The sequence below is a fragment of the Arachis stenosperma genome, chromosome 1 (assembly GCF_014773155.1).
Source record: "Arachis stenosperma cultivar V10309 chromosome 1, arast.V10309.gnm1.PFL2, whole genome shotgun sequence".
NCBI lineage: Eukaryota > Viridiplantae > Streptophyta > Magnoliopsida > Fabales > Fabaceae > Arachis > Arachis stenosperma.
In genome coordinates, this window is record NC_080377.1 from 102200179 (window position 1) to 102344357 (window position 144179).

General features: G+C 37.4%; 3 protein-coding genes, 1 non-coding gene and 8 pseudogenes across 4 annotated transcripts; 4 read left to right on the forward strand and 8 right to left on the reverse strand.

The window, feature by feature from the left end:
* The first annotated feature begins 40592 nt into the window (after positions 1-40592).
* Positions 40593-41102, forward strand: LOC130982786 (uncharacterized). The gene has a single exon (XM_057906882.1). The coding sequence runs from the start codon at positions 40593-40595 to the stop codon at positions 41100-41102; it is 510 nt and encodes a 169-aa protein (XP_057762865.1).
* Positions 41103-41448: 346 nt separating this feature from the next.
* Positions 41449-45155, reverse strand: LOC130982795 (glutamine-dependent NAD(+) synthetase-like; annotated as a pseudogene).
* An 858-nt stretch (positions 45156-46013) lies between these two features.
* Positions 46014-48844, forward strand: LOC130982803 (uncharacterized). The gene is made up of 4 exons (XM_057906905.1): positions 46014-46106; positions 46250-46561; positions 47803-48069; positions 48288-48844. The coding sequence occupies exons 1-4, from the start codon at positions 46014-46016 to the stop codon at positions 48333-48335; spliced, it is 720 nt and encodes a 239-aa protein (XP_057762888.1). The 3' UTR covers positions 48336-48844.
* A 4728-nt stretch (positions 48845-53572) lies between these two features.
* LOC130982812 (glutamine-dependent NAD(+) synthetase-like) lies at positions 53573-69221 on the reverse strand (annotated as a pseudogene).
* Positions 64406-64513, forward strand: LOC130950762 (small nucleolar RNA R71). Its single transcript, XR_009073722.1, has one exon. It is a non-coding gene; the product is annotated as a small nucleolar RNA R71 (small nucleolar RNA).
* A 311-nt stretch (positions 69222-69532) lies between the features above and the next one.
* On the reverse strand, positions 69533-73157 carry LOC130982818 (glutamine-dependent NAD(+) synthetase-like; annotated as a pseudogene).
* A 309-nt stretch (positions 73158-73466) lies between these two features.
* Positions 73467-81801, reverse strand: LOC130982826 (glutamine-dependent NAD(+) synthetase-like; annotated as a pseudogene).
* Positions 81802-81860: 59 nt separating this feature from the next.
* On the reverse strand, positions 81861-85808 carry LOC130982835 (glutamine-dependent NAD(+) synthetase-like; annotated as a pseudogene).
* A 107-nt stretch (positions 85809-85915) lies between these two features.
* LOC130982839 (glutamine-dependent NAD(+) synthetase-like) lies at positions 85916-88673 on the reverse strand (annotated as a pseudogene).
* Positions 88674-88732: 59 nt separating this feature from the next.
* Positions 88733-92681, reverse strand: LOC130982849 (glutamine-dependent NAD(+) synthetase-like; annotated as a pseudogene).
* Positions 92682-92759: 78 nt separating this feature from the next.
* On the reverse strand, positions 92760-97441 carry LOC130982859 (glutamine-dependent NAD(+) synthetase-like; annotated as a pseudogene).
* Positions 97442-115061: 17620 nt separating this feature from the next.
* Positions 115062-126111, forward strand: LOC130966145 (uncharacterized). The gene is given in 21 exon segments (XM_057890917.1): positions 115062-115259; positions 115616-115834; positions 116303-116411; positions 116500-116874; positions 116993-117048; positions 117541-117748; positions 117831-117886; positions 118093-118342; positions 118444-118607; positions 118716-118776; positions 118779-118842; positions 118920-119021; positions 119850-119991; positions 120182-120268; positions 120344-120505; positions 121596-121949; positions 122740-122846; positions 122920-123038; positions 123752-124041; positions 124730-124945; positions 125346-126111. Coding segments are annotated over 21 exon segments (3594 nt in total). The 5' UTR covers positions 115062-115214; the 3' UTR covers positions 125754-126111.
* The last annotated feature ends 18068 nt before the right edge of the window (positions 126112-144179 follow it).

Genomic DNA, 144179 nt, shown 5'->3' on the forward strand with positions numbered 1-144179 from the left:
CCAAAGTAGGATACCAAATTCTCCCATGTCTCCGGTAGAACATTGTTTGGCGGATTTTGAAGGCGCTCCTCATCAGTTTGATACAACTCATAGTGCTCACGCAGTCTTGAGCGCCAACTTCGATAACATATGTTAGCCTTAGCTAAAATCATATTGCGCATTACCTGCGTATCTGCTATATCAAACTTTTCCTACATATGATTTGTCAAAATTAGTTAGCAGAAATAAACCCTATAATATACATAATAGCAGAAAATATAAATATGTATTACCAAAACAATGTCGCATATTTTTTGCTTGACATCATCTCCAACTTGGCTCCATTTCTCTACATCCAAAGGAGCATTTTGTCTTGTAACAATACCCACTTCAGATGCAAACAGATCAGCATGGATGCCATTAGGAGCTAAGTTCTCCATAGAGATTGGCAATTCCAATTTCCCATTTGTCTTTGTTTTGATAACCCTATTTGTTGCAATCCCACGCGAAGGTCCCCTTTTACCAATACGCCTATCAACGGGGGCAGTGGGTGGTGCTGAAGTAGGGTCTGCCTGGGCTGGGACAGGGGCTACTGGGGTTGGGGCAAGGGCTGGGGCAATGGCTGCAGGGGCTGCCGGGGCTGGGGCAGGGGCTGGGACTGGGGCACGGGCATGGGCTGCCGGGGCTGGGGCAGGTGCTCGTGGTGTATAACCAAATGCAGCAGCCCTTGTCAATCTCCGTGATGCCATTATGTTATGCAATCTACAATAAAGTTAACAGAGATAAAATTAAAGAAATGAAATAATAAAATATCTACATCATTTAATATACAATTACACAAAGGAAAGTACATCAATATTTTGTTGGACATGATTCAAAATATATTATACTTTTCAAAAAAGTTAAACAAGTGGAACAAAGAGTGAATAACTTAGCAAATGCAAATATGATGTGAGAGCGTAAAGTCAAACTACTCTAAATTCAGTCACCATCCTATACAAAAAGTGGATAAGGTCAATCATCCTCCTATACAAAAAATGGATAATTTAGCAATTGCAAAGATCTTGTAATCCCCAAAATAAAAATACTAAGAAGTCAATCACTATCATTTGAATCTTCTTCTTCATCTTCTTCTTCCTCTTCTTCTTCTTCTTCTTTATCTTCCATAGACTTAGGGACGTCCACACTTGATCCCTCTATGTCACCTCTACCCAATTCCATCAAAAAATTCATATCACCCGAATATGGTACTTGATTAAAGCTTCCCATTTCAGCTTTTTGGTATGCCTCTTCTTGCATGATATCTTGCTCAGGCACATCATATGTATTGCGAGGCTTTACTCGGACCACAGTACACCAATTAAGCCTTTTAATTGCCTTTACATAGTATACTTGCTCAGCTTGACATGCTAAAATGAAAGGCTCATCCTTATATCTAACATATGTGACATCCACATTTATGAATCCATACTCATCTTTACTATATCCCCTACTTTGATTTCAGCCTATTGGAGGAACATCAAACCACTCACACTTAAATAAGACCACTTTATGTTTTCCGACATAATCTAACTCAATAATATCAGTCAACACGCCATAATAATCCACACCCCCAGTCAATTCATCTCCCTTCACAACTACTCCACTATTTTGAGTCTTTAAAGAGGCTTCATGGGTTTTGCTTCGAAATGTAAAACCGTTGACAACACATGTGTTGTAGAAATGTGCACGACGATCAGGACCTCTTGCTAGAGAAAGCAGCTGATTATTCACCCGTGCACTCCCTACTTTGTGTAGATCTGAAATCTACATTAACAAATTGCAATTAAAACTAAATACTACCAAGAGACTCTTCAATTCTACAATTATCAAAGTTTACTCATTTACCTTCCTTTCAAACCATTTCACAAATTGATCCTTGTGCCTTTTCTGCAGATATCTTGGATTTTCTCTTGTTAAAACTGCCATATGTTCATCAACCCATGGTTGAACTTCTTCACAATTCTTCAGCACATAGAATTGAGCTTCCCTATGCTCTAAGATACTAAGTTCCTTGTATGCCCCTTTACAACTAAACTGGCAAAGTACTTTGAACACAGCTATGCCTCGCATAGGTTCATTCTCGCCAGGGTCAGAATTCTTAGAATTTTCATCCAAATATCTTCCCACAAGGGTCATTGCTTCTTCCGAGATATAACCCTCACATATTGACCCCTCAGGACGTGCTTTGTTTCCCACATAACTCTTTAGTGTGCGTAAATATCTAGAATTGAATTTTTAAGGAATGTTAGAAACCTACATATACAATACTATAAGGCAAATTCTAAGTTGTTGTCAATTCTAAAGGGCTAACCTCTCAACAGAGTACATCCAACGATATTGAACAGGTCCGGATAACTTAGCTTCATAGGCAAGATGAACGGTTAGGTGAACCATCACATCAAAAAAAGCCGGAGGAAAAACGGTCTCTAATTTACAAAGTGTGATTGCAATCTGGGTTTCAAGTTTGTCTAGAACGTCCACCTTCAATTCTTTGGAACAAAGCTCTCCAAAGTAAATACTTAGATGTATCAATGGTTCACAAACTTCTTTGGGTAAAAGCTCACGAATTGCAAGTGGTAGCAGCCGTTCTATTAGGACATGGCAATCATGGCTCTTCAAGCCATAAATTTTGCAATCTTCAACGTGCACACACCTTCCAATATTTGATGAATACGAATCAGGCAACTTGAGTTCTTTCAAGAACTGACAAAGAAGTTGCCTTTCATTCTCCTTCCTAGTCTTTGACAAAGTATATTTGGCTATCGGCATCACAAACTTGTTGCCCACTCTACGAGGATGAAGGTCTCTCTTGATACCCATAAGTTGAAGATCAAGCCGTGCATTAAGATTGTCCTTTGTCTTTCCATCTATATTCAATAGTGTACCCAGTATATTATCGAACACGTTCTTCTCTATATGCATTACATTTAAATTATGACGTAACAATAATGTCTTCCAATAAGGCAACTCAAAGAAAATGCTTTTCTTTTTCCAATTTCTAGCCACCTTGTCATGCTCAGACTTCTTTCTCTTTTTAGTATTGTTCCCAAACTCCGTTTGTTCAAAAGTCTTGAATTCTTCTACGACATCATAACCAGACAGTGGCTTAGGTGCTTCGCCAAGTTCCCTGGTATTGTCGAAAGAACTCTTATTTCTTCGCCACGGATGATCATGCGGCAAATAGCGGCGATGACCCATATAGCAATGCTTGTGTCCATGTTTCAGCCTCTTAGAACTAGTTTCCCTGTGGCAACACGCACATGCTAGTGCACCTTTAGTGCTCCAACCGGATAACATAGCATAGGCTGGATAATCATTTATTGTCCATAAAACTGCAGCAGACAACTTAAAGTTCCGTCTCTGAACTACATCAAATGTTTCAACACCCCCTTCCCACAATTCTTTCAACTCTTCAATTAACGGTTCTAAGTATACATCAATAGAATTGCCAGGGGATTTAGGGCCTGGAATAAGTAGAGATAACATCCAATTTGAATGTTTCAAAGCCATCCAAGGAGGATAGTTATATGGGATGAGAACAACTGGCCAAGTACTATAGGAAATGTTCATATTGCCGAACGGATTGAATCCATCACTAGCAACTCCAAGCCTGATATTTCTAGCATCACGTGCAAACCATTCGTGCTCCTCATCGAATGTCTTCCACGCCATCGAATCTGCTGGGTGTTTTAGGACTCCATCGTCAAGTCGTTTCTCTTTATGCCACCTTATTGCTCGCGCTGTTTCTTCACACATGAAGATCCTTTGAAGCCTAGGTTTTAACGGAAAGTATCTTAGTATCTTCTGGGGTACCTTCTTCTGAAGGTTATCCTTTTCATTCCCCCTCCCCTTCACCCATCTAGATTGCTTACACTTTGGACATTCATCAAGATCAGCATATTCTTGCCCCCGAAACAAAATGCAATCATTCACACAAGCATCTATCTTCTCGTAATCTAATCACAAATCTCGAATCACTTTTCGAGCATCATAAAATGAAGTTGGACAAGAGTTTTTCTTTGGAAATATGCTTTTTAGAAAGAGCAACAAAGCATCAACTGAATTGTTGCTCCATCCATAGCGACATTTCATTTGAAACAACTTGACAATGAAAGATAACCTTGATATCCCACTGTCCAGATACAGGCTTTGCTCATAATCCCTCATTAGCCTCTGGAACCTCTTTGCCCCCTGATGAGGTTCTTCTTCTATATTTTCATCTACGTTGGTAGCGAAATCTCTCGGCGTCTCCCCTAGTGTTTCTCCTCTAAAGATGTTATACAACATCTCATAAGTGGCAGAATCATTCTCCCTTTCACAATCAATTTCATTTAGATCAGACATATCTATAGTGGATGTATCTTGAAGTATCTCACCATGATGCACCCATGTTTTATAAGAGGTCACTATCCCCCATTGGCGCACATGATGATGAACTTCATTTCTAAATTTGAACATAAAATTGTTGCATTTGGGACAAGGACAACGTATTTGATTTTTCACACCAGGTTGAGAGAAGGCAATATCCAAAAATAATTCATCGAGGCACTTTCTAAACTCAGGAGTACGCCTATCAAAATTAACCCAATATTTCTGGTAATTGACCATTGGACTAATTTCTGCAGGAGACGAGAATGGATAGAAGGATGTAAAGAGTGAAAAGAAAGAGAGCAGCATGACATAACATAGCATCACCGGGACTATCACTTTCAAAATCACCAAAAAAAGTGCAAAAAATAGAACCAAAATAATAAAGCCCAGAAATAAAAAATAGAACAAAAATATCAACTCTCCCAATAACCTAAAAATCAGATAATCAACCATGTTACACACCAATACTTTCAACCACAACAACATCAGCATAATCAACCAACAATACTCAAATAAACTGAAGTTACATTCAGCAAACTCAATGTTCAATATTTCAGCTAAGACTATCAGATAGCAGCATATTTAACAATACTCAAATAAACTGAAGTTACCTTAAGCAGAAACGTAATCGGACCAGACCAGACCAGCAGGAGACACCCGAATCAGACCAGCAGAGGCAAAGGACAACGCCGGATGAGCAAAGCAGCATAAACTATCCTAATTCAATGCAATGTAAAATACACAACATTATTAACAAAATTTAATCCATATCTCTATGTTACTAAAGATCAAATAGTTACCTACTTTACTCAATTCACAAACACAAAAGTAAAAAAAAAAAAACAAAATCGAACAGAGTTAAAAGAAAGCAAAAGCTAATAACACTAATATAGTCCAACAGATATAAAACTAATATCTTCAGTCACAACATCAGCAGAATCAAGGTTCATCTACATTAAACTGGACTTACCTTCAGCAGAGGAGACGATCGGAGCAGACCGGCAGTAGACCAACGAAGCACGGCAGAACCAGATGAAATTAAAGACTGCAACACAACACCAGAAGAAGACCCTTTTATTAAGTCTTCATCATTTCACTATCAAGCTAGGAGACAAAGAAATTAGTGCTAATAAAAGCTTCTTCTGCTTTATTATGTAACTCAGGTTTTCCAATATAAGTATACAAGCCTCAACAAAGAAAAAAGAACAAACAGAACAACATATTAAATCATCTACTTTTACATACAGATATAGTTAGGAATTAGCATCAATTTTTCTCTTCTAAACCTACAATAAAATAGCAACAATGAAGTCCACAAAATTACTGTACAATAACTACATATAAGAAAAAAATCACCTCTACAGTGAAGAATGTCAGCAGCAGAACCACACTGAGTGAAAGGTTGGGGCCGTTCCACCGTCGAAGACGCAGGCCACAGGCGAGGACAGTTGACAGCACGATCAGAGCTTTGGCACGAGCAGAGCTTCGGCACGGACAGAGCACAGCCAGCAGAGGAGTCACCCAACAAGACGACCACAGAAACGGAGGTAGTAGATACAGAAGAGGTTCGACGCGGAGGCGGAGAAGGCAGAATGCAGGGGAGCCTAGACGGCCAGGACGACACGGACAGAGGTGAGCAGCGGCGCAGACGAAGCAGATTTGAGGAGCGAGTGGAGGACCACGACGCCGCCGAGACGTCTCTCAGGGGCTAGGCCGGCGACTCTTCCTCCGGCAGCAGCTCCATTCTCCCTCGTAGATAGGGTTTCGACGGCTGATGATTGGATTTTTGATGGTATAGAATTTCACAAATGAATTCTCGTTGCAAGTATAGTTTCTAAACCAATCAAAAATCCTTTCATACAAAAGATTGTTTGTCACAAGTAACAAACCCCTAATTTTATAAACCGAAGTATTCAAACCTCGGGTCGTTCTTCCTAGGAGTTACAATAAAGTGCCTTGTTATTGGTTAGAAATGTGTTTTGGGGTTTTGGATAAGAAGCATGAAAAGTAAATGGCAATGAAAATAAACTAACAACTATAAAAGGCTCTTGGCAAGGTATGAAAATTAGAAGTCCTATCCTAGTTATCCTTCTCAATTGTGATGAGAATTGTTCATTGCTACCACTTAGTTAACCCATACTAAATAAAGGAAAGTCAAGTGGATGAATTGACTTGAGCCACAAGTTCTAGCCAACTCCCAAGGAAAGACTAGCTTTAGTGCACTCCAAACCAATTAGCAATTTCTCCAAGTACCAATCAACAAAGGAATTAGATAACTCAAGTGTCACTAATTACTCTACCTAGGCCAAGAGGAACAAAATCTATACTATATCTAGAAGAGGCATTTCAACAAACACATAAAAGGCAATAAAAGTAAACAACATAAATTGCAAGAATTAAAGAGAGATCTAACTACAAAGGCAAGAGATCAACAATAGAAAAGCAAAGAAGAACAATTATTATGAATTATCTCTTATTGAATTGAAAGAAAATGGAAGGAACAATAGTAGATCTACAACAAAGTATAAGAACAAAATAAAAGAAATTACAACCAAAGAATGGAAGAAGAATGAATCTAACAACAAGGAATTGAGATGTAGAAGTAGAAGAAAGCAAAGATTAAAACCTAGATCTAAGAACTAATCCTAATTCTAATCCTAATTCTAGAGAGAAGTGAGAGCTTCTCTCTCTAGAAACTAATTCTAACTACTAAACTAAACTAATGGTAACTAGATTCTAAAGTGTGTAAAGTATGTCCATTCCCCCTTCAATCCTTGGCTTAAATAGCATCAGAAATGAGTTGGATTGGGCCCACAAGGCTTCTAAAATCGCTGGCCACGTTTTGCTTTAAGTGAACTAGGTGGCAGCAACGGCGCGTGCGCGCCACCATACTTGTAGCAACTATGGCAAATCTTATATTTTTTCGAAGCACCAGATGTTAGCTTTCTAACCCAACTGGAACCGCATCATTTGGACCTCTGTAGCTCAAGTTATGGTCGTTTAAGTGCGAAGAGGTCGGCTTGACAGCTTTCCGGTTCTTTCATTTCTTCATGAGTTCTCCAACTTTTCATGTTTCTTTCTTCATTCTCTTGATCCAATCTTTGCCTCCTAAACCTTAAATCACTTAACAAACATATCAAGGCATCTAATGGAATCAAGGTGAATTAGATTTAGCTATTTTAAGGCCTAAAAAGCATGTTTTCACTCTTAAGCACAATTAAAGGAGAATATACAAAACCATGCTATTTCATTGAATAAATGTGGGTAAAAGGTTATAAAACCCCCTAAAATCAATACAAGATAAACCGTCAAATTGGGATTTGTCAACCTCCCCACACTTAAACCTTAGCATGTCCTCATGCTAAACCAAGAATGAAATAAGGGATATGACACTTATTCAAAGCAAAGAAACTATATGCATGCAACTAAATGCAAAATGATTCTACCTACTTGGTTAAAAATAAATCATTCTCCAAGACATACATGCACAAGTAGGGCTTAAGATCATATAACGATTCATGAATCCTACCAATTGAAGTATAAATATGAAGTTCACATAGATTTGCAAGAAGAACGCTCGTGAAAGCCGGGAATCAAGGAATTGAGCATCGAACCCTCACCGGAAGTGTTTGCACTCTAGTCACTCGGTGTTTGGGGTTGATTCACTCAATTCTCCCCTAATCATGCTTTCCAAGATTTGTTTTTCATCTAACAATCAATAATTATTCAATGCACGCATACAATTATCATGAGGTATTTTCTTTAGGTTGTAATGGGGCTAGGGTCAAGGTAGGATGCATATTTGGTCAAGTGAGCTTGGAATTTGAATCTTTGATAAGCTTAAACTTCCCACCTAGCCTATGACATCCTATACAATTAAGTTCTAATCTAACTACCCATTCCTCACTTTTTCACATACTCATGCATTTTCTATTCATTTCACAACACTTACGCATTGATTCTTATTGAGCTTCACTTTGGAGTATTTTGTCCCCTTTATTGCTCTTCTTTTTTTTTCTTTTTTTTTCTATTTACATTTTTTTTCTTTTCTTTTCTTTTTTTCTTTTTCAATTTTATTTCTTTTTCTTTTCATTTTTTTCTTTTTTTTTTCAAACTATACACAAGAACATCAATGCATAAGGTCTATACATTTAATCAATACATGAGTATGTACCCAATTCCCAATATTTCCAATAATAATACAAAACTAACCTTTTATTCACCCAATGTCCCAAGGTTCCCACACTTGAATGATACTCACACACACTAGCCTAAGCCAATCAAAGATCCAAATTAAGGACATTTATTGTTTTCCGCTTTAGGCTTGTAATGTGCTAAAATAAGAACAAGTGGGTTAATCGTAGGCTCAAATTGGCTAACAAAGGAATATAAAAGGTAAGGCTATTTGGGTAAGTGAGCTAATGAAATGATGGCCTCAATCATATAAATGCATGAATACAAGGAATAATGGACATATAGACTCAAACAAATCAAAGATTACAATCATAGAAAGAGAATAATTGCACACAAGAAGGAAAATAAGTGGTTATAAGATGTAACCACACCATTAGGCTCAAAACTCACTTGCTTGTGTTCTTAGCTCAAAAACCATGTTCCAAAATACATTCTTTCAAGCAAGTTCAACAAGAATTTTTCAAATTGGTAGGTTGCCCTAAAACAGTTTCTTGGAAAAGAAATCATTATCCAAACCAAGTAGTCCTAATAAAAAGAAGGTAGTAAAATATGTACGAATTCTAACTAATATGCAACCTATCATGCAAATGCAATAACTAACTAACATTGGTGTTGAAAAAGAAAATTGTTACCCATGGAGATCGGTCAACGACCTCCCCACACTTGAAGATTGCACCGTCCTCGGTGCATACAAAGAAGAGAAGGGTGGACGGGTTGCTACAATTGATGAGCTCCTTCAAAAGGTTGTGCGGGTGACTTGTTTGTTGCCCCCATTTAACAGCTTTTCCTTCCTCCCTCCTTGGTGGCCAACCTAAAAGGAAAGAAAAGGAGAGAAAATTAAGCCGATAACAAAGATATCAAGGCAATTAGAACATAGGCGGGGGCTAATGCCAACTAAGAGTATGATTCCCTACTACATGTTAGCTAAGCATGTGAGTGAGAAAACAATGTAAGCTAAGGCATATAGAAAATAGAAGAGGAGAAAAAAAAAACTCTTTTTTTTTTACCGACGTGTGCGCGTCATGCACGTTTACGCGTCGATGGGTATATTGGTCGAAGGACGCGTACGCGCCGTGTGCGCGCACGCGTGCATCGAGTTAGGCCGGAGGCATAATGTCGGCCCAAGTCTGGCACAACTCTCGGGTAAAAGTACCGGGGGTGCAGATTGTGCAATCGACGCGCACGCGCACAGTGTGCGTGCGCGTGCATTGCAAATTTAAGATCATGTGCGCGTACGCGCCAGGTGCGCGCACGCGTGCATAGGCTTGTGCCTTAGGCCCAATGTTTGCACAGTTCAGGCCTAACTCTCGGGTTTTTTGGCTGGAGGTGAAATTTTGCATCCACGCGTACGTGTACAGTGCGCGTCTGCATGGATGGTCGAAAATGCCAGGTGCACGTACGCGTCATGTGCGCGAACACGTGGATGGTGTTCTGTTTTTCAAAAAATTTTTGCTATGTTTTTGCACCAATCCAAGCATTCCAAACCTCCAAGCTACTACCAAAACACCCTAGAACCTTATTCAACATACTATACTACTAACTAAACTCAATAAAACAATAAAAACAAGAAATTAAACTAATTCTACCAATATTTACAAAAGATGAAAATGAAAATGAGAATCTACCTATAATGGCAACTCAATTCACTTATTAACAAACTAAAAGAGTATGGAAAGAGTTTACCATGGTGGGGTGTCTCCCACCTAGCACTTTTATGTATTGTCCTTAAGTTGGACTTATGGGGAGCTTCTTATCAAGGTGGCTTGTGCTTGTATTCATCTTGGAACTCCCACCAATGCTTGGTTCTCCATTGTGCCCCAAGATTCTTCATGGATTGAGCCAAGTCTTGATGGAGTTCTTCACAAGCTTGGGGCTCCCAAAGTTGGTCCTCTTTTTCTAATCCGGGATCCCACACTTTATCTTCACACCCGTCTTGAAGTTGATCATCATTATTGGTCCATCCGGGTGGTGAACAAGATGAATTCTCTATGAAGTGCCCAACAAACCTCTTAGACCCATCTATTTGAGCACTATTCCATCCTTTATATCTCATGTTTGATGCATCAATGATGAGCGGATAATTTGTACGCTTTTTGGCATTATTTTTAGTATGTTTTTAGTATAATTTAATTAGTTTTTAGTATATTTTTAGTAGTTTTTAGTTAAAATTCACTTTTCTGGATTTTACTATGAGTTTGTGTGTTTTTCTGTGATTTCAGGTATTTTCTGACTGAAATTGAGGGTCCTGAGCAAAAATCTGATTCAGAGGCTGAAAAGGACTGCAGATGCTGTTGGATTCTGACCTCCCTGCACTCGAAGTGGATTTTCTGGAGCTACAGAAGCCCAATTGGCGCGCTCTCAATGGCGTTGGAAATTAGACATCCTGGGCTTTCCAGCAATGTATAATAGTCCATACTTTGCCCGAGATTTGATGGCCCAAACTGGCGTTGCAAATCAGCTTCAAAATTCCCAGCGTTTAACGCTGGAACTGGCATAAAAATTGGAGTTAAACGCCCAAACTGGCATGAAAGCTGGCGTTTAACTCCAGAAAAAGTCTCTACACATGAAAGCTTCAATGCTCAGCCCAAGCACACACTAAGTGGACCCAGAAGTGGATTTTTACGTCATTTACTCATTTCTGTATACCCTAGGTTACTAGTTCATTATTAATAGGATCTTTTAACATTGTATCTGGACCTCATGACACTTTACACGTTTCTTTGTGTACCTTCCATGGCATGAGTCTCTAAACCCCATGGTTGGGGGTGAGGAGCTCTGCTGTGTCTTGATGGATTAATGCAATTACTACTGTTTTTCATTCAATCATGCTTGCTTCCATTCTAAGATATTACTTGTTCTTAAACCGGATGAATGTGATGATCCGTGACACTCATCATCATTCTCAACTATGAACGTGTGCCTGACAACCACCTCCGTTCTACCTTAGATTAAGTAGATATCTCTTGGATTCTTTAATCAGAATCTTCGTAGTATAAGCTAGAACTGATGGCGGCATTCAAGAGAATCCGGAAGGTCTAAACCTTGTCTGTGGTATTCTGAGTAGGATTCAATGATTGAATGACTGTGACGAGCTTCAAACTCCTGAGGGCTGGGCGTTAGTGACAGACGCAAAAGAATCACTGGATTCTATTCCAACCTGATTGAGAACCGACAGATGGATAGCCGTGCCGTGACAGGGTGCGTTGAACATTTTCACTGAGAGGATGGGAGGTAGCCACTGACAACGGTGAAACCCTTGCATACAGCTTGCCATGGAAGGAGCCTTGCGTGTTTGAAGAAGAAGACAGTAGGAAAGCAGAGATTCAGAAGATGGAGCATCTCCAAAACCTCAACCTGTTCTCCGTTACTGCAAAACAAGTACTTATTTCATGTTCTTTTACTTTTCACAATCAGCCTTGATAATTATTGATATCCTGACTAAGATTTACAAGATAACCATAGCTTGCTTCAAGCCAACAATCTCTATGGGATCGACCCTTACTCACGTAAGGTATTACTTGGACGACCCAGTGCACTTGCTGGTTAGTTGTGCGGGATTGCAAAAAGTGTGATTGCAATTTCGTGCACCAAGTTTTTGGCGCCGTTGCCGGGGATTGTTCGAGTTTGGACAACTGACGGTTTATCTTGTTGCTTAGATTAGGACTGTTTTGTTTTTGTTGGTTTAGAGTCCTTTAGTTGAGTCTAGTTTCATATTTTAAGTTTGGTGTCAATTGCATGCTTTTGCTTTTCTTTTAATTTTCGATTTTGCATGTCCTTAGTCCCTTTTTGATCCATAAAAATTCTAAGTTTGGTGTCCTCTTTGTGTTTTTTCCTTAAAAATTTTCGAAAATTAGTGTTTGATTTTCTCAAAATTTTAAGTTTGGTGTCATTTTGTTGTTTTTCTCTTTCCTCTTTTCAAAAATCAAATCTTTTTCATAAAAATTTTTCAATCATATCATTTTAATTGCTAATCTCAAAATCTTTTTAATTAACTAATTGATTCAGTTTTCAATTTGTTTTGATCTTATTTTCTTTTAATTTTCGAATTTTTTATTTTATTTTCCTTTTGTTTTTATTTTATTTTTCGGTTAATTCAAAAAAAATATTTTTATCTACTTGCAATCCATATTATTTCCCTTATCCATCATGGACATAAGTGGAATTGAACAGTCCAGGAGGACTCTGGGGTCATATGCTAACCCCATTACAGCTGCATATGGGAGTAGCATCTGTACACCTCCCATCAAAGCAAGCAGCTTTGAGCTAAATCCTCAACTCATTATCATAGTGCAGCAAAACTGCCAGTATTCCGGTCTTCCACAAGAAGAACCTACTGAGTTTCTGGCACAATTCTTACAAATTGCTGACACAGTACGTGATAAAGAGGTGGATCAGGATGTCTACAGATTATTACTGTTTCCATTTGCTGTAAAAGATCAAGCTAAGAGGTGGTTAAATAACCAACCTACAGCAAGCATAAAGACATGGAAACAGTTATCAGACAAATTCCTGAATCACTTTTACCCTCCAAAGAGGATGACACAGCTAAGGCTGGACATCCAAGGCTTTAAACAAGAGGATAATGAATCCCTTTATAATGCCTGGGAGAGGTATAGAAGTATGCTAAGAAAATGCCCCTCTGAAATGTTTTCAGAGTGGGTACAGTTAGACATCTTCTACTATGGGCTTACAGAAAAAGCTCAGATGACTTTAGACCACTTAGCTGGTGGATCTATACACATGAGGAAGATGATTGAAGAGGCTCAGGAGCTTATAGACACTGTTGCTAGAAACCAATATTTGTATTCTAGCAATGAGTTCTCTCCAAAAGAGGAAGTCATGGCAGTAGCTAATGATCCTAATCCTCAAGAACAGATGATTGAGCTTAATCAACAATTGCTCCTGATGACAGAACAGTTAGCAGAATTTAAAGAGATGCTCCATGAAACTAAAGTTGCTAACAAGAACATAGAACTGCAGTTGAATCAAGCAAAACAGCAGATATCTAAACAGATAACAGAAGAATGTCAAGCAGTTCAACTGAGGAGTGGGAAGACATTGAACAACACCACTCAAAAGAGCAAAAAGCCAAATAAGGAACAATTGACAGAAGAGAGCCAAACCACTATCCAAAATCCCTCTGAGGACAGTAAGAGCCCAGAGAGGAATACTATTGGCGTTCAAACGCCCGAAAAGGAGGGAAAGCTGGCGTTAAACGCCCATTCCCTGCCCAGTTCTGGCGTTCAAACGCCAGAAAAGGGGGAAAAGTTGGCGTTAAACGCCCATTTTCCACCCAATCCTGGCGTTCAAACGCAAAAGGGGAACCAGACACCTGAGAGTGCTGACAGTAATCCCTCTAAAAAGGCTTCTTCAACCACTTTTGTAAGGAATAAGCCTGCAGCAACTAAGGTTGAAGAATATAAAGCCAAGATGCCTTATCCTCAGAAACTCCGCCAAGCGGAGCAGGATAAGCAATTTGCCCGCTTTGCAGACTATCTAAGGACTCTTGAAATAAAGATTCTGTTTGCAGAAGCACTTGAGCAAATACCTTCTTATGCTAAGTTCATGAAAGAGATCTTAAGTCATAAGAAGGATTGGAGAGAGACTGAAAAAGTATTTCTCACTGAAGAATGCAGTGCAGTCATTCTGAAAAGCTTACCAGAAAAGCTTCAAGATCCAGGAAGCTTTATGATACCATGCACATTAGAAGGCGTTTGCACCAAGACAGCCCTATGTGATCTTGGAGCAAGTATCAATCTAATACCTACATCCACTATCAGAAAGCTTGGGTTGACTGAAGAAGTCAAACCAACCCGGATATGCCTCCAACTTGCTGATGGCTCCATTAAACATCCATCAGGCATAATAGAGGACATGATTGTCAAGGTTGGGCCATTCGCCTTTCCAACTGACTTTGTGGTGCTGGAAATGGAGGAGCACAAGAGTGCAACTCTCATTCTAGGAAGACCTTTCCTAGCAACTGGACGAACTCTTATTGATGTACAAAAAGGGGAAGTAACCCTGAGAGTCAATGAGGATGAGTTCAAGTTGAATGCTGTAAAAGCTATGCAGCATCCAGACACACCAAATGACTGCATGGGTGCTGACATTATTGACTCTCTGGTAGAAGAGATCAATATGACTGAAAGCCTAAAATCAGAGCTTGAGGACATCTTCAAGGATGCTCAACCTGATCAAGAAGAACCAGAGAAAACAAAGGAATTTTCGAAAATTCCTCAGAAGGAGGATAAGCCTCCCAAACCTGAACTCAAACCACTACCACCATCCCTGAAGTATGCATTTCTGGGAGAGGGTGACACTTTTCCAGTGATTATAAGCTCTGCTTTAAATCCACAGGAAGAGGAAGCACTGATTCAAGTGCTAAGGACACACAAGACAGCTCTTGGGTGGTCCATAAGTGATCTTAAGGGCATTAGCCCAGCTAGATGCATGCACAAGATCCTGTTGGAGGATAATGCCAAACCAGTGGTCCAACCACAGAGGAGGCTAAATCCAGCCATGAAGGAGGTGGTGCAGAAAGAGGTCACTAAATTACTGGAGGCTGGGATTATTTATCCTATTTCTGATAGCCCCTGGGTGAGCCCTGTCCAAGTTGTCCCCAAAAAGGAGGCATGACAGTGGTTCATAATGAAAAAAATGAACTGGTTCCTACAAGAACAGTCACAGGGTGGCGTATGTGTATTGACTACAGAAGGCTCAATATAGCCACCAGAAAGGATCATTTTCCTTTACCATTCATAGACCAAATGCTAGAAAGACTAGCTGGTCATGATTATTACTGCTTTTTGGATGGCTATTCAGGTTACAACCAAATTGCAGTAGATCCTCAGGACCTAGAGAAAACAGCATTTACTTGCCCTTCTGGCGTGTTTGCCTACAGAAGGATGCCTTTTGGTCTGTGTAATGCTGCTGCAACCTTTCAGAGATGCATTCTATCCATCTTCTCTGATATGGTGGAGAAATTTCTTAAAGTCTTCATAGATGACTTCTCAGTATATGGAGACTCATTCAGCTCCTGTCTTAACCACCTATCACTTGTCCTGAAAAGGTGCCAAGAGACTAACCTGGTTTTAAACTGGGAGAAATGTCACTTTATGGTGACTGAAGGAATTGTCCTTGGACACAAAATTTTAAGCAGGGGAATAGAGGTGGATAAGACAAAGGTAGAGGTAATCAAAAAATTACCACCACCTGCCAATGTTAAGGCAATCAGAAGCTTTCTGGGGCATGCAGGATTCTACAGAAGGTTTATAAAGGATTTTTCGAAAATTGCAAAACCTTTGAGTAACCTGTTAGCTGCTGACACACCATTTGTGTTTGACACACAGTGTCTGCAGGCATTTGAGACCCTGAAAGCTAAGCTGGTCACAGCACCAGTCATCTCTGCACCAGATTGGACATTGCCATTTGAACTAATGTGTGATGCCAGTGACCATGCCATTGGTGCAGTGTTGGGACAGAGGCATAACAAGCTTCTGCACTTCATTTATTATGCTAGCCGTGTTCTAAATGATGCACAGAAGAATTACACAACCACAGAAAAAGAGTTACTTGCAGTGGTCTATGCCATTGACAAGTTTAGATCCTATCTAGTGGGATCCAAAGTGGTTGTGTACACTGACCATGCTGCTCTTAAATACTTACTCACAAAGCAGGATTCAAAACCCAGGCTAATAAGATGGGTGTTGCTTCTGCAAGAGTTTGATATAGAAATAAGAGACAGAAAAGGGACAGAGAACCAGGTAGCTGATTATCTGTCCCGAATAGAACCAGTAGCTGGGGCGTCCCTCCCTTCTACTGAGATTTCTAAGACTTTCCCAGATGAGCAACTCTTTGCCATTCAGGAAGCTCCATGGTTTGCAGATATTGCAAACTATAAAGCTGTGAGGTTCATACCCCATGAGTATAGCAGAGTGCAAAGAAAGAAATTAATTTCAGATGCCAAGTACTACCTATGGGATGAGCCATATCTCTTTAAGAGATGTGCAGATGGAATGATCCGCAGATGTGTACCCAGAGAAGAAGCACAAAGGATCCTATGGCACTGCCATGGATCACAGTATGGAGGACATGTTGGAAGTGAGCGAACAGCCACTAAAGTCCTCCAATGTGGCTTCTACTGGCCTACTCTCTATAAAGATGCCCGAGAGTTTGTGCGTAACTGTGACAGTTGCCAAAGAGCTGGTAACTTACCTCACAGATATGCCATGCCTCAACAAGGGATATTAGAGATATAATTGTTTGATGTATGGGGAATTGACTTCATGGGTCCATTCCCACCATCATACTCAAACACTTACATTCTGGTAGCAGTGGACTATGTATCTAAGTGGGTAGAAGCAATTGCTACACCCACTAATGATACCAAGACCGTGCTGAAATTCCTCCAGAAACACGTCTTCAGCAGGTTTGGTGTTCCCAGAGTACTAATCAGTGACGGGGGCACTCATTTCTGCAATAGACAGCTATACTCTGCTATGGTCAGATATGGAATTAGCCACAAAGTGGCAACTCCGTATCATCCACAGACAAATGGGCAAGCTGAAGTCTCTAACAGAGAGCTAAAAAGAATCCTAGAGCGGACTGTGATGGCCCGAAGAAAGGATTGGGCAAAGAGTTTGGATGATGCTCTGTGGGCATACAGAACAGCATTCAAGACTCCTATAGGAACCTCTCCATACCAACTGGTGTATGGGAAGGCCTGTCATCTGCCCGTGGAACTGGAACATAAAGCCTACTGGGCAACCAGGTTCCTAAACATGGATGCTCAGTTAGCTGGTGAAAAAAGGTTGCTCCAGCTAAATGAGCTAGAGGAGTTCAGACTCAATGCCTTTGAAAATGCAAAAATTTATAAGGAAAAGGCAAAGAAGTGGCATGACAAGAGGTTGTCATCCAGAGTCTTTGAGCCAGGACAAAGAGTTCTGCTCTTCAACTCTAGGCTCAGATTGTTTCCAGGAAAACTTAAATCCCGATGGAGGGGTCCGTATGTGATTACAGGAGTATCACCATATGGATATGTTGAGCTTCAAGATATTGATTCTGACAAAAAGTTCACTGTTAATGGACAGAGAATCAAGCATTATCTTGAAAGCAATTTTGAGCAGGAATGCTCAAAACTGAGGCTGGAATGATCCTCAGTAAAGGTCCAGCTAAAGACAATAAAGAAGCGCTTGCTGGGAGGCAACCCAGTCATTAGCAGGTTATATGTTTTATTTCTACAGAGGCAATTATCAAAATTGAAGGAATTCACAGAGTTACAGAAGGATTCAGCGCAAAAAGCAGAGAAAAAGAGCTTACTGGCGAAAAAATGCCAGTAAGGGGCATTTTGGGCGTTAAACGCCAGAATGGGCACCATTCTGGGCGTTTAACGCCAGTAAGGGCACCATTCTGGGCGTTTAACGCCAGGTGTGCAGCATCCTGGGCGTTTAGCAAAACGCCCAGTGACAAAGGGGATTCTGGCGTTTAACGCTAGCCAGGGCACCTGGCTGGGCGTTAAACGCCCACATTGGCTAGCAAATGGGCGTTAAACGCCAGAATGGATACCATTCTGGGCGTTTAACGCCAGAAAGGTGGGGGATCAAGATTTTGCTTTCCGATCAAATTTTTTTAAAACTTTCCTTTTCTTACCCATACTTTTCTACATAAATACATCTCAACCTTTCATCATTCACTTTCAAATCTTCAAAAATCAAAATCATTCTTCAAATCTCTCTCAAATCAATCCCAAATCTTATTCAAAAACTCACCCTTCTCTCAAATTCTCTCCATATCTTCTCAAATCCCCTTTCAATTTTTTTCGAAATCTCCTTCCCCCCTTATAAAAACACGTTCGGCCTCCTCATTCCCCCACACCATTCGAATTTGCTCTTCTCCTCTCTCTCTTCTTTCCTTTCTTTTGCTTGAGGACAAGCAAACCTCTAAGTTTGGTGTGCTTTTCCGTGATCACTAAGCCAAGATTCATCAAGATCATGGCTCCTAAGGGAAAATAAACCAATTTAAGAGGAAAGAAAGAGAATAATCCAAAGAATCTTTGGAATCAAGAGAAGTTCTTAACCAAAGAACATGAAGACCATTATCACAAAATAATGGGTCTGAGGTCAGTGATCCCGGAAGTTAAATTTGATCTGAAAGAAGATGAATATCCGGGGATCCAAGAGCAAATTCGAAACAGAGGATGGGAAGTTCTAACCAATCCTGAGATAAAGGTTGGAAGAAATATGGTTCAGGAATTCTACTCAAATCTGTGGCTAACAGATAAGCAGAGAATGACTGGAACTGCTTACCATACTTACAGAACCATGGTCAGAGGGAAAGTTATGTACTTCCATCTGGACAAAATAAGAGAAATCTTCAAATTGCCTCAACTGCAGAATGATCCTGAATCCTTTAATAGGAGAATGGTGAGAGCAGATAAAGGGTTGGATTAGGTTCTAGAGGACATATGCCTCCCTGGAACCAAGTGGATAACCAATTCAAAGGGTGTCCCAAACCAACTCAAGAGGGGAGACCTCAAACCAATTGCAAGAGGTTGGCTAGACTTTATTGGGCGTTCCATATTGCCCACTAGCAACCGTTCTGAGGTCACTATCAAGAGAGCAGTGATGATTCATTGCATTATGCTTGGAAAAGAAGTTGAGGTTCATCATCTGATTGCTTGTGAGATTTACACAATTGCAAATAAGAATTCCACTGAAGCTAAACTGGCTTACCCAAGCTTAATCTCCTTGCTCTGTAAAGAGGCTGGGGTGAAGATGGGAGTAGATGAGTTCATACCCATTGAACATCCAATCACCAAGAAGTCAATGGAAGAACAAATGTAAGACAACTCTATCAAGAGGAGGGCGCAGGAATTCCTCCCTGAATTCCCAAAAATTGACTACTGGAACAGCCTAGAAGCATCTATCACCAAGTTACAAGAAACTATGGAGCAACTGAAGGAAGAACATCAGAATCAGAACTGCATGCTCTGCAAATTGCTGAAGGAACAAGAGAAGCAGGGGCGTGAGCTTCAAGAACTAAAACGCCAAAAGTTCTCCCCTCAATTTGAGGGAGCATCCACTTCTCAAAATCAAGGTTGTTGAGTCCTAACTCTGTGATAACCTCTATCATTAGGAGCCTAATTAAGTTTTTGTTTTCTATTCCTACTAGTCTTATCTTATATATATTTTTGAGTCTTGTTCCTAATTCATAATTAATAAAATTTAAAGTTTATGCCTTAAAGCTATGAATGTCCTATGAATCTATCACCTCTCTTAAATGAAAAATGCTTTAATCACAAAAGAACAAGAAGTACAGGATTTCGAATTCATCTTTGAAACTAGTTGAATTAGTTTGATGTGGTGACAATGCTTTTTGTTCTCTGAATGAATGCTTGAACAGTGCATATGTCTTTTGAATTTGTTGTTTTAAGAAAGTTAAAATTGTTGGCTCTTGAAAGAATGATGGAAAAGGAGAACTGTTATTGAGAATCTGAAAAATCATCAAAGTGATTCTTGAAGCAAGAAAAAGCAGTGAATACAAAAAAAAATAAAGTTGTGATCCAAGGCAAAAAGAATGTGCTTAAGAACCCTGGACACCTCTAATTGGGGATTCTAGCAAAGCTGAGTCACAATCTGAAAAGGTTCACCTAATTATGTGTATGTGGCATGTATGTATCTGGTGGTAATACTGGAAGACAGAGTGCTTTGGGCCACAGCCAAGACTCATGACATAGCTATGTTCAATAATCATTATACTAGGAGAATCAATAACACTATCTGAGTTCTGAGTTCCTATAGATGCCAATCATTCTGAGCTTCAAAGGATAAAGTGAGATGCCAAAACTGTTCGGAAGCAAAAAGCTACTAGTCCCGCTCATCTAATTGGAGCTAACTTTCCTTGATATTTTGGAGTCTATAGTATATTCTCTTCTTTTTATCTTATTTTGATTTTCAGTTGCTTGGGGACAAGCAACAATTTAAGTTTGGTGTTGTGATGAGCGGATAATTTGTACGCTTTTTGGCATTGTTTTTAGTATATTTTTAGTATAATTTAATTAGTTTTTAGTATATTTTTAGTAGTTTTTAGTTAAAATTCACTTTTCTGGACTTTACTATGAGTTTGTGTGTTTTTTTGTGATTTCAGGTATTTTCTGACTGAAATTGAGGGTCCTGAGCAAAAATCTGATTCAGAGGCTGAAAAGGACTGCAGATGCTGTTGGATTCTGATCTCCCTGCACTCGAAGTGGATTTTCTAGAGCTACAGAAGCCCAATTGGCGCGCTCTCAACGGCGTTGGAAAGTAGACATCCTGGGCTTTCCAGCAATGTATAATAGTCCATACTTTGTCCGAGATTTGATGGCCCAAACTGGCGTTGCAAATCAGCTTCAAAATTCCCAGCGTTTAACGCTGGAACTGGCATAAAAATTGGAGTTAAACGCCCAAACTGGCATGAAAACTGGCGTTTAACTCCAGAAAAAGTCTCTACACATGAAAGCTTCAATGCTCAGCCCAAGCACACACTAAGTGGACCCAGAAGTGGATTTTTACGTCATTTACTCATTTCTGTATACCCTAGGTTACTAGTTCATTATTAATAGGATCTTTTAACATTGTATCTGGACCTCATGACACTTTACACGTTTCTTTGTGTACCTTCCATGGCATGAGTCTCTAAACCCCATGGTTGGGGGTGAGGAGCTCTGCTGTGTCTTGATGGATTAATGCAATTACTACTGTTTTTCATTCAATCATGCTTGCTTCCATTCTAAGATATTACTTGTTCTTAAACCGGATGAATGTGATGATCCGTGACACTCATCATCATTCTCAACTATGAACGTGTGCCTGACAACCACCTCCGTTCTACCTTAGATTAAGTAGATATCTCTTGGATTCTTTAATCAGAATCTTCGTAGTATAAGCTAGAACTGATGGCGGCATTCAAGAGAATCCGGAAGGTCTAAACCTTGTCTGTGGTATTCTGAGTAGGATTCAATGATTGAATGACTGTGATGAGCTTCAAACTTCTGAGGGCTGGGCGTTAGTGACAGACGCAAAAGAATCACTGGATTCTATTCCAACCTGATTGAGAACCGACAGATGGATAGCCGTGCCGTGACAGGGTGCGTTGAACATTTCCACTGAGAGGATGGGAGGTAGCCACTGACAACGGTGAAACCCTTGCATACAGCTTGCCATGGAAGGAGCCTTGCGTGTTTGAAGAAGAAGACAGTAGGAAAGCAGAGATTCAGAAGATGGAGCATCTCCAAAACCTCAACCTGTTCTCCATTACTGCAAAACAAGTACTTATTTCATGTTCTTTTACTTTTCACAATCAACCTTGATAATTATTGATATCCTGACTAAGATTTACAAGATAACCATAGCTTGCTTCAAGCCAACAATCTCCGTGGGATCGACCCTTACTCACGTAAGGTATTACTTGGATGACCCAGTGCACTTGCTGGTTAGTTGTGCGGGATTGCAAAAAGTGTGATTGCAATTTCGTGCACCAATCAACCATAATGAGCCTTGATTTGCAACGCCCACCACAAAACCTTTTCCGCTTACGCTTCATCCCACAAACTTCCCTAAGTTGGCCATCCGTTTCAAGAAACCATATTCAAGTGGGATAATAAAACTAATAGAAATGAATTTCACCCACTCAAATGAAGGTGAAGATGGCAACCTAGGCAAAGATTCTTCCAAAGATCTTGACAAAGCATAGCCAACCCTCGTTCTTCTATTTCTAGGGACTTCCACCTCTTCACAAGATCTCTTGATCTCAATCCTTTGTTCAACAATTTTATCTAAACCTTTTCCTTTACTCAAATCATAATAGGGAGAGAAATTTACCTCCTTAACGCTTTCAAATCCAACCGGAGAAGGTTCTTTATGCTCAAAGGATTCTTCACCACTAAGACTTGATGCTTGATTTTTATCACCAAGGGAACTCAATTCTTTCTCTATCCCATCCAAGTCTTCATATGGAATATGCCTTGGAAGGTGTGCATGTTCCTCCCTAGCATCAATTTCAATCATCTTGGAGGGGTTTTCTTCAACTCTATGTTCCCATGGAGGCTCCGCATCTCCTAAGTCTTCTACCACTTCTTCCTTGTCTTCAACAATTAAAGCTTCCTCCAATTGTTCCAATACAAAGCAACTTCCTTCATTTCCCACCGGAATTTCCAATCTCTCCTTCATGCTATGTTCTTCATTTGATTCTCCATATGTAGCCATGGGAGTTTCTTGAGTGTTCAAGCATTGGAATGCTAATTGATTTGTTACCGCATCCAAGGAGGCCATAAAATTTTGCACATCCCTTTTCATCTCTTCTTGCCCTTGAACAAGAACACCAAAAATTTCATCCATTAGAGATTGGGGTGGATGGAAGGGTTCATCATTTTGGGGGAAGGGTTCATAATAGGAAGGTGGTTCTTCTTGGTAGAGTTGTGGTGGTTCAATATTTTCCATTCTTTCCACTTGTTGCACAACACACTCCATGGTTGCTTGAAATTGATCCAATGCTTCCTTGAGATGATCCCTTGACTCTTGTTCCTCTTGGATAATATGATTAGGATCATGTGGCTCTTGGATCAATGGATATGAGTATTCTTCCATGGGAGGTTATGGTGGAAAGTAGTATTCATCTTGTGGTTGAAAATTTTCATATATTGGAGGTGGTTCATCTTGGTAATAATATGGAGGGGGTGGCTCTTGAAAATATTGATGTTGTGGTGGTTGCTCTATGTGTGGTTCATATTGCTCATATGGCTGTTGGTAGGATAGATATGGGTTAGGGTCGTATGAAGGTGGTTGGTAAGAAGGGGCTTGTGAGTATGGTTGAGAGTTATGTTGAGGATATGGTTCATAGGCATATGGTGGTGGTTCTTGAAAGTCACAAGGTGATTCACCATAGCCATTGGATTGATATGAATCATAGAATGGCTCTTCTTCATAGTGCATTGGTAGAGGTTGTTGCCATGAAGATTGATCATATGTATATGGCTCCTCCCACCTTTGGTTATCCCATCCTTGATACATTTCTTCATTATAGTTCTCATCACCTACAACATAGTTGTAATCACACTCATAGCCAAAATGAGAATTCATGATAGCAAGAGAAGGCAAAAACAAAAAAATAGGAACAAATAAAGAGAACAAACTAAAAACTAACAAAGAAGCAAAAAGCAAACATATTCACAATATTCACATATATACAATAACCAATAACACAACACCATTGCAATTCCCCGGCAACGGCGCCATTTTGATGATTGGATTTTTGATGGTATAGAATTTCACAAATGAATTCTCGTTGCAAGTATAGTTTCTAAACCAATCAAAAATCCTTTCATACAAAATATTGTTTGTCACAAGTAACAAACCCCTAATTTTATAAACCGAAGTATTCAAACCTCGGGTCGTTCTTCCTAGGAATTACAATAAAGTGCCTTGTTATTGGTTAGAAATGTGTTTTGGGGTTTTGGATAAGAAGCATGAAAAGTAAATGGCAATGAAAATAAACTAACAACTATAAAAGGCTCTTGGCAAGGTATGAAAATTAGAAGTCCTATCCTAGTTATCCTTCTCAATTGTGATGAGAATTGTTCATTGCTACCACTTAGTTAACCCATACTAAATAAAGAAAAGTCAAGTGGATGAATTGACTTGAACCACAAGTTCTAGCCAACTCCCAAGGAAAGACTAGCTTTAGTGCACTCCAAACCAATTAGCAATTTCTCCAAGTACCAATCAACAAAGGAATTAGATAACTCAAGTGTCACTAATTACTCTACCTAGGCCAAGAGGAACAAAATCTATACTATATCTAGAAGAGGCATTTCAACAAACACATAAAAGGCAATAAAAGTAAACAATATAAATTGCAAGAATTAAAGAGAGATCTAACTACAAAGGCAAGAGATCAACAATAGAAAAGCAAAGAAGAACAATTATTATGAATTACCTCTTATTGAATTGAAAGAAAATGGAAGGAACAATAGTAGATCTACAACAAAGTATAAGAACAAAATAAAGGAAATTACAACCAAAGAATGGAAGAAGAATGAATCTAACAACAAGGAATTGAGATGTAGAAGTAGAAGAAAGCAAAGATTAAAACCTAGATCTAAGAACTAATCCTAATCCTAATCCTAATTCTAGAGAGAAGTGAGAGCTTCTCTCTCTAGAAACTAATTCTAACTACTAAACTAAACTAATGGTAACTAGATTTTAAAGTGTGTAAAGTATGTCCATTCCCCCTTCAATCCTTGGCTTAAATAGCATCAGAAATGAGTTGGATTGGGCCCACAAGGCTTCTAAAATCGATGGCCACGTTTTGCTTTAAGTGAACTAGGTGGCAGCAACGGCGCGTGCACGTACTATGCGCGTGCGCGTCACCATACTTGTAGCAACTATGGCAAATCTTAAATCGTTTCGAAGCCCCGGATGTTAACCTGATTGAAAACCGACAGATGATTAGCCGTGCTGAGACAGAGCATTTGGACCATTTTCACTGAGAGGATGGGATGTAGCTATCAACAAGGGTGATGCCTCCAGACGATTAGCCGTGCAGTGACAGCGCATAGGACCATTTTCCCGAGAGGATTAAAAGTAGCCATTGATAATGGTGATGCCCTACATACAGCTTGCCATAGAAAGAAGTAAGAAGGATTGGATGAGAGCAATAAGAAAGTAGAGATTCGAAAGGATTCTAGCATCTCCACAAGCCTATCTGAAATTCCCACTATTGATTTACATAAGTATTTCTATCCCTTTTTATTTTCTATTTATTATTAATTTTTGAAACCTATAACCATTTAATCTGCTTAACTGAGATTTACAAGGTGACCATAGCTTGCTTCATACCAACAATCTCTGTGGGATCGACCCTTACTCACGTAAGGTATTACTTGGATGACCCAGTACACTTGCTGGTTAAGTTGAACGGAGTTGTGAGCTTCTCTAACAGTGCCTGGAACTCTTTTATCACAATTTCGTCCACCAAGTTTTTGGCGCCGTTGCCGGAGATTGTTCGAGTATGGACAACTGACGGTTCATCTTGTTGCTCAGATTAGGTAATTTTCTTTTCAAAAATCTTTTTCAAAATTTTTCTTTTCTGTTTCGTTTTTCCAAACCTTATTTTCGAAAAAAAATTAATAAAAATACAAGAAAAATCATAAAATCATAAAAATCAAAAATATCTTGTGTTTCTTGTTTGAGTCTTGAGTCATTTTTTAAGTTTGGTGTCAATTGCATGCTTTAAAAGAATTTTTCTTGCATTTTTTTCGAAAATCTCATGCATTCATAGTGTTCTTCATGATCTTCAAGTTGTTCTTGACAAGTCTTCTTGTTTGATCTTGATGATTTCTTGTTTTGTGTTGTTTGTTGTTTTTCATATGCATTTTTTGTTTGTTAGAGTCCATGCATTACAAATTTCTAAGTTTGGTGTCTTGCATGTTTTCTTTGCATCAAAAATTTTTTCAAAAATAGTGTTCTTGGTGTTCATCTTAACATTCATAGTGTTCTTGCATGCATTATGTGTTTGATCCAAAATTTTCATATTTTGGGTCATTTTTATGTTTTTCTCTCTCATCTTTAAAATTTCAAAAATAAAAAAATATATTTTCCTTATTTCCCTCCAAATTTTTGAAATTTTGGGTTGATTTGGTCAAAAATTTTTAAAAATTAGTTGTTTCTTACAAGTCAAGTCAAATTTTCAATTTTAAAAATCTTATTTTTTTTAAATCTTTTTCAAAAATCATATCTTTTTCATTTTTTTCATTATTTTTGAAAATTCCAAAAATCTTTTTCAAATTATTTTCAAAATCTTTTTCTTATCTTTATATCAAATTTTCGAAAATTAGCTAACAATTAATGTGATTGATTCAAAAATTTGAAGTTTGTTACTTTCTTTTTAAGAAAGGTTCAATCTTTAAATTCTAGAATCTTATCTTTTAGTTTCTTGTTAGTTAAGTAATTAATTTTAAATTTTAAAAATTAAATCTTTTCATCTTTTATCAAAATATCTTTTTCTTAAAAATCTTATCTTTTTATCTTATCTATTTATCTTATCTTTTTAATCTTATCTTTTTAAAAATTTGATTTCAAAATATCTTATCTAACCTCTTATCTTCTTATCTTTTCAAATTTGATTTTAATATCTTTTTCAACTAACTCTTTGACTTTTTGTTTATTTCTTATCTTTTTCAAAACCACCTAACTACTCTTCCCTCTCTAATTTTCGAAAATATCTCATCTCTTTTTCAAAAATTCTTTTTATTTTAAATTTTAATTTTAATCTTATCTTATTTCTAATTTTCGAAAATTACTAACCCCTTTTTCAAAATTATTTTCGAAATTTGCCCTCTCTTTTCTTACTCTATTTAATTATTTAATTACTAACACTTCTCTTCACCTCTCTCCATCTAAATATCCGAACCCACTCTTCTTCATTCTTCTCCCCTTTCTTTTTCTACTAACATAAAGGAATCTCTATACTGTGACATAGAGGATTCCTCTTTCTTTTCTTGTTTTCTTCTCTTTCATATGAGCAGGAACAAAGATAAAGGCACTCTTGTTGAAATTGATCCAGAACCTGAAAGGACTCTGAAGAGAAAATTAAGAGAAGCTAAGTTACAACAACCTAAAGGTAACCTTTCAGAAATATTAGAACAAGAGAAGGAGATGGCAGCCAAAAATAATAATAATGCAAGGAGAATGCTTGGTGACTTCACAAAGCCAACGTCCAAATTTGATGAAAGAAGCATCTCCATTCCTGCCATTGGAGCCAATAACTTTGAGCTGAAACCTCAGCTAGTTGCCTTAATGCAACAAAACTGCAAGTTTTATGGACTTCCATCTGAAGATCCTTATCAGTTTTTAACTGAGTTCTTGCAGATCTGTGAGACTGTAAAGACGATTGGAGTTGATCCTGAAGTCTACAGACTCATGCTTTTCCCTTTTGCTGTAAAAGACAGAGCTAGAATATGGTTAGATTCACAACCCAAGGATAGCCTGGACTCCTGGGATAAGCTAGTCACTGCCTTCTTGGATAAATTCTTTCCTCCTCAAAAGCTGAGCAAGCTGAGAGTGGATGTTCAGACCTTCAAGCAAAAAGATGGTGAATCCCTCTATGAAGCTTGGGAAAGATACAAGCAGCTGACCAAAAGGTGTCCATCTGACATGTTTTCAGAATGGACCATATTAGATATATTCTATTATGGCCTATTTGAATTTTCGAAAATGTCATTGGACCATTATGCAGGTGGATCTATTCACCTAAAGAAAACGCCTGAAGAGGCTCAAGAACTCATTGACATGGTTGCAAACAACCAATTCATGTACACTTCTGAGAGGAATTCCATGAATAATGGGATACCTCATAAGAAAGGAGTTCTTGAAATTGATGCTCTGAATGCCATATTGGCTCAGAACAAAGTGTTGACTCAACAGGTCAACATGATTTCTCAAAATATGAATGGATGGCAAAATGCATCCAACAGTACTAAAGAGGCAGCTTCTGAAGAAGCTTATGATCCTGAGAACCCTGCAATGGCAGAGGTCAATTACATGGGTGAACCTTATGAAAACACCTATAATTCATCATGGAGAAATCATCCAAATTTCTCATGGAAGGATCAACAAAAGCCTCAATAAGGCTTTAACAATGGTGGACGCAATAGGCTGAGCAATAGCAAGCCTTTTCCATCATCTTCTCAGCAATAGACAGAGAATTCTGAACAAAACACTTCTAATTTAGCCAATCTAGTCTCTGATCTGTCAAAGGCCACTTTTAATTTCATGAGTGAAACAAGATCCTCCATCAGAAATCTAGAGGCACAAGTGAGCCAGCTGAGTAAGAAAGTCATTGAAACTCCTCCCAGTATTCTCCCAAGCAATACAGAAGAGAATCCAAAAGGAGAGTGCAAGGCCATTGATGTGATCAATGTGGCCGAATGCACAAGGGAGGAGGAGGACGAAAATCCTAGTGAGGAAGACCTCCTGGGACGTCCCTCAAGCAAAAAGGAGTCTCCTATTAAGGATCCAAAGGAATCTGAGGTTCATATAGAAACCATAGAGATTCCATTAAATCTCCTTCTGCCATTCATGAGCTCTGAAGACTATTCTTCCTCTGAAGAGGATGAAGATGTGACTGGAGAGCAAGTTGCTCAATATTTAAGAGCTATCATGAAGCTGAATGCCAAGTTGTTTGGTAATGAGACTTGAGAAAGTGAACCTCCCTTGCTCATTAGTGAACTGGATACCTGGATTCAGCAAACTCTACCTCAAAAGAAACAAGATCCTGGCAAATTTTTGATACCTTGCACCATAAGCACCATGACCTTTGCAAAAGCTCTGTGTGATCTGGGGTCAGGGATAAATCTTATGCCACTCTCTGTAATGGAGAAGCTGGGGATCATTGAGGTACAACCTGCCTTGTTCTCATTACAATTGGCAGACAAGTCATTAAGACAAGCTTATGGAATAGTGGAGGATGTGTTAGTAAAGGTTGAAGGCCTTTACATCCCTACTGATTTCATAATCTTAGACACTGGGAAGGAAGAGGATGATTGCATCATCCTTGGAAGACCTTTCCTAGCCACAGCAGGAGCTGTGATAGATGTCAACATAGGTGAATTAGTCCTTCAATTGAATGGGGACTACCTTGTGTTTAAGGCACATGGCCATCCCTCTGTGACAAAGGAGAGTAAGCATGAAGAGCTTCTCTCAGTTCAGAGTCAAGAAGAGCCCCCACAGTCAAACTCTAAGTTTGGTGTTGGGAGGCCACAACCAAACTCTAAGTTTGGTGTTAAGATCCCATATCCAAACTCTAAGTTTGGTGTTGGAACTATACAACATTGACCTGATCACCTTTGTGACTCCATGAGAGCCACTGTCAAGCTATTGACATTAAAGAAGCGCTTGTTGGGAGGCAACCCAATTTTATTTATCTAATTTTTATTTTATTTTATTTTATTGTTATTTTGTGTTTTATTAGGTACATGATCATGAGGAGTCACGAAAAAAATCATAAAAATTAAAAACAGAATCAAAAACAGCAGAAAAAAATTCGCACCCTGGAGGAAGCACAGGCTGGCGTTCAACGCCAGTAAGATGCATCTGGCTGGCGTTCAACGCCAGAACAGAGCATGAATCTGGCGCTGAACACCAGAAACAAGCAACATTCTGGTGCTAAACGCCAGGAATGTGCCTAGAGGAAAAGCTGGCGCTGAACGCCAGTAACAAGCATGAAACTGGCGTTCAACGCCAGAAACATGTTTTACATGGGCGTTGAACGCCCAGAACGTGCACCACTCGGCGTTTAAACGCCAGAATAGTGTGCAAAGGCATTTTACATGCCTATTTGGTGCAGGGATGGAATTCCTTGACACCTCTGGATCTGTGGACCCCACAGGATCACCTCAGGATCTGTGGACCCCACAGGATCCCCACCTACTATATTCCCACCTTACCTCCTAATCCTATTTTACTCTTTTCCATGTCACACTTCCCAAAACCCTTCACCAATCACCTCAATCCCTCTTCCCAATCACCCCCTTCACCACTCACATCCATCCACTCTTCCCCATAAACCCTACCTACCTTCAAAAAATTCAAAAACATTTTCCAACCCATTCCCACCTTATATGGCCGAAACTTCACTCTCCCCTCTCCCTATATATACCCTTCCATTCTACTTCATTTTTACACAACACAACCCCCTCTTCTTCACCTTGGCCGAACCTACATCTCTCCCTCTCTACCATATTCTCTTCTTCTTCTTCTTTTCTTCTTTCTTCTCTTGCTCGAGGACGAGCAATATTTTAAGTTTAGTGTGGTCAAAGCACAATCTTTTTTGTTTTCCACTACCATCAATGGCACCTAAGGCCGGAGAATCCTCTAGAAAAGGAAAAGGGAAGACAAAAGCTTTCACCTCCGAGTCATGGGAGATGGAAAGATTCATCTCCAAGAGCCATCAAGACCACTTCTATGATGTTGTGGCAAAGAAGAAGGTGATCCCTGAGGTCCCTTTCAAGCTCAAGAAGAATGAGTATCCGGAGATCCGACATGAGATCCGAAGAAGAGGTTGGGAAGTCCTAACCAACCCCATGCAACAAGTCAGAATCTTAATGGTTCAAGAGTTCTATGCCAATGCATGGATCACTAGGAACCATGATCAAAGTATGAACCCGAATCCAAAGAATTATCACACACTGGTTCGGGGAAAATACTTAGATTTTAGTCTGGAAAATGTGAGGTTGGCATTCCACTTGCCCATGATGCAAGAAGATGAACGCCCCTACACTAGAAGGGTCAACTTTAATCAAAGGTTGGACCAAGTCCTTACGGACATATGTGTGGAAGGAGCTTAATGGAAGAGAGACTCCAAAGGCAAGCCAATTCAACTAAGAAGACTGGACCTCAAGCTTGTGGCTAGAGGATGGTTGGAGTTCATTCAACACTCCACCATTCCCACTAGCAACCGATCTGAAGTTACTGTGGATCGGGCCATCATGATTCATAGCATCATGATTGGAGAGGAAGTAGAAGTTCATGAGGTCATCTCCAATGAAATCTACAAAATAGCTGACAAGCCCTCCACCATAGCAATGCTAGCTTTTCCTCACCTTATTTGCCATCTATGTTACTCAGCTGGAGTTATCATAGAAGGAGACATCCCCATTGAAGAGGATAAGCCCATCACCAAGAAGAGGATGGAGCAAGCAAGAGAAACCCTTCACGGTTCTCAAGAGATGCATGAGGAAGCTCATCATCAAAAAATCCCTGAGATGCCTCAAGGGATTCACTTTCCTCCCAACAACTATTGGGAACAACTCAACACTTTCTTAGAAGATTTGAGCTACAATGTGGAACAACTAAGGGTGGAACATCATGAGCAATCCATCATTCTCCATGAAATAAGAGAAGATCAAAGAGCAATGAGGGAGGAGCAACAAAGGCAAGGAAGGGACATAGAAGAGCTTAAGAACATTGTTGGTCCTTCAAGAAGAAGACGCCACTAAAGGTGGATTCATTCCTTGTTCTTATTTGTTTCTGCTTTTCGGTTTTTTTGTTGTGTTTATCTATGTTTTGTGTCTCTACTTCATGATCATTAGTAGTTAGTAACTATGTCTTAAAGTTATGAATAATCCCATTAATCCTTCACCTCTCTTAAATGAAAAATGTTTTAATTCAAAAGAGCAAGAAGTACATGAATTTCGAATTTATCCTTGAATTTAGTTTAATTATATTGATGTGGTGACAATACTTTTTATTTTCTGAATGAATACTTAAACAGTGCATATTTTTTATCTTGTTGTTTATGAATGTTAAAATTGTTGGCTCTTGAAAGAATGATGAACAAAGAGAAATGTTATTGATGATCTGAAAAATCATAAAATTGATTCTTGAAGCAAGAAAAAGCAGTGAAAAAGCAAAGGCTTGAAAAAAAATGGCGAAAAAAAATAGAAAGAAAAAGAAAAAGCAAGCAGAAAAAGCCAATAGCCCTTAAAACCAAAAGGCAAAGGTAAAAAGGATCCAAGGCTTTGAGCATCAATGGATAGGAGGGCCCAAGGAATTAAAATTCAGGCCTAAACGGCTAAATCAAGCTGTCCCTAACCATGTGCTTGTGGCATGCAGGTCCAAGTGAAAAGCTTGAGACTGAGTGGTTAAAGTCGTGATCCAAAGCAAAAAGAGTGTGCTTAAGAGCTCTGGACACCTCTAACTGGGGACTCTAGCAAAGCTGACTCACAATCTGAAAAGGTTCACCCAGTCATGTGTCTGTGGCATTTGTGTATCCGGTGGTAATACTGGAAAACAAAATGCTTAGGGCCACGGCCAAGACTCATAAGTAGCTGTGTTCAAGAATCAACATACTTAACTAGGAAAGTCAATAACACTATCCGAAATTCTAAGTTCCTAGAGAAGCCAATCATTCTAAACTTCAAAGGAAAAAGTGAGATGCCAAAACTGTTCAGAAGCAAAAAGCTACAAGTCCCGCTCATCTAATTATAATTAATATTCATTGATATTCTGGAATTTATAGTATATTCTCTTCTTTTTATCCTAATTGTTTTCAGTTGCTTGGGGACAAGCAAAAATTTAAGTTTGGTGTTGTGATGAGCGGATAATTTATACGCTTTTTGGCATTGTTTTTAGGTAGTTTTTAGTAAGTTCAAGCTACTTTTAGGGATGTTTTCATTAGTTTTTATGTTAAATTCACATTTCTGGACTTTACTATGAGTTTGTGTGTTTTTCTGTGATTTTAGGTAATTTCTGGCTGAAATTGAGGGACTTGAGCAAAACTCTGAAAAAGGCTGACAAAAGGACTGCTGATGCTGTTAGAATCTGACCTCCCTGCACTCGAAATGGATTTTCTGGAGCTACAGAACTCAAAATGGCGCGCTTTCAACGGATTTGGAAAGTAGACATCCAGAGCTTTCTAGCAATATATAATAGTCCATACTTTATTCGGAAATTGACGACGTAACTTGGCGTTGAACGCCAAGTACATGCTGCTGTCTGGAGTTAAACGCCAGAAACACGTCATGATCCGGAGTTGAACGCCCAAAACACGTTATAACTTGGCGTTCAACTCCAAGAAAAGCCTCAGCTCATGGATAGATCAAGCTCAGCCCAAACATACACCAAGTGGGCCCCGGAAGTGGATTTATGCATCAATTACTTACTCATGTAAACCCTAGTAGCTAGTTTAGTATAAATAAGACTTTTTACTAGTGTATTAGTCATCTTTTGGCCATTCGGTCTTTTGATCATTCAGGGGGCTGGCCTCTCGGCCATGCCTGAACCTTTCACTTATGTATTTTCAATGGTGGAGTTTCTACACACCATAGATTAAGGGTGTGGAGCTCTGCTGTACCTCAAGTTTCAATACAATTACTATTACTTTTTATTCAATTCTCTTTTATTCTTATTCCAAGATATACGTTGTACTTCAACTTGATGAATGTGATGATCCGTGGCACTCATCATCATTCTCACCTATGAACGCGCGTGATTGACAACCACTTCCGTTCTACTTTAGGCTGGGCGCATATCTCTTAGATTCCCCAACAGAATCTTCGTGGTATAAGCTAGATAGATGGCAGGCATTTATGGGGATCCGGAAAGTCTAACCTTGTCTGTGGTATTCCGAGTAGGATTCCGGTATTGAATGACTGTGACGAGCTTCAAACTCCTGAAGGCTGGGCGTGATGACAAACGCAAAAGAATCAATGGATTCTACTCCAACCTGATTAAGAACCGACAGATGATTAGCCGTGCTGTGACAGAGCATTTGGACCATTTTCACTGAGAGGATGGGATGTAGCTATCAACAAGGGTGATGCCTCCAGACGATTAGCCGTGCAGTGACAGCGCATAGGACCATTTTCCCGAGAGGATTAAAAGTAGCCATTGATGATGGTGATGCCCTACATACAGCTTGCCATGGAAAGGAGTAAGAAGGATTGGATGAGAGCAATAAGAAAGTAGAGATTCGAAAGGATTCTAGCATCTCCACACGCCTATCTGAAATTTCCACTATTGATTTACATAAGTATTTCTATCCCTTTTTATTTTCTATTTATTATTAATTTTCGAAACCCATAACCATTTAATATGCTTAACTGAGATTTACAAGGTGACCATAGCTTGCTTCATACCAACAATCTCTGTGGGATAGACCCTTACTCACGTAAGGTATTACTTGGATGACCCAGTACACTTGCTGGTTAAGTTGAACGGAGTTGTGAGCTTCTCTAACAGTTCCTGGAACTCTTTTATCACAATTTCGTCCACCAATAATGGATAGTGGAAGAGTGAAGAAGGAGGAAAATCCATTTTTTGAGGTGGAAAGCAGTAGGGAGTGAAGCCCCAATAAAGATAGATTCATCGTCTAACCTTCTTTCAAAACTCACTTCAAACTCTATTAACTATTGTGTGATAGGGCCAAGTGTCCTCCGCCTTCAGCAGCTCATCAGACCCTTACGGAACTAGCTAATGCTTTTGGTTATGCACTGGCTCTGATGCCATCAGCTAAAGGACTTGTTCCGGAGCCCAACATCACATGTCGGGATGGATACCGTTTTGGCCCCCACCTTCCAATTGACTTTCAACAAGACGTTCTAGACACACAAACGGGTCTTACGTGGCGGATTGCAGAGTACTTCTTTAGGCATGGCCCTTTTCTCTTTCATGCCGTTAAACGGAAGAATGGAGCAGCGTCATGCTGAAATGAATTGACCAGATCGATGGAATTGCATGCACGATGCTGACTCCTTATCCACTACTTTTGATGAACGAAAGCGCTTATTTTATCCTTAAGGATAGGGAAGTCTACCTCAATCTTGGGGGGAGATATCGGAATAAAGTGCCCTACCTCTGGATTCCTTGATTGATCTTGTCTTATGAATACATAGGAAGAGAATCTGCTCAACAACCCATCATTTCTACCAAAAAATGGGACTACATATCAGACATTTTCAGCTAAAGCTGAGCGAGGATTGGATTCTGAGACCTGAAACAACTCGGCACTTGCAAGAGTTCTATCAACCAACAGCCTCAGAGAGAAAAGAGTCCCCATTCGAATGATTTGCAGTGGCAGCGTCCGCTCTAAGAGATTGAAGCTTGGCCGATGGGAGTAGGAAGAGTGTTGCAGATCAACGATTTTGGTGAGAAGGAAGGGTTATTCTCCTTCATGAATGGACTCAAGCCTTGGGCCAAACTCGAACTTCATAGACGTAGAGTCAAGACCATCACTGAAGCAATGAGGGAGGCCAATCCTTAGGGGATTGGAGGAAGTTTGACCACCCACAATCTTCTTCAAAGAAGCTAAACCCTTTCTTACTCTGTCTTTGGGAAGGAATGCCAGAAGCAAACGATTTTGCCGTACTGTGTAAGCAAGCAGACAGGCAGGGCAAGAAAGGTGGAAGAAGGAAGGGGGAATACTATCTTTTATGAGTTCAAGGACGTAGTCCCATTCCGACTTGCCTAAGAAGCTGTCACCCTTGTTGAAAGAGGGGGGTTGAAGTGAGCCGAGAGAGAAGCTCTTCCCTTGTTTAGGTTCTTAGTAGCAAGAAAAAAGATTATTCTGTGCAATTCATAACAAATTGTAAAGCATTAACTATTCTTTCTTCTCTCTGAAGGCTTTTCCTATTCATATTCCAATACGTTATCATGCTTATATCTCCCTCTTTGGTTCTCGAGGTTCTCAAGTTTCAATCCCGATGTAATGGACTGGATTTCACCCTCGCGATAATAGCTATATGGGTAAATTGCTTGACGATCTATTCAGGGTCTCCGGGCACTATGGTAGGACCTGGATCGATCGTGACGAAAATGGACTTCTCCTTAATGGTTTAGAAGAGTCCCCTTCTTCTGTGAGCCAGTTCCTCGAGCTTTCTCCCTTCTCGACAAAAGCCAAAGCGACATACCTTCCAAATTCCATGACTTCGCCAGCCAAGCATTATGTTCCAACATCGGCCCCCCAAGATCTTCTAGCTCCCGGTGCACCCTCAGACCTATATAAGGGATTTCGAACTAAGCTAACGAAGGCAAATCTAAACATGTGGAGGGCTAGCTCTTCTACCTTCAAAGTAAACCAGCCCATATTGAGAAAGGACAAGAAGGCTACAATTGGAATGTGCAGGCAGAATACTAGGTTGATGATGCCATTCCGCTAAATAGGAGTGAGAACCCCATTCAGCACGCTTGTGACCGTGTACTGTCGCACTTGACCAAGCAGTTAGCTTGGAGGCTTTCATAGACCCTCCCGTTTATTGCCGAACATGGTACACTCCTAAAGTAGACTTGTCTACTTACTTTCTTTTAGGTTTTGTGTCGTGTTTCAGGTATATGACGAATCTCTTACTCAGAATCTCCCTCATATTTTTATAAAAAGCCCACTTATTATTACCCAATTCATTAGAAGCTGCTCATCTGGTCCTTACTTTCCCCTACCTTCCGTAGGCATGTTCGAGGAGTAGCCTGATTGATAAAGTATCAACCCAGGGCCCCTTAGTCGACAAATCGACATGAATTCTCACCATTCTTTGATTCTTAGGCCCACTTAGGTTAGGTGGCTAGACTATCAAAACTCTCCTTGTAGAGTTCAAAGCCTTTCTAAATGTCTTCTAGATCCTCCAAGTGGATTTTGTTATCCTCAAATATGTCAGTTAGCTCTTTTAATATGTTTTCTTCCAGAATTAAGTATGGTCTATTCTTTTTTCCATCATTTTTAGAAAAGTCGACAAATTGGGTGGATAGGCAAAAGATATTCTTTCTTTTCTATCATTTTGACATGTATAAAAAAAGAATTGTGACATATCATTTCGTTCGACATTTTCAAATCGAGCATTTTTTTTATATATCTTAACGGCCGCTTCCATCGTCTAAAATAAAAAAAATGCCACACATGGAGACATCTCAATTAGGTAAATTGGTTTGGGAAGCCTGTTTTTGTGATCATTGAAAAATATCCGTCATTTAGGTTTCTGAGTAGCTAAAGTTAAGATAGAATACTTCATTCTGGGGTGACGGAGGGATCGTATCATTCGGGCCATTTTTTTTCATGCTTTTCCCGAAGGTCTGGAGAAAGCTGCAATCAGTAGGATTTACCTAATCCTCCCTTCCCAAAAGGAAGAGCGTGAAATTCTTTTTCCTTTCTGTAGGACTAGTCAAAATGTGGAGATTGGATATAGCCATAAGAAGAATGCTTAGCTGTAAATTTGCCTTGCTAGCACTCGGTTCCCCTTAGTCAATTACCTTCACAAGGGCTTAAGACGAAAAAGACAGAAGAACAGGGAGGACCTCGAAGAGTCTCGATTTCCTTCAATGGATCTTGGTTTGGGTGCTCTTTCTTCTTCCGCTACACTTACCTCGTTCATCATTGTGATGCTCCTTAACCTTAGACTTTCTCTTTGTTCTTTGAAGAAGATTGTGGGTTGTCAAACTTCCTCCAATCCCCTAAGGATTGGCCTCCCTCATTGCTTCAGTGATGGTCTTGACTCCACGTCTATAAAGTTCAAGTTTGGCCCAAGGCTTGAGTCCATTCTTGAATGAGAATAACGCTTCCTTCTTACCAAAATCGTTGATCTACAAGGGGGGATTACTCTTAACTAGCTAAGCCTAAAGGCTATCCAGCTTAAGGATGAAATTCTTTAGAAGGCGGGCGGTCAACTGCCTTATTAAATTCCTTCTTATGAAAGAACTCAAGCTTAAGCAAGTCCAGTCCACCTCTTTTTAGCTCTTTCTTATAGCGTATAGTACCACTTTCTCCTATCATTCTCAAATCGGCTAAGTCTCATTATACAAAAGCAAAGTGCTTCTCTCTTTCAAACTTTCTAAATTCTTAGTCGATATTTACTCTTAGGGAATTCGTGAAGTATGATAGTTGTGGTACATAACGTCCTTACCAGATGCTATGGACATAGGTATACGCCTATCTTCTATGAGGGTCTTTCCTCCACTGTTAGTCACTATTGCCCGTTAAGACTCTATCTCTACAGCCGCCTTCTCCTTCTCCCTTTTATTACAAATAAAGCGATCCATTTTTGACATATTCAAGCCATTGTCCCATCCAAGCCCTCATCAAAGAATACACGGTAAACCAAGCTAAAACCTCTGATCTACTGTCAGCCATTTCATTAGGACAACACTTGATTAGTCTTTTTCTAGCTTGATTTCGAAGCAAAAAGCTGAAATGGTATATCTTAAAAAGCCTATTCCTTTGTTGACCAAGGAGATAAGCGCATAGTAGTCAGGGAAGATATGTAGCATGTTGATATAAGGGATGTAGTCAGTGGTAGCATTGAGCCGATGTTGGTTAAATGGGATCCGGTGGCGGGGCTTATGGTGGATAAATAATTGGATGATGAATAGTACAAGGGAAAAGTTATTATTTTTCTCTCCAAATTGAATGAATGGAATATCCAGTATTCAAATTGTCATTATGAGAGCAGTGATTATGTGCTTACAGAGGGGAAAGAGATCTTGGTGGGGCCAGCTGCAACCGTCAAGGAGGTTGATTCGAATTACACACTATCCTACAATTATGACGGGTTTCAAAATGAGGATTAAAATGTTTATGGAATGGAGCTTATTGGGATTATTGCAAACATGCCCAATGTCTTGAAACTTAAGAATAGCAAACATAAGAAGAATAAGGCCCATTTGAAGGAAGGTGGCCTTGAGCTCCCCGAACTGCTTAGGTCTGACTAGTTGAGGACCTGACCCAATTGAACGAAGAAGCAATGAACGCAGCGTGTTTCCAAGATAGTTCGCGACGGTTGCGGAGGAGAGAAGATGAGGTGATTCGGGGAGAGAGTGTAGCCGTGCAAGGTCGATGTACTACGGCATAAGGAGCCGGGGGGTGCGGCAAACAGCGAGCAGGATATCGGCATTGACGCAGCGGATCTGTGCCCTGCAACCGAGAGGTCTGGACGCAGCTATGAAGAGCATGAACGGGACCATGGGAAGGTCACAACAGTACAACATTTTGAGAATAGTGAAAGATAGAGAAGAAATCTGAAATGGAATGAGACGAAAGGAAGAGGACCGATTGAAGAACACTAGGAAGGATGGGAACCCAGTGACGTGGGGGGTAGGACATTGGCGACGAGGTTGGAAGAAGCATACGGTGATGGGAAAGGAAAGAAAAATGAAGACCAAGTAGTAGAAGAAACTGACACAGGGGTGGATATGAAGGAAGGTTCAGCGTTGTACAGAGGCAACCAAATCCAGAGTCGAGAAGAGAAAATGGCAAAGAATAAAGAGGCTTGGAAACTAGCGCTAGAATCAGGTGCGATCTCGTGCAGTGATGAGGAAGACATTATGGCGATTCTCCAAGAGGAAAATGAAGCAATAACTATGAAATAGAGACAGTCGATGCAAAAAGAGAAAATCAAAAGAAGTCACCCAAAAATTCGTAAGCAGGTGTGTAATAAAATTTATAAATGATTTTAAGCTCTTGCAATGTTAGAGGATTGGGAGGAGTTGCAAAGTTAAATATGATAAAAAGCTTCAAAAATAAGTATAGATTAGATATGTTGGGTTTGAAAGAAACAAAAAAATAGGTGGTGAATAAATTTGATGCAGCAAGTATTTGGGATAATGATAGAGCTAGTTGGGAGTGCGTTAATTCAATTCGAGCATTGGGAGGTTTACTGTTAATATGGGATGAATTTGTTTTTAAATTGATAAATTGCTATAAAGGAGATAGGTGGTTATGTGTAGAAGGAATGATGACTAAAGATAATTTTTACTGCGTGATTTTTCTGGTATATGGACTGGATGTAAAAGATGAAAAACTTTTACTATGGGAGGAATTAAGTTATATTATACGGCTATGTCAAATTCCTTTTTGTTACATAGGGGATTTCAATGAAATTGTGCATTAGAGAAAAGAAAAGGGGCAACTAGCTTGTCAACATCTGCTGAAGACTTCAGAGCATGGATAAATGATATAGAGTTAGTGGACTTGACGCTTAATGATCGCAAGTATACATGGTTTAGAGGTCAGTCTTGAAGTCGTATTGATAGAAGCTTGGTTAGCTTGGAATGGTTAGATGCGTAGCTAGATACTCGACTTAGAGGAAGGTCGAGAGGTTTATCAGATCATTGCCCCCTTGATACTAGAAGATAGAAGAATAGTTCAGGGTCCAAGACCATTCAGCAGCCTAGACTCGTGGTTCACAGATGAAGGCTCCCTAAGGATGGTAAAGGAAGAATGGAAGGGTTTGGAAGATGTATAGTTTCTGGATAAGCTGAAGGCGTTGTCAAAAACCGCTGGGTAGATGGCACAAGCAGCACTTTGGGAATATACCTGAGAAGATAAAAAAGTTTGATGACGCGATCAAGAGAGTGGACGATATGGTTAGCAACGGGGTTTATGATGGTACAGTAGAAGCAAAAAGAAAGGCGCTAGTAAGATGATGTGATATATGGTATATGAGACAAGATATACACTGGAAACAAATGTCCAGATTTTGACATGCCAATGAGATGGACAGGAACACAAGATATTTCTACAATATCGCATCAGCAAGAAGAAGGAATAACCGGATTGAGTCTTTAGTGATTAATGGGAGATTGGTAAGGAATCATGCAAGAATTAAGGTCGCCACTAGTGATTTCTATAGGAAACTGTACCAACAGAAAGCTTCACCAAATATTAGCTTTCGAGACGGTCTAGTCAATCAGTTGGAGATGGAGGAAGCTCAAGCATTAGAGGTGTTACCGTCGGAGGAGGAAGTGGAGGATGCAGTATGGGATTGCGAATCATCTAAGGCACCGGGTAGTGATGGATATAACATGAACTTTATAAAAAAGTGCTGGGAGGAGATTGGAGTGGAATTTACTAAAGCTGTGATGACCTTCTTTGAGACGGCAAGGCTACCAGCAGATTTTAATGTTACTTGGATAGCGCTGGCACCGAAATTTGTGGGCACCAAAGAGATAAATGATATTACACCAATGAGAATGCTTGGATACATTTATAAGTTGATATCATAAGTGTTGACAAGAAGAATGAAGAGTGTAATGCCAGGCTTAGTTGGAAAATCACGGAGTGCTTTTGTCAAGGGCAAGAGGATACATGATGGAGCGTTAATAACATGTGAAACTATACAATGGCTAAAACTGAAGGGGAGGGCGTCAACAATCATCAAATTGGACTTCCAAAAAGACTATGACAGAGTCAAGTGGAACTCTGTTAATAATCTGCTAGAAAAGATGGGGTTCGGTAGAAGATGGAGGGCATGGAACTCCATGTTATTGTAATGATATATTCCACCATTACCACCTCCACTCGACAAAAATCTCATATGGCAACAAAACACATACCAAATATGGTTTGCAATTAAAAAAAACACAACCGAAAGGGTTCTTCAAGAGATTCAAGATCAGTGCCAGAAGATATAAGACAACAAAACATTACCTGAGTATAGTTAGAACGTATAGGCTCTAGTTCAGCAGTAGGTGGAGCTGGTTCAATTTCTACCAGAGATGAATAACCAAGATGGATGGCTGTCCATCGCAGGAATATTCTAAGGTCCTGTTTACTTATGCTACCAATAGAATTTATATCTGCTGCACTGCAATCATACTATAAAAGAGATAAACTTTAGTAACTGATGTGAAATGGACCACAAAAATGAGAAATAATAGCAAACAATTCAGAAAGTAATAATCAAAATCTGTGTAGACCTTTGTCAAGTAACCACGTAACCTTCATCCACATTTGAGCTCCCCAAGACAAGATAAAACCCTGGTTTGTTGTGAACCCACGACAATAGTGACGCAAACATGAAAGCGAGCACCATCCTTATTCTAGCTTGTATGTTTTGCAAGTTTAGATTCTCAACATTAGATCCACCATCTACTTGTAAAGGCATACAAAGAAATTATTTGACCGATAACAACATGAAAACATAAAAAATTAAACACATCAGATTTCCAAGCTTTTAGTCAGGATAAAAATGGTTAGATTCCCCACAATGAAACTAAGTTTCTGCCAGTTTGACCAGTCAGTAGCTAGGTCTTAATATCAATATGGAGATCTACATATGACTATTTATATTCGTAATACTTATTTATCTCAATATCAACATACTCTTGGATAGAAGTCCAAGTGTATGAAAAGACAAAGTTCTTGTACTTGCTAGCTATGATTAAAATAATGTCCATGCTTTATTTACCTTATAGCATGGTCTCTTTCCTGTAAGTGTTTGGAACAATGACAAAAACACAGATACAACTCCATCAATAGAAAGATCAAGGTGCCATGAACCAATTTCATCAGCCAACACCTTGACCCGTGACCCTGTCATGTCCAAACTACAAGGAAATTTCTTTTTTTAACATTATGATAACATGTGAAGGAAGTAGAAGTAGACTGATCTTTATGAACATTGACGAGGACCTATAAAAATAGCAGATATAAAAGTCAATTGTACAGGCAAAGATTGAAAAACAGAAGGACATTAAATTTATTACTTACTTGTTTTCAGATCCCATAAAAACAATATAGAATATTCGCTTGGCAAATTCTCTGCTATCAGTAGGATATTGTCCATCTTTGTAGTTTCCTATTCTTATTGCATTAGCTTTAACTTATTCATCTCCATTTGAAATTTCTACAGGCAGAAGTAAATCACTAATGAATGCCACATAAACTACAAGGTTTTGTTTATTCTACCTCTTTCACGTCTGAAAAATGCAAAAGAAAAAATAGATAGACATTCTGATTTTATTATTAGAAATTATTTCAGATTGGTTTCAATAAAAAAATTCAAAACACACAAAACTAAGAAAAAGTACAATATCGATGAAAGTCCAATTCCATAAGCAATTTAATAATCATCTAATTATGTATCACCTCTTAACCACCATTCCTTGAGATCCTTTTATTGGTGGTACTTAATAGAGGTTTGATTCGCGGTCAGTTGAATAGTATGCTTGTTCCTAAGGGTAAACCACAAAAAATGCACTCAAATTATTTTAGCACTAACAAAAATGTTTTTGAATTTCGTTATCAACAAAAATGCCCTCAAAATATTTAAAAACATGTCACAATTCCCACTCATGATCAAAGGCCTGTTCCGTTAATAGAAAAAATGTGACGTGGCTAACGGAGCAATCAACGTGGCAAGTGAGACTTTGACATTCTCCGTTTGTCACATCGTTCTTTTCCATTAACGTAGAATATTTTAGTTCATAGATGTGAATTTTTTGTCACATTTTTAAATAATTTGAGGATATTTTTGTCAATAAAATTTTAGAGACATTTTTGTCACCGATAAAATACTTTGGGTGCATTTTTGGTGGTTTACTCTTATTTCTAAATAAGCAGTATTTGTTTGTATGCACTACTAACATAGCTTATCTACATACTACCACAAGTTGGGTAGGTGATAGAAACTTGAAATTATATCAGAACCTTGTGACATTATCTAAAAGTTGCAACTCAAAATGGTAACAACGTGCATTACCTTTAGTGGAATGGAAAGACGATGTTTAAGATTAAAAGGTACACAAAGACTATATGGTACTTCCACTGAAGGAATATTAGTTTTACAGCTGGCTTGCTCTTGAAAGCTACTTATAGATCCTCTTAGGTTTGCCACCTACCAATAGAAAAAATGGAGTTATGGAACCAAATCTAATGTCAACAGTTGAGGATTAAAATGGCATTTCATGCATTATAAGTGGGAGGTCATGCAACAAATACCATGTCTAGATCCATTTTGCAACCACAACCTCAACATCCTTTAAAGAAAATTGTGACCCTTGTGCAATGAGATCACAATTGACCACAACACAAGCACAACCATCTGTTACGAGTAAATTTTAAGAAATGAACAAAAAGGCCACATAAGTAAAATCTCCAAAAGCTAGAAAAAAATCTAAAATATCAGTTAACATATCCATATATAAACTTGCATATATTTGAAGGTATTCATTCTCCAGAATATGCATTAGACACCAACTTCAAAGCATTATATCATTGTATTAAGAGAAACATATTCTACCATAGTAAACACGGTCACCATCACATCCTTGGTGATTGCTATACATGTATACTCCGTCACGAGTGTGAGTGGCATCTATAAATGCACGAAGACGAACATCAAACTTTCTAAGTTGGTGATGACTTCCACTGGCATTCATAAATACTTCAACCTCATTCAATGCAAGCTCAGAATGTGGGAGAGTTGGAATAAATAGCTCTTCACAAACTTCAGCCGAAATAGCTCTACAATTTTAAAATAAACATCGAATCAGAAGTTGGAATGACAATAAATAAATTAAGCATACACAAACACACAGTAGTTGGAACACACTAGTTCTTAACATGCATTTACACATTATCTAGAATTCATAAGTAAACACACTAAATAACCCTTAAAATAACTAAACTTATAAACACTTTAAAAATATAGCTTGTGATTATGCAACATACGTGTCGTTAAACTTCAGAAATCCATAACTAAAGGGAACCGATGTCTGACTTAATGCCTCAGCTATCTCGCCGGAAAGCTGAAAATGGGCAAGATGATCTCTCGGCTTCCACGCCGTGAACCATCGAAGTTCTCTATAATTGCTATCGTTCGCAAGCCACATCTTTGGGCGTATCATGAAAATCTTGCGATTCAAATAAAGAACCAGATAATTGTAGCGCTCAGAGTCCTTGATAATAGGCATTCCAATGTTACACAAAATTCATCCGTTAAATCATATAATAAGATATCTTTCACATATTCCCATCTGAAACCAAAACCACAGCATACTTCACAACGTAATCAAATCAATTTCCATCATTTTCTAATTGAAAATAAAGAAAAATAGAAAAAGGAACGAGTGAAGTTATTACGCATGTGTGACGGTGTCGAGTTTTAAGATGTGGTCTTCACAGCCATAGCCAGTAAGCTCAAGCTCAGGACTGAACCTAATAACGGCGCCGAATTTTTTAGCGATAGCGATGGAATCCTAGATTTGCTGAGTGTTTGAATCGAAGTCCATGGCCCAATGGTTGAGATTGCAAGTGGCAACCTTCAATAGCCTCATCCTCACGAACTTAGAATGGAAACCGAAAAAAAAGGTTTATTTGTAATGGAATGTAGCAAGTTGTTGTTATCGAATGTATGAATTTTGTTTATTCTATTCTCCTTAGATAAAGTGTACATGTTAATATTTAATTTGGCCAACTAAACTTACATATAAATTAGTCACAAAAAAAAAACTTATATATAAATCTTAATTTAGTCTTTTAAATTTTATTTGCATTAATTTAGGCTTTAAATTTTATAAATATGACTCGGTATTTATTTGAGTATCATTAAATTAATAAAAAAATTTAATAAAAAATATATTTTTTAATATTTTAATATTGACAAATTTCTAATAACAAAATAAAAGAACTAAAATATAAAAAAACTATTTTTTTAGAAGTTACAGTTTACATCTTTTTAAAAAATCTTTTTTTTTGTAAAAAAATATTTTTTGAATAATAAATACACAAAAAAATATTTTTATATTATTTTACCCAATTATAATTGATAGATAAAAATAATTTTTATATGAGATATTTAAACATTAATTTTTTAATTTTTTTAAAAAATCTATTAGAAAAAGAAAACTAAAAAAAATCTTTTCGTAAAAGTCAGGGTTCTGAAAATCTGTTCGAACCGGCCGGTCGAACCAATTGAACCGCAAACCGATAGAAATTCTGGTTCAGACTAATTACAAAATTGCGGGATTAGAAAACCGATTTTGAACCGCCAAACTGGCTAGGAATCGGTCGGTCAAAAAACGCCGTTGTTTGGCCTTTTCATCTAACTCGGCAACCCTATATCAATAACCCACTAACCCTTGCTCCAATGTTTTGAAAATCGGACTAGACCGGCCGGTTTGAGCGGTCTAACCATGAACTGGCAGCAATTACGGTCCGGTTTGCCCCCTGACCGGTTTAAAAGAAACGGCGTCGTTTTTGGCAAATTTGGCTTACTTCCACTCTTGGTTCCGAATCTCCGTCGTTTCTTTCTCCCTTTCCCCCTCCCTGTCTTTCATTCACAGAAACTCAGCCAAAAAACCCTAGCACTGTAAGCCTTCACCACCGCCGCAAGGAGTGGCATACTGCCGCCGTCCGGCCGTCTATCTAGCTTCCCTCGTGCTCCAAGTCTTCAACCCCTGTTCGCTGTCACCGATCGCAGTTGCTTCCTCGAGCTCGGCGTCCGTCGTCTTTGTCTGTTCAGCCGCGCTTCCGCCGCCGTTTGTTTGCCGTTCACGTTCGCGTCTTCGTTCGCGTTCTTCGCTGTTCAAGTTTGCTCGGCGTTCACCGTTCGCGTTCACTCGCCGATCACCGTTCGGGTTCGCATTCGCGTTCGTCTGGAAGCCACGTTGCTCTGCTTCAAACTCTGCGACCAACCCGCGCGCTCAACCTAGCCGTCGAACTGCTCTCTTTTGTAGCCGCCGTGAGTTCCCTAAACCCGCCACCAGACAATACCCTCACACAACACCAATACTCTGCTTCAAACTCTGCAACTTCTTATTTCTATTACAATAATTAATTATTTGATTTGGTAGTGGTTTAGATTTTTTTCATAGACTGAATTAAAGTATACAATAGTTATGTTCTCTTATCTATGACATTGATATTAAGCTTTGAAATCTCTTATTTTGTTTTAAGTTTACCGCACTCAACATGTTTGATGAAATGCTTTAACCATATTTCGGGTTGGTTTTATCATTTCTAGCTTTTAGAAACTTAGTAAGTTGATTGCATGTGAAATTAGAATAATTGGATCTTAGTAATTAGGAAATTTTAGCTGCGCAAATAGCATCTTTGTAGAAAACATATTAGCATGATGATTCCACTTGCATTAGTGTTCTTCTGGTAAATTTTTGGGCTGCTGTTGTTTTAATTTGCTAAATTGTTAGGTTTCTGCGATTTAATTTGTTGGATTTTCTATTTAGGTCTTCTTCTTGTTTATTTGCTAAATTGTTGTTGTGTAGTTATTGTTGCCTTTGAGATTCTTGCTGGATATTGGTGATCATTGATTTATTATATGCTTCATGTTTTCATTGTTTTCTTCTTCTGAAGGAAAAAAAAAATCTGTTTTCATTGTTTTGTTGATTGTTTGTTTTGTTTCAGAAATTAATTTTTTGTGATCAATGCTCAAACTCTAAATGTTGTTCTGCTGGTTTTGCTGTGTTTGTTTTGTTTCGGAAATCAATTTTTTGTGATCAATGCTCAAACTCTGAATGTTGTTCTGCTGTTTTTGTTTTGTCTCAGAAATCAAATTTTTGTGGTTAATGCTCATACTCTGAATGTTGTTCTGTTTTGTTTTAAGGCTGTGTTTGGAAGAGGTGATTGATTTCTGAGTGTTGTTTTGTTTTTGTTTTAAAGTTGATTCTGGTTTGCTACAAGCTTGAACATAGAATTGAAGAGAGAAACCCTTTATTATTTCATCATTGGCCTATTTTTGGCATTACATATCATTGTAGTTTGTTTATTCATAGAACTAGTTGTTTATGATCCCCTTTTGAAGTAAAAAAAATGCAGTAGAACAGTGTTTAGATCCAGTTGCTTTATTCATTGAATTTTTATAGAATCAGGTGTTTATTATAAAACGGTTTTTCTGGTTGAACCAGTTGAACCAATGAACCAGTGAACCAGTAACTAGAGCGGTTCGATGACCGGTCCGGTTTTCAGAACCTTGCTTGCTCCACACAAGGCACAACGGCGCAGCACTCCCTCTCCCTCCCTCACCTTCGAGCTCGTCCTTCCTCTCACCAACGGCGAGCTGTCTCCGTCACTTCCGTCCAACTGCTGGACTGCTCCCGCCGCCGTCGCAGGTTGGAGCCTCAAAGATTACAGTTGCCATCGTGCAGCTCTCCACCATCGTCGCCGGACTCGCCTCCTGTCTCCGTCGCGCACCTCTGTTCCACCGTCGCCGGCGTCAGTCGGTTGCACCTGTCAGTTCTGTCACTGATTCCCCCTCTGTTTTATACTTTTATGCTTCTAGCTTCAAGGTTTTTCTTAAACAGTAATTGTTGAATAATTAATTAATTATTGTTGAATAATCTGTAAACTTGTTACGGGTTGAATAATTGTTAATTAATCTGTGAATTTTGCTGCTGTTATTGGTTGAATAATTGTTAAATTTTGCTGCTGTTATTGGTTGAACTTTGTTGTAGGTTGCAGTGAAGCACAGTCGACAGGATCGCCTCCTGCCTCCGTCGTGAACTCTGTTCCACCGTCGCCGACGCCATCTCTGTTCCACCGGCCAACGCTACTCCCCTGGATCTGCTCTGCTCTGTTATGTTCTATACTTCTAGCTTTTAGGTATTATTTTATAACAATAATTGTTGAATAATCTGTGACGGTTGAATAATTATTAATTAATCTGTGAATAATTGCTGCTGTTACTGCCTGATTACCTAAGCCACTTGGGCAAATCTATTAGTTTATGCTATTACCACATATTCACACTGTATTCCCTCCCAGATCAGAAGCTCACCAACTTTTTTATGCCTTCGGTGATGAATTGCTTCTTTAGTTTTATGTTATCTTCTTCTACATGCCCGAGGCCTAGCTAGTCAAATGTTTGTGCAATATGACGTATTGTTTTCAATACCGATAACATATAAATAACTCTATGTAGGTAGATATGTTAAGTAATAATGTGTATTATACTATATTGTTGCTAACCATTCAATGCATTATTAATTTATTATTCAGATCAGACTCTTATTATTCATCCAAACAAGTTCTCGTATTAATAATTTACATCACAAAATATATATATATATATATATCCTAAACATTTCTCTTAACATTATTTCTTACACAATCATTATTAGTTTAATGTAAGTCCTCTTTTTTTCTTCATGTCCAGCTTGATCGGTCTCTCTCCACTTTATCATTAGAAAGAAAAAGTGGGTGAAGCAAAAGCAAAGATAATCTTTTCCTTATTTATTCATTTTTTTTTTATTTTTACCCTATCCTTTCAACTTTTAAAACTAATTCCATTGATGATTTTCATGCATTTTGAATACAATAGTTACTATACAATGTAGGTATACTACCTATCTCACCTCCTACATTGTTTATCTTGCCCCTTTTTTCCTTCTCTCTTTTGCATTTTCATGGTTTTGCAGTTGACTAATGTTGCTCATACACTTAAAATATTAGCCATACATTGCCCTATATTGAAAATATTTTATAGATCCCTAGGAAGGTATCCCTAGAAATCACTCTCTTCTATACGTATATGCCTTCGTTGTCTTGCTTTACTTAGTAACATGCCAAACTTTACATTCTCTATTGGGATTATATTCCTTCATTATAAATGCATTAATGTGGATAGTATATATACCACATTCCCTTATATTATCTAAGGCTATGATAGGTATATGAACTCGTGGGGTTCAACTATAAGACTTTAATTTAATTTGTTCTATGACAAACAAATCTACTCATGTGTAATCTAATTGCCCAACAAGTGCGCAATCATAGCCATTTTGAGGCACTGTCTCAGTATATATATAAATCTATTAATTTAGTTACATTTAAAAATTTATTATTAGTCAATATATTATTACATACACAGGTACTTAATGCTTATTTAACAGACGAATAAATTAACTACTCAACTAATCTAAATTTGATCAGGGCATACAATATATATGAAAATCCTTTAGAATCTTAAATTTACAAAATCGAAATTGCATAAAGACAGTTCCATCGAGTCCATTTTGTTGGATGTATGCAATTTGGAGTGATTAGCGGCTAAGAAGGAGAGTTTATATTTCGGATATGTTTGACATCCATTAATTAAACCATTTCCTTGTTAATATGTTCAATAAAATTTTATATAATCATATATTATTATACTAGTCCAAAATTTGATTCAACTATTCAATAACATAATTTTTTTACAGACATAAACATCTAATTGAATAATGATGTACACTCTTTTCAGTCTCCTATACTTTTAGGGCATAATAACTAGTCTGTTAAAGAATATTTATTGTGGTCATAACTCATAATATTATTGTGAAGTAAATGCTGCCAAAATAATGAATCCCATGATAAGGGGCAAGGGAATAGGGATGAGCACGGGTCAGTTTGGTTTGGGTTTATGATAAAATTAGAACCGAACCGATTAAAATGTAATTGGTTTGGTTTGGTTCGGATTTATATTTTTTTGTACATGTACTCGAACTAAACCAAACCGATTAAGAACGGATTGGTTCGGTTCGGGTAATTGGGTACCCGATGATTTTGAAATTCATAAAAAAAATCAAATTTTTATCTTAAAAATTCAACAAATACAATAAACATGTAACATCAATAGAAATAATCCAAATATGTTAAATACCAAATACATTAAAAACTAAACTCATTAAAATTCAAACATATTAATAATGAATAATCATTGTCTAATGAAAAAGTCATATATAGTTTTTTATTTTTTTTATTTAATTAATATATGATCGGGTTCGCGGTTAATTCGGATTCTGCACCCCAAAACCGATACCCGAATTAATTACTAACAAAAGCCATCAGTTTGGTTCGAATTAAACCCAATTATCCGTTAGTTTCAGAACTAATTTAATTGATTTAGTTCGAATTTGGACAGGTAATCGAGTACCCGTTACCATTCTCACCCCTACGAGGGAAAGATGGCAAAATGTGAATGAAGTTGTTAGCGCAGAGACATATGGGTCCAAAATGATATTGATTGGCACAAGATATGGTCATCAATTTCAAAATTATCTTTACATGATTTTATATAAGAAATTAATGAAATTATGGCTTAGTAATATTGATTCGTCATTCATCAGTCAACTTGGTCAATCTTTAACTTTATATCACACTCACTTGAGCAAAACATGAATGGAGCACTCATCATTATTGGCTGGTAAAATCTATGGTGAATTAAAAGGGTTTTATTCTTACATTTTGATCTATTATTCACATGGTCATATTGTACACTCAAGTTTAATTGTTTCAATTACAAAAAAGCAATTACTATTACTATTTTTTATATTTACATATATCATTCAGTACCATTTAATATGAAATTTGGAGTGTCTTCCTTTACTTCTATGCCTAACATTCATCTTTAATTTGGCTAGCATGTACTCTATTAAATACACAATAAGTTAATATTGACATAGGATTTTTAATAAACTATTATTTTTATTATTGTTATTATTATTATTTTGTGATACTAAGAGTTCTCTTATATATAGTTTTGACTTTTTTAACAAAAGAAAATTTACATTGAGAGAGGAAGACCATTATCCTCAATGTAAGGATTGAAAGCAAATTATAGAAATGTATGAAAAGAGAGTTGACCAGGTAAACCAACTTTGTTGACTAACACAAAGCTACTGTTACAAAACTAAATTCTCTTTCTTTTCTCCCTCTTTTCATTTTCTCTATGTTAAATATCTTCCTTTACTCTATTGAACTAATTAAGGTTAAAAGTAAAAACAAAATTATTAATGCTTTATCAAACTTTTCAAATGATAAATAATGCTAGATAGGAAAATATAATAAATGTGGACTCAGAATTTTTTCCATTTCATTTTTCACTTAACAAGATTAAATGGTATTTTAAATCCTTTTTTAGAAAATAGAAATAAAGAAGAAATAAAATAAGATGCGACTTCTATCATATAATTTATTGCATGATTATTGTTATTTTTATAAAAAAAATATATTATGTATTATCTTGCCTTCATCTCATTATTTGTAACACGTCAAGTGAAAAAAGAAATAAAATTATTAAGAAAATCAATTTTGTTAAATAAAAAATATTTGACAACCTTGATGATGACAAACATTTAATTGAGATATAATTGATTGAATACATTAATTATATATTTTAAGTGTTATAGGAAAGTCTTGATAGGTTCTGAGAGAGAATGGATGGTCGAAGAAAATAGAAATAACAGTGGCACAAGATAATGTTATATGGTTACAAAGGAGTATTGTGAAGAGGCACAAAGAAGGTGATCAATTTTCAGACACTACGCCAAAAGATTCATAGTGAATGACCATGCGTAATGTATGCAAGGGAATTGGGTGCAAACAAAGCAATGCTAACGTTTGACACATTAGCTAATGTGGAGGAAGCATACAAATTCAGAATGAACGATTTATTAAAATTGTTCTATATGGTATGGAGATGGGATGAGACTGAGAGGAGTGAAACTAGAAGAATACGGTTGGAATGCTATGGAGTACCTTTACATGCCTGGTCAACGGAGACTTTTACAAGGTTAGGAGATCAATGGGGTGAAGTGGTAAAGTGTGATACTTTAACAGAAACGTGTAGTTTGTTTAGTGTTGGTCGCTTCCTGATAGATACATGTATGTTCGATATGATTAACAAGTGGATTCATGTCACCATTGGTGCGAGCGAATTTGATGTTTTAGTGAAAGAGGTAGGTAGAGAGGTATATCGGAAAGAATGTTTTTCGGAGATGAAGGTTGACCAAGGAGATAAGCGCATAGTAATCAGGGAAGATATGCAGCACGTTGATATAAGGGATGCAGTCAGTGGTAGCATTGAATCGATGGTGGTTAAATGGGATCCGGCGGTGGGACTTATGGTGGAGAAACAATTGGATGATGAATAGGACAAGGGCAAAGTTGTAATTTTTTCCTCCAAATTGAATGAATGGATTATTCAGTATTCAAATTGTCATTATAAGAGCGGTGATTATGTGCTAACAAAGGAGAAAGATATCTTTGGGGGGGGGGGCAGCTGCAACTGTCCAGGAGGTTGATTCGGATTGCACACTATCGTACAATTATGAGGGGTTTCAAAAATGAGGATACAAATATTTATGAAAGGGAGTTTATTGGGCTTATTGCAAACATGCCCAATGTCTTGAAACTTAAGGATAGCAAACATAAGAAGAATAAGGCCCATTTGAAGGAAGCTAACCTTGGGCTCCCCAAACCGGTTAGGTCTGACCTAGTTGAGGACCTGACCCGGTTGAATGAAGAAACAGTGAATGCAGCGTGTCTCCAAGCTGGTTCGCGATGGTTGTAGAGGAGAGAAGATGAGGTGATTCGGAGAGAGAGTGCAGCCGCGCAAGGCCGATGTTCTGCAGCGCAAGGAGTCAGAGGGTGTGGCAAACGGCGAGCAGGCTACCGGCATTAACATAGTGGATCTATGCCTTGCAGCTGAGAGGTCTTGACACAGCTATGAGTAGCATGAAAATGAACAATGGAGAAGAAATCTGAAACGGAATGAGACAAAAGGAAGATGACCGATTGAAGAACTCCAGGAGGGACGGGAACCCAGTGATGCGGGGAGTAGGACATTGGCGATGAGGTTGGAAGATGCATACGATGATGGGCAAGGAACGGAAAGTGAAGACCAAGTAATAGAAGAGACTAACACAGGGGTGGATATGAAGGAAGGTTCAGCGTTGTACAGAGGCAACCAAATCCAGAGTCAAGAAGAGGAAATGGCAGAGAATAAAGAGGCTTGAAAATTGGCAGTAGAATCAGGTGCAATCCTGTGCAGTGATGAGGAGGACATTATGGCGATTCTCTAGGAGCAAAATGAAACAATAGCTATGAAACAGAGACAGTCGAAGCAAAAAGAGAAAATCAAAAGAAGTCGCCCTATAATTTGTAAGCAGGTGTGTAATAAAATTTATAAATGATTTTAAGCTCTTGGATGTTAGGGGATTGGGAGGAGTTGCAAAATTGAATATGATAAAAAAACTTCAAATATAAGTATAGATTAGATATGTTAGGTTTGAAAGAAACAAAAAAATAGGTGGTGAATAAATTTGATGTAGTAAGTATTTAGGATAATCATAGAGCTAGTTGGGAGTGCGTTAATTCAATTCGAGCATTGGGAGGTTTACTGTTAATATGGGATGAATCTATTTTTAAATTGATAAATTGCTATAAAGGAGATAGGTGGTTATGTGTAGAAGGAGTGATGACGAAAGATAATTTTTACTACACAATTTTTTTGGTATATGGACTGGATGTGAGAGATGAAAAACTTTTACTATGGGAGGAATTAAGTTATGTTATAGGGCTGTGTCAAATTCCTTTTTGTTACATGGGGGATTTCAATGAAATTGTGCATATAGAGAAAAGAAAAGAGACAACTAGCTTGTCAACATCTGCTGAAGACTTCAGAGCATCGATAAATGATATAGAGTTAGTGGACTTGACGCTTAATGATCGCAAGTATACATGGTTTAGAGGTTAGTCTTGAAGTCGTATTGATAGAAGCCTGGTTAGCTTGGAATGGTTAGACGCGTAGCTAGATACTCGACTTAGAGGAAGGCCGAGAGGTTTATCAGATCATTGCCCCTTGATATTGGAAGATAGAAGAATAGTTCAGGGTCTAAGACCATTCAGTAGCCTAGACTCGTGGTTCATAGATGAAGGCTTCCTAAGGATGGTGAAGGAAGAATGGAGGGGTTTGGGAGATGCACGGTTTCTGGATAAGCTGAAGGCGTTGTCAAAATCGCTGGGTAGATGGCACAAGCAGCACTTTGAGAATATACCTGAGAAGATAAAAAAGTTTGAGGACGAGATCAAGAGGACGCTATGGTTAGCAATGGGGTATATGATTGTACAGTAGAAGCAAGAAGAAAGGCGCTAGTAAGATGTTGTGAGATATGGTATATGATACAAGATATACACTAAAAACAAATGTTCAGATCTCGACATGCCAAGGAGATGAACAGGAATACAAGATATTTCGACAATATTGCATCAACAAGAAGAAGGAATAACCGGATTGAGTCTTTAGTGAATAATGGGAGATTGGTAAGGAATCACTCAAGAATTAAGGTCGTCACTAGAGATTTCTATAGGAAACGGTACCAATAGAAAGCTTCGCCAAATATAAGCTTTCCAGACGGTCTAGGAGGGTACATGACGGAGCGTTGATAGCATGTGAAACTGTACAATGGCTAAAACTAAAGAGGAAGGTGCCAGCAATCATCAAATTGGACTTCCAGAAAGCCTATGACAGAGTCAAGTGGATCTCTGTTGATATTGGGCTAGAAAAGATGGCGTTCGGTAGAAGACGGAGTGCATGGAACTCCATGTTGTTGTAAGGATATATTCCACCATTACCAACTCTACTTGACAAAAATCTCATATAGCAACAAAACACATACCAAATATGGTTTTCAATTAAAATAACACAAGAGAAAGGGTTCTTAAAGAGATTCAAGATCAGTGCCGGAAGATATAAGATAACAAAACATTACCTGAGTATAGTTAGAACGTATAGGCTCCAGTTCAGCAGTTGGCGGAGCGGCTTCAATTTCTGCCAGAGATGAGTAACCAAGATGGACGGCTTCCCATCGCAGGAATGTACTAAGGTCCTATTTACTTATTCTACCAATAGGATTTATATTTGCTACACTGCAATCATACTATAAAAGAGATAAACTTTGGTAACTGATGTGTAATGGACCACAAAAATGAGAAATAATAGCAAGCAATTCAAAAAATAATAATTGAAATTTGTGTAGACCTTTGTCAAGTAACCACGTAATCCTTCATCCACATTTGAGCTCCCCAAGACAAGATAAAACCCTGGTTTATTTTTAACTCAAGGCAATAGTGATGCTAACATGAAAGCAGGCACCATCCTGATTCTAGCTTGTATGTTTTGCAAGCTTAGATTCTCAACATTAGATCCACCATCTACCTGTAAAGGCATACAAAGAAATTATTTGACCTATAACAGTATGAAAACATAAACAATTAAACATATAAGATTTCCAAGCTTTTAGTTAGGATAAAAATGTTAGATTCCCCGCAATGAAACTAAGTTTCTTCTAGTTTGACCAGTTAGTAGCTTGGTCCTAATATCAATATGGAGATCTACATATGACTATTTATATTTGTAACACTTATTTATCTCATTATCAACATACTCTTGGGCAGAAGTCCAAGTGTATGAAAACACAAAGTTTTGGTACTTGCTAACTATGATTAAATAATTCACTAGTCCATGCTTCATTTACCTTATAGCATGGTCTCTTCCTGTAAGTGTTTGGAACAATGACAAAAACACAGATACAACTCTATCAATTGAAAGATCAAGGTGCCATGAACCAAAAGTAGCAGAAGTAGACTAATCTTTATAAACATTGATGAAGATCTATAGAAATAATAGATATAAACTCAATTGTACAAACAAAGATTAAAAAAAAAGGACATCAAATTTATTACTTACTTGTTTTCAGATCCCATAAAAACAATATAGAATATTCGCTTGCCTAATTCTCTGCTATCAGTAGGATATTGTCTATCTTTGTAGTTTCCTATTCTTATTGCATCAGCTTTAACTTGTTCATCTCCATTTGCAATTTCTGCAGGTAGAAGTGAATCACTAATGAATGCCACATAAACTACAAGGTTTTGTTTATTCCACCTCTTCCACGTTTGAAAAATGTAAAAGAAGAAAGAGATAGACATCCTTATTTTATTACTAGAAATTGTTTCAGAATGGTTTCAATGAAAGAATTCAAAACACACAGAACTAAGAAAAAGTACAATATCGATGATAGTCCAATTCTATAGGTAATTCAATAATTATCTAATTATGTATCACCTCTTAATCAATATTCCTTGAGATCCTTTTATTGGTGGTACTTAACAAAGGTTTGATTAGTGGTCAGTTGAATAGTATGCTTGTTCATAAGGGTAAACCACAAAAAATGCACCAAAATTATTTTAGTATTAACAAAAATATTTTTGAATACTTTTATCCACAAAAATGCCCTAAAATAATTTAAAAATATTGCCTGTTCCATTAATGAAAAAAATGTGGCGTGGCTAACGGAGCATTCAACGTGGCAAGTGAGACTCTAACATTCTCCGTTTGTCACATCGTTCTTTTCAATTAACGTAGAACATTTCAGTTCATAGATGTCTATTTTTTGTCAAATTTTTAAATAATTTGAGGATATTTTTGTCAATAATAAATTTTGGAGACATTTTTGTTAGTGATAAAACACTTTGGGTTCATTTTGGTAGTTTACTCATGTTCCTAAATAAGTAGCATTTGCTTGTATGCACGATTAACATAGCTTCTACATACTGCCACAACTTGGGCGGGTGATAGAACGTTGAAGGTATATCAGAATTTAACACCACTTGACATCAATCCAAATGTACATTTAACAACCAGCTGACAGATGCACCCAACGATTGTAGCAACTGATGAACTGTTTGCTCCCCTAGAAAGGAGAAGTAGAAAACCAGATGCTCTGCTTCTTCTTAAATAGTCCCATAACTAGCAATCAGGTCCAGATGATATCTCCTCCTCAGGAGAGTGATACTTGATCTGTGAAGCATATATCATATTCAATTAAAAGGTACACAAACACTATATGGTACTTCCACTGAAGGAACCTTAGTTTTACAGCTTGCTTGCTCTTGAAAGCTACTTATGAATCCTCTTAGGCTTGCCACCTACCAATAGAAAAAATAAAGTTATGAAACCAAATCTAATGTCAACAGTTGAGGATTAAAATCGCATTGCATGCATTATAGGTGGGAGTTCATGCAACAAATACCATGTTTAGATCCATTTGTGTAACCACAACCTCAACATCCTTTAAAGAAAATTGTGACCCTTGTGCAATGAGATCTCCATTGACCACAACACAAGCACAGCCATCAAGCACAGCCATCTGTTACGAGTAAATTTTAAGAAATGAACAAAAATGTCACATAAGTAAAATCTCCAAAAGCTGGAAAAGAAGCTAAAATAACAGTTAACATGTCGATATATCAACTTGCATATATTTAAAGGTATTCATTCTCCAGAATATGCATTAGACACCAAACTTAAACTATTATATCATTGTATTAAGAAAAACATATTCTACAATAGTAAAGACGGCTACCATCGCATCCTTAGTGATTTCTATACATGTTTACCCCGCCACGAGTGTGAGTGGAATCTATAAAAGCACGAAGACGAACATTAAACTTTCTAAGTTGGCGATGACTTCTGGTATGGGAAATTGTGATCAATACTTTTCACAACTCAAATAATCCCCGGTAATGAATCCAAAAACTTGGTGTTCAATACCAGCAAGTGTACTGGGTCGTCCAAGTAATAAACCTTACGCGAGTAAGGGTCGATCCCACAGAGATTGTTGGTATGAAGCAAGCTATGGTCACCTTGTAAATCTTAGTCAGGCAAACTCAAATGGATATGGGTGATATACGAATAAAACATAAAGATAAAGATAGAGATACTTATGTAATTCATTGGTGGGAATTTCAGATAAGCGCATGAAGATGCTGTGTCCCTTCCGTCTCTCTGCTTTCCTACTGTCTTCATCCAATCCTTCTTACTCCTTTCCATGGCAAGCTTATGCAAGGGTTTCACCGTTATCAGTGGCTACCTCCCATCCTCTCAGTGGAAATGTTCAACGCACCCTGTCACGGCACGGCTATCCATCTGTCGGTTCTCAATCAGGCCGGAATAGAATCCAGTGATTCTTTTGCGTCTGTCACTAACGCCCCGCCCTCAGGAGTTTGAAGCACGTCACAGTCATTCAATCATTGAATCCTACTCAGAATACCACAGACAAGGTTAGACCTTCCGGATTCTTTTGAATGCCGCCATCAGTTCTAGCCTATACCACGAAGACTCTGATCTCACGGAATGGCTGGTTCGGTTGTCAGGCGAGCGCTCGATTGTCAGGCGATCAACCATGCATCGTGTATCAGGAATCCAAGAGATATTCACCCAATCTAAGGTAGAACGGAGGTGGTTGTTAGTCACACGTTCATAGGTGAGAATGATGATGAGTGTCACGGATCATCACATTCATCAAGTTGAAGAACAAGTGATATCTTAGAACAAGAACAAGCGGAATTGAATAGAAGAACAATAGTAATTGCATTAATACTCGAGGTACAGCAGAGCTCCACACCTTAATCTATGGTGTGTAGAAACTCCACCGTTGAAAATACATAAGAACAAGGTCTAGGCATGGCCGAATGGCCAGCCTCCCAAAGAGGGTTCAATCATAAAAACATGATCAAAAGCTGAAAATACAATAGTAAAAGGTCCTACTTATCGAAAACTAGTAGCCTAGGGTTTACAGAGATGAGTAAATGACATAAAAATCCACTTCCGGGCCCACTTGGTGTGTGCTTGGGCTGAGCATTGAAGCATTTTCGTGTAGAGACTCTTCTTGGAGTTAAACGCCAGCTTTGGTGCCAGTTTGGGCGTTTAACTCCCATTCTTGTGCCAGTTCCGGCGTTTAACGCTGGAATTCCTGAGGGTGACTTTGAACGCCGGTTTGGGCCATCAAATCTTGGGCAAAGTATGGACTATCATATATTGCTGGAAAGCCCAGGATGTCTACTTTCCAACGCCGTTGAGAGCTCGCCAATTGGGCTTCTGTAGCTCCAGAAAATCCACTTCGAGTGCAGGGAGGTCAGAATCCAACAGCATCTGCAATCCTTTTTAGTCTCTGAATCAGATTTTTGCTCAGGTCCCTCAATTTCAGCCAGAAAATACCTGAAATCACAGAAAAACACACAAACTCATAGTAAAGTCCAGAAAAGTGAATTTTAACTAAAAACTAATAAAAATATACTAAAAACTAACTAGATCATACCAAAAACATACTAAAAACAATGCCAAAAAGCGTACAAATTATCCGCTCATCACAACACCAAACTTAAATTGTTGCTTGTCCTCAATCAACTGAGAATCAAATAAGATAAAAAGAAGAGAATATGCAATGAATTCCAAAAACATCTATGAAGATCAGTATTAATTAGATGAGCGGGGCTTTTAGCTTTTTGCCTCTGAATAGTTTTGGCATCTCACTCTATCCTTTGAAATTCAGAATGATTGGCTTCTTTAGGAACTTAGAATCCAGATAGTGTCATTGATTCTCCTAGTTAAGTATGATGATTCTTGAACATAGCTACTTATTGAGTCTTGGCCGTGGCCCAAAGCACTCTGTCTTCCAGTATTACCACCGGATACATACATGCCACAGACACATAATTGGGTGAACCTTTTCAGATTGTGACTCAGCTTTGCTAGAGTCCCCAATTAGAGGTGTCCAGGGTTCTTAAGCACACTCTTTTTGCCTTGGATCACAACTTTATTTTTTTATTTTTCTCTCTTTTTTTCTTTTTCTCTTTCTTTTTCTTTCTTCCTTTTTTTTTTGAATTCACTGCTTTTTCTTGCTTCAAAAATCATTTTTATGATTTTTCAGATCCTCAGTAACATGTCTCCTTTTTCATCATTCTTTCAAGAGCCAACATTCATGAACCACAAATTCGAAAGACATATGCACTGTTTAAGCATACATTCAGAAAACAAAAATATTGCCACCACATCAAAATAATCAAACTGTTATAAAATTCAAAATTCATGCAATTCTTTTCTTTTTCAATTAAGAACATTTTTCATTTAAGAAAGGTGATGGATTCATAGGACATTCATAACTTTAAGGCATAGACACTAAGACACTAATGATCACAAGACACAAACATAGATAAACATAAGCACTAAAATTCGAAAAACAGAAAAATAAAGAACAAGGAGATTAAAGAACGGGTCCACCTTAGTGATGGCGGCTTGTTCTTCCTCTTGAAGATCCTATGGAGTGCTTGAGCTCCTCAATGTCTCTTCCTTGTTTTTGTTGCTCCTCTCTCATGATTCTTTGATCTTCTCTAATTTCATGGAGGATGATGGAGTGTTCTTGATGCTCCACCCTTAGTTGTCCCATGTTGGAACTCAATTCTCCTAGGAAGTTGTTTAGTTGCTCCCAATAGTTTTGTGGAGGAAAGTGCATCCCTTGAGGAATCTCAAGGATCTCATGATGAGTGGGTCTCTTGTGTGCTCCATCTTCTTCTTAGTGATGGGCTTGTCCTCATCAATGGGAATGTCTCCCTCTATGTCAACTCCAACTGAATAACAGAGGTGACAAATGAGATGAGGAAAGGCTAACCTTGCCAAGGTAGAGGACTTGTCCGCCACCTTATAAAGTTCTTGAGCTATAACCTCATGAACTTCTATTTCTTCTCCAATCATGATGCTATGAATCATGATAGCCCGGTCTATAGTAACTTCGGACCGGTTGCTAGTGGGAATGATTGAGCGTTGTATAAACTCTAACCATCCTCTAGCCACGGGTTTGAGGTCATGCCTTCTCAATTGAACCGGCTTTCCTCTTGAATCTCTCTTCCATTGGGCGCCCTCTTCACATATGACTGTGAGGACTTGGTCCAACCTTTGATCAAAGTTGACCCTTCTAGTGTAAGGATGTTCATCTCCTTGCATCATGGGCAAGTTGAATGCTAACCTTACATTTTCCGGACTAAAATCCAAGTATTTCCCCCGAACCATAGTAAGCCAATTCTTTGGATCCGGGTTCACACTTTGATCATGGTTCTTGGTGATCCATACATTGGCATAGAATTTTTGAACCATTAAGATTCCGACTTGTTGAATGGGGTTGGTAAGAATTTCCCAACCTCTTCTTCGGATCTCATGTCGGATCTCCGGATATTCACTCTTTTTGAGTGAAAAAGGGACCTCGGGGATCACCTTCTTCAAGGCCACAACTTCATAGAAGTGGTCTTGATGCACCCTTGAGATGAATCTCTCCATCTCCCATGACTCGGAGGTGGAAGCTTTTGCCTTCCCTTTCCTCTTTCTAGAGGTTTCTCCGGCCTTGGATGCCATAAATGGTTATGGAAAAACAAAAAGAAATGCTTTTACCACACCAAACTTAAAAGGTTTGCTCGTCCTCGAGCAAAAGAAGAAAGAAGGGAGTAGAAGAAGAAGAAATGAGGAAGAAGGGAATGGCGTTTGTGTTCGGCCAAAGGGGGAGAAAGAGTATGTATGTTGTGTGAAAATGAAGGAGTGAAGATGGGTTTATATAGGGGAGGGGGAAGGGTGATGTTCGGCTATGTATGGGTGGGTTTGGGTGGGAAAGTGGTTTGAATTTGAATGGTGAGGTTGGTGGGGTTTTATGAAGGATGGATGTGAGTGGTGAAGAGAGAGATGGGATTTGATAGGTGAAGGGTTTTGGGGAAGAGGTGTTGAGGTGATTGGTGAATGGGTGAAGAAGAGAGAGAATGGTGGGGTAGGTGGGGATCCTGTGGGGTCCACAGATCCTGAGGTGTCAAGGAAAAGTCATCCCTGCACCAAATGGCAAGCAAAAATGCGTTCTTAGCCAATTCTGGCGTTAAACGCCGGGCTGGTGCCCATTTCTGGCGTTTAACGCCAGCTTCTTGCCCTTTTCTGGCGTTTAACGCCAGTCTGGTGCCCCTTTCTGGCGTTAAACGCCCAGAATGGTGCCAGACTGGGCGTTAAACGCCCATCTGCTAACCTTACTGGCGTTTAAACGCCAGTAGGTTCTTCCTCCAGGGTGTGCTGTTTTTCTTCCTGTTTTTCATTTTATTTTTGCTTTTTCCATTGATTTTGTAACTTCCCATGATCATCAACCTACAGAAAACATAAAATAACAAAGAAAAATATATAAAATATAACATTGGGTTGCCTCCCAACAAGCGCTTCTTTAATGTCAGTAGCTTGACAGAGGGCTCTCATGGAGCCTCAGAGATGCTCAGAGCAATGTTGGAACCTCCCAACACCAAACTTAGAGTTTGAATGTGGGGGTTCAACACCAAACTTAGAGTTTGGTTGTGGCCTCCCAACACCAAACTTAGAGTTTGACTGTGGGGGCTCTGTTTGGCTCTGTTTTGAGAGGAGCTCTTCATGCTTCCTCTCCATGGTGACAAAGGGATATCCTTGGGCCTTAAACACCAAGGATTCTTCATTCACTTGAATGATCAACTCTCCTCTATCAACATCAATCACAGCCTTTGCTGTGGCTAGGAAGGGTCTGCCAAGGATGATGGATTCATCCATGCACTTCCTAGTCTCTAGGACTATAAAATCAGTAGGGATGTAATGGTCTTCAACCTTTACCAAAACATCCTCTACAAGTCCATAAGCTTGTTTTCTTGAGTTGTCTGCCATCTCTAGTAAGATTTTTGCAGCTTGCACCTCAAAGATCCCTAGCTTCTCCATTACAGAGAGAGGCATGAGGTTTACACTTGACCCTAAGTCACACAAGGCCTTCTTGAAGGTCATGGTGCCTATGGTACAAGGTATTGAAAACTTCCCAGGATCCTGTCTCTTTTGAGGCAGTTTCTGCCTAGACAAGTCATCCAGTTCTTTGGTGAGCAAAGGGGGTTCATCCTCCCAAGTCTCATTTCCAAATAACTTGTCATTCAGCTTCATGATTGCTCCAAGGTATTTAGCAACTTGCTCTTCAGTGACATACTCATCCTCTTCAGAGGAAGAATACTCATCAGAGCTCATGAATGGCAGAAGTAAGTCCAATGGAATCTCTATGGTCTCATTTTGAGCCTCAGATTCCCATGGTTCCTCATTGGGGAACTCATTGGAGGCCAGTGGATGTCCATTGAGGTCTTCCTCAGTGGCGTTCACTGCCTCTTTTTCCTCTCCAAATTCGGCCATGTTGATGGCCTTGCACTCTCCTTTTGGATTTTCTTCTGTATTGCTTGGAAGAGTACTAGGAGGGAGTTCAGTAATTTTCTTGCTCAGCTGACCCACTTGTGCCTCCAAGTTTCTAATGGAGGACCTTGTTTCAGTCATGAAACTTTGAGTGGTTTTGATTAGATCAGAGACCATGGTTGCTAAGTCAGAGTGGTTTTGCTTAGAATTCTCTGTCTGTTGCTGAGAAGATGATGGAAAAGGCTTGCCATTGCTAAACCTGTTTCTTCCACCATTACTATTGTTGAAACCTTGTTGAGGTCTCTGTTGATCCTTCCATGAAAGATTTGGATGATTTCTCCATGAAGGATTGTAGGAGTTTCCATAGGGTTCTCCCATGTAATTCACCTCTTCCATTGAAGGGTTCTCAGGATCATAAGCTTCTTCTTTAGATGAAGCTTCCTTAGTACTGCTTGGTGCATTTTGCATTCCAGACAGAATTTGAGAAATCATATTGACTTGCTGAGTCAATATTTTGTTCTGAGCCAATATGGCATTCAGAGTGTCAATCTCAAGAACTCCTTTCTTCTGATTAGTCCCATTATTCACAGGATTCCTTTCAGAAGTGTACATGAATTGGTTATTTGCAACCATTTCAATTAGTTCTTGAGCTTCTGTAGGCGTCTTCTTCAGATGAAGAGATCCTCTAGCAGAGCTATCCAAAGACATCTTGGACAGTTCAGACAGGCCATCATAGAAAATACCTATGATGCTCCATTCAGAAAGCATATCAGAGGGACACTTTCTGATTAATTGTTTGTATCTTTCCCAAGCTTCATAGAGGGATTCTCCTTCCTTCTGTCTGAAGGTTTGGACTTCCACTCTAAGCTTACTCAATTTTTGAGGTGGAAAGAACTTTGCCAAGAAGGCATTGACTAGCTTTTCCCAAGAGTTCAGGCTTTCTTTAGGTTGTGAATCCAACCATGTCCTAGCTCTGTCTCTTACAGCAAAAGGGAATAGCATAAGTCTGTAGACCTCAGGGTCAACCCCATTAGTCTTGACAGTGTCACAGATTTGCAAGAACTCAGCTAAGAACTGATGAGGATCTTCCAATGGAAGTCCATGGAACTTGCAATTCTGTTGCATTAGAGAAACTAATTGAGGCTTAAGCTCAAAGTTGTTTGCTCCAATGGCAGGGATAGAGATGCTTCTCCCATAGAAGTCGGGAGTAGGTGCAGTAAAGTCACCCAGCACCTTCCTTGCATTGTTGGCATTGTTGTTGTTTTCGGCTGCCATGGGTTCTTCTTCTTTGAAGATTTCTGTTAGGTCCTCTACAGAGAATTGTGCCTTAGCTTCTCTTAGCTTTCGCTTCAAGGTCCTTTCAGGTTCAGGGTCAGCCTCAACAAGAATGCTTTTGTCTTTGCTCCTGCTCATATGAAAGAGAAGAGAACAAGGAAATATGGAATCCTCTATGTCACAGTATAGAGATTCCTTGAGGTGTTAGAGGAAAAGAAAAATAGAAGGCAGAAGTAGAAAATTCGAACTTATCAGAGAAGATGGAGTTCGAATTGTGCATTAAGGAATAGTGTTGGTCCATAAATAGAAGGATGTGAGAAGAGGGGAAGTAATTTTCAAAAATTAAGTGAAAGATTTTGAAAAACACTAATTGATTTTCGAAAATAAAAGTGGAAAAGAAATCAAGTGATTTTTGAAAAAGATTTTGAAATTATAAATCAAAAAGATTTTATTGAAAACTATTTTGAAAAAGATGTGGTTAAGAAGATATGATTGGTTTAAAAAAATGTGATTGAGAAGATATGATTTGAAAAACATTTTAAAAAAAGATTTGATTTTAAAAATTAATGACTTGGCTATCAAGAAAAGATATGATTCAAACATTAAACCTTTCTCAGCAGAAAAGGCAACATACTTGAAATGTTGAATCAAATCATTAATTGATAGTAAGTATTTTTGAAAAAGGAAAGAAATTGATTTTGAAAACATATGATTGAAAAGATATGATTGAAAAAGATTTGATTTTGAAAAATTTTGAAAACTTGAAAAAAAATCTGAATTAAAAACAGAATCTTCCCTCCTATGCCATCCTGGCGTTAAACGCCCAGAATGGTGCACATTCTGGCGTTTAACGCCCAAACTACTACCTTTTTGGGCGTTAAACGCCCAGCCAGGTACCCTGGCTGGCGTTTAAACGCCAGTTTGCCCTTCTTCACTGGGCGTTTTGAACGCCCAGCTTTTTCTGTATAATTCCTCTGCAATATGTTCTGAATCTTCAATTCTCTGTATTATTGACTTGAAAAAACCCAAATTAAAAATATTTTTAGATTTTTAATAATGAGGAATAATCAAAATGCATCTAAAATCAAATAACAATGCATGCAAGACACCAAACTTAGCAGTTTGTATACTACTGACACTAACAAAATGAGAATGCATATGAGACTCAACAAAACACTCAAGTCAAGAGAATTCAAAGATCAGAGCAAGAAAATCATCAAGAATTACTTGAAGATCCCTAAGACACATGAATGAATGCAAGAAGAACAGAAACATGCAATTGACACTAAACTTAAAATGAAGTACTAGACTCAAACAAGAAATATTTTTGGATTTTATGATTTTGTAATTTTTTTTGTTTTGGATTTTTCGAAATTTAAGTGGAAAAGAAAATAAAGATATCAAAATTCTTAATGAGAATTCCAGGAATCATGCAATGTTAGTCTAAAGCTTCAGTCTAAAGGAATTAGACATGGCTAGCCAAGCTTCAGCAGAACATTGCATTCAAGAGCTAAATTGATGAGAATCAATCAGCCTTGGTGATGATAAGAACATTACCTTGAAACACTAGAATTCATTCTTAAGAACTCTGAAAAAAAATACCTAATCTAAGCAACAAGATGAACCGTCAGTTGTCCAAACTCAACAATCCCCGGCAACGGCGCCAAAAACTTGGTATGCGAAATTGTGATTAATACTTTTCACAACTCAAATAATCCCCGGTAATGAATCCAAAAACTTGGTGTTCAATACCATGGCATAAACACAACTTCGCACAACTAACCAGCAAGTGTACTGGGTCGTCCAAGTAATAAACCTTACGCAAGTAAGGGTCGATCCCACAGAGATTGTTGGTATGAAGAAAGCTATGGTCACCTTGTAAATCTTGGTCAGGCAAACTCAAATGGATATGGGTGATATACGAATAAAACATAAAGATAAAGATAGAGATACTTATGTAATTCATTGGTGGAAATTTTAGATAAGCGCATGAAGATGCTGTGTCCCTTCCGTCTCTCTACTTTCCTACTGTCTTCATCCAATCCTTCTTACTCCTTTCCATGGCAAGCTTATGCAAGGGTTTCACCGTTGTCAGTGGCTACCTCCCATCCTCTCAGTGGAAATGTTCAACGCACCCTGTCATGGCACGGCTATCCATCTGTCGGTTCTCAATCAGGCCGGAATAGAATCCAGTGATTCTTTTGCGTCTGTCACTAACGCCCCGCCCTCAGGAGTTTGAAGCACGTCACAGTCATTCAATCATTGAATCCTACTCAGAATACCACAGACAAGGTTAGACCTTCCGGATTCTTTTGAATGCCGCCATCAGTTCTAGCCTATACCACAAAGACTCTGATCTCACGGAATGGCTAGCTCAGTTGTCAGGCGAGCGCTCGGTTGTCAGGCGATCAACCATGCATCGTGTATCAGGAATCCAAGAGATATTCACCCAATCTAAGGTAGAACGGAGGTGGTTGTCAGTCACACGTTCATAGGTGAAAATGATGATGAGTGTCACGGATCATCACATTCATAAAGTTGAAGAACAAGTGATATCTTTGAACAAGAACAAGAGGAATTGAATAGAAGAACAATAGTAATTGCATTAATACTCGAGGTACAGCAGAGCTCCACACCTTAATCTATGGTGTGTAGAAACTCCACCGTTGAAAATACATAAGAACAAGGTCTAGGCATGGCCGAATGGCCAGCCTCCCAAAGAGGGTTCAATCATAAAAACATGATCAAAAGCTGAAAATACAATAGTAAAAGGTCATACTTATAGAAAACTAGTAGCCTAGGGTTTACAGAGATGAGTAAATGACATAAAAATCCACTTCCGGGCCCACTTGGTGTGTGCTTGGGCTGAGCATTGAAGCATTTTCGTGTAGAGACTCTTCTTGGAGTTAAACGCCAGCTTTGGTGCCAGTTTGGGCGTTTAACTCCCATTCTTGTGCCAATTCCAGCGTTTAACGCTGGAATTCCTGAGGGTGACTTTGAACGCCGGTTTGGGCCATCAAATCTTGGGCAAAGTATGGACTATTATATATTGCTGGAAATCCCAGGATGTCTACTTTCCAACGCCATTGAGAGCGCGCCAATTGGGCTTCTGTAGCTCCAGAAAATCCACTTCGAGTGCAGGGAGGTCAGAATCCAACAGCATCTGCAGTCCTTTTTAGTCTCTGAATCAGATTTTTGCTCAGGTCCCTCAATTTCAGCCAGAAAATACCTGAAATCACAGAAAAACACACAAACTCATAGTAAAGTCCAGAAAAGTGAATTTTAACTAAAAACTAATAAAAATATACTAAAAACTAACTAGATCATACCAAAAACATACTAAAAACAATGCCAAAAAGCGTACAAATTATCCGCTCATCAACTTCCACTAGCATACATAAATACTTCAACCCCATTCAATATAAGCTCAGAATGTGGGGGACTTGGAGTCAACAACTCTTCACAACCTTCAGTAGAAATAACTCTACAATTTTGAAATACATCGAATCAGAAGTTGGAATGACAATAAATAAATTAAGTATACACAAACACAAATACACAGTAGTTGGAACACACTAGTTCTTAACATGCATTTACACATTATTCAGAATTCGTAAGTAAATACACTAAATAACCCTTAAAAAAAGCTAAACTAATAAACACTTTAAAAATATAGCTTGTGATTATGCAACATACATGTCCTTAAACTTTAGAAATCCATAATCAAAGGGAACCGATGTCTTGCCTAACGTCTCAGCTATCTCGCAGGGAAGCTGAAAATGGGCAAGATGATCTCTTGGTTCCACACCGTGGACCACCAAAGTTCTCTATAATTTTCATTGTTCGCAAGCCACATCTTTGGGCGTATCATGAGAATCTTGCGATTCAAACAAAGTACCTGACAATTGTTGCGCTCAGAGTCCTTGATAATAGGCATTTCAATGCTACACACAATTACATTCGTCAACTCACATACTAAGATATCTTTCAAACATTCCCATCTGAAAACCAAGACCACAACATACTTCACAACGTAATCAAATAAATTTTCATCATTTTCTAATTGAAAAGAAAGAAAAATAGAAAAAAGGAACGAGTTAAGTTATTACGCGTGTGTGACGGTGTCGAGTTCCAAGAAGTGTTCTTCACAGACATGGCCGGTAAGCTCAAGCTCAGGGCTGAGCCTAATAACGGCGCCGGATTGTTTTGTGATGGCAAAGGATTCCTTGATTCATTGAGTGTTTGAATCGAAGTCCATGACCCATTGGTTGAGATTGCAAGTGGTAACCTTCAACAGCCTCATCCTCACAAACTTGGAACGGAAACAGAAAAGAAAGGTTTATTTGTGAAACTGTACAATGGCTTAAACTAAAGAGGAAGGCATCAACAATCATCAAATTGGACTTCTAGAAAGCCTATGACAGAGTCAAGTGGATCTCTGTTGATATTGGGCTAGAAAAGATGGGGTTCGGTAGAAGATAGAGTGCATGAAACTCCATGTTGTTGTAAAGATATATTACACCATTACCACCTCCACTTGACAAAAATCTCGTATGGCAACAAAACACATACCAAATATGGTTTGCAATTAAAAAAACACAACTGAAAGGGTTCTTAAATAGATTCAAGATCAGTGCCGGAAGATATAAGATAACAAAACATTACCCGAGTGTAGTTAGAACGTATAGGCTCCAGTTCAGTAGAAGGTGGAGCTGTTTCAAATTCTACTAGAGATGAGTAACCAAGATGGATGGCTACCCATCGCAGGAATGTCCTAAGGTCTTGTTCACTTATTCTACCAATAGGATTTATATCTGCCGCATTGCAATCATACTGTAAAAGAGATAAACTTTGGTAACTGATGTGTAATAGACCACAAAAATGAAAAATAACAATTCAAAAAATAATAATTGAAATCTGTGTAGACCTTTGTCAAGTAACCACGTAATCCTTCATCCACATTTGAGCTCTCCAAGACAAGATAAAACCCTGGTTTGTTGTCAACCCAAGGCAATACTGATGCTAACGTGAAAGCAGGCACCATCCTGATTCTAGCTTTTATGTTTCGCAAGTTTAGATTCTTAACATTAGATCCACCATCTACTTGTAAAGGCATACAAAAGAATTATATGACCTATAACAGCATGAAAACATAAACAATTAAACTCATAAGATTTCCAAGCTTTTAGTTAGGATAAAAATGTTAGATTCCGCGCAATGAAACTAAGTTTCTTCCAGTTTGACCAGTTAGTAGCTTGGTCCTAATATCAATATGGAGATCTACATATGACTATTTATATTTGTAACACTTATTTATCTCATTATCAACATACTCTTGGGCAGAAGTCCAAGTGTATGAAAACACAGAGTTTTGGTACTTGCTAACTATGATTAAATAATTCACTAGTCCATGCTTCATTTACCTTATAGCATGGTCTCTTCCTGTAAGTGTTTGGAATAATGACAAAAATGCAGATACAACTCCCTCAATGGAAAGATCAAGGTGCCATGAACCAAAAGTAGCAGAAGTGGACTGATCTTTATAAACATTGATGAAGATCTATGGAAATAGCAGATATAAACTCAGTTGTACAAACAAAGATTGAAAAAAAGAAGGACATTAAATTTATTACTTACCTGTTCTCAGATCCCATAAAAACAATATAGAATATTCGCTTGGCAAGTTCTCTGCTATCAGTAGGATATTGTCCATCTTTGTAGTTTCCTATTCTTATTGCATCACCTTTAACTTGTTCATCTCCATTTGCGATTTCTGCAGGTAGAAGTGAATCACTAGTGAATGCCACATAAACTACAAGATTTTGTTTATTCCACATCTTTCACGTTTGAAAAGTGTAAAAGAAAAAAGAGATAGACATCCTTATTTTATTACTAGAAATTGTTTCAGATTGGTTTCAATGAAAGAATTCAAAACACAAAGAACAAAGAAAAAGGACAATATCGATGAAAGTCCAATTCTATAGGTAATTCAATAATTATCTAATTATGTATCACCTCTTAACCACCATTCCTTGAGATCCTTTTATTGGTGGTACTTAACAAAGGTTTGATTAGTGGTCAGTTGAATAGTATGCTTTTTCCTAAGGGTAAACCACAAAAAATGCGCAAAAAATTATTTTAGCGCTAACAAAAATATTTTTGAATACTTTTTTCCACAAAAATGCCCTCAAAAAATTTAAAAACATTGCATGTTCCATTAATGAAAAAAATGTGACGTGGCTAACGGAGCATTCAACGTGGCAAGTGAGATTCTAACATTCTCCGTTTGTCAATAATAAATTTCGGAGATATTTTTGTTAGTGATAAAATACTTTGGGTTCATTTTGGTAGTTTACTCTTGTTCCTAAATAAGTAGCATTTGTTTGTACGCACGATTAACATAGCTTCTACATACTACCACAACTTGTGCAGGTGATAGAACCTTGAAGGTATATCAGAATTTAACACCATTTGACATCAATCCAAATGTACATTTAACAACCAGCTGATAGATGCAACCAACGATTGCAGCAACTGCTGAACTGTCAGCTCTCCTAAAAAGGAGAAGCAGAAAACCAGATGCTACGCTTCTTCTTAAATAGTCCCATAACCAGCAACAAGGTCCAAATGATATCTCCTCCTCAGGAGAGTCATACTTGATCTGTGAAGCATATATCATATTCAATTAAAAGGTACAAAAACACTATATGGTACTTCCACTAAAGGAACCTTAGTTTTATAGCTTGCTTGCTCTTGAAAGCTACTTACGGATCCTCTTAGGCTTGCCACCTACTAATAGAAAAAATAAAGTTATGAAACCAAATCCAATGTCAACAGTTGAGGATTAAAGTGGCATTGCATGCATTTTAGGTGGGAGTTCATGCAATAACTACCATGTTTAGATCCATTTGTGCAACCACAACCTTAATATCCTATAAAGAAAATTGTGACCCTTGTGCAATGAGATCACCATTGACCACAACACAAGCACAACCATCTGTTACGAGTAAATTTTAAGAAATGAACAAAAATGTCACATAAGTAAAATCTCCAAAAGTTGGAAAAGAAGCTAAAATAACAGTTCACATGTCGATATATCACTTGCATATATTTGAAGTTATTCATTCTCCAGAATATGCATTTGATACAAAATTCAAAGCATTATATCTTGGTATTAATGAGAAATATATTCTACAATAGTAAATACGGCCACTATCGCATCCTTTGTGATTTCTATACATGTATACTCCACCACGAGTGTGAGTGGCATCTATAAAAGCACGAAGACGAACATTAAACTTTCTAAGTTGGTGATGACTTCCACTAGCATACATAAATATTTCAACCCCATTCAATGTAAGCTCAGAATGTGGGGGAGTTGGAGTAAATAACTCTTCACAAACTTCAGCTGAAATAGCTCTACAATTTTGAAATACATCGAATCAGAAGTTGGAATGACAATATATAAATTAAGTATACACAAACACAAATACACAGTAGTTGGAACACACTAGTTCTTAACATGCATTTACATATTATTCAGAATTCGTAAGTAAACACACTAAATAACCCTTAAAAAAAGCTAAACTAATAAACACTTTAAAAATATAGCTTGTGATTATGCAACATACGTGTCCTTAAACTTTAGAAATCCATAATCAAAGGGAACCGATGTCTTGCCTAACGTCTCAGCTATCTCGCAGGGAAGCTGAAAATGGGCAAGATGATCTCTCGGCTTCCACATCGTGGACCACCGAAGTTCTCTATAATTTTCATTGTTCGCAAGCCACATCTTTGGGCGTATCATGAGAATCTTGCGATTCAAACAAAGTACCTGACAATTGTTGCGCTCAGAGTCCTTGATAATAGGCATTTCAATGCTACACACAATTCCATTCGTCAACTCACATACTAAGATATCTTTCAAACATTCCCATCTGAAAACCGAAACCACAACATACTTCACAACGTAATCAAATAAATTTTCATCATTTTCTAATTGAAAAGAAAGAAAAATAGAAAAAAGGAACGAGTTAAGTTATTACGCGTGTGTGACGGTGTCGAGTTCCAAGAAGTGTTCTTCACAGACATGGCCGGTAAGCTCGAGCTTAGGGCCGAGCCTAATAACGGTGCCGGATTGTTTTATGATAGCGAAGAATTCCTTGATTCATTGAGTGTTTGAATCGAAGTCCATGGCCCATTGGTTGAGATCGCAAGTGGCAACCTTCGACAGCCTCATCATCACGAACTTGGAACAGAAACAGAAAAAAAAGGCTTATTTGTGAAACTATACAATGGCTAAAATTGAAGAGGAAGGTGACAGCAATCATCAAATTGGACTTCTAGAAAGCCTATGACAGAGTCAAGTGGATTTCTGTTGATATTGGGCTAGAAAAGATGGGTTCGGTAGAAGATAGAGTGCATGAAACTCCATGTTTTATAAAGATATATTCCACCATTACCACCTCCACTTGACAAAAATCTCATATGGCAACAAAACACATACCAAGTATGGTTTGCAATTAAAAAAACACAACTGAAAGGGTTCTTAAATAGATTCAAGATCAGTGCCGAAAGATATAAGATAACAAAACATTAACTGAGTGTAGTTAGAACGTATAGGCTCCAGTTCAGCAGTAGGTGGAACTGCTTCAATTTCTGCTAAAGATGAGTAACCAAGATGGATGGCTACCCATCGCAAGAATGTCCTAAGGTTCTGTTTAATTATTCTACCAATAGGGTTTATATCTGCCGCACTGCAATCATACTGAAAAAGAGATAAACTTTGGTAACTGATGTGTAATGGTCCACAAAAATGAGAAATAACAATTCAAAAAATAATAATTGAAATCTGTGTAGACCTTTGTCAAGTAACCACGTAATCCTTCATCCACATTTGAGCTCCCCAAGACAAGATAAAACCCTGGTTTGTTGTGAACCCAAGGCAATACTGATGTTAACGTGACAGCAAGCACCATACTGATTCTAGCTTGTATGTTTTGCAAGGTTAGATTCTTAACATTAGATCCACCATCTACCTGTAAAGGCATACAAAGAAATTATTTGACCTATAACAGCATGAAAACATAAACAATTAAACACATCATATTTTCAAACTTTTAGTTAGGATAAAAATGTTAGATTCCCCGCAATGAAACTAAGTTTTTGCCAGTTTGACCAGTTAGTAGCTTGGTCCTAATATCAATATGGTGATCTACATATGACTATTTATATTTGTAACACTTCATTATCATCATACTCTTGGGTAGAAGTCCAAGTGTATGAAAACACACAGTTCTGGTACTTACTAGCTATGATTAAAATAATTCACTAGTCCATGCTTCATTTACCTTATAGCATGGTCTCTTCCTGTAAGTGTTTGGAACAATGACAAAAACGCAGATACAACTCCCTCAATGGAAAGATCAAGGTGCCATGAACCAAAAGTAGCAGAAGTAGACTGATCTTTATAAACATTGATGAAGATCTATGGAAAGAGCAAATATAAACTTAGTTGTACAAACAAAGATTGAAAAAAAGAAGGACATTAAATTTATTACTTACCAGTTCTTAGATCCCATAAAAACAACATAGAATATTCGCTTGGCAAATTCTCTGCTATCAGTAGGATATTGTCTATCTTTGTAGTTTCCTATTCTTATTGCATCAGCTTTAACTTGTTCATCTCCATTTGCGATTTCTGCAGGTAGAAGTGAATCACTAGTGAATGCCACATAAACTACAAGGTTTTGTTTATTCCACCTCTTTCACGTTTGAAAAGTGTAAAAGAAAAAAGAGATAGACATCCTTATTTTATTACTAGAAATTGTTTCAGATTGGTTTCAATGAAAGAATTCGAAACACAAAGAAAAAAAAAAGGACAATATCGATGAAAGTCCAATTCTATAGGTAATTCAATAATTATCTAATTATCTATCACCTCTTAACCACCATTCCTTGAGATCCTTTTATTGGTGGTACTTAACAAAGGTTTGATTAGTGGTCAGTTGAATAGTATGCTTGTTCCTAAAAAAACCACAAAAAATGCACCCAAATTATTTTAGCGCTAACAAAAATATTTTTGAATACTTTTATAAAGAAAATATCCTCAAATAATTTAAAAACATTGCCTGTTCCATTAATGAATAAAATGTGATGTGGCTAATGGAGCATTCAACGTGGCAAGTGAGACTCTAACATTCTCCGTTTGTCACATCGTTCTTTTCCATTAAAGTAGAACATTTCAGTTAACAAATGTCCATTTTTTGTCAAATTTTTAAATAATTTGAGGTTATTTTTGTCAATAATAAATTTTGGAGACATTTTTGTCAGTGATAAATACTTTGGGTTCATTTTGGTAGTTTACTCTTGTTCCTAAATAAGTAGCATTTGTTTGTATGCACGATTAACATAGCTTCTACATACTACCACAAGTTGGGCAGGTGATAGAACCTTGAAGGAATATCAGAACTTAACACCACTTGACATCAATCTAAATGTACATTTTACAATCAGCTGACAGATGCAACCAACGATTGCAGTAGCTGATGAACTGTCTGCTCTCCTAGAAAGGAGAAGCAGAAAACCAGATGCTCTGCTTCTTCTTAAATAGTTCCATAACCAGCAACCAGGTCCAAATGGTATCTCCTCCTCAGGAGAGTGATACTTGATCTGTGAAGCATATATCATGTTCAATTAAAAGGTACACAAATACTATATGGTACTTCCACTAAAGGAACTTTAGTTTTACAGCTTGCTTGCTCTTGAAAGCTACTTATGGATCCTCTTAGGCTTGCTACCTACCAATAGAAAAAATAAAGTTATGAAACCAAATCCAGTGTCAACAGTTGAGGATTAAAATGGCATTGCATGCATTATAGGTGGGAGTTCATGCAACAAATACCATGTTTAGATCCATTTCTGCAACCACAACCTCAACATCCTTTAAAAAAAATTGTGATCCTTGTGCAATAAGATCTCCATTGATTACAACACAAGCACAACCATCTGTTACGAGTAAATTTTAAGAAATGAACAAAAAGGTCACATAAGTAAAATCTCCAAAAGCTGAAAAAGAAGCTAAAATAATAGTTAACATGTCAATATATCAACTTGCATATATTTGAAGGTATTCATTCTCCAGAATATGCATTAGACACCAAACTCAAAGCATTATATCATTGTATTAAGAGAAACATATTCTACAATAGTAAAGACGGCTACCATCGCATCCTTAGTGATTTCTATACATGTATACTCCGCCACGAGTGTGAGTGGCATCAATAAAAGCCCGAAGACGAACATTAAACTTTTTAAGTTGGTGATGGACATACATAAATACTTCAACCCCATTCAATATAAGCTCAGAATGTGGGGGACTTGGAGTCAACAACTCTTCACAACCTTCAGCAGAAATAGCTCTACAATTTTGAAATATATCAAATCAGAAGTTGGAATGACAATAAATAAATTAAGCATACACAAACACAAAGACACAGTAGTTGGAACACACTAGTTTTTAACATGCATTTACACATTATCTAGAATTCGTAAGTAAACACACTAAATAACCCTTAAAAAAACTAAACTAATAAACACTTTAAAAATATAGCTTGCGATTATGCAACATACGTGTCATTAAACTTTAGAAATCCATAATCAAAGGGAACCGATGTCTTGCCTAACATGTCAAGTGTATGAAAACACGGAGTACTGGTACTTGCTAGTTATGATTAAAATAATTCACTAGTCCATGCTTCATTTACCTTATAGCATGGTCTCTTCCTGTAAGTATTTGGAACAATGACGAAAACGTAGATACAACTCCATCAATGGAAAGATCAAGGTGCCATGAACCAAAAGTAGCAAAAGTAGACTGATCCTTATAAACATTGATGAAGATCTATAGAAATAGCAGATATAAACTAATTATACAGACAAAGATCGAAAAAAAGAAGGACGTTAAATTTATTACTTACCTGTTTTCAGATCCCATAAAAAAATATAGAATATTCCTTGGCAAATTCTCTACTATCAGTAGGATATTATCCATCTTTGTTATTTCCTATTCTTATTGCGTCAGCTTTAATTTATTCATCTCCATTTACAATTTTTGCAGGTAGAAGTGAATCACTAATGAATGTCACATAAACTACAAGGTTTTATTTATTCCACCTCTTCCACGTTTAAAAAATGTAAAAGAAAAAAGAGATAGACATCCTGACTTTATTACTAGAAATTGTTTCAGATTGGTTTCAACGAAAGAATTCAAATCACATAAAACTAAGAAAAAGTACAATATCGATGAAAGTCCAATTCTTTAGGTAATTCAATAATTATCTAATTATGTATCACCTCTTAACCACCATTCCTTGAGATCCTTTTATTGGTGGTACTTAACAGAGGTTTAATTAGTGGTCAATTGAATAGTATGCTTGTTCCTAAGGGTAAACCATAAAAGATGCACCCAAATTATTTTAGCGCTAACAAAAATATTTTTGAGTTTCGTTATCAACAAAAATGCCCTCAAAATATTTAAAAACTTGCCAAAATGCCCAATCATGATCAAAGGCTTGTTTCGTTAATAGAAAAAATGTGACCTGGCTAATGGAGCATTCAACATGGCAAGTGAGACTCTGACATTCTCCGTTTATCACATCGTTCTTTTTCATTAACCTAGAACATTTCAGTTCATAGATGTGCATTTTTTTGTCATAATTTTAAATAATTTGAGAATATTTGTCAATAATAAATTTCAGAGACAATTTTGTCAGTGATAAAATACTTTTGGTGTATTTTTGGTGGTTCACTCTTGTACCTAAAGAAGCAGTATTTGTTTGTATGCAACAAGTTGGGCAGGTGATAGAACCTTGAAGGTTATCAGAATCCCGCAGCACTTGACATCAATCCAAATGTACCTTTAACAACCAGCTAACACATGCACCCAATAATTACAGCAACTAATGAACTGTCTGTTCCACCAGAAAGGGAAAGCAGAAAACCAGATGCTCCACTTCTTCTTAAATTGTCCCATAACCAGCAACTAGGTCCAAATGCTATTTCTTCCTCAGAAGAATGATACTTGATCTGTAAAGCATATATCATATTCAATTAGCAACTTGGCAGCCCGAGCAATTGAAGGAATAATATTGTGACATTATCTAAAAGTTGTAACTCAAAATAGTAACAACGTGCATTACCTTTAATGGAATGGAAAGACAATGTTTAAGATTAAAAGGTACACAAAAACTATATGGTACTTCCACTGAAGGAACCTTAGTTTTACATCTTGCTTGCTCTTGAAAGCTACTTACAGAACCTCTTAGGCTTGCTTCCTACCTATAGAAAAAATGGAGTTATCAAACCAAATCTAATGTCAACAGTTGAGGATTAAACTGGCATTGCATGCATTATAGGTGGGAGGTCATGCAACAAATACCATGTCTAGATCCATTTGTGCAACCACAACTTCAACAACCTTTAAAGAAATTTTGTAACCATTGTGTAATGAGATCGCCATTGACCACAACACAAGTACAGCCATCTGTTACGAGTAAATTTTAGGAAATGAACAAAAAGGCCACATAAGTAAAATCTCCAGAAGCTGGAAAAGAAGCTAAAATAACAGTTAACGTTTCCATATATCAACTTGCATATATTTGAAGGTATTTATTCTCTAGAATATGCATCAGACACCAACTTCAAAACATTATATCATTGTATTAAGAGAAATATATTCTACCATAGTAAAGACGACCACCATCACATTCTTGGTGATTGCTATACATGTATACTCTGTCACGAGTGTGAGTGGCATCTATAAAGGCACAAAGATGAACATCAAGCTTTCTAAGTTAGTGATGACTTCCATTGGCATTCATAAATACTTCAATCCCATTCAATGCAAGCTCAGAATGTGAGAGGGTTGGAGTAAACAGCTCTTCACAAACTTCAACCAAAATAGCTCTACAATTTTGAAATAAATATCATATTAGAAGTTGGAATGACAATAAATAAATTAAGCATACACAAATACACAGTAGTTGGAACACACTAGTTCTTAACATGCATTTACACATTATCTGGAATTCGTAAGTAAACACACTAAATAACTCTTAAAAAAACTGAAATAATAAACACTTTAAAAATATAACTTGTTATTATACAACATACGTGTCCTTAAACTTCAGAAATCCATAACCAAAGGTAATTGATGTCTGACCTAACTTCAGAAGTAGACTGATATTTATGAACATTGACGAGGACCTATAGAAATAGCAGATATAAAGTCAGTTGTACAGACAAAGATTGAAAAACAGAAGGACATCAAAATTTATTACTTACTTGTTTTCAGATCCCATAAAAACAATATAGAATATTCGCTTGGAAAATTCTTTGCTATCAGTAGGATATTGTCCATCTTTGTAGTTTTCTATTCTTATTGCATCAGCTTTAACTTGTTTATCTCCATTTCAAATTTCTGCAGACAGAAGTAAATCACTAATGAATGCTACATAAATTACAAGGTTTTGTTTATCCCACCTGTTCCACGTTTGAAAAATGTAAAAGAAAAAAGAGATAGACATCCTGATTTTATTACTATAAATTGTTTCAGATTGGTTTCAATGAAAGAATTCAAAACACACAGAACTAAGAAAAAGTACAATATCGATGAAAGTCCAATTCCATAAGCAATTCAATAATCATCTAATTATGTATCACCTCTTAAGCACCCTTCCATGAGATCTTTTTATTGGTGGTACTTAATAGAGGTTTGATTAGCGATCAGTTAAATAGTATGTTTGTTCCTAAGGGTAAACGACAAAAAATGCACCCAAATTATTTTAGGGCTAACAAAAATATTTTTGAATTTCGTTATCAACAAAAATACCCTCAAAATATTTAAAAACGTGTCAAAATGCCCAATTGTGATCAAAATATTTTAACGGAGCATTCAACGTGGCAAGTGAGACTTTGACATTTTCCGTTTGTCACATCATTCTTTTCCATTAACGTAGAACATTTTAATTCATAGATGTGAATTTCTTATAACATTTTAAAATAATTTGAGGATATTTTTTCCATAATAAATTTTGGAGACATTTTTGTCATTGATAAAATACTTTGGGTGCATTTTTTGTGGTTTACTCTTGTTCCTAAACAAAAAGTATTTATTTGTATGCACTATTAACATAGATTCTACATATTACCACAAGTTGGACAGGTGATAGAACCTTGAAGGTATATCAGAATCTTGTGACATTATCTAAAAGTTGCAACTCAAAATGTTAACAACGTGCATTACCTTTAGTGGAATGGAAAGCCGATGTTTAAGATTAAAAGGTACACAAAGACTATATGGTACTTCCACTGAAGGAACATTAGTTTTACAGCTTGCTTGCTCGTGAAAGCTACTTTTAGATCCTCTTAGGTTTGCCACCTACCAATAAAAAAAATGGAGTTATGAAACCAAATCTAATGTCAACAGTTGAGGAATAAAATGGCATTTCATGTATTATAGGTGGGAGGTCATGCAACAAATACCATGTCTAGATCCATTTGTGCAACCACAACCTCAATATCCTTTAAAAAAAATTGTGACCCTTGTGCAATGAGATCACCATTGACCACAACACAAGCACAACTATCTGTTATAAGTAAATTTTAAGAAATGAACAAAAAGGCCATATAAGTAAAATTTCCAAAAGCTGGAAAAGAAGCTAAATTAACAGTTAACGTATCTATATATCAACTTGCATATATTTGAAGGTATTCATTCTCCAGAATATGCATTAGACACCAACTTCAAAGCATTATATCATTGTATTAAGAGAAACATATTCTACCATAGTAAAAATGGTCACCAGCACATCCTTGGTGATTGCTATACATGTATACTCCGTCACGAGTGTGAGTGGCATCTATAAAAGCACAAAGACAAACATCAAGCTTTCTAAGTATCTGATGACTTCCACTGGCATTCATAAATACTTCAACCCCATTCAATGCGACCTCAGAATGTGGGGGAGTTGGAGTAAACAGCTCTTCACAAACTTCAGCTGAAATATCTCTACAATTTTCAAATAAACATCGAATCAGAAATTGGAATGACAATAAATAAATTAAGCATACACAAACACACAGTAGTTGGAACACACTAGTTCTTAACACGCATTTACACATTATCTAGAATTCGTGAGTAAACATACTAAATAACCCTTAAAAAAACTAAACTAATAAACACTTTAAAAATATAGCTTGTGATTATGTAACATACGTGTCCTTAAACTTCAGAAATCGATAACCGAAGGGAACCAATGTCTGGCCTAACGCCTCAGCTATCTCGTCAGGAATCTGAAAATAGACAAGATGATCTCTCGGCTTCCACACCGTGAACCATCGAAGTTATTTATAATTGCCATCGTTCGCAAGCCACATCTTTGGGCGTATCATGAGAATCTTGCGATTCAAACAAAGAACTAGACAATTGTAGTGCTTAGAGTCCTTAATAATAGCCATTCCAATGTTACACAAAATTCCATCCGTTAAATCATATAATAAGATATCTTTCAAATATTCCCATCTGAAACCAAAACCACAGCATACTTCACAATGTAATCCAATCGATTTCCATCATTTTCTAATTGAAAAGAAAGAAAAATAGAAAAAACAAACGAGTGAATTTATTATGCATGTGTGACGGTGTCGAGTTCCAAAAATTGGTCTTCACAGCCATAGCCAGTAAGCTCGAGTTCAAGGCCGAGCCTAATGACGGCGTCAAATTGTTTAGCGATAGCGATGGAGTTCTATATTCCCTGAGTGTTTGCATCGAAGTCCATGGCCCATTGGTTGAGATTGCAAGTGGCAACCTTCAACAGCTTCATCCTCACGAACTTGGAATGGAAACCGAAAAGAAAGGTTTATTTGTGAAACTATACAATAGTTAAAACTGAAGAGGAAGGTGTCAGCAATCATTAAATTGGACTTCTAGAAAGCCTATGACAGAGTCAAGTGGATCTCTGTTGATATTGGGCTAGAAAAGATGGGGTTCGGTAGAAGATAGAGTGCATGAAACTCCATGTTGTTGTAAAGATATATTCCACCATTACCACCTCCACTTGACAAAAATCTCATATGGCAACAAAACACATACCAAATATGGTTTGCAATTAAAAAAACCCAACTGAAAGGGTTCTTAAATAGATTAAAGATCAGTGCCAAAAGATATAAGATAACAAAATATTACCTGAGTGTAGTTAGAACGTATAGGCTCCAGTTTAGCAGTAGGTGGAGTTGCTTCAATTTCTGCTAGAGATGAGTAACCAAGATGGATGGCTGCCCTTCGCAGGAATGTCCTAACGTCCTGTTTACTTATTCTACCAATAAGATAATCATACTGTAAAAGAGATAAACTTTGGTAACTGATGTGTAATAGACCACAAAAATGAGAAATAACAATTCAAAAAATAATAATTGGAATCTGTGTAGACTTTTGTCAAGTTACCACGTAATCCTTCATCCATATTTGAGCTTTCCAAGACAAGATAAAACCCTGGTTTGTTGTGAACCCAAGGCAATACTGATGCTAACGTGAAAGCAAGCACCATCCTGATTATAGCTTGTATGTTTTGCAAGCTTAGATTCTTAACATTAGATCCACCATCTACCTGTAAAGGCATACAAAGAAATTATTTGACCTATAATAGCATGAAAACATAAATAATTAAACACATCAGATTTCCAAGCTTTTAGTTAGGATAAAAATGTTAGATTCCCCGCAATGAAACTAAGTTTTTGCCAGTTTGACCAGTCAATAGCTTGATCCTAATATCAATAGGGAGATCTACATATGACTATTTATATTTATAACACTTATTTATCTCATTATCAACATACTCTTGGGTAGAAGTCCAAGTGTATGAAAACACACAGTTCTGGTACTTGCTAGCTATGATTAAAATAATTCACTAGTCCATGCTTCATTTACCTTATAGCATGGTCTCTTCCTGTAAGTGTTTGGAACAATGACAAAAACGCAGATACAACTCCCTTAATGGAAAGATCAAGGTGCTATGAACCAAAAGTAGTAGAAGTAGACCGATCTTTATAAACATTGATGAAGATCTATGGAAATAACAGATATAAACTTAGTTGTACAAACAAAGATTGAAAAAGAAGGACATTAAATTTATTACTTACCTGTTCTCAGATCCCATAAAAATAATATCGAATATTTGCTTGGCAAATTCTCTGCTATCAGAAGGATATTGTCCATCTTTGTAGTTTCCTATTCTTATTGCATCTATTTTAACTTGTTCATCTCCATTTGCAATATCTGCAGGTAGAAGTGAATCACTAATGAATGCCACATAAACTACGAGGTTTTGTTTATTCCACCTCTTTCAGGTTTGAAAATTGTAAAAGAAAAAAAGAGATAGACATCCTTATTGTATTATTAGAAATTGTTTGAGATTTGTTTCAATGAAAGAATTCAAAACACAAAGAACTAAGAAAAAGGACAATATCAATGAAAGTCCAATTCTATAGGTAATTCAATAATTATCTAATTATGTATCACCTCTTAATCAACATTCCTTGAGATCCTTTTATTGGTGGTACTTAACAAAGGTTTGATTAGTGGTCAGTTGAATAGTATGCTTATTCCTAAGGGTAAACCACAAAAAATGCACCCAAATTATTTCAGCGCTAACAAAAATATTTTTGAATACTTTTATCCACAAAAATGCCCTCAAATAATTTAAAAACATTGCATGTTCCATTAATGAAAACATGTGACGTGGCTAACGGAGCATTCAACGTAGCAAGTGAGACTCTAACATTCTCCGTTTGTCACATCGTTCTTTTACATTAACGTAGAACTTTTCAGTTCACAGATGTCTATTTTTTGTCAAATTTTTAAATAATTTGAGGATATTTTTGTCAATAATAAATTTCGGAGACATTTTTGTTAGTGATAAAATACTTTGGGTTCATTTTGGTAGTTTACTCTTGTTCATAAATAAGTAGCATTTGTTTGTATGCATGATTAACATAGCTTCTACATACTGCCACAACTTGGGCAGGTGATAGAACCTTTAAGGTATATCAGAATTTAACACCACATGACATCAATCCAAATGTACATTTAACAACCAGCTAACAGATGCACCTAACGATTGTAGCAACTGATGAACTGTCTGCTCTCCTAGAAAGGAGAAGCAGAAAACCAGATGCTCCGCTTCTTCTTAAATAGTCCCATAACCAACAACCAGCTCTAAATGATATCTCCTCTTCAGGAGAGTGATACTTGATCTGTGAATCATATATCATATTCAATTAAAAGGTACACAAACACTATATGGTACTTTCACTGAAGGAACCTTAGTTTTACAGCTTGCTTGCTCTTGAAAGCTACTTACAGATCCTCTTAGGCTTGCCACCTACCAATAGAAAAAATAAAGTTATGAAACCAAATCCAATGTCAACAGTTGAGGATTAAAATGGCATTGCATGCATTATAGGTGAGAATTCATGCAACAAATACCATGTTTAGATCCATTTGTGCAACCACAACCTCAACATCCTTTAAAAAAAATTTGTGACCCTTGTGCAATGAGATCACCATTGATTACAACACAAGCATAACCATCTGTTACGAGTAAACTTTAAGAAATGAACGAAAAGGTCACATAAGAAAATCTCCAAAAGCTGGAAAAGAAGCTAACGTAACAGTTAACATGTCGATATATCAACTTGCATATATTTGAAGGTATTCATTCTCCAGAATATGCATTAGACACCAAACCCAAAACATTATATCATTGTATTAAGAGAAAGATATTCTACAATAGTAAACACGGCTACCATCACATCCTTAGTGATTTCTATACATGTATACTCCGCCATGAATGTGAGTGGCATCTATAACAACACGAAGACGAACATTAAACGTTCTAAGTTGGTGATGACTTTCACTAGCATACATAAATACTTCAACCCCATTCAATGTAAGCTCAGAATGTGGGAGAGTTGGAGTAAACAACTTTTCATAAACTTCATCCGAAATAGCTCTACAATTTTGAAATAAACATCGAATCAGAAGTTGGAATGACAATAAATAAATTAAGCATACACAAACACAAATACACAGTAGTTGGAACACACTAGTTTTTAACATGCATTTACACCTTATCTATAATTTGTAAGTAAACACACTAAATAACCCTTAAAAAAACTAAACTAATACACACTTTAAAAATATAGCTTGTGATTATGCAACATACGTGTCCTTAAACTTTAGAAATCCATAATAAAAAAGAACCGATGTCTTGCCTAACATCTCAGCTATCTCGCAGGGAAGATGAAAATGGACAAGATGATATCTTGGCTTACACACCGTGGACCATCGAAGTTCTCTATAATTGCCATCGTTCGCAAGCCACATCTTTGGGCGTATCATGAGAATCTTGCGATTCAAACAAAGAACCTGACAATTGTTGCACTCAAAGTCCTTGATAATAGGCATTCCAATGCTACACACAATTTCATCCGTCAAATCACATACTAAGATATCTTTCAAACATTCACATCTGATAACCAAAACCACAGCATACTTCATAATGTAATCAAATTAATTTTCATCATTTTCTAATTGAAAAGAAAGAAAAATAGAAAAAAAGAATGAGTGAAGTTATTATGCGTGTGTGACGGTGTCGAGTTCCAAGAAGTGGTCTTCACAGACATAGCCAGTAAGCTCGAGCTCAGGGCCGAGCCTAATAACGGCGCCGGATTGGTTTGCGATAGCGAAGGAGTCCTTGATTCATTGAGTGTTTGAATCGAAGTCCATGGTCCATTGGTTGAGATTGCAAGTGACAACCTTCAACAGCCTCATCCTCACGAACTTGGAACGAAAACAGAAAAGAAAGGTTTATCTGTGAAAACACACAGTTCTGGTACTTGCTAGCTATGATTAAAATAATTCACTAGTCCATGCTTCATTTACCTTATAGCATGGTCTCTTCCTGTAAGTGTTTGGAACAATGACAAAAGCGTAGATACAACTCCCTCAATGAAAAGATCAAGGTGCCATGAACCAAAAGTAGCAGAAGTAGACTGATCTTTATAAACATTGATGAAGATCTATGAAAATAGCAGGTATAAACTCAATTGTACAAACAAAGATTGAAAAAAGGAAGGACATTAAATTTATTACTTACCTGTTCTCAGATCCCATAAAAACAACATAGAATATTCGCTTGGTAAATTCTCTACTATCAGTAGGATATTGTCCATCTTTGAATTTCCTATTCTTATTGCATCAGCTTTAACTTGTTCATCTCTATTTGCAATTTCTGCAGGTAGAAGTGAATTACTAATGAATACCACATAAACTACAAGGTTTTGTTTATTCCACCTCTTCCACGATTGAAAAGTGTAAAAGAAAAAAGAGATAGACATCCTTATTTTATTACTAGAAATTGTTTCAGATTGGTTTCAATGAAAGAATTCAAAACACACAGAACTAAGAAAAAGTACAATATCGATGAAAGTCCAATTCCATAAGCAATTCAATAATCATCTAATTATGTATCACCTCTTAAGCACCCTTCCATAAGATCCTTTTATTGGTGGTACTTAATAGAGGTTTGATTAGCGATCAGTTAAATAGTATGTTTGTTCCTAAGGGTAAACGACAAAAAATGCACCCAAATTATTTTAGGGCTAACAAAAATATTTTTGAATTTCGTTATCAACAAAAATGCCCTCAAAATATTTAAAAACGTGTCAAAATGCCCAATTGTGATCAAAATATTTTAACGGAGCATTCAACGTGGCAAGTAAGACTTTGACATTCTCCGTTTGTCACATCATTCTTTTCCATTAACGTAGAACATTTTAATTCATAGATGTGAATTTTTTGTAACATTTTAAAATAATTTGAGGATATTTTTTTCCATAATAAATTTTGGAGACATTTTTGTCATTGATAAAATACTTTGGGTGCATTTTTTGTGGTTTACTCTTGTTACTAAACAAGAAGTATTTGTTTGTATGCACTATTAACATAGCTTCTACATATTGCCACAAGTTGGACAGGTGATAGAACCTTGAAGGTATATCAGAACCTTGTGACATTATCTAAAAGTTGCAACTCAAAATGTTAACAACGTGCATTATCTTTAGTGGAATGGAAAGCCGATGTTTAAGATTAAAAGGTACACAAAGGCTATATGGTACTTCCACTGAAGGAACATTAGTTTTACAGCTTGCTTGCTCGTGAAAGCTACTTATAGATCCTCTTAGGTTTGCCACCTACCAATAGAATAAATGGAGTTATGAAACAAAATCTAATATCAACAGTTGAGGAATAAAATGGCATTTCATGTATTATAGGTGGGAGGTCATGCAACAAATACCATGTCTAGATCTATTTGTGCAACCACAACGTCAACATCCTTTAAAGAAAATTGTGACCCTTGTGCAATGAGATCACCATTGACCACAACACAAGCACAACTATCTGTTATAAGTAAATTTTAAGAAATGAACAAAAAGGCCATATAAGTAAAATCTCCAAAAGCTGGAAAAGAAGCTAAATTAACAGTTAACGTATCCATATATCAACTTGCATATATTTGAAGGTATTCATTCTCCAGAATATGCATTAGATACCAACTTCAAAGCATTATATCATTGTATTAAGAGAAACATATTCTACCATAGTAAAAACAGTCACCAGCACATCCTTGGTGATTGCTATACATGTATACTCCGTCACGAGTGTGAGTGGCATCTATAAAAGCATAAAGACGAACATCAAGCTTTCTAAGTATTTGATGACTTCCACTGGCATTCATAAATACTTCAACCCCATTCAATGCGACCTCAGAATGTGGGGGAGTTGGAGTAAACAGCTCTTCACAAACTTCAGCTGAAATATCTCTACAATTTTCAAATAAACATCGAATCAGAAATTGGAATGACAATAAATAAATTAAGCATACACAAACACACAGTAGTTGGAACACACTAGTTCTTAACACGCATTTACACATTTTCTAGAATTCGTGAGTAAACATACTAAATAACCCTTAAAAAAACTAAACTAATAAACACTTTAAAAATATAGCTTATGATTATGTAACATACGTGTCCTTAAACTTCAGAAATCCATAACCGAAGGGAACCAATGTCTGGCCTAACGCCTCAGCTATCTCGTCAGGAATCTGAAAATGGACAAGATGATATCTCGGCCTCCACACCGTGAACCATCGAAGTTATCTATAATTGCCATCGTTCGCAAGCCACATCTTTGGGCGTATCATGAGAATCTTGCGATTCAAACAAAGAACTAGACAATTGTAGCGCTTAGAGTCCTTAATAATAGCCATTCCAATGTTACACAAAATTCCATCCGTTAAATCATATAATAAGATATCTTTCAAATATTCCCATCTGAAACCAAAACCACAGCATACTTCACAATGTAATCCAATCGATTTCCATCATTTTTTAATTGAAAAGAAAGAAAAATAGAAAAAAGGAACGAGTGAAGTTATTATGCATGTGTGACGGTGTCGAGTTCCAAAAATTGGTCTTCACAGCCATAGCCAGTAAGCTCGAGTTCAAGGCCGAGCCTAATGACGGCGTCAAATTGTTTAGCGATAGCGATGGAGTTCTATATTCCCTGAGTGTTTGCATCGAAGTCCATGGCCCATTGGTTGAGATTGCAAGTGGCAACCTTCAACAGCTTCATCCTCACGAACTTGGAATGGAAACCGAAAAGAAAGGTTTATTTGTGAAACTATACAATAGCTAAAACTGAAGAGGAAGGTATCAGCAATCATTAAATTGGACTTCTAGAAAGCCTATGACAGAGTCAAGTGGATCTCTGTTGATATTGGGCTAGAAAAGATGGGATTCGGTAGAAGATAGAGTGCATGAAACTCCATGTTGTTGTAAAGATATATTCCACCATTACCACCTCCACTTGACAAAAATCTCATATGGCAACAAAACACATACCAAATATGGTTTGCAATTAAAAAAACACAACTGAAAGGGTTCTTAAATAGATTAAAGATCAGTGCCGAAAGATATAAGATAACAAAATATTACCTGAGTGTAGTTAGAACGTATAGGCTCCAGTTTAGCAGTAGGTGGAGTTGCTTCAATTTCTGCTAGAGATGAGTAACCAAGATGGACGGCTGTCCATCGCAGGAATGTCCTAACGTCCTGTTTACTTATTCTACCAATAAGATAATCATACTGTAAAAGAGATAAACTTTGGTAACTGATGTGTAATGGACCACAAAAATGAGAAATAACAATTCAAAAAATAATAATTGGAATCTGTGTAGACCTTTGTCAAGTTACCACGTAATTCTTCATCCATATTTAAGCTTCCCAAGACAAGATAAAACCCTGGTTTGTTGTGAACCCAAGGCAATACTGATGCTAACGTGAAAGCAGGCACCATCCTGATTATAGCTTGTATGTTTTGCAAGCTTAGATTCTTAACATTAGATCTACCATCTACCTGTAAAGGCATACAAAGAAATTATTTGACCTATAATAGCATGAAAACATAAATAATTAAACACATCAGATTTTTAAGCTTTTAGTTAGGATAAAAATGTTAGATTCCCCGCAATGAAACTAAGTTTTTGCCAGTTTGACCAGTCAGTAGCTTGGTCCTAATATCAATAGGGAGATCTACATATGACTATTTATATTTATAACACTTATTTATCTCATTATCAACATACTCTTGGGTAGAAGTCCAAGTGTATGAAAACACACAGTTCTGGTACTTGCTAGCTATGATTAAAATAATTCACTAGTCCATGCTTCATTTACCTTATAGCATGGTCTCTTCCTGTAAGTGTTTGGAACAATGACAAAAACGCAGATACAACTCCCTTAATGGAAAGATCAAGGTGCTATGAACCAAAAGTAGTAGAAGTAGACCGATCTTTATAAACATTGATGAAGATCTATGGAAATAACAGATATAAACTTAGTTGTACAAACAAAGATTGAAAAAGAAGGACATTAAATTTATTACTTACCTGTTCTCAGATCCCATAAAAATAATATCGAATATTTGCTTGGCAAATTCTCTGCTATCAGAAGGATATTGTCCATCTTTGTAGTTTCCTATTCTTATTGCATCTGTTTTAACTTGTTCATCTCCATTTGCAATTTCTGCAGGTAGAAATGAATCACTAATGAATGCCACATAAACTACGAGGTTTTGTTTATTCCACCTCTTCCACGTTTGAAAATTGTAAAAGAAAAAAAGAGATAAACATCCTTATTGTATTATTAGAAATTGTTTGAGATTGGTTTCAATGAAAGAATTCAAAACACAAAGAACTAAGAAAAAGGACAATATCGATGAAAGTCCAATTCTATAGGTAATTCAATAATTATCTAATTATGTATCACCTCTTAATCAACATTCCTTGAGATCCTTTTATTGGTGGTACTTAACAAAGGTTTGATTAGTGGTCAGTTGAATAGTATGCTTATTCCTAAGGGTAAATCACAAAAAATGCACCCAAATTATTTCAGCGCTAACAAAAATATTTTTGAATACTTTTATCCACAAAAATGCCCTCAAATAATTTAAAAACATTGCATGTTCCATTAATGAAAACATGTGACGTGACTAACGGAGCATTCAACGTAGCAAGTGAGACTCTAACATTCTCCGTTTGTCACATCGTTCTTTTACATTAACGTAGAACTTTTCAGTTCACAGATGTCTATTTTTTGTCAAATTTTTAAATAATTTGAGGATATTTTTGTCAATAATAAATTTCGGAGACATTTTTGTTAGTGATAAAATACTTTGGGTTCATTTTGGTAGTTTACTCTTGTTCATAAATAAGTAGCATTTGTTTGTATGCATGATTAACATAGCTTCTACATACTGCCACAACTTGGGCAGGTGATAGAACCTTTAAGGTATATCAGAATTTAACACCACATGACATCAATCCAAATGTACATTTAACAACCAGCTAACAGATGCACCTAACGATTGTAGCAACTGATGAACTGTCTGCTCCCCTAGAAAGGAGAAGCAAAAAACCAGATGCTCCGCTTCTTCTTAAATAGTCCCATAACCAACAACCAGCTCTAAATGATATCTCCTCTTTAGGAGAGTGATACTTGATCTGTGAATCATATATCATATTCAATTAAAAGGTACACAAACACTATATGGTACTTCCACTGAAGGAACCTTAGTTTTACAGCTTGCTTGCTCTTGAAAGCTACTTATAGATCCTCTTAGGCTTGCCACCTACCAATAGAAAAAATAAAGTTATGAAACCAAATCCAATGTCAACAGTTGAGGATTAAAATGGCATTGCATGCATTATAGGTGAGAATTCATGCATCAAATACCATGTTTAGATCCATTTGTGCAACCACAACCTCAACATCCTTTAAAAAAAATTTGTGACCCTTGTGCAATGAGATCACCATTGATTACAACACAAGCATAACCATCTGTTACGAGTAAACTTTAAGAAATGAACGAAAAGGTCACATAAGTAAAATCTCCAAAAGCTGGAAAAGAAGCTAACGTAACAGTTAATATGTCGATATATCAACTTGCATATATTTGAAGGTATTCATTCTCCAGAATATGCATTAGACACCAAACTCAAAACATTATATCATTGTATTAAGAGAAAGATATTCTACAATAGTAAACACGGCTACCATCGCATCCTTAGTGATTTCTATACATGTATACTCCGCCATGAATGTGAGTGGCATCTATAAAAACACGAAGACGAACATTAAACTTTCTAAGTTGGTGATGACTTCCACTAGCATACATAAATACTTCAACCCCATTCAATGTAAGCTCAGAATGTGGGAGAGTTGGAGTAAACAACTTTTCATAAACTTCATCCGAAATAGCTCTACAATTTTGAAATAAACATCGAATCAGAAGTTGGAATGACAATAAATAAATTAAGCATACACAAACACAAATACACAGTAGTTGGAACACACTAGTTTTTAACATGCATTTACACATTATCTATAATTTGTAAGTAAACACACTAAATAACCCTTAAAAAAACTAAACTAATACACACTTTAAAAATATAGCTTGTGATTATGCAACATACGTGTCCTTAAACTTTAGTAATCCATAATCAAAGAGAACCGATGTCTTGCCTAACATCTCAGTTATCTCGCAGGGAAGATGAAAATGGGCAAGATGATATCTTGGCTTACACACCGTGGACCATCGAAGTTCTCTATAATTGTCATCGTTCGCAAGCCACATCTTTGGGCGTATCATGAGAATCTTGCGATTCAAACAAAGAACCTGACAATTGTTGCACTCAAAGTCCTTGATAATAGGCATTCCAATGCTACACACAATTTCATCCGTCAAATCACATACTAAGATATCTTTCAAACATTCACATCTGATAACCAAAACCACAGCATACTTCATAATGTAATCAAATCAATTTTCATCATTTTCTAATTGAAAAGAAAGAAAAATAGAAAAAAAGAATGAGTGAAGTTATTACGCGTGTATGACGGTGTCGAGTTCCAAGAAGTGGTCTTCACAGACATAGCCAGTAAGCTCGAGCTCAGGGCCGAGCCTAATAACGGCGCCGGATTGGTTTGCGATAGCGAAGGAGTCCTTGATTCATTGAGTGTTTGAATCGAAGTCCATGGTCCATTGGTTGAGATTGCAAGTGACAACCTTCAACAGCCTCATCCTCACGAACTTGGAACGAAAACAGAAAAGAAAGGTTTATCTGTGAAAACACACAGTTCTGGTACTTGCTAGCTATGATTAAAATAATTCACTAGTCCATGCTTCATTTACCTTATAGCATGGTCTCTTCCTGTAAGTGTTGGAACAATGACAAAAGCGCAGATACAACTCCCTCAATGAAAAGATCAAGGTGCCATGAACCAAAAGTAGCAGAAGTAGACTGATCTTTATAAACATTGATGAAGATCTATGGAAATAGCAGGTATAAACTCAATTGTACAAACAAAGATTGAAAAAAAGAAGGACATTAAATTTATTACTTACCTGTTCTCAGATCCCATAAAAACAACATAGAATATTCGCTTGGCAAGTTCTCTACTATCAGTAGGATATTGTCCATCTTTGAATTTCCTATTCTTATTGCATCAGCTTTAACTTGTTCATCTCCATTTGCAATTTCTGCAGGTAGAAGTGAATTACTAATGAATGCCACATAAACTACAAGGTTTTGTTTATTCCACCTCTTCCACGATTGAAAAGTGTAAAAGAAAAAAGAGATAGACATCCTTATTTTATTACTAGAAATTGTTTCAGATTGGTTTCAATGAAAGAATTCAAAATACACAGAACTAAGAAAAAGTACAATATCGATGAAAATCCAATTCTATAGGTAATTCAATAATTATCTAATTATGTATCACCTCTTAACCACCGTTCCTTGAGATCCTTTTATTGGTGGTACTTAACAGAGGTTTGATTAGTGGTCAATTGAATAGTACGCTTGTTCCTAAGGGTAAACCTCAAAATATTTAAAAACATGCCAAAATGTCCAATCATGATCAAAATGTTGTTCTGTTAATAGAAAAAATGTGACCTGGCTAACGGAGCATTCAACGTGGCAAGTGAGACTCTGACATTCTCCGTTTGTCACATCGTTCTTTTCTATTAACGTAGAACATTTCAGTTCGTAGATGTGCATTTTTTTTGTCACATTTTTATATAATTTGAGAATATTTTTTTCAATAATAAATTTCAGAGACAATTTTGTCAGTGATAAAATACTTTGGGTGCATTTTTGGTGGTTCACTCTTGTTCCTAAAGAGCAATATTTATTTGTATGCAACAAGTTGGGCAGGTGATAGAACCTTAAAGGTTATCAGAATCCAACAGCACTTGACATCAATCCAAATGTACCTTTAACAACCAGCTAACACATGCACCCAATAATTACAGCAACTAATGAACTGTCTGCTCTACCAGAAAAGGGAAGCAGAAAACCAGATGCTCCACTTCTTCTTAAATAGTCCCACAACCAGCAACTAGGTACAAATGCTATTTCCTCCTCAAGAGAATGATACTTGATCTGTAAAGCATATATCATATTCAATTAGCAACTTGGCAGCCTGAGCAATTGAAGGAATAATATTGTGACATTATCTAAAAATCGTACTCAAAATGGTAACAACGTGCATTAACTTTAGTGGAATGGAAAGACGATATTTAAGATTAAAAGGTACACAAAGACTATATGGTACTTCCACTGAAGGAACCTTAGTTTTACATCTTGCTTGCTCTTGAAAGCTACTTACAGATCCTCTTAGGCTTGCTGCCTACCTATAGAAAAAATGGAGTTATCAAACCAAATCTAATGTCAACAGTTGAGGATTAAACTGGCATTATATGCATTATAGGTGGGAGGTCATGCAACAAATACCATGTCTAGATCCATTTGTGCAACCACAAATTCAACAACCTTTAAAGAAAATTGCGACCATTGTGTAATGAGATCACCATTGATCACAATACAAGCACAGCCATCTGTTACGAGTAAATTTTCAGAAATGAACAAAAAGACCACATAAGTAAAATCTCCAGAAGCTGGAAAAGAAGCTAAATTAACAGTTAACGTATCCATATATTAACTTGCATATATTTGAAGGTATTCATTCTCCAGAATATGCATTAGACACCCACTTCAAAGCATTATATCATTGTATTAAGAGAAATATATTCTACCATAGTAAAAACAGTCACCAACACATCCTTGGTGATTGCTATACATGTATACTCTGTCACAAGTGTGAGTGGCATCTATAAAAGCACAAAGACGAACATCAAGCTTTCTAAGTATCTGATGACTTCCACTGGCATTCATAAATACTTCAACCCCATTCAATGCAAGCTCAGAATGTGAGAGAGTTGGAGTAAACAGCTCTTCACAAAGTTCAGCCGAAATAGCTCTACAATTTTGAAATAAACATCATATCAGAAGTTGGAATAACAATAAATAAATTATGCATATACAAATACACAGTAGTTGGAACACACTAGTTCTTAACATGCATTTACACATTAACTAGAATTCGTAAGTAAACACACTAAATAACCCTTAAAAAAAACTAAAATAATAAACACTTTAAAAATATAACTTGTGATTATGCAACATACGTGTCCTTAAACTTCAGATATCCATAACCAAAGGGAATCGATGTCTGACCTAACTTCAGAAGTAGATTGATCTTAATGAACATTGACGAGGACCTATAGAAATAGCAGATATAAAGTCAGTTGTACAGACAAAGATTGAAAAACAGAAGGACATTAAATTTATTACTTACTTGTTTTCAGATCCCATAAAAACAATATAGAATATTCGCTGGGCAAATTCTTTACTATCAGTAGGATATTGTCCATCTTTGTAGTTTTCTATTCTTATTGCATCAGCTTTAACTTGTTCATCTCCATTTGAAATTTCTACAGGCAGAAATAAATCACTAATGAATGCCACATAAACTACAAGGTTTTGTTTATTCCACCTCTTCCACGTTTGAAAAATGTAAAAGAAAAAAGAGATAGACATCCTGATTTTATTACTAGAAATTATTTCAGACTGGTTTCAATGAAAGAATTCAAAACACACAAAACTAAGAAAAAGTACAATATTGATGAAAGTCCAATTCTATGAGCAATTCAATAATCATCTAATTATGTATCACTTCTTAACCACCCTTCCTTGAGATCCTTTTATTGGTGGTACTTAATAGATGTTTGATTAGTGATCAGTTGAATAGTATGCTTGTTCCTAAAGGTAAACCACAAAAAATGCACCCAAATTATTTTAGCGCTAACAAAAATATTTTTGAATTTTGTTATCAACAAAAATGCCCTCAAAATATTTAAAAATATGTCAAAATGTCCAATCGTGATCAAAATATTTTAACGTAGCATTCAACGTGGCAAGTGAGACTTTGACATTCTCCGTTTGTCACATCATTCTTTTCCATTAACGTAGAACATTTTAGTTCATAATTTTTTGTCACATTTTTAAATAATTTGAGGATATTTTTTTCAATAATAAATTTCGGAGAAATTTTTGTCACTGATAAAATACTTGGGGCGCATTTTTGGTGGTTTACTCTTATTCCTAAATAAGCAGTATTTGTTTGTATGCACTATTAACATAGCTTCTACATACTGCCACAAGTTGGACAGGTGATAGAACCTTAAAGGTATATCAGAACCTTGTGACATTATCTAAAAGTTGCAACTCAAAATGTTAACAACGTGCATTACCTTTAATGGAGTGGAAAGACGATGTTTAAGATTAAAAGGTACACAAAGATTATATGGTACTTCCACTAAAGGAACATTAGTTTTACAGCTTGCTTGCTCGTGAAAGCTACTTATAGATCCTCTTAGGTTTGCCACCTACCAATAGAAAAAATGGAGTTATGGAACCAAATCTAATGTCAACAGTTAAGGATTAAAATGGCATTTCATGTATTATAGGTGGGAGGTCATGCAACAAATACCATGTCTAGATCCATTTGTGCGACTACAACCTCAACATCCTTTAAAGAAAATTGTGACCCTTGTGCAATGAGATCACCATTGACCACAACACAAGCACAACCATCTGTTACAAGTAAATTTTAAGAAATGAACAAAAAGGCCACATAAGTAAAATCTCCAAAAGCTGAAAAAGAAGCTAAATTAACAGTTAACGTATCCATATATCAACTTGCATATATTTGAAGGTATTCGTAAGTAAATACATTATCTAGAATTCGTAAGTAAATACACTAAATAACCCTTATAAAAAACTAAACTAATAAACACTTTAAAAATATTGCTTGTGATTATGTAACATACGTGTCCCTAAACTTCAGAAATCCATAACCTAAGGGAACCGATATCTGGCCTAACGCCTCAGCTATCTCACCGGGAAGCTGAAAATGGACAAGATGATCTCTTGGCTTCCACACCGTGAACCATCAAAGTTATCTATAATTGCCATCGTTCGCAAGCCACATATTTGGGCGTATCATGAGAATCTTGCGATTCAAACAAAGAACTAGACAATTGTAGCGCTTAGAGTCCTTAATAATAGGCATTCCAATGTTACACAAAATTTCATCCGTTAAATCATATAATAAGATATCTTTCAAACTTTCCCATTTGAAAACCAAAACCACAGCATACTTCACAATGTAATCAAATCAATTTTCATCATTTTCTAATTGAAAAGAAAGAAAAATAGAAAAAATGAACGAGTGAAATTATTTCGCGTGTGTGACAATGTCGAGTTCCAAGAAGTGGTCTTCACTTCCATTGACAGTAAGCTCGAGCTCAGGGCCGAGCTTAATAACGGCGCCGGATTGTTTAGCGATAGCGAAAGAGTCCTGGATTCGTTGAGTATTTGAATCGAAGTCCATGGCCCATTGGTTGAGATTGCAAGTGGCAACCTTCAACAGCCTCATCCTCACGAGCTTGGAATGGAAACAGAAAAAAAGGTTTATTTGTGAGAGTAATAGAATGTAGCAAGTTGTTTTTATTAAATGTGTGAATTTGTGAATTTTGTTTATTCTATTCTTTTTAGATAAAGTGTACATGTATTTAATTTGGTCACCTAAACTTACATGTAAATCTTAATTTAGTCTCTTAAATTTTATTTGTATTAATTTAGTCTCTAAATTTTATATTTATAAATACAATTTAATATTTATTTAAGTATTATTGCATTGATAAAAAAATTAATAATTTTTTTATTTTCAATATTAACAAATCTCTAGTAACAAAAACAAAAATTCTAAAATAGAAAATATTTTTTAAAAAAAAACTATAATTTACATCTTTTTGAAAAAAAATTTTTAGAAAAATATATTTTTTACATAATAAATACATAAAAAATATTTTGGTATTATCATACCTAAACATAATTAACAGATAAAAATATTTTTTATATAAAATATTCAAATATAAAATTATTTTTTTTAAAAGTCTTTTAAAAAAGATAACTAAAAAAAATCTTCTCGTAAAAACTCATCTAAACAAGTCTTCGTATTAATAATTTACATTACACAAAAGTTAAATAGAGTGTTAACATAAATAGGGTTCTAAAAACTGGATCAGTTATTGAATCGCTTTAGTTATTGATTCATTGGTTTAACTGTGGTTCACCCAAAAAAACCGTTTTATAATAAACACTTGATTCTATAAAAATTCAATGAATAGAGCAACTGGTTCTAAACATTCTTCTACTGCATTTTTTTTTACTTTAAAAGGGAATCATAAACAACTAGTTCTATGAATAAATAAACTACAATGATATGCAATGCCAAAAATAGGCCAATGATGAAATAATAAAGGGTTTCTATCTTCAATTCTATGTTCAAGCTTGTAGCAAACCAGAATCAACAAAATAATACCGTTGAAATAGTCTTCCTTAATTCTCATATACCTCATAATTTCCTACAAAATGAAAATTGAACACAACACACAGCCTTAAAACAAAAATAAAACAACACTCAGAAATCATCACCTCTTCCAAATTAACACCCTAATTACCCTAAGCCTTACCTCATGCCGTAAAGCAAAGGATAATTGAAGGTCACAACAATTCTAAGGCTTATATATATACAGAAAGAGATAGTAATTCTAGAAGCCTGATGAAGGAATAAGCTCAAAACAGAGTTTCAAAAGCGCGAAACGTTCACATGAAGCTACAAGTCTAAAGGCACAACATATAGATACAAAATAACAAGGCATATGTAGGTATATGAGTATAATAGCCATAAAGTTCTAGCCTCAGTCCGCGGAGTTTAGGCCGACTAGTCATATATAGACATAACAAAATTCTAAAAGTTAAAATAACATATACAATAAGTTAGCCTCTAAAGCAAATAAAGATACAAAAGTGAAAGTACTAAACAAATATCCAAAAGAAATCCAAAAGATGATAAAGATCCTCCGCTCTGTCACCAACACGCAACTCACCAAGGTGGGTTACGACCTGCATCTGAAAAATAACAACATAATATGGTATGAGAACCGGAGGTTCTCAGTATGGTAATAGTGCCTAGTAATGTAAGATATAAGATTTCGGGATGCCAGAGACAATCGTAGAACTTTACATCAATCATAAGATTCAAGCTTATAAAACAATTTAAATAAATCCTTAAATAGGTCATCTAACTTAGGGGATTTCTAATCTGACAATTCCACCACTGTCCCACAGCCTCCGCCAGCCTAACCTCCATGTGATTCCATCACCACTGCCTTTCGAACCTCCTCAATCCCAGTAGAAAACACAAGTAATAGCATTACAAGTAAAACTCAAGAATAATCATGTATATCAAGTAATTTAAGAAGCAATTAAGCATGTTATACAATTATGGAAACAAGGCAAGTCGGCAAAGCAAGCAATCATATAAACTATGTACATGATGAATGTCTATCCTATTTGGTTGTGATATCACATTGTCGATTCAACTGCTAACCCGACACATCTCCATGGGAATATTACCTTTCGATCACGAATATAAATGGGAACCCCCAGGGATATAGGGCCCGACTCACTTTCCCAGAAATATAGTTCCCGGCTCACTCTTGTGACTCGAAAGGATGCGAGCGGGATGCTTAGCCACAGACCTCACATCTCGATATAAGCGGGATTAACCACCGTCCTTATGCTGCCGCCGCGACCTCGACAAGCGGGATTAACCACCGTCCTTGCCAGGTGCATAGCGTCTCAACAATATCAGTAATTTTTCAGAATTTATTTTCAGTACTCAGTAAAGTCATCATTTAACCCCGAGTCCTAGACTCGTCTCAAACATCATCAATTCGTAATTCCACTACTCATCACATTAATCATCGTTACAGTACTCCGCCATTTCACTGAACTGATCTATCCTCAGCACTCCAGAAACCTAAGTCTCCGTCTTCTAAATTCATACAGAAATTCACTAAATTAAGTCACTAACTCATCTTTAGTAGTATTAGGACTTAAGCACAAGATAGTATTTTTAAACGGTACTTAAAGAATGTTTGGAAAGTTAGAGAACCTTGGAAAACGAAGAAAAACAATTTTTCAGCAAAACAGGAGTCTCGCGTACGCAAGCCCCTGTCTCGCGTACACATGCATGAAAAATTGGGTGTTCGCGTACACGGCACCCTGTTCGCATACGCGAGTATCCAAACCCGAACGAAATGCTCGCGTCGCGTGTTGAAGCTCGAGTACGCAAGGGTCAAAATTTTGGTAGTTCGCATACGCATGCGCGAGATGCCCAACCCAAATAGAATGCTTGCATCGCGTGCACTGTGTCGTGTATGGAACCCTCACCAGATTTAGAAAATTTTCAAATATGCAGAATTTCAGTTTTAAACACCAAAGTTTAAACGTTCATAACTTCCGCTACAAAACTCCATTTTCCTCAAACTTTATATCAATTTAAATATCTTTAAATGAACTTCAATTTAAAATAAGTTTCAATCAATTTCAAAAATTGAGACTCAAATTATGATCCGCCAAAATTTGGTAAAAACAAGGTTTTACACAATCCTCAAAGTTCTCTAGTTTCCAATTTCAAAACTAAACCAAACCAAAACTACTCAATTTTCACCACAAACACTACCACATACTATACTTTACCTTCCCATTGTAATTCAATCAATTCAACACCCTTTTTCCTCAATCTTTCCACCATAATTCCACAATTCACAATCAATATCTCAACCTCAATAATTTTTACACAATTTAACTTTTCATATATATTATCACCGCCATTCAATATCAACACAATATTCAAAACCCAATATCATCATAAATATCCATCATCAAATAATAACACTCAACTCCATATTTCATCAATTTCATCACAATCACCAAAAATCATTATACATTATCAACAATTCAAACCTATCCTATGGTTCACTAGGCTAAGTGTCCAGAAATATTACATATTACATAGAGAAACTGAAACCATACCTTGGCCGATTCCAATATGCACTAAACCACCAATATGATTGCAATTTAATCAATTCCTCAAGCTCCAAGTATCAACCAATCCACCAATCAACTCCAACAAGCATCAACAATCAAATTTTCCAAGCTATACACATTAACTTACCACAAATCAATACCTAGGGTTCCTAAATATACGATTTCACAAGGGTAAAGAGTTTCCTTACCTTTCTCGATGGTGTTTAGGGCACAAACCACCAATAGCCCAACTTTAGATATCACCTAACTAATTGAAAACACAAAATCTTAAATTTTAAAATTCATAGAGTTGCAGAATGGGGAGAGAAATTCGAAACCTTACCAGCAAAAGTTTGTTAGAACTAACGGGTTCGGCGAGAGCTTCGCGTAGTGATGAGCGGATATTTTATACGCTTTTTGGGGTAATTTCATGTAGATTTTAGCATGTTTTAATTAGTTTTTAGTTAAATATTATTAGTTTTTAAGCAAAAATCATATTTCTGGACTTTACTATGAGTGTGTATATTTTTCTGTGATTTCAGGTATTTTCTGACTGAAATTGAGGGAGCTGAGCAAAAATCTGACTTAGGCTGAAAAAGGACTGCTGATGCTGTTGGATCCTGACCTCCCTGCACTCGAAATGGATTTTCTGGAGCTACAGGAGTCCAATTGGCGCGCTCTCAACGGCGTTGGAAAGTAGACATCCAGGGCTTTCCAGCAATATATAATAGTCCATACTTTGCGCAAGGATAGACGACGTAACTTGGCGTTAAACGCCAAGTTCATGCTGCTGTCTGGAGTTAAACGCCAGAAAAACGTCATGCTCCGGAGTTGAACGCCCAAAACACGTCATAACCTGGAGTTTGACGCCAGGAAAGGCCTCTACACGTGGAAAGCATTAGTCTCAGCCCCAGCACACACCAAGTGGGCCCCAGAAGTGGATTTCTGCACCAATTATCTTAGTTTATTCATTTTCTGTAAACCTAGGTTACTAGTTTACTATTTAAACAACTTTTACAGACATTTCTTGTACCTCATGACATTTTCAGATCTGAATTACATACTTTGTGACGGCATGAGTCTCTGAACTCCATTGTTGGGGGTGAGGAGCTCTGCAGCGTCTCGATGATTTAATACAATTCCTTTGTTTTCCATTCAAACACGCTTGTTCTTATCTAAGATGTTTATTCGCGCTTAATTGTGAAGAAGGTGATGATCCGTGACACTCATCACCTTCCTCAATCCATGAACGTGTGCCTGACAACCACCTCCATTCTACATCAGACTGAATGAATATCTCTTAGATTCCCCAACAGAATCTTCGTGGTATAGGCCGGATTGATGGCGGCATTCATGAGAATCTGGAAAGTCTAAACCTTGTCTGTGGTATTCCGAGTAGGATTCTGGGATTGAATGACTGTGACGAGCTTCAAACTCCTGAGGGCTGGGCGTTAGTGACAGACGCAAAAGAATCAATGGATTCTATTCCAACCTGATTGAGAACCGACAGATGATTAGCCGTGCTGTGACATAGCATAGGAACGTTTTCACTGAGAGGATGGGAAGTAGCCACTGACAACGGTGACACCCTACACAGAGCTTGCCATGGAAGGAATCTGCGTGTGAGAAGAGGATTCCAAGGAAGAGTTGAAGTCAAAAGACAAAGCATCTCCAAAACTCCAACATATCCCACAATCCTTTATAAACAAGTAACTCTATTGTTCAAGTAATCCAAACAATTTTCTTTGACATCCTGACTAAGACAAATAAATAATATTGATTGCTTCAAGCCAATAATCTCCGTGGGATCGACCCTTACTCACGTAAGGTATTACTTGGACGACCCAGTGCACTTGCTGGTTAGTTGTGCGAATCACAAATTCGTGCACCAAGTTTTTGGCGCCGTTGCCGGGGATTATTGAGTTTGAACAATTGAAGGCTTATTTTATTTCTTAGATCAGGAATATAGTATTGATGTTACAGAGTCATTAAATTTGAGTCTTTTATTCCCTTTTCAAAAATATTTTTCGAAAATATTACTTTTTCCTTATTAACTGTTAGTTTTTCGTGAGTCTAGTGTCTTGTTCTAAGTTTGGTGTCAATTGCATCTTTTATATTTTTCTTTAAATTTTCGTGTTAGTGTTCTTTGTTTTTCCTTAATTTTCAAGTTGTTCTTGTCTATTTTTCTTGTTTGATCTTTAATTTTTCTTGTTCCGAGTCTTTTCTTGTTTTTCTTGTGCTTTTTCAAAACAATTGTTATATTTGCTGCCTATTTGGCTAGAATAGAAGGGTCATATTCTTGATAAAGAAGCACCAATACTTTTGAAATCTTTTTCAAAAATAATTTTTCTTGATTTAATCTTGTGCCAAACTCTAAGTTTGGTGTCTTCTTGTTAATCTTTCTTTAATTTTCGAAAACTTGTCTTGATTTTCTAAAAATTTTAAGTTTGGTGTTCTATCTTGTGTTCTTGGTGTTCTTGTGAGTCTTCAAAGTGTTCTTGAGTTTTTCTTGTGTCTTTGGTGAGTTTTTCTCTTTCATCATAAAATTCAAAATTCAAAAAATTTTTATTTTCTAACTATTTTTAAAACTACTTTTTCGAAAATTTTACATTAAAAATTCAATTTTCAATTTCAAAATATTTCCACTTTCTTTTATTTATTTCGTTTTTATTTTATTTTAAAAAAAAAATAAATAATAATTTTCTTTTACAAAATATCTTCAAAATATTTTTATATCTATATCCCATTTTTTGTTATTCCATTACTATAAAATAAATAATTCTCATCATATAAATTCTCAACTTGTATTCCATTATGGAAGTAAGTATGAATGAACAGTCCAAGAGGACTTTGGGGTCATATGCTAACCCCACTACTGCTTCATATGGGAGTAGTATCTGTATACCCTCCATTGGAGTTAGTAGCTTTGAGCTGAATCCTCAGCTCATTATCATGGTACAGCAAAACTGCCAGTATTCTGGTCTTCCACATGAAGAACCTACAGAGTTTCTGGCACAATTTCTGCAAATTGCTGATACAGTACATGATAAGGAAGTAGATCAGGATGTCTACAGACTATTACTGTTTCCATTTGCTGTAAAAGATCAAGCTAAGAGGTGGTTAAATAACCAGCCTAAGAACAGCATAAAAACATGGAAACAGCTGTCAGAAAAATTCCTGAATCACTATTTCCCTCCCAAACGGATGACACAGCTAAGGTTAAACATCCAAGGCTTCAAACAAGGAGATAATGAATCCCTCTATGATGCCTGGGAGAGATACAGAGAGATGCTAAGAAAATGCCCCTCTGAAATGTTTTCAGAATGGGTGCAATTAGACATCTTCTACTATGGGCTTACAGAAAAAGCTCAGATTTCTCTAGACCACTCAGCTGGTGGATCTATACATATGAGAAAAACAATTGAAGAAGCTCAAGAGCTTATTGATACAGTTGCCAGAAATCAGCATCTGTACCTAAGCAGTGAATCCTCTATGAAAGAAGAAGCTAAAACAGTAACTGCAGAACTCAGTCCAGTGGATCAGGCTAATGAATTCAATCAGCAATTAGATTTTCTAACTCAGCAACTAGCCGAATTCAAGGAAATATTACAGGAAACAAGAATGGCTAACAGGAACATGGAAGTACAATTAAAGCAGACAGAAAAACAACTGTCAAAACAAATAGCAGAAGAATGCCAAGCAGTTCAATTAAGAAGTGGGAAAACATTAAATACCTCACTTCAAAGCAGCAGGAAACCAAGAAATGAACAAGAGGATACTCAAAATCCCTCTGAGGACAATCAGAGCCCAGAAAGGAATAAAGCTGGCGCTGAACGCCCAGACCATGCTAATTCCTGGCGTTCAACGCCAGAAACAAGCATGGATCTGGCGTTGAACGCCCAAAAGGGACATGGTTCTGGCGTCCAAACGCCAGTAACCAACAAGGAGATGGCGTCTAACGCCACTCCATCTCCCACCTCTGGCACTCACTTGCCAGTGGGGGATAAGTCACCTACGAGTGCTGATGATAACCTTTCTAAAAAGACTTCCCAACCCACTTCTGTAGGTAATAAACCTGCAGCAACTAAGGTTGAGGAATACAAAGCCAAAATGCCTTATCCTCAAAAACTCCGCCAAGCGGAACAGGATAAGCAGTTTGCCCGCTTTGCAGACTATCTCAGGACTCTTGAAATAAAGATTCCGTTTGCAGAAGCACTTGAGCAAATACCATCCTATGCTAAGTTCATGAAAGAGATCTTAAGTCATAAGAAGGATTGGAGGGAAACTGAAAAAGTCTACCTCATTGAAGAATGCAGTGCAGTCATTCTGAAAAGCCTACCTGAGAAGCTTAAAGATCCTGGGAGCTTTATGATACCATGCACATTAGAGGGTAATTGTACCAAGCAAGCTTTATGTGATCTTGGGGCAAGTATCAACCTAATACCTGCATCTACTATCAGAAAGCTTGGTTTAACTGAAGAAATTAAACCAACCAGGATATGTCTTCAACTTGCTGATGGTTCCATTAAGTACCCATCAGGCGTGATTGAAGACATGATTGTCAAGGTTGGGCCATTTGCCTTTTCTACTGACTTTGTGGTGCTGGAAATGGAGGAGCACAAGAGTGCAACTCTCATTCTAGGAAGACCTTTCCTAGCAACTGGCCGAACCCTCATTGATGTCTAAAAAGGGGAAGTAACCTTGAGAGTCAATGAGGAGGAGTTCAAGTTGAATGTTGTCAAAGCAATGCAGCATCCAGACACCCCAAATGACTGCATGAGTGTTGATATTATTGACTCTCTGGTAAGAGAAGTCAATATGGCTGAGAGTCTCGAATCAGAGCTAGAGGACATATTTAAAGATGTTCAGCCTGATTTGGAGGAGTCAGAGAAGATAATAGAACCTCTGAAAATCCCTCAAGAAGAGGAGAAACCTCCAAAACCCGAACTCAAACCATTACCACCATCCTTGAAATATGCATTTCTGGGAGAAGGTGATACATTTCCTGTAATTATAAGCTCTACCTTAGAGCCACAGGAAGAGGAAGCACTAATTCAAGTGCTAAGGACACACAAGACAGCTCTTGGGTGGTCCATCAGTGATCTTAAGGGCATTAGCCCAGCCAGATGCATGCATAAGATCCTATTGGAAGGTGACGCCAAGCCTGTGGTCCAACCACAGAGGCGGCTGAACCCAGCCATGAAGGAAGTGGTGCAAAAGGAGGTCACTAAATTACTAGAGGCTGGGATTATTTATCCTATTTCTGACAGCCCCTAGGTGAGCCCTGTCCAAGTTGTCCCTAAGAAAGGTGGCATGACAGTGGTTCATAATGAAAAAAATGAACTGGTTCCTACAAGAACAGTTACAGGGTGGCGTATGTGCATTGATTACAGAAGGCTCAATACAGCCACCAGAAAGGATTATTTTCCTTTACCATTCATAGACCAGATGCTAGAAAGACTAGCAGGTCATGAATACTACTGCTTCCTGGATGGATATTCAGGTTATAATCAAATTGCAGTAGATCCCCAGGATCAGGAGAAAACGGCATTCACATGCCCATCTGGAGTATTTGCATACAGAAGGATGCCATTTGGCCTGTGCAATGCACCTGCAACCTTTCAGAGGTGCATGCTCTCAATTTTCTCTGATATGGTGGAAAAATTCCTGGAAGTCTTCATGGATGACTTTTCAGTATTTGGAGACTCATTCAGCTCCTGCCTTAATCATTTAGCACTTGTTCTGAAAAGATGCCAAGAGACTAACCTGGTTTTAAACTGGGAAAAATGCCACTTTATGGTGACTGAAGGAATTGTCCTTGGGCACAAAATTTCGAACAAGGGAATAGAGGTGGACCAAGCTAAAGTAGAAGTAATTGAAAAATTGCCACCACCTGCTAATGTTAAGGCAATCAGAAGCTTTCTGGGGCATGCAGGATTCTATAGGAGGTTTATAAAGGATTTTTCAAAAATCGCCAAACCTCTGAGCAACCTGCTAGCTGCTGACACGCCATTTATCTTTGATAAAGAGTGTTTGCAGGCATTTGAGACTCTGAAAGCTAAATTGGTCTCAGCACCAATCATCTTTGCACCAGACTGGACATTACCATTTGAATTAATGTGTGATGCCAGTGACCATGCCATTGGTGCAGTGTTGGGACAAAGGCATGACAAGCTTCTGCACGTCATTTACTATGCCAGCCGTGTTCTAAATGACGCACAGAAGAATTACACAACCACAGAAAAAGAACTGCTTGCAGTGGTTTACGCCATTGACAAATTTAGATCCTATTTAGTAGGATCAAAGGTGATTGTGTACACTGATCATGCTGCTCTTAAATATCTACTCACAAAGCAGGATTCAAAACCCAGACTTATAAGATGGGTGTTGCTTCTGCAAGAGTTTGATATAGAAATAAGAGACAGAAAAGGGACAGAAAATCAAGTAGCAGATCACCTGTCCCGAATAGAACCAGTAGAAGGGGCGTCCCTCCCTCTCACTGAAATCTCTGAAACCTTTCCGGATGAGCAACTGTTTGCCATCCAGGAAGTGCCATGGTTTGCAGACATTGCAAACTACAAGGCAGTGAGATTCATACCCAAAGAGTACAGTAGGGTGCAATCAAAGAAATTAATCACAGATGCAAAGTACTACCTTTGGGATGAACCATATCTCTTCAAGAGATGTGCAGACGGAGTAATCCGTAGATGTGTGCCTAAAGAGGAAGCACAGAAGATCCTTTGGCATTGCCATGGATCACAGTATGGAGGACATTTTGGAAGTGAGCGAACAGCCACAAGAGTCCTTCAAAGTGGCTTCTACTGGCCCACTCTCTATAAAGATTCCCGAGCATTTGTGCTTAATTGTGACAGTTGCCAAAGATCAGGCAACCTACCTCACAGTTATGCCATGCCTCAACAAGGAATCTTGGAGATTGAGTTGTTTGACGTATGGGGCATTGACTTCATGGGACCTTTCCCACCATCATACTCAAACACTTATATTCTGGTGGCAGTGGATTATGTATCCAAATGGGTGGAGGCTATTGCAACACCCACTAATGACACTAAAACAGTGTTGAAATTCCTCCAGAAACATATCTTCAGCAGATTTGGTATCCCTAGAGTGCTAATCAGTGATGGGGGCACTCATTTCTGTAATAAACAGCTTTATGCTGCTCTGGTACGTTATGGAGTCAACCACAGGGTAGCTACTCCATATCATCCACAAACTAATGGGCAAGCTGAAGTCTCAAATAGAGAACTCAAAAGAATCCTGGAACGGACTGTAACTAACCGTAGAAAGGATTGGGCAAGAAGCTTGGATGATGCTCTGTGGGCATACAGAACAGCATTTAAGACCCCTATAGGGACCTCTCCATACCAGCTTGTGTATGGAAAGGCGTGTCACTTGCCAGTGGAACTGGAACACAAGGCCTACTGGGCAACCAGATTCCTGAACCTTGATGCCAAGTTAGCTGGAGAAAGACGATTGCTCCAGTTAAATGAGCTAGAGGAATTTAGACTCAATGCTTTCGAAAATACAAAAATTTACAAAGAGAAAGCAAAAAGATGGCATGATAAGAAATTGTCATCCAGAGTCTTTGAGCCAGGACAGAAAGTTCTGTTATTTAATTCAAGGCTCAAATTATTCCCTGGGAAATTAAAATCCCGGTGGAGAGGTCCATATGTAATTACAAGCGTATCACCATATGGATACATAGAACTTCAGGATAGTGACTCTAACAAAAAGTTCATTGTTAATGGACAAAGAGTCAAACATTATCTTGAAGGCAATTTTGAGCAAGAATGCTCAAAACTGAGACTTGATTAAAACTCAGTAATAGTCCAGCTAATGACATTAAAGAAGCGCTTGCTGGGAGGCAACCCAGCCAATCACAAAATTTAATTTTATTCGTATTCATTAATTAATTAATTTTGTTTCAGGTATATGTCAAGTATCTTCAAAGGTGAAATAGCAATTGGTTGAAGTCACAGAGTTACAGGGAAATTTGGAAGCTCACTGGCATGAAAAAGCCAGTAAGAAATACTTTGGGCGTTAAACGCCCAAAAGAAGCTCCCACTGGGCGTTTAACGCCAGTAAGGGTAGCCATATGGGCGTTAAACGCCAGAAAGGAGCACCTTCTGGGCGTTAAACGCCAGAAAGATGCACCTTCTGGGCGTTTAACGCCAGTCTGCTAGCATCCTGGGCGTTCAGGAAAACGCCCAGTGACAAAGGACTTCCTGGCGTTCAACGCCAGAAAGAAGCACCAAATGGGCGTTGAACGCCCAGGAGAAGCAACATGTGGGCGTTAAACGCCCAAAACATGCACCATGTGGGCGTTTAACGCCAGGATGGTGGGGAGGAGGTAAAATTCGTTTTTCTTTACAATTTTTCTAAATTTTATGTTTCAATTCATGATTTCTTGCATAAACATGTTTCAAAATGTCATCCTTCAAAATCAAATTGGTTTTCTAAGAACCCTAATTTCTAAAATCCCTTTTTCAAAAATATCAAATGTATCTTAATTCATAAACACAAATCTTTTTCCAATCCAATTCTTTTTCAAATATTTTTAATTTCTTCTCATATCTTTTTCAACTCATCTTATCTTTATTTGAAAATGCCTTTCCTTCTACTCCTCTCCTTTCCTTTCTTTTGCTTGAGGACAAGCAAACCTCTAAGTTTGGTGTGATTTGCCATGATCACTGAGCTAAAACTCATTAAGATCATGGCACCTAAGAGAACAGGAAGAGCAAGGATGTGAACTTAAGGGAGCTGAAGCGTCAGAAATTAATTCCTGAAGGCACCCCACAGACTAGAGGAACATCCACTTCCCAAAATACAGGTTGTTAAGTTCTAATTCCAGCTTTAACTCTGTGATAGTATTATTATAGGATTTTACCTTAGAAGTTATATAGTAAGTAGTAGTAATTAGTATGTCTATTTTGATTTTATTTCCAATTAAAGCTATAATTTATTTTTCTCATCATCATCAGGCATGAATAAAGTAGTAGAATTTTTTTAGAATAAAGAAGTAATCTATATTTATGAGTTCTTAGTAATAAAGACTATAATTAATTATATGTGGTGGCAATACTTTTTGTTCTCTGAATGAATGCTTGAACAGTGCATAAATTGTACTTTGAATTTGATGAATATTGGCTCCTGAAAGGATGAAGAACACGAAAAATATTATTGATGATCTGAAAAATCATGAAATTGATTCTTGAAGCAAGAAAAAGCAGTTTAAAAAAAAAACAAAAAAAAAAACAAGCCATGAGCACTAGCCAAGAGTAAAAAAGGGATCCAAGGCTTTGAGCATCAATGGATAGGAGGGCCCAAGGAAATAAAATCCAGGCCTAAGCGGCTAAACCAAGCTGTCCCTAACCATATGCTTGTGGCATGCAGGTCCAAGTCACAAGCTTTAGACTGAGTGGTTAAAGTCGTGATCCAAAGCAAAAGAGTGTGCTTAAGAGCTCTAGACACCACTAACTGGGGACTTTAGCAAAGCTAAGTCACAATCTGAAAAGGTTCACCCAGTTATGTGTCTGTGGCATTTATGTATCCGGTGGTAATACTGGAAAACAAAGTGCTTAGGGCCACAGCCAAGACTCATAAAATAACTGTGTTCAAGAATCAACATACTACACTAGGAGAGTCAATAATACTATCTAAATTCTGAGTTCCTAAGGATGCCAATCATTCTGAAAATTTAAAGATACAGGGGGATGCCAAAACTGTTCAGAAACAAAAAGCTACAAGCCCCGCTCATCTAATAAGAATATGAGCTTCATTTAAAACTCTAAAATATTATTACTTCTTAATTTCTGCTAAAGCCTATTTTATTCATCTAGTTGCTTGAGGACAAGCAACAGTTTAAGTTTGGTGTTGTGATGAGCGGATATTTTATACGCTTTTTGGGGGTAATTTCATGTAGATTTTAGCATGTTTTAATTAGTTTTTAGTTAAATATTATTAGTTTTTAAGCAAAAATCATATTTCTGGACTTTACTATGAGTGTGTGTATTTTTCTGTGATTTCAGGTATTTTCTGACTGAAATTGAGGGAGCTGAGCAAAAATCTGACTTAGGCTGAAAAAGGACTGCTGATGCTGTTGGATCCTGACCTCCCTGCACTCGAAATGGATTTTCTGGAGCTACAGGAGTTCAATTGGCGCGCTCTCAACGGCGTTGGAAAGTAGACATCCAGGGCTTTCCAGCAATATATAATAGTCCATACTTTGCGCAAGGATAGACGACGTAACTTGGCGTTAAACGCCAAGTTCATGCTGCTGTCTGGAGTTAAACGCCAGAAAAACGTCATGCTCCGGAGTTGAACGCCCAAAACACGTCATAACCTGGAGTTTGACGCCAGGAAAGGCCTCTACACGTGGAAAGCATTAGTCTCAGCCCCAGCACACACCAAGTGGGCCCCAGAAGTGGATTTCTGCACCAATTATCTTAGTTTATTCATTTTCTGTAAACCTAGGTTACTAGTTTACTATTTAAACAACTTTTACAGACATTTCTTGTACCTCATGACATTTTCAGATCTGAATTACATACTTTGTGACGGCATGAGTCTCTGAACTCCATTGTTGGGGGTGAGGAGCTCTGCAGCGTCTCGATGATTTAATACAATTCCTTTGTTTTCCATTCAAACACGCTTGTTCTTATCTAAGATGTTTATTCGCGCTTAATTGTGAAGAAGGTGATGATCCGTGACACTCATCACCTTCCTCAATCCATGAACGTGTGCCTAACAACCACCTCCGTTCTACATCAGACTGAATGAATATCTCTTAGATTCCCCAACAGAATCTTCGTGGTATAGGCCGGATTGATGGCGGCATTCATGAGAATCCGGAAAGTCTAAACCTTGTCTGTGGTATTCCGAGTAGGATTCTGGGATTGAATGACTGTGACGAGCTTCAAACTCCTGAGGGCTGGGCGTTAGTGACAGACGCAAAAGAATCAATGGATTCTATTCCAACCTGATTGAGAACTGACAGATGATTAGCCGTGCTGTGACAGAGCATAGGAACGTTTTCACTGAGAGGATGGGAAGTAGCCACTGACAACGGTGACACCCTACACAGAGCTTGCCATGGAAGGAATCTGCGTGTGAGAAGAGGATTCCAAGGAAGAGTTGAAGTCAAAAGACAAAGCATCTCCAAAACTCCAACATATCCCACAATCCTTTATAAACAAGTAACTCTATTGTTCAAGTAATCCAAACAATTTTCTTTGACATCCTGACTAAGACAAATAAAATAAATATTGATTGCTTCAAGCCAATAATCTCCGTGGGATCGACCCTTACTCACGTAAGGTATTACTTGGACGACCCAGTGCACTTGCTGGTTAGTTGTGCGAATCACAAATTCGTGCACCACGTAGCCGCTGACATTACACAAAATCGGAGCACCGTAGCTCGAGTTAGGCCACCAGAAGTGGAGAATGAATAGTGACACTCTCTCCTCCCTCTCTTCTCACTTGTGCAGTGCACACTTTGTGTTTTTAGGTTATGTTGTGCCGAATGGGTTCATTAATGTGGGTTATGTATATTGGGCTTAGGACCGGTCCAACCCGTTAAATTTTTTAGCCCGTTTGGCCCAACTTTAGGGCCAAACCTTTAAAATTAGCGTCCGGTTTTCAACTTTAACTATTTTCCTAAGTGTTTCTACAGTTTTTACTGCTCTCACACAGTACCAGACAGATTTAAGCCGGTACTGCCGGCTAATTTATTGGTACGCTTTTTTACCCAATTTTTCGCAGAAAATGACATTTTTTAACTCAAAAAAATCTACTGAGTAAAAAAATCATGTTTAATTTTTTTAACTAATATTCTAAATTTTTGAACCTATTTTTGGGCAATTAAATTATTTTAATTAAGTGATTAATTAATTGCAATTTTTACACCAAACACAGCCTTAAAAGTTAAAACAAAACAGAACAATATTTAGAATTTGAGCATTGATCACAAAAAAATAATTTCTGAAACAAAATAAAAACAGCAAAACAACATTCAAAGTTTGAGAACAACATTCAGAGTTTGAGCATTGATCATAAAAAATGATTTCTGAAACAAAAAAAAAATCAACAAAATAATGAAAATAGATTTTTTTTCCCTTCAGAAGAAGAAAACAATGAAAACATGAAGCATACAATAAATCAATGATCACCAATATCCAGCAATAATCTCAAAGACAACAATAAATACACAACAACAATTTTAGCAAATAAACAAGAACAAGACCTAAATAGAAAATCCAACAAATTAAATCGCAGCAACCTAACAATTTAGCAAATTAAAATAACAGCAGCCCAACAATTTAACAAATTATCAACTTAACAAGTTCAAGAATAGAAAATCACAACAAAAACAAAAACAAAAATTAAAAGTAACAGAAGAATAACAGAACAACAACACATGAACAATTAACAAATTAACAAGTTCACAATAACAGTTAAAATTTACCAGAAGAACACTAATCCAAGTGGAATCATCATGCTAATATGTTTTTTACAAAAATGCTATTTGTGCAGTTAAAATTTCCTAATTACTAAGATCCAATTATTCTAATTTCACATGCAATCAGCTTACTAAGTTTCTGAAAGCTATAAATTATAAAACTAACCAGAAATATGGTTAAAGCATTTCATCAAACATGTTGAGGCAAGTAAAATTAAAACGAGATACGAGAATTCAAAGCTTAATATCAATGTGATAGAGAAGAGAACATAATTATTGTAACTTTAATTCAGTTTATGAAAAAATCCAAACCACTACCAAATCAAATAGTTATTTATTGTAATAGAAATCAGAAGTTGCAGATTTTGAAGCAGAGTATTGGTGTTGTGTGAGTGTATTGTTTGGTGGCGGGTTTAGGGAACTTTTGGCAGCGACAAAAGAGAGCAATTCGATGGCTAAGTGGAGCGCGCGAGTTGGTAGCAGAGCTTGAAGCAGAGCAACGTGACTTCCAGACAAACGCGAATGCGAGCTCGAACGGTGAACGGCGAGTGAACGCAAACGATGAACGCTGAGCGAACGTGAACGGCGAAGAACGCGAACGAAGACGACATCCGACCGGCCAATTCGATCCAATTTTCAAAACACTAAATAAATAGTAAAATGCGAAGTTAAAATCTGTAAAATAATGACGATTTGATTTTTACATTCAAATAGTCCAAAATATTATATTACTTGTCCAAAATATTGTTTTTGTATTCTTGTATTTTGTTTAGTGATAAATTAGAACAAATTATGAAAATCCAATTATTCTCTCTTTTTTTCATTAAAAAAATTTGAGAAGAAAAATATAATAATAAAAAAATATAATTATAAAAAATTAACAAGAATAATAAAAGAAAAAATAAAAAATAAATTGTGTCCTTTGTTAGTGTCTCTGTGTCCTTCCTGTTAGGATGGATACAAAATACACTAATTCAGTATTCTTGGACACAATATCTCTGTCTATGTCTCATCTATCAAACACAATTTTGTGTCTCCTTATCTTTATTTTAATGTCTCATTCCTAAAAACAAACACAACTTTAATTTTTATTCATTGAAAATTATTCTAAAAACTAATATCAATCACATTCATAAAATTTAAAAACTAAACAAAAATAATTAAAATTTCGAAAATTAAACTGAGTATTATCTCTAAGGTTGCGAGAACCGGACCGGTCAATGAACCGGTGAGGTTACTGGTTCAATGGTTTAATGGTTCGACTGGGGTTCAACCGGTTTAATTAAATATTAAATAAAATTATTAAAAAACCTAAAAATAATTTTAAATATATTAATTTAATAAAAAACCGGTAAAAAACCGTTAAAAAACCGGCCAGTTCGACCGGTTTACCGGTTAACCGGCCGGTTCAACCGGTTTTTTACCGGTTTTTTGCTGGCCGGTTTTTGAGCTTACCCGGACCGGTTAACTGACCGGTTCCCGGTTTTTCCGGTTGAACCGGCCGGTCCGGTCCGGTTTTCAGAACCATGATTATCTCCTTATTATACAGTAGAGGACTTGGGCTAGATTCGCTAGAAACGTAAAACAAACGACATATCCGTGATATTTTAAAATATTTTTTCTGCATTTAAATTTTTAAATTAAAAAAAAGAACGGTTTCATTTTAATTTTGATTTGAACAAAATTCCTGCCTCTCCCTCTCTGCTCAGTGTTTCTGATTCACGAAGCTTAATAAGATGATCTTCAAAAGCGACCATTAGCTTGATTAGGGATTCCTTCATTCTCTTCTCAGAATGAAATCCTCTTACAGAGTCAACAAAAACGATGCTGCATTCAAGGTTTTTTTCTTTTCTTTTCTTGTTTGATTTTTCAAGCCCCTCAAAATAAGCAATGTGAGTTGTGATTTTCTGGCTCACGAGTTCTAACACTGTGTTCCCCGAGAAAATCGATGGAGAAACTGTGAGCCAAGTAAAACTTTCACCTTAAGTTTGCTGACTGAGTAGAACTTATTCCCCCCAATTTTTTTTTCCCTATAAAAGAAATCAATGTGGAATTATCTGCTTTGAGTTCAAAATTATCTGCTAATTAATAACTTGCGTGTTCGGTAGTGCTGACTAGTGACTACATATATTCTTACAAAACTAAGAGTTAATTTCTAAATGAATTCTTTTTATTCTTGTTTCTTTATTTGCAGCTGGGTTTGGAGGAGGTAATTGGATTGACGACAAAAGACGGCAATGGGTTAGCTTCAAGTGGCTTGAGTTCTAAATGTGCTTATTTGGCTGGTTCTGTAGTGGTTGTTTATGATGTGAACTTAGGTACTCATTCACACCTAATGGTGTCTTATAGATTGCCAAAGCCTTTGAGCTGTGTGGCTATGTCCCGAGATGGGTACTTTGTTGCAGCTGGAGAGGTGCGAATCAACTCTTTTAATTTGATCATGGTAGCAGTATTCTATTTGTACGTTCACTTCTTCACATGAAGGCGTGCGCCGCAAGCAGTTCATGACCTGTGAATAAATATAGCTTCCATTTATTTGAGAATGTTAGCACAAACGTGGTGCTTCTTTAGAGAAACCACGTCCAACAACAACAACAAAGCCTCCCCCCTCTCCCCAACTCACACTTGGTGGGGTCGGTTACGTGGATCAAACGACGCTATTGAGCTCAATCATGTATCATGTGTGTGTTTTTTGATGCAGGATTGGAGCATTCCTCCTCAATTAAGATGCCGAAGGACAAACACTGACATTTATTTTTTTAAAATTCTTTTACCGTCCTTATCTCTACTTGATATTGTTTATGGTTGTGAAAAGGTTGATAACATATTTGCTTAATTTTTTTAAACAATGTGTTTACAAGAATCTAACTAGGTCTTGCAGGCAGGAAGCCAGAGCTCAGTACTAATATGGGATTCTTCTACTTCATCCATTGTCTCTGAACTGAAAGGTCATCTATATGGAGTTGCATGCATCTGCTTCTCACCTAATGGTTGGTTACACTTTTGCCAACTATATGATTTTCTTTATTAATTTTATTACCTACTGCTTCTTACTTATTTTATAGTATTCTGTTGCAGGTAAACATTTGGTATCGGTTGGAGGGTACATTTACCTTTGGGAGTGGCGAAGTGGTGAGCTAGTAACAAAGGTTAAAGCAACTTCAACTTGCTCTACTGTCTCAAACGTTAGCTTCTCATCGGATGCAAAATTAATTGTAACTGCTGGAGAAAAGCACTTGAAATTTTGGGTACTTGGATCATCTAGAAGTACACAAATAAATGGAACAAAGGGCAGGTCAGCATCAATAGTGATACATGAAAAGCCAACAAATCTTGCTATTCATAAAGGAAGCTCTTGTATATATATTGCTTCTTCTGTGTGGAAAAATAGCAGCTATGATAATTGTAAACAAGCTGGTGATTGCCTTCCAATTTATGCATTGACCAATTCAGGTTTGATTTGGTTCAGAACGAGTCTAAGATTGGCATTTTTGTTGAGATTTTGAGGCATTTGCATTTCTTGAACCAAAATGATTAATTCACTAATATCTCCATTTCTTTCTGTTTTCAGGAATTTTGTACCTTGTTCATTCCGGTTTGTCGCTTAAGAAGTCAGTTACTTTGAAGGTATATCAGTCTGTATCATTTCATAATATGTCAAACCATGTTAAGCTTATCTTTTAATAGAGGAAATGGCAGAGGATAAAAGTTTGTTTCATGAGTAACTGATGCATATAAATTTAAAATACATTTTTCTTTGCAGTAATGTTCTAAGTGTAGGCTTGAAATTCCTTATGGTGATTCTAGTTTCTAAGATGGCAAACTTCTATTTTGGCCATAACTTAGGCTATCCTAATAATTGATGCCTTAGAGTGGAATAAATGTTATTTCTGGGTCTGATTGTGAATTATCTGAAGTGCACAGTTTGTAGTCTTTGTCACTTATTATTTTTACATCATTTATTCTAAATGCATTCGGCAATTTCACTTAACAATAGAGTAGAGCTGATGAAACCGTTGTGAACCGTACTATTTTGAATACGATTATGAAATACGAATACTTATTATTATGTTGTTAGTTCCTTGTAAGTTTTCACAATTTTGTAATGATCATTTTCAGGTCCAAAAAGCTTTTGCATTATCAACATCTGAAAAGCTAGTTGCTTGTGCCTGCAACAATGGAGCAATCCAATTATTTACCCCCATGTCTCTAGAATACATAGGCAACATATTATATTCAGAGGAAACAGCTATTGAACAGGATTTCCAAAAGCTGCTTGCTCTGCCTGATGCTATTGCATGTCAGTTTTCAAGCTTAGAAAAGCTTGGTGAGTTCTATATATTCAATTTAATCAATTTAATATATTCCTTTATTTCACATTTACATATTCTCTACTTCATACCCTACAGTGGTCATTTATGGAGATCATAGTCTCTACATTTGGGACATCCATGATGTGAACCAGGTAAATAAAATGTTTGTCAATATAGTCATGATGAATTTTGTTACCTATTCATGGATCACGATATATTAACTTCTTACTATCAAGGTTTGTATAAGTTAGTTGCTGATGAAGCAAAAAGTTTTCCGAGTATCCTCTAGGCCATAAGGGGCCGTGTAAATTAATATTGGTTAATGCTGAAAAGTGAAAATCCTTTCCATAATTTCCAGCCTGCCAGATGTTTTGTGCTAGTTTCACATTCCTCATGTATATGGGATATCAAGAATCTATGCTGTGAAAACATCCATGATCCGTCCCTAGCATGCACTGCTCGAGGTTGTTTTGGCGGGGTTTCTTTTGCAACATGCTCTGCTGATGGTACAATTAGGCTATGGGATCTCTCTTTGCAATCTGATTTATCAAAAGATGCTAAAGAGCATGATTCATCGAAGATGGAACTATTGGGCTCTTCATACCTAGGTAGCTTGTGACTCTGGACAAAAATATCTTAATTCACTTATATAGGTTTATTAGGTTATCTTTGTCTCACTATGTTGCACCATTCCTTTCTATTGCTGCAGTAAGTGCAGGAACTTTTGAACGGGAAGCAGTTAAGGCAGATCTTTCAAAATCAGGATTTCGGTCACTCGCTGTTAGTTCAGATGGAAAGCATCTAGCTGCTGGTGACTGCAGAGGAAATCTCCATATATATAACCTCCAAACTTCAGATTACACATGTTTTCAGGTTGAGTTCCACATGAGTTCATTTTGAAACTGTCTTGCAGTAAACTATGTCTGAAGGTATTCTGCACATTACTCTTTATGGTCACTCATGTTGTCCACATCATTTCAGGGTGCTCATGATGCAGAGATTCTTACATTAAGCTTTACCCATGACATGTCTGATGACATTGCAAAAACAGCTACTTTCTTGCTTCTGGGGGACGAGATTGCATAATCCATCTGTATGATGTGGGCAGGTGTGGGTTTGCAAATTTTTAGGCTAGCTGAGTTGGCTGTTTATGCTTGTTAATGATGTTTTGGGTACATCTGGCAGAAACTTTGATCTCATTGGCAGCATCGATGATCATTCAGCTGCAGTGACATCTGTGAATATTAGCAGCAACAGTTGCAGGATCCTCAGTTGTAGTGCAGATAGGTATGCTAGTAGAGTTTTGGCTTCAAAAGCATAAAGCATATTCAAATTGAAATTGAGAAATAGATTACGTAAGTTATGCTGAACAATTGAATTCAAGACTGAGAAACTGAAGCTGTACATTTTAATCCAGAAAACAAGTGTTCAAAAAATTTCAAAAAAGTTCTTTGACTAATACTACAATTATGAAACTTTCTGTTAGCACATAGCGAATACCAAGCCATTGAGTCATGATTCAACGCACACTCTCTAATTCACTGGTTATCAAGCTGGGAAAACATTCATTGAAGGCAAAACAAAAAAACCATTCTTCAATGTGTTATGTGTTATGTCATATGCCTACTTGATTATTGCTCCTATCAATCACGGATTATGTTGGGTAGTTCTGTATATATTGAGTGAATATGATTTATGTGAGGGACAACTATATTATTTTTTCCTTTCTTTGGGTATAAACCACCCGCCATCTATTGGACCAATGCATTTCAGTTGAAAATTTGAAATTACCATTATACACAGTAGCAATGTGCATCACAATTATGATCATTTTAAAAATTAAAATTCAAACATGTAGCATGTATGTAGGACCTGTAATAAATGCGCTGAAATTAGACTACCAGTTTTTAGTTTATCTGAATTGGTCTGAAAGCAGTCTGGTCCACCCCTTTAGGCCACACTTTTTACCCTCTTGCTTTTTAAGTTGTGCCTTCTGGTTGTGTGCTTATTCCCTTGTTCTATATGGCCTTCACTTCTTCTCTCCAGCTGTCAATCCTGATACTTTTTATGCGATCTGATTCCCCCTATGATTAAAATAAAGATTCTTTCATACAGTTTCCTAGTGCTCCGTGATGTAGTGCAAGCAGAAAATGGTCATAACATTTTACAGCAACATCGTCAAAAGGCTTCAAAATTTGGAACTGTTTATGACATGGCTGTGGATTGGACATGTGAGAATGTTGTCACAGTTGGGCAGGTAAAGTATATGCTTGTAACTTGTTAACCATGGTACACATCAGTTCAAAGTTGGGTTGTTGGTTGTGGAAGCCCTCCCATGTAAATTTTACTACAATTATCCAATTAGTTCTCTCCATCTGTTTAGCCATTTACTCATAATTTGCAGAAGTATGTCTTTTGATTGCTATTTCAATTAGGGGTGTTAATAGGATAAGAAGATAAAGATTTTTAACACAGCTTTTCAGAAGCTAATTCGGTCGTACACTCATGACAAAACTTTTGGAGAACCTATAAAGGTGAGCTTTATTATTGGAGAATTACTACGTATATCATCCTACTTATGAGGGGCTAATAATTTTAATTTTCAATAGGTTATAATGGATCCAAGCTGCACTTATGTTGTCTGCTCATTCTCTAACAAGTCCATCTGCATATATGACTTAAACAATGGAGAGATAGTTGCAAAGGCCATTGGGCATGCTGAAATTGTAACTGGTGTCATCTTCTTGCCTGATTGCAAGCGTATAGTTTCAGTGAGATTCTCTGTGCTTAATGCTCATTTCTATTTACTTTCTCTTAGGTGATTATTTGCATTTTCATTGCGAAAGTTGTGAATCTTTTTGTGTGGAGGGTGGGGGAGTTATTGAAGTCTTATTCTAAGATAACATTAAAGTATCTTGTTAAATAAAGGACAGTAAAACATATACATGGAGTACTGAAGATAAGCATATAACCATGCAGTTGTTTAAATAAGCACAATATGATGCATCGTGTGGCTAATGGGGACGAGAACTGTATGCTTGCAAGCTTTCAGATATTAATTATTGACTTTCAAGTGGGACCATAATCACAGCAAGTACCATTATTCAAAATGGGAGCTGAAGACCAAAATGAACTACAACAATGGAAAAGTTTCATGAAGTTATGACTTATGAAGTTTCTCATTTTCCTTGTTACTTCTGTTGTTTAGGTTTCTAGATAGCCATTACAGGCTTCAGTAAGGATGAAGGTGAGATCAATTGCATGGACCAAATGACCCTATTGAATCTCACAATCCCATGTAGAAGGTGAAATCTCACTATACTACTATAGAAAGGAAAATTTAAGAAAACTGTAAGGGTTGTTGGGTTGGGAGAAATGTTTTTACATTCATAGGAATGTGAAAATATTTCCATATTTGGTAGAAAATGAAAAGATATTATTCCCGGGAACAATCTTTACCCAACATTCCCCCCCAAAGCACTCCAGCTTCTACATGGGATTGTGAGATTTCATGGTATCATTTGGTCCATGCAAGTGATCTCACCTATTCACTTATTTGTTATTATTGTTGAATGTGCATTAATGCGATAAATGGTTATGTAGTTTACTTTGGTGGCCTAGACCTACACTTGTTTTGGTCTTACTCTTGTCATGGAGGTTCGGCTATATTTTTATGTTGGTTGCCGAAGACCTAACACAACCCTCCTCCTTTATCCGGGCTTGGGACCGGCTATGTACCGCAAGTGTAACATAGGCGGAGTTTTGGTCTTACTCTTGTTCAAAAAAAATGGTTATGTTCAAAAAAAATGTTGCTAATGCCCATGGCGTTGTAACAAATATCAACATATTATTTGTATTCAGGTAGATGGTGATGGGTGTATTTTTGTATGGAAATTGCCTGCCCCACTGTCTTCTAAGATATTGAGGAGACTAATGGAAAGAACTGATCCATTGGGTACAAGGAATTTAGCTCAGCCTCTCTCTTTTGGTCATATATGTAGTGCAGTGGATTGTCAGAACACCAAGGTCAATCTTGAGGGTATGCAGTCATTATGGAACAACACTCAAAGCTGGGATGGATTACATTGCCCAAAGAGTTGTCATAAAGAGGCTTCATCTTTTAAATTTAGCATTTCTAGACTTTCAAGATGGGCACAATCAAAAGTGACCAGCCCCAACTCCGTCTTCAAGAATCTTAACTATACTTCATTAGAGGTATCTGTACTCTCACTTTGAACTATTTATTTTCCCTTTCCTAGAAACTCCATTTCATTATAGCTCCACTCCCTTGGGTTGAATATTTCCATCCTTAAAGAATATAACTGTGTAAAATGATTGTTTAAGGCTGCAAATTTGTCAGTTGACATTTCATTTTTAAAATTTTCCATAGAAAACCTATTCCTTAGAATCAAATTAAACCTTCAATGAAATTTGAAATTGGGCTAAGGTGTCAATGCCATGGATACATTGCAAAATTCTTTGTCCACTTTGAATCAGCCATGATTGAAGTTTCAGGTATTGGAGTTGAGCATTAACAGAGTTCAATTTTGCTTCTTTTTTTTTTAAAAAAAATGAAAATTAATAGTTTGCCTTTGCTTCGGATATTTCTTTTTCTCATAAAGTTGCACCAACCTAGGCATATATCAAATCCAAACCTACATTTGTGGATACCTTTTTGGGAGAGCTTTCATCGAAATGGTCATGAAAGCATTGTCTAAACCCTAAACAACACCAGTTCAAGCTTCTGCTGTAAGGGTGTGAATCTTTAGAGTTTCTACTGCACACATGCCTGGTGCTGGAACAGAAGGGATGGTGCGAATCTTTGTTATTTATAAAACTAGGCTTAAGATCATTTTGTAATTGTGTCATGCACTCATGCCTACATGTAGATGTAGGTGCTGGAACAAAAGGGACCCCTCTCTGCCCTTGATGGTACTCTCTGCATTATAATTTGGACCAAGCAGTTATTTTTCTAATATTTTTTTCCTGCCTTGATAATGATCAGGCAGATAGTACTTCATCCCCAGAAGTTCAAATGCCATCTGATGATGATTCTTCATTGCCAAAGACTCTGAAATCTCAATGTTCTTCAACCCCTTGCAGAAGTTTTAGGTAGGTATTAAATCTGAGTCCTGAAATTCTCGTACTATATTAGTTCTTTGCTCATAACTCACTGTAATTTCAGCAATATTGCTTTGGACAACCAGTGGCGTGCTGTTTACACTGTTTGTATGGACTCTCTTTCCTCCCCGGAAATGCACAATCTTATGAACACAAAGTTTCAAGAGATTCCCTTAAGTTTAAGTGAGTCCAACCATTTTTCTCAGACCACATTCTTCTAAATATTCATGTTTACTGCTGAGAGCAAATAAGACTTACTCTAGTCAACCAAGTTTTGTTTCAAATTTGGTTTGGAGAATATGATTATAATGACAAAAGGTATTGAAAGTTTGTACTAACGTAAACCTTCAGGCTATAGACTGTAATTTCTTGTATCTGACTTTTTTGAAGCATTATAGTTAGTAGGTGTCTGGTATTGCTTGTGGTGTGTTTGCAAATTTTGTGTCGAGACTTGAGACTGAATAATTTGTAAGAATTATTACTGTTATTTTCTTTGTAAGTGATTCATCTTATTAACTAGTAATATCCAAGTATGATAACTTGAGTTAATGTCTTGGATATTTGGCTAAGGAGGCTGGCTTCACTACATGATTACATGCTCTTGACATTAGGAACTTTTAATTCAAAATCAGATTGCACAGTGTATTATATCATACATTATTACTTCATTTTGAGATCCGTCCTCTGTGTGACTTTAAGCTTTGGCACACTCTGCAGCATCCCCTTCTGTAGGATATTCCTACGGGCTGCAGCAGGAAATAGCATGCCCTATGTGAGTTTGGCTCCTTGGATAGTCTATCAAGGCTTACCATGGGGTTATGATTTTGACATAAAGTACCAAGCGTTGCAGCCAAAGAAAATATACAACTAACTTTTAATAATATTGTTTATGGCAGAACAGGATAAGGCTGCAATTAGGAAGGACCAGAATTCATTAGGTTTCAGTAGCCATTGTGAAAATGAAGAGTTGGGTGTTGTTTCAGAAGAGCAAGTTGACTTCAATAATAGTTGTATTTCTTCTTTGTCTTCTGAAGAAATTTCTGATATAAAAGCAGAGCAGCTCCATTTAGATGAATCTGTAAGTGAGTCAAAACCAATTCTTGAAGCTAACATTGGCAGTTTGCATTGTGAAGAAGACAGTGATATGTTTAAGCAACATTTTGGCAGCTTATCAAATACACACAAGGTTTGTCTTCTTTCATGAAATAATGATGTCATATTAGGCTATTTCTTGGAAGCATAAAGGATTTAAAAGTGTAAGAAAACTCTTATGCCATTACTTTGAATTAGTCTCTTGGTTTTATTTGTCTTATTCTTATTCTGGGGAAATACTTATTAAGCTGCCCATTATAAAACTGAGAATATAGGTTGGCAATTGAGCTAGTTTATAACTAGCTTTAGTAGAATAATGCCTAGCTTATAAAATATATTGCTGGTTCTTCTTTTTAGACAGTGATGATCCCGACTAATGGAACCGATGAGGAACTTTCAGTTCTGAACGTTTCTTGCATTGTCTTGGAAAAATATTGAAAATGACCGGTGGATGACAAACTGATTATATTTAGGAAAAGGGATTTACGCATCTAATATGTAATATAGAAATAACACTATAATAGGACTAAGCATAAGTGACGTTTTTTCTCTAACTATAAAGTTATTGGCAACAATATTCATGGCCTGTTAATTGGTGAAAAGTTGAGGGTTTGAGCGGGGTTAATTTCTTGCCAAAACCGAGCCTTCTTTGCGGAGAAAATTTTGTCACAAATTTTGGATAATAAAGATACACTTGAACTACTCTACAACTTGAGTTATTTTCTCTCTAGATTAGACCACATTAGCTAAGTATTTTGAGCTCTTTTAATGGTTATGTGCAGACAGAGTCAAGAAATTCAGTAGTTAGAAGGTTTTCTACAAGGTATGTTGTGCAGCAGGATTACCCAGGAGATTGCAAGAGAGTATTTATCAGTCCCGTCAGACATATAACTAATAAAAGCATGAACTCTGAGGAAAAAACTGCAAATTATACCTTATCCAAAAACAGATCCTTGCAGGACAACGAAATTGACGAATTAAGAAATTCTTCTAAGCAGGTATATGAGTTTTTATGCGGATAAACAAAACTAGCCCTTTAATCAACCAAACTGCAATTGAAGCACTTATAAAAATATTGGTATTGGTACAAAATGGATAACTATTCTGTTCTTTAAAGTTAAATTACCCCTTATATGTGATATAATCATAGTTGGTACCTAGCATTGCTTAGCTCACTTAATGACACTTCATGTCTTCATATAAGCTTCATAAGTTGCACAGTAACTATATTAACACAGCTGGTAGTATTTTATATATATATGTGCATCATGATTCTGGTTCATTCTTTTAATACCAATTCATAATGATGGTATTTGGAGATCCCCTTAATTATTTATGAACAATAAGACCATGAATGACCTAAACTTAAATATTTGCTGTTCTAAATGTCTGTTGTAGGACCCCAAGAATTCACCACATAGTTTATTAGATTTAATATATGAATTAGACAAATGCCCTCTTGAGGAAAGTTCAACTGATAATAAGGTGCAAGAAGGAAGCAATGAGACACAAGGTGTTTTTGAAGGGAATGAAGTAGCAGAGACCATATCTGCATGCAAAGAAGCATTTGGTAGCTTGGATGCTGCAGCCGAGAGTGTGGTGCAATTGTTGTCGAAATTAGAAAAATGCGACGGAGGCGAAGCTTCCGGGGGAGCTGGGGCTCAATTTTTGAATGAGGCATCTCAGCTACTTCCACTCATTATTGAGAAAGTCAATGCAGTTTCTAAATTGGTGGAATGCAGGAAGCATGGTAAGCAAGGAAATAGACTAGGTGTTCCAGAATTGGATCAATTGTTTGCAAGTTAGCTCAAGCTATAGGTAATAAATAGTATATCTGATAAAAAGTGTTGGAATGCTAAAGAAACATAGCAGCATCCATTAAATATGGTTAATTTAGTTTCACCTACAGAATAGAATGCTCCTTTTACTTGCATGTTCAACAATCAACATTATGCCCCAAGTAGATATGCTAATTACCAAAGAAGAAATAGTCATATTAATTTCTAGCATGGAAAAATGATTGCATAATTTATTGCACGAAGCTGAACTAATAAATACCAATACTGCTATGTTTTCCTATTCTCTTTGCAAGGAATAGGAAGAAACAAAATACAACCCAAACCCAAACAAAGTTCCTTATCCTTAGTAGTAGTTTTATTTTATGTTCTATTAAGTTGTCATAATATCTTGTAATCAAGTCAACGGTCAAGAATGACATCTTTGTAGTGATAGGGTTTGCGGTAGATTTGTTGAGAAATTGTAATACAAGTCTTGAAAAAACCATCACCACAAAAGCTAGCTCCTATGCTAGGAGAACTCAAGATCGTATAATACTCTTTTTTCAGATATCAAATGTGATAAATTTGTTAAACATATCATAGTTGAGTGTGTCCTTTAATCTCCCTTTGTTGAAACTCATTCCTCATGACTCATGAGATTTGTCTAAAGTGCTTTTTGAATTTGAGCAAACAAAATAAACTGGCTTATCCCAAGAATTTCTCCTTTCGAGGGCTTGTTGAACTTAGTTCCTTAATGGCATAGTCCAACTTATATGCCTTACTACTATTAAACAAATTAAGTGAAATGAATGGCTTAAGAGCAAAAAGCTAAAGCCCACCTATTGAACATGAATTTGGTAAACGGGTTTTGATGAATGAGGAAAGCCCACCCATTTATCGCTTTGTCTTGGATTTATGATACGAGAGTCTTATATGTCAAGCTTAGAAAGAAAACCAAGATAAAAAGAAAGAAAGCGAAGTCACAAACCGAGTTGTTTTGGGTAGTTTAATTAAAGCTTTTTATTTTCCCCTCTTTTTAATCTAACAAAGGCCGTTGAATAATTATGTAAAAGTTGTAAAACAAAAGAGTTATTCGAGTCTCAAATCTTAACATCTAAGTAAGCAAACATCTATTTTCAGTTATTTATCTGAAGATAAAGTTAATCTCTTTCGATATACTATTATTAGGGTAAAAGGCTATTTAAGTGGTACGTTGTTAGATTGAGAGAAATAACTCAATAATGGAGCCTAATATTAGAAACTAAAATATACAATTTGCCAGAAAAACCTAGATAGAAACGAGGAGCTTATCGAGAGCTTCGTGTGGCCACAAACAGCTCATCAATCGGAGTTTCGTATCTCAAGTTATGATCAAAACAAGGTTTGGGTGAATAGCAAGGTTCGGAAAACCGGTCCGGACCGGCCGGTCAAACCGGTTCAACCGGGAACCGGCAGTAATAATGGTTCGGTCCAGTACTTATAACCGCTTGAAAACTATTGAATTGGCCAAGAACCGGTCGATTGGACCGGACCAGTAATCGGCCGGTTCATAGAAAACGACGACGTTTTGTTTATTTGTAAAAAAAAAGAAAAATAAACCCAGAACCATTCGCGAACAACCTCCCTTCCTTCCCCCAATCATTCGTGCAAGCCCTGGCCTATCTGAAGCAAAGGAAAACCCTAGCCGTTTATTGCGCCGCCGTCCCCAGGTCCTCAGCGCCTCCCCGGGTCGCCGGTTGCCGGTCGTCTCCACGGCCTCCTCCTTCTCCTCCTCCACAGTGTCTCCCCCTTCTAGCTTAGCACGTCGTCCATTCCCAGGTGAAATCGCTGGTCGAGGCCTCCAGCTGGTGCGCCCTCGTGTCGCCGTCGTGTCTTCGTCTTCCTGCTGTCAGTGGAAGGTTAGTGAAACTATGATTTACTGATTTCTGTTGAGTTTGTTACTCTGTTTCAGTGTTTTGAGGTTGAATTTGTGATTTTTGATTTCTTGGGTCTTTTATAATGCTGTTGATTTATGATTTATGTTACTTGTTATGGCACTGTGATTCTATGATCACTGATCAGTGTTTGTCGCCATCTGTCGCAGTCAGGAGTTTGTCTCCTCGAGTCTTTGTGCATCGCAATCAGGGGAGTCCTCCAAGTCCTTCCCGACAGTGACCTTCATCACAGTAACATGTTCATATGAAATGTTTGTTTTACAGTTTTAAATGGCAAAGTGATGCGAAAAGTGGGTGTGGAGGTTGTGGGGTTGGGATCCCTAAAGTTCACTGGATTCCTTAGAGACAATGCAACAGAATAACATGAGTTTTCAATTAATGTACACTGTTCGAATGCTGAAGCAGGTACTAAACTACTAAAACCATTCCTTTTTGTTTTTGCTTGAATTTTAGAAGAAAGAGAAATGTAATGTATTCCTATTTATGATTCCATAAGACCAAGGTTAAACTAACAATTCAGGTGGAGTTGAGTTTTGTTTATGAGTAATTAAATGCACGAAACAGGAATAGGATTGCTAATTTCTTTTGTGACTTTCATTGTTCTTTTCCCCTTTGTTGTGCTGCTATTGTTGTTATGCTGCTGTTTTATTATGGCATTGTGATTCTCCGATCACTGATCAGTGTTTTGAGTTTGGAATTTATGATTAGTGACTTGTTAAGCTGCTGTTATTATTATGCTGCTGTTTTGTTATGGCACTATCATTGTGTGATCACTGATCAGTATTTTGAATTTGGAATTTGTAATTATTGACTTGTTAAGCTGCTGCTGTTGTTATGCTGCTGTATTGTATTGGTTGTTGTTGAATGCTAAAAATGGAAATCAAATCAAATGCTGGTTGTTGCTGAATGAGTAGGGTAGCTACCTGCCAATTCCATATATAAATAAACTGATGAATGATGATGATGATAGTAAAAGGAGAGTCAAAGTGTATCGGTTGTTGGTGATATGTTATGCTTTCTTATTCAATGACTACTTGTTATGTTGATATCTCAACTTGGAAACAACACTACATCCTGTTTAAGAGAGCTTTCTTACAACAGATGAGCGCAATGCTGCCTAAGATTAGACCGAAAAGGTTATCTTGCAAGGTTCAGGTTCATGTTCAGTTAGCATAATACCACAGAATGATCAACATTTTCTAACTGAACTAGCTCAACATTCTTTTGAAATTGATAATCCTTTGTCTCCTGATATTTCTAAATTAGAATCTGAGATGTTAAGTGATCCTGTTAACCCTCAAAGTCAAAATTTAATATTTAGATATTTCTTTTTACTATTTAACTTTTGAGTTTGTATTTTGATAAGATCATATGAATTTGGTTGATGATTTTTTGTGTAGTGTTTTAAATTTGGAAGATATTTTAGGATGTTTATTTATAATTTATTTATTATTTTATTCTAAAATGGTTTTTTCGGTTGAAGCACCGGTTGGACCGGTTAGACTAGTGAACTAGTGAACCAGTGACTTGAGCGGTTTGATGACCGGTCCGATTTTTTGAACTTTGGTGAATAGTAAAAACCACAAACCCCTTCTCTTCTCTCTTCTCACCGTCCCTCTCTCTTTCCTTTCTGAAAATGAGGCTAAATGCCTCTTAGTTAGGGTATTTATATGTTGGACTTGGGCCCACTTGGGCCTGGTCCAACCCACTAAGTATTTTTGGTCCATTTGGCCCACTTTGGGCCAAAATCTTTAAGATTAGTGTCCGGTTTTCAATTCTAAATTATTTTTGTCCTTTCAAAACAATAAATCAATTTTAAAAATCTTATTTTTCTTAAAACACAATACCGGACAGACTAGAGCCGATACTGCCGGCCTAAGCACCAGTGCGCATTTTTACAAAAATTTTTCAAAAATGATAAATTTTCTAACTCAGAAAAATTCACTGAAATCAAATTTCACCTTTAAATTTTCAAATTAAAACTTCTAAATTTTAAATCTACTCTGGAAACTAAAAATTATTTTATTAAAACGGTTTTACGTGAAAAATTCCGATTCTTACATTCTCCCCTTCCACCGAAGCATTCTACTATCAACGTTATCAACCCAACAAGTTGCCAAAGCATCTCATTCACCATCATCCTACCGTGTCGATATTCTCTCTCGCCTTCCGCTGCGTCACTCTGATTATCGTCATCAAGAATCCAAAAATTTTTCTTAAACCAAATACCGATTTTGTAATATTTTTCAAAACCTTTAAAACAAGTTCATTCTAAATGCGTCTATTGTTAAAAATTATTTATTTTTAAATCAATCACTTTAAAGCATAATTTTCCTAGATTCATTGAAATCCTTAAATCAGGACCTTTCAATTTGAATCCCTTTCGATAAGTTAAGTTACAAACCAAATTCACAAGTTAACAATAACTCACTTTCATTTTTAAATCGTATCATTTAATCAAAAAGTTCCAATCCCAGTTTCAAAACCAAATCTTTTATACCAAAGTTCCAAACCAAAATTAAAAATCATTATAAGCTTTAGAACTTTTTTCAACATGAACGGCGATAGTCTATACTATGAAAATAAGTTAAGGTTTGGTTACCGGCTTCATAATTACCTCAACCCTGTTGTTGTGATCGACCCGCCTCATGTGTTCCTCGGTGTGGACAATCTCTAACCAAATGTCCCGGTGCGCGACACTTGTAACATAGTTTCATACCCAACTGGCATGGCTTATTTGGATGGTAGTTCCTACACTCCTGACATTTCATATCAGGGGAGTAAGCTCTTGACTGCTTCCTTTCACCATTTCTCTTGAAGTTTTGTCCCCTTGGTCTAAGGTAATCGTCATGTTCCCTATTAGTGTTTCCTCCACGAGTGTCCCTTGATGTGGCTATTATCTGTGCATATTCCTCAACAACTCTCGCCTTGTTCACCAGATCAGAGAAAATTCAAATCTCCAAAGGAGCCACAGCATTCATGATGTTATCCTTCAATCCCCTTTGATACTTGATGCACTTCTAGCTTTCATAGGTCTCCGGGGCACCCTAACACACCCTAGAGAACCTACAGAGCTCCTCAAATCGGCTAGTATAGTCCGCCACAGACAAAGAACCTTGCTTCAGCTGCATAAGTTTCATCTCCTTTGCTTCCCTTGCAGATTCAGAAAAGTACTTCTTATAGAAGGCCGGCTGGAAAGCATTCCAAGGAATGTCAGCATTCTGAAGCTGCCGTAAGCGGCATTCTCCTTGCAACCGATGTTGAGCGTCTCCTAGAAGTTGATATGCCGCAAACTCCACAAATTGGATAGCCGGGACATGCTGAGCCTGCAATGCACACTCCATAGTTTGAAATCAATTATCTGCCTCAGTAGGGTTGTTTGAGCCTCTAAAAAACAGTGGGTGAACTTTTAGAAATGAAGCCAAGGTCATTAGAGCATCTCCCAAGTCATTACCATTTTTGTCTCCATTTCCATTTCCATCTCCAAATTCGTTTCCATTTCCCGCAGGTTGACCTAATCTCCACACAGCTTGCAAAGTTGCAGTAGCATTCGCTTCCATGGTATTAGCCAAGTTGGCCATCGTCGCCATGAACTCGGCATGGATATCGGTCGGTTGGTCATTCTCAGTTTCTCCTTGGGTACGAGTACGACCTCATCCGCGAGTAGCTATTAGGGTTCCTGTCTACACTAAACAATCGATATCAAGGTGATCAGTCTCAATATCAAAAGCCTAGTGCTTCAATTATCCCAAAAAGGCACTTACAAACAAGCATGCTATGAAATATCAAGTACATAACCTAAATAGCATGAAAGAAAAAAAATGACCCAGAGTATGCAAAAAGCACAATCGGTCTATCCCTCAAGCTCACGAGGACGAACCGCTCTGATACCACTAAATGTAACACCCTAATTACCCTAAGCCTTACCTCTAGTCGTAAGGCAAAGGTTACGACAATTCTAAGGCTTATATATATTTATATAGAAGGAAATAATATATTTTAGAAGCCTGATGAAGAATTTAGCTCAAAAAATAGAATTATAAAAGCGTGAAACGTTCACACGAAGCTAACGCACAAGACATAAGGTATAGATGCAAGAGAATAGAACATATATAGATATAAGAGTATAATAATCATAGGGAACTAGCCACAGCCTGTGGAGTTTAAGCCGACTAGTTATAAATAGAAAAATACATAATTTTGGAGTTAAAACAGCTTATACAACTTATCTCTCAAATAAGCCTCTAAGGCCATAAAGTCTAAAACAAAAAGGGTGAGAGAAAGTACTACAACAAAATAAAATAGAAATAAACCAGGACGAAACCATACTCCGCTCTGCCACCATGTCCGCAATTTCACCAAGGTGAATTGTGACCTGCATCTAAAAAACAACAAAGTATGGAATGAAAACCGGAGTTTCTCAATATGGTAACAGTACCCAATAATGTAAGATATAAGGCTCTGGGACGCCGAAGGCAACCCTAGAACTTCACATCGAATAAAAAAATTCAAGCTTAGAATAACATAAATAAATAAATAACTCAAACCATAAACCGGGTTATCTAAACTTAGGAGAATTCTAACTAATACTAATCACACCGTTGTATCCCACAACCTTCGCCAACCTACCCTCCATGCGACCCCATCGCCATCGCCTACCTATCCTCCTCAGCACCAAACAAACATAGATAATGCAAGCAAGTAAAACACATATAGTATTCATATATAACAAGTAATTCAAGAAACAAGTAGGCATATTATACAATTAGGAAAACTCAAGTAATCAAAGTAAGCATACATATAGAAGATGCATATGATGAATGTCTGTCCTATTGGCTGTGATATCACATGTCAGTTATAGTGCCAAGCTTGACTCAAAATCCGATCGGCAACTCCCGGATTAGTCTCTCTGTTGCGCATACTCAGGAGGAATAATTCTGAGGGATAAGTGCCTTACCACCTTCTCCTTTCAGAGGGAAACGTTTTGAGGGAGAGTGCCCTACCAACTTCCTCTGGATGCCGCATGATTCCGTGGGTTAGTGCACTACCACCTTGGAACCAGAGAGAAACCCATGCTCAGAAGGAAAATTCCGAGGGATGAGTGCCCTACCACCTTCTCCTTCAGAGGGAAACATTCTGAGGGAGAGTGCCCTACCACCTTCCTCTGGAGCGATAATTATGAGTGAGAAGCCCAACTTCAACCCTCACATCCAAACGTAGGTGGGAGACTGTCACAGCCCCTACGACGGAGAACAATGCATATTATAATCACAATCTCACTCTTAGAGATAACTGCTCAAAGCACAAGTCCATTCATATCCATCTCATAGTCTACAATCATTCATCCTCAATGTATCAAGTTCATCGTCAAATCCTCAACACCATAATTTTATCATACCAATCGTCTTTACAGTACTCCACCACATCACTCATCTAAATCACCCTCAGTACTCCAGAAACCTAAGTCGCCGTCTTCTAAACTTTTGCCAAAGGTATTGATGAGCGGATATTTTATACGCTTTTTGGGGGGTAATTTCATGTAGATTTTAGTATGTTTTAGTTAGCTTTTAGTAGATTTTTATTAGTTTTTAGGCAAAAATTATATTTCTGGACTTTACTATGAGTTTGTGTATTTTTCTGTGATTTCAGGTATTTTCTGGCTGAAATTGAGGGAGCTGAGCAAAAATATGATTTAGGCTGAAAAAGGACTGCTGATGCTGTTGGATTCTGACCTTCCTGCACTCAAAATGGATTTTTTGGAGCTATAGGAGTCCACCTAGCGCTCTCTCAATTGGGTTGGAAATTAGACATCCAGGGCTTTCAAGCAATATATAATAGTCTATACTTTGCGCGAAGATAGATGATGTAAACTGGCGTTTAACGCCAGTTCCATGTTGCAGTCTGGCGTTCAGCGCTAGAAACATGTTGCAAGTTGGAATTCAACGCCAGAAACAGGTTACAACCTGGCGTTCAACTCTAGAAACAGCCCAGGCATGTGAAAAGCTTAAGTCTCAGCCCCAGCACATAACAAGTGGACCCCAGAAGTGGATTTCTGCACTGTCCATCTTAGTTTACTCATTTTCTGTAAACCTAGGTTACTAGTTTAGTATTTAAACAACTTTTAGAGACTTATTTTGGATCTCATGACATTTTTAGATCTGAACTTTGTACCTTGTGATGGCATGAGTCTCTAAACTCCATTGTTGGGGGTGAGGAGCTCTACAGCGTCTCGATGAATTAATGCAATTATTTCTGTTTTCCATTCAAACACGCTTGTTCCTATCTAAGATGTTCATTCGCGCTTCACTATGAAGAAGGTGATGATCCGTGACACTCATCACTTTCCTCAATCCATTAACGTGTGCTTGACAACCACCTCCGTTCTACATTAGATTGAATGAGTATCTCTTAAATTCCTTAATCAGAATCTTCGTGGTATAAGCTAGAACATTTTGGCGGCTACTCTTGGGGTTCCAGAAAGTCTAAACCTTGTCTGTGGTATTCCGAGTAGGATTCAAGGTTTAAATGGCTGTGATGAGCTTCAAACTCACGATTATTGGGCACGATGACAAACGCAAAAGAATCAATGGATTTTATTCCGACATGATCGAGAACCAACAGATGATTAGCCGTGCTGTGACAGAGCATTTGGACCATTTTCACTAAGAGGATGGGAAGTAGCCATTGACAACAGTGACGCCCTACATACAGCTTGCCATGGAAGGAGCCTTGCGTGTGTGAAGAGGAGGACAAGGGAAAAGCTGAAATTCAGAGGACAAAGCATCTCCAAAACTCCAACATATTCTCTATTACTGCATAATAAGTATTTATTTCATGATCTTTTACTTTTTACAATTGAAACTAAAAATTATTATTGATATTATATCCTGACTAAGAATAATAAGATAACCATAGCTTGCTTCAAGCCAACAATCTCCATGGGATTCGACCCTTACTCACGTAAGGTACTACTTGGAAGACCCAGTACACTTGCTAGTTAGTTGTGCGAAGCTGTGAGAAATAGTCCATTAATATTGGCATACACAATTTCGTGCACCATGTTTTTGGCGCCGTTGACGGTGATTGTTTGAGTTTGAACAACTGACGGTGAATCTTGTTGCTTAGATTAGGAAAAATTAGTCCTTTTGGTTTAGAGTCACTAGAATTGCATCTTTTATTATCCCTTTTAAAAACTTTTTTAAAAATATTATTTTTCTTTATTAATTTTTAGTTTTTCTATGAAGTTTAGTGTCATGTTTTAAGTTTGGTGTCAATTGCATGCTTTTCTTTGTCTTTCAATTTTCGAATTGCATGTTCTTTGTTTTTCCTTGATCTTCAAATTGTTCTTGTCAATTTTTCTTATTTGATCTTTGGTTTTTCTTGTTCTATGTGTTTTTGTGTTTTCCTTGTACCTTTTCAAAATATTAGTTTTCAAAAATATTTTTTTTATACAATATTAAAACACGTTACATTTATAGCTCAGTTGGCTAGAGCGTTGGCTTATGTTCTTGGCAATTGGGTATCTTCTTTTTAAAACTTTTTCAAAAATAATTTTTTTTTCTTTGATTGAATCTTGTGCCAAACTTTAAGTTTGGTGTTCTCTTGTTAATTTTCTTTAATTTTCGAAAATTTAATTTGGTTTTCAAAAAAAAAATTAAGATTGGTGTTCTTTCTTTTGTTCTTGTTGTTCTTGTGAATCTTCAAAGTGTTCTTGAGTCTTCTTTGTGTTTTGATCTTAAAATTTTTAAGTTTGGTGTTCCTTGGTGTTTTCTGTAAAAGCAAGGAACATTAGATCTAAAAATTTTAAGTCTTGTGTCTTTTGTGTATTTTTCTCTTTCATCATAAAATTCAAAAATCAAAAAAATTATCTTCTCTAACTATTTTCATGCAAATTTTTCGAAAGTTTCTATAAAAATTCAGATTTCAATTTCAAAAATTTTCAAAAACTTATCCTTTTAAGATTTAAAAAAAAATCACATCTTTTTCAAAAATATCCTAACCACTTTTTCTCTCCTCATTTTTTCGAATTTTTTTTTAAATATTTTTTTATTTTTATTTTTATTTTTTTATTTTAGTTTTTATTTTATTTTATTTTATTATTTCGAAAATTACTTCTTTATAATAAAATAAATAAAATAAATACACACCATCTCCCTTTCTCCATCATGGACCTAAGTGGAAATGAACAGTCCAGAAGAACTCTGGGGTCATATGCTAACCCCACTACTGCTTCATATGGGAGTAGTATCTGTATACCCTCCATTGGAGTTAGTAGTTTTGAGTTGAATCCTCAGCTCATTATCATGGTGCAGCAAAATTGCCAGTATTTCGGTCTTCCACAGGAAGAACCTACAGAATTTCTGACACAGTTTTTACAAATTGCTGACACAGTACAAGATAAAGAAGTAGATCAGGATGTCTACAGATTATTACTGTTTCCATTTGCTGTAAAAGACCAAGCTAAAAGATGGTTAAATAACTAACCTAAGGCTAGCATAAAGACATGGAAACAGCTGTCAGAAAAATTCCTGAATCAATACTTCCCTCCAAAACGGATGACACAGCTAAGGCTGAGCATCCAAGGCTTTAAACAAGGAGATAATGAATCCCTTTATGATGCCTGGGAGAGATACAGAGATATGCTAAGAAAATGCCCCTCTGAAATATTTTTAGAATGGGTGCAGTTAGACATCTTCTACTATGAGCTTACAGAAAGAGCTCAGATTTCTCTAGACCTCTCAGCTGGTGGGTCTATACATATGAGAAAGACAATAGAAGAAGCTCAAGAGCTTATTGATACAGTTGCCAGAAATTAGCATCTGTACCTAAGTAGTGAACCTTCCTTCAACGAATAGGCTAAAACAGTAACTGCTGAATTTAGTCTTACAGAACAAGTTACTGAATTCAATCAACAACTGGATTTTCTAACAAAACAGCTAGCCGAATTCAAGGAGATACTACAAGAAACAAGAATGGCTAATATGAATATGGAAATACAGTTGAAGCAAACAGAACAGCAATTATCAAAATAAATAACAGAAGAGTGCCAAGCAGTTTAATTAAGAAGTGGGAAAATATTAAATACCTCACTTCAAGGCAGCAGAAATCCAAGAAATGAATAAACTGCTACCCAAAATCCCTCTGAGGACAGTCAGAGCCTAGAGAGGAATAATTCTGGCGCTCAAACGCCAGAAAATGGGTGGGAAGCTGGCGTTGAACGCCCAACCCATGCTCAGTCCTAGCGTTCAACGCCAGAAACAAGCAAGGAATTGGCGTTGAACGCCCAAAGGAAGCACAGTTCTGGCATTGAGACGCCAGAAACAGGTAAGGAGTTGGCGTCTAACGCCACTCCAGCTTCCACCCCTGGCATTCAAATGCCAGTAGGAGATCAGACACATACAAGTGCTAATAGCAACCCCTCTAAAAAGGCTTCTCAACCCACATCTGTAGGCAATAAACCTACAGCAACTAAGGTTGAGGAATACAAAGCCAAAATGCCTTATCCTCAGAAACTCCACCAAGCGGAACAGGATAAGCAATTTGTCCGCTTTGCAGACTACCTCAGGACTCTTGAAATAAAGATTCTGTTTGCAGAGGTACTTAAGCAAATACCCTCTTATGCTAAGTTCATGAAAGAGATCTTAAGTCATAAGAAGGATTGGAGGGAAACTGAAAATGTCTACCTCACTGAAGAATGCAGTGCAGTCATTCTGAAAAGCTTACCTGAGAAGCTTAAAGATCCCGGAAGCTTTATGACACCATGCACATTAGAAGGTACTTGTACCAAGCAAGCTTTATGTGATCCTGGGGCAAGTATCAACCTAATACCTGCATCTACTATCAAAAATCTTGGGTTGACTGATGAAGTCAAACCAACCCGGATATGTCTCCAACTTGCTGATGGTTCCATTAAACGCCCATCAAGCATGATTGAAGACATAATTGTCAAGGTTGGGCCATTTGCCTTTCCCACTGACTTTGTGGTGCTGGAAATGGAGGAGCACAAGAGTGCAACTCTCATTCTAGGAGGACCTTTCCTAGCAACTGGACGAACCCTCATTGACGTCCAAAAAGGGGAAGTGACCCTAAGAGTCAATGAGGACGAGTTTAAGTTGAATGTTGTCAAAGCTATACAGCATCCAAACACCCCAAACGACTGCATGAGCATTGATATTATTGACTCTCTGGTAAAAGAGGTCAATATGACTGAAAGTCTCGAATCAGAGCTAGAGGATATCTTTAAAGATGTTCAGCCTGATCTGGAGGAACCAGAGAGAATAATAGAACCTCTGAAAATCTCTCAGGAAGAGGAGAAACCTCCCAAACCCGAGCTCAAACCATTACCACCATCCCTGAAATATGCATTTCTGGGAGAAGGTGATACCTTTCCTGTAATCATAAACTCTACCTTAGAGCCACAGGAAGAAGAAGCACTAATTCAAGTGCTAAGGACACACAAGACAGCTCTTAGGTAGTCTATCAGTGATCTTAAGGGCATTAGCCCAGCCAGATGCATGCATAAGATCCTATTAGAGGGTGATGCTAAGCCAGTGGTTCAACCACAGAGGCGGTTGAATCCAGCCATGAAGGAGGTGGTGCAGAAGGAGGTCACTAAATTACTAGAGGCTGGGATTATTTATCCTATTTCTGATAGCCCCTGGGTGAGCCCTGTCCAAGTCGTCCCTAAGAAGGGTGGCATGACAGTGTTCATAATGAAAAAAATGAACTGGTTCCTACAAGAACAGTTACAGGGTGGCGTATGTGTATTGATTACAGAAGGCTCAATACAGCTACCAGAAAGGATCATTTTCCTTTACCATTCATAGACCAGATGCTAGAAAGACTAGCAAATCATGAATACTACTGCTTCCTGGATGGATATTCAGGTTATAACCAAATTGCAGTAGATCTCCAGGATCAAGAGAAAATAGCATTCACATGTCCATCCAGAGTATTTGCATACAGAAGGATGCCATTTGGCCTGTGCAATGTACCTGAAACCTTTCAAAGGTGCATGCTCTCTATTTTCTCTGATATGGTGGAAAATTTTCTGGAAGTCTTCATGGATGACTTTTCAGTATTTGGAGACTCATTCAGCTCCTGTCTTGACCATCTAGCACTTGTTCTAAAGAGGTGCCAAGAGACTAACCTGGTTTTAAACTGGGAGAAATGTCACTTTATGGTGACTGAAGGAATTGTCTTTGGGCACAAAGTTTCGAACAAGGGAATAGAGGTGGATCAAGCTAAGCTAGAGGTAATTGAAAAATTACCACCACCTGCCAATGTTAAGGCAATCAGAAGCTTTCTGGGGCATGCAGGATTCTATAGGAGGTTTATAAAAGATTTTTCAAAAATTGCCAAACCTCTGAGTAATCTGCTAGCTGCTGACACGCCATTTATCTTTGATAAAGAGTGTCTGCAGGCGTTTGAGACTCTGAAAGCTAAGCTGGTCACAGCACCAGTCATCTCTGCACTAGACTGGACATTACCATTTAAACTGATGTGTGATGCCAGTGACCATGCCATTGGTGCAGTGTTGGGACAAAGGCATGACAAGCTTCTGCACGTCATTTACTATGCCAGTCGTGTTTTAAATGATGTACAGAAGAACTACACAACCACAGAAAAAGAGTTACTTGCAGTGGTTTACGCCATTGATAAGTTTAGATCTTATTTAGTAGGATCAAAAGTGATTGTGTACACTGACCATGCTGGTCTTAAATATCTACTCACAAAGTAGGATTCAAAACCCAGACTCATCAGATGGGTGTTGCTTCTGCAAGAGTTTGATATAGAAATAAGAGACAAAAAAGGGACAGAGAACCAAGTAGCAAATTACCTGTCCCAAATAGAACCAGTAGAAGGGGTGGTGTACGAAATTGTGATCACTACTTTTCACAACTCAAATAATCCCTAGTAATGGCCCCAAAGACTTGGTGCTCAATACCATGACATAAACACAACTTCGCACAACTAACCAGCAAGTGCACTGGGTCGTCCAAGTAATAAACCTTACGCGAGTAAGGGTCGATCCCACGGAGATTGTTGGTATGAAGCAAGCTATGGTCACCTTGTAAATCTCAGTCAGGCAGACTCAATTGATTATGGATGATATATGAGTAAAACATAAAGATAAAGATAGGGATACTTATGCAATTCATTGGTGAGAACTTCAGATAAGCGTATGAAGATGCTTTGTCCCTTCCGTCTCTCTGCTTTCCTACTGTCTTCATCCAATCCTTCTTACTCCTTTCCATGGCAAGCTGTATGCAAGGGTTTCACCATTGTCAGTGGCTACCTCCCATCCTCTCAGTGGAAATGTTCAACGCACCCTGTCACGGCACGGCTATCCAGCTGTCAGTTCTCGATCATGTCAGAATAGAATCCAGTGATTCTTTTGCGTCTGTCACTAACGCCCCACAATCGCGAGTTTGAAGCACGTCACAGTCATTCAATCATCGAATCCTAATCAGAATACCACAGACAAGGTTTAGACCTTCCGGATTCTCTTGAATGCCACCATCAATTCTAGCTTATACCACGAAGACTCTGATCTCACGGAATGGCTGGCTCGATTGTCAGGCGAGCGCTCGGTTGTCAGGCGATCAACCATGCGTCGTGTATCAGGAATCCAAGAGATATCCACCTAATCTAAGGTAGAACGGAGGTGGTTGTCAGTCACACGTTCATAGGTGAGAATGATGATGAGTGTCACGGATCATCACATTCATCAAGTTGAAGAACAAGTGATATCTTGGAACAAGAACAAGCTGAATTGAATAGAAGAACAATAGTAATTGCATTAATACTCGAGGTACAGCAGAGCTCCACACCTTAATCTATGGTGTGTAGAAACTCCACCGTTGAAAATACATAAGAACAAAAGTGATCATTGGTTTCGGCCCCAGAGAGGGAACCAGAAGAACCAAGATGATAATAACAATAGCAAAAGGTCCTATTTATAGAGTACTAGTAGCTTAAGGTTTACAAAGATGAGTAAATGACATAAAAATCCACTTCCGGGCCCACTTGGTGTGTGCTTGGGCTGAGCATTGAAGCATTTTCGTGTAGAGACTCTTCTTGGAGTTAAACGCCAGCTTTTGTGCCAGTTTGGGCGTTTAACTCCCACTTTGGTGCCAGTTCCGGCGTTTAACGCTGGGAATTCTGAGGTTGAATTTGAACGTCGGTTTGGGCCATCAAATCTTGGGCAAAGTATGGACTATCATATATTGCTAGAAAGCCCAGGATGTCTACTTTCCAAAGCCGTTGAGAGCGCGTCAATTGGACTTCTGTAGCTCCAGAAAAGCCACTTCGAGTGCAGGGAGGTCAGAATCCAACAGCATCTGCAGTCCTTTTCAGTCTCTGAATCAGATTTTTGCTCAGGTCCCTCAATTTCAGCCAGAAAATACCTGAAATCACAGAAAAACACAAAAACTCATAGTAAAGTCCAGAAAAGTGAATTTTAACTAAAAACTAATAAAAATATACTAAAAACTAACTAAATCCTACTAGAAACATACTAAAAACAATGCCAAAAAGCGTACAAATTATCCGCTCATCAAGGGGCATCCCTCCCTCTTACTGAGATCACTGAAAACTTTCCAAATGAGTAACTCTTTGCCATCCAGGAAGTGTCATGGTTTGCAGACATTGCAAACTACAAGGCAATGAGATTCATACCCAAAGAGTACAGTAGGCAGCAAACAAAGAAATTGATCACGGATGCAAAGTACTATCTTTGGGATGAAACATATCTCTTCAAGAGATGTGCAGACGGAGTAATCCGTAGATGTGTGCCTAAAGAAGAAGCACAGAAGATCCTCTGGCACTGCCATAGATCACAGTATGGAGGACATTTTGGAAGTGAGCGAACAGCCACAAGAGTCCTCCAATGTGGCTTCTACTGGCCTACTCTCTATAAAGACTCCTGAGTGTTTGTACTTAATTGTGACAGTTGCCAAAGATATGGCAATCTGCCTCACAGTTATGCCATGCCTCAACAAGGGATCTTGAAGATTGAGTTGTTTGATGTATGGGGTATTGACTTCATGGGACCTTTCCCACCATCATACTCAAACACTTATATTCTGGTGGCAGTGGATTACGTATTCAAATGGGTTGAAGCTATTGCAACACCCACTAATGATACTAAGGCAGTGCTGAAATTCATCCAGAAATACATCTTCAGCAGATTTGGTATCCCTAGAGTACTAATCAGTCATAGGGGCACTCATTTCTGCAATAAACAGCTTTACTCTACTTTGGTTCGGTATGGAGTTAGCCACAGGGTGGCCACTCCATACCATCCACAGACAAATGGGCAAGCTGAAGTCTCTAATAGAGAACTTAAAAGAATCCTAGAACGAACTGTGATTAACCATAGAAGGGATTGGGCAAGAAGCTTGGATGATGCTCTGTGGGCATACAGAACAGCATTCAAGACACCTATAGGGACTTCTCCATACCAGCTGGTGTATGGAAAAGCCTGTCACTTGCCAGTGGAACTGGAACATAAGGCCTATTCGGCAAACAGATTCCTAAACCTTGATGCCAAGTTAGCTGGAGAAAAACGATTGCTCCAGTTAAATGAGCTAGAGGAATTTAGACTCAATGCTTTCGAAAATACAAAAATTTACAAAGAAAAAGCAAAAAGATGGCATGATAAGAAACTGTCATCCAGAGTCTTTGAGCCAGGGCAGAAAGTTCTGCTATTTAATTCTAGGCTCCGATTATTCCCCAGGAAATTGAAATCCCGGTGGAGAGGTCCATATGTGATTACAAGTGTGTCACCATATGGATACGTGGAGCTTCAGGATAATGGTTCTAAAAAAAAGTTCATTGTTAATGGACAGAGAATCAAACATTATCTTGAAAGCAATTTTGAGCAAGATTGCTCAAAACTGAGACATGATTAAAGCTCTGTAATAATAGTCCAGCTAAAGACAATAAAGAAGCGCTTGCTGGGAGGCAACCCAGCCATTTACAAAGATTATTTGTTAATTAATTGATTTTTACAGGTTTATGTCAATTATCTTCAAGGTAAAATAGCAATTGCTTGAGTTCACAAAGTTACAGAAGGATTCGCAGGATAAAACAGCAAAAAGGAAGCTCACTGGTGCGAAAAATCCAGTAAGAGCTGTTTTGGGCGTTGAACGCCCAAAAGAAGCATCTATTAGGCGTTTAACGCCAGTAAGGATAGCCATCTGGGTGTTAAACGCCAGAAAGAAGCATCTTCTGGGCGTTGAACGCCAGAAAGAAGTACCTTCTGGGCGTTTAACGCCAGATTTACAGCGTTATGGGCGTTCAGAAAAACACCCAGTGACAAAGGAGTTCCTGGTGTTTAATGCCAGCCAGATGCTACAGCTGGGCGTTAAACGCCCAGGAGAAGCTACAGATGGGCGTTAAACGCCCAAAACATGCAGCGTTTGGGCGTTTAACGCCAGGATTATGGGGAGGAGGTGAATTCGTTTTCAACTCAAATTTTTTCCATTCTTCATGTTTCAATTCATGATTTCTTGCATAAACATGTTACAAATTCTCAACTTTTAACTTCAAAATGCAAAAAAAATAAATCTTAATCTTAAAAATATTTCTTCATTCTTCTTCAATTTCTTCTCAAATCTTTTTCAAACTCATCATATTATCTTTTTTAAATTCAAAGTTATCTTTTTCAAAATCTCATCATAACTCAGCACTTTCTTCACAACCTCGCATAACTAACCAGCAAGTGCACTGGGTCGTCCAAGTAATAAACCTTACGTGAGTAAGGGTCGATCCCACATAGATTGTTGGTATGAAGCAAGCTATGGTCATCTTGAAATTCTCAGTCAGGCGGATAATATATGGTTATGGAGTTTTTGAATAATAATAATGAATAAACAGAAAATAAAGATAGAAATACTTATGTAAATCATGGGTGGGAATTTCAGATAGGCGTATGAAGATGCTGTGCTCCTTTTGAATCTCTGTCTTCCTAATGCCTTCATCCAATCCTTCCTACTCCTTTCCATGGCAAGCTGTATGTAGGGCATCACCGTTGTCAATGGCTACATCCCATCCTCTCAGTGAAAATGGTCCAAATGCTTTGTCACAGCACGGGTAATCATCTATCGGTTCTCGATCATGCCGGAATAGAATCCATTGATTCTTTTGCGTTTGTCATCACGCCCAACAATCGCAAGTTTGAAGCTCGTCATAGTCATTCAATCCCTGAATCCTACTCGGAATACCACAGACAAGGTTTAGACTTTCCGGATTTTCATGCATGCCGCCATCAATTCTAGCTTATACCACGAAGATTCTGATTAAGGAATCCAAGAGATATGCGCTCGGTCTAAGGTAGAACGGAAGTGGTTGTCAGTCACGCGTTCATAGGTGAGAATGATGATAAGTGTCACGGATCATCACATTCATCATGGTTAAGTGCAACAAATATCTTAGAATGGGAATAGACTGAATTGAATAGAAAATAGTAGTAATTGCATTAAAACTCGAGGTACTGCAGAGCTCCACACCCTTAA

Coding starts and splice junctions, on each gene's coding strand:
- LOC130982786 (XM_057906882.1), top strand. CDS start 40,593: ATGGACAGGAACACAAGATATTTCTACAATATCGCATCAGCAAGAAGA.
- LOC130982803 (XM_057906905.1), top strand. CDS start 46,014: ATGAACTGGCAGCAATTACGGTCCGGTTTGCCCCCTGACCGGTTTAAA. Junction 46,562..47,802: donor TGCTCTCTTTTGTAGCCGCC/GTGAGTTCCCTA, acceptor TCCGGTTTTCAG/AACCTTGCTTGCTCCACACA. Junction 48,070..48,287: donor TCAGTCGGTTGCACCTGTCA/GTTCTGTCACTG, acceptor ACTTTGTTGTAG/GTTGCAGTGAAGCACAGTCG.